Here is a 144,179-nt window from a genome sequence, read left to right on the forward strand (position 1 = left end):
TTTTCTTTTCAAGAAACTAGAAAAAAAACAGAAACAGAATACACTCCCCAAAAGTAGAAGATGAGAAATGATAAAGATGAGAGTTAGATTAATTGAAAACGGAACATAGGGGTCATAAAGTATGACTAGCTCAACTCAATATCTGAGGCATAAATGAAAAAAACAAACAGATGTAGAAAATTCATTCATGATAATCAGTAAAATCAAAATCTTGCATTCTAAAAAACCTAACAAAATATTTAACCCCCTACCATGACTGATTAAGACAAAAGAAAGAAAATGAATTACAGTTGACTCTTGAACAACATGGGTTTGAACTGCATGGGTCAATTTATACATGGATTTTTTGAATAAATATGTACTACATATGGTTGGGTGAACCCATAGATGCAGAACCATGGATAAAGACAGCTAACCATAAATTTATATGTGGATTTTTGACTGCTCGGGGATGGAAGGGGGTGATGTCAGTGCCCCACCCCCATGTTGTTCTAGGGTCAACTGTATATCAAGTATTTTTAGACTTTATCCATATGTTGTAGTTTGCCAACCCTTGGTCTATATAGAAAAGCCAAACAGAAAGACAAATACTTAGAAATAATAAAGAATTTCATCAGGATATATATTCAAAAGTCCAAACTTTTGAATAGCAAAAGAGACAAGTCCAAACATAGCCAAGAAATTTCTTTAAAATCAGGAGAAAACGGGCACATTATTTATCAGATATCAAGGTGTATTATAAAAATAGATTAATCACAACAGTGTAGTGTGTAAAAAGAGTTAAGTGTGAACTTGATCCTTGTAAGGAGAGGTACTGGAAAACAAAGCAGAAAGAACATTGTTGAGACCAGTGGCTTTTCCTGTAAGAAAATTAGATTCCTTTCTCACATCATTCTCCCAAATATATTTCATACATATCAAAGATGTAAACAAAAGTGAAAAACTACATTTAACACTATTAGATGAAAATATTAGAAAACATCTCTTTGCTCTTTAGTTGGAAAAAGCTTTCTTAAAGAAGAAACCAAAAAAACAGATATCATAAAAGAATATAAGTTAACAGCTTCAAAATTAAGTCCTTCTATATGATAAAAGACACCACAAACAAAGTTAAGAGGCAAGTCACAGATTAAATGAAGAAATTAGTAATACATATAATAGGCAAAGGATTAGTATTCAGAATATAATTTTTTAACTCTTACAAATCGATAACAAAATAATAGCTGAACTATGAATTTATAAGTTATAAATGGCACAATAGATAAAATTGCAAAGGATATGAACGGCTATTTTACAGAAGAGAAAACCTGAAAAAATCAGTAAACATGTGAAAAGAGCCTGTCTCAGTAACCAATAAAATGTCCATGAAAACAATAAAATTACATTTCACAAATAAAAACATACCAGAAAGTTTGGCAATAGAAAAGTTGGGGAATATGTGGAGATGTAAGCACACTTTTACATTGGTCCTCTGAGTAATAAAATAATAGAACCATTTTGAAGAAGAATTAGTCACTATTGGGTAAAACTCCACAGGTACATAGTCTACAGAATTATGTAGCTATCATGATGGATAGTTTTAATAATCCACACACTTGAGTGAATAAAACTTAGAACCAGAATACCATTTGATAGCATTTATGGAAACTTTCAAATCATACAGTATAATACAATATAGTAAGTATACATCCTTATTTAGAAAATTTAGAAGGTGTGAGTGGAAAGATTCCCAACAACTTTATGAAAGCGTTTTCTCTGGATGGGGAGGAAGGGGAATTGGGCTGGAAGGTGTATCAGATGGGCTAGGTAAGGTAATGCTGTAGTAATAAACAACTCCAAAATCTCAGTGGCTTAAACAACAAGGATGTATTTACAACTCCATCATGTGTCCGTCATGCATCGGTGCTAGTGGCGGGGTAGCTTCTCAATGTCCTTCTTACTCCAGGACCCAGGATGATGAGCATCGTATTTTGCAACAGGAGGATGAAAGTTGTTGAAAGGTCTCACACTGGTAATTAAGTGTTCCAACCCAGAAGTGACATGTCTGGCCACCAACCATTGGCCAGAACTGATGATATGGTCCTACAAAGGAGGAAGAGTGTAATCCTCCCAGTGACCAGAAGGAGAGAACCAGAGTGATTTAACATTAGAAGTTTCTACCACCCATGGGAGCATAAGAATTTCCAGTTGATCATTAATATCCTACTATTTAATAGAAAAAAAAGTGAAGTGCTAATAACAAAATAATATTCTGGGTGATGGGAACATGGATATTTGTTACATTATTCTTTGTATACGTATTCCTTAGAATGGAGTAAGCACCTCTCCATCATTACTCTGTAGCGTAATGTGCTTGGATCAGGACAAAAGACAGGAAAGAGGAAATGGATGCATGCTAAAATTAAACTTTAATGAAAAATTCCTGTTCTCTTTCAACAACTGGTATAAGCTCCTTAGAATATCAGAAAAATCTCTCTGTAATGACCGCCATCTAAATCTACCGTCTCATTCCCCAATCTACTGTCAAACCAAAGTATTCATAATGTCCCAAGTAAATCAGCATCCCGATATATTTGTTATTTCTAATTTTCCCTTTTCCTCCCCTGGATCAGTCCTACATAGGAAAAAATACAATTTTTCCTGAAAGCCCTCTCACAGACTAGGTTAAATGCCTGTCCCTAAGTTCCTTAACTTGCTTCTCATACCATAAGGCAATTTTGTAGGTGTTTTCATGCCTGTTTCCCCTCTGGGCAGTGAGTTCACAAAAGCATCCTTCCTTGCATCCCTAGCACCTATCAGAGTGTCTGATGTATAGTAAGTGCTAAATAAACCCTTAAATATGTGAAAATATAAAATTTGTTCCAAACTGCAATGATGTTTGGTAGGATAAAAATAAGGGCCAAAGAAAACCTGACGACCTGCAGGAAATCAGCATCAAATTACCATGCATGCCCCTTTGGCAATAAACAAAAGCAAAACATTCTGCTGTGCTGTTGCTGCATGAGATAATGATGTTTCATGTAGCTTTTTGCACAGTCTTTTCACATCTGTCATTTCATCTGATTCTCTCAAAATTCCTCCCGGGTAGGCAGGGCAGGCGTTTATTATCCATGGTGAACAAATAAAAACATTGAAACAGGAGAACTTTACTCACCTGCCCCAAATCATACGACAAATAAAGTAGAACTGTTCCTAGAACCTAGGATTTAGGACACGAAGCTCTTCCTACCAGATCATTCTGCCTGTTTACAATGGTAGTTTCAGAGTCTTGTCTCCAGAATCGGCCTGGGTCTTTCACTAGATAGACTCATCCCTCTTAGGGACAAGATCCAATTCAGGCCAGTAAAATAGTTTTGGGATTTATGAGAAACTGGATAATCTATATACAGAAGCCTAGCATCCTAGATATACGACACGGTGAAAACTTTAGCGCTTAAATCAGAATTTGGGTGAAGATTTGTTCAGCATCAGGGAGAGAAACGAGACTGGAACCAGCACACCATGTTTCAAATCATACTTCTTCCATTCATTTCCCATATGAACTTGGGAAATCACCTTTCCTTCCTGGGCCTCCGTTTCTCTAAGGCCCCTTCTGCTCTGAGATTCTTTGAAGACCCTAAAATATCTAAATGTTATAAAAGGTAAAGTTCCTTTTATTCTAAAACTAAAAAACAAATTAAATAGATTCATGAATGCCTGGGTATACATGAAATGTGGAAATCAGAAAACCAACTGCATACATGTGTAATGACATAAAAATCACCATATTTTAAAAACTCTTCCATTTCCTCTCCCATTAACAGATGGGAAGCAGTTTGATGGAGTTTATCGGATGAAGCAGCTGCCATCTGAGCAGTCACACCACATGAATGACACTATTGAGGCAGGTAAAATATTCAAGAGCCCAAGACTCTCCCCAAGAAATCGCTGCATCTCTATCAGGGTCATAATGGGCATGCTTGTGAGTTAGTCCTCAGCACTAAAAGTAGACTGTGTAAATAATGTCTTATAATGATGATGACTATTATTTACAGCTTGCCCCAACCTCCCAGGCAAATGTCCAGGGAAGAACAAAAAAGATGCTTAGTATAATGAAGACAAAGAAAATATAGAGGTGTTGGCATATGAGGAAAGGCAGTGTTTTAACATCAGAAGCTGAGAACTATTTTTTGGATTTGATCAACTATCACTAATGTGGATTTTAAGATCCCACAGCTAGAATAGCAGATTGTAGGGGTTTTGATTTATTCACAAAAAAGCACTCCAAAATTGATTTTTCTATGAAAAGGTCCTGTATTGTTGGACCTCTTCCTATCTTGAGTACACTTTTATACTTTACTTTTCCAGAATTAACTTGAAAGGTCAGTTTTTCTAATCTCTGGATCTTAATGGATTCCGTTTAACTCAGATCAACTCAAGAGATACTTATTATTAAGTGTACACTAAATTTCAAGCACTGAAAACACAGACATTTTATTATATATGTAATGTATACACATACATATACATATATATTAATATATGAGATATATTATATATATAATTCATAAATTCCAGGAAGCAGAATTGAAATGCTGTGAGATAAAGTGAGTTAGAGGGCCTGGGTATGCTGAGGATCTGAGTCCAGAAGAGATTTCATTACAAGGTGATATTTCTCCCACCTGGAAGGATAATTTGGAGCTCATCCATTTGACAAGGGAGAGTGGGACGTTCCAGGAAATATCAGTACGAAGGAAGAGAGGAGCAATATAATACTTTAAGAGTGGAAAGAAATGTGGCAGAAAGAACAAGCAAGGACAGATTATAAGTGACCATATGAGTTCTCCAAAGAATTTAAGATTTTGTCCTGGGGTGATGGGGAACCACTGGGGGGTGTGAATAAGGGGGCTGCCATGATCATATATGTCTCTTAGAAAGATCGCTGGACGGTGAACTGGATGAGCTGAATATGAAGGCAGAGGGACCAATCAGAATGCTGTCAAAATAACTCAGGCAAGAGCTGATAAGGGGTTGATCTGGGCAATGGTTCAAGGGAGGGTAAAAAAAGAAGATAAGTATGAGATCTAAATATATCAAGGTTCCTGCTAGCGTCACTATTCTAAGGCATTTCTCAAGTGATCAGAGAGTCAAAAGGCAAACACAATAGGATGAAAACCATTAAAATGGCCATTTATGTGATTGTCATAATGGGCATTTAAACATAAAACATTCATATATTGCTATCAGGGCTTGTAAAGAAACTCTGTAAGGTCAACCATTCTGTCTGGTGGGAATTTTAACATGGTTCTAGTACCCAGCTGTGTTTTTAGCACCCTACCTCTGACACCATCTCTGATAGCAAGAGAGAGAATCCTGGTCTATGTCTGAATCAACCTGTCTACTTGCTCACTGATATATTTCCTGCAAAGAAAAGAAACTATTTGTAAAGAAAAGGGAAATCTGGTTGTCCAAGGAATTCAAGGCTTGGTCCTAAACTGTAATCCACGACACCTATGTTTTATTCTCATGGCTGTGGCCAGGACTCAGTTGATGCCTTGAACAAGTTCCATCAAGCCTTAATTTCCCTGGCTATAAAATGAGTATGGTCAGAAGTGACCCCTACTTAACTGTTTATGATGCTGCACAGATGACTTGGTTATGCCTATAAAGTGCTCTCAGCCTTTGCTCAGAGGCCCTCTTACACGTGTCATTACTTTGTTGGTGGTGATTTTGGAGATGGTGTGAGCTTTGCAGGGTGAGGTTGAGTCCCCTAGACGGGTTGACTCATTTGGTCAAAGGTGCCAAAAGTTGATGCTATCAGCAATTTCTGGATTTACCTGATCAGTTAAAGATAGAGATCAACTGACCTATGGAAGAGTATCAAAGGGTTTGGACTTAGAAGAGAATGGAAGTCATATATTCTTGCAAATCAGAGCGAGAAGTAAGAGAGAATGAAAGCAGAAATAAGTTTATCATGCAAATAATTAAAATCACTTTTAAAATTTGCTAGCTGGGTTAACCAGGCACTGTGCTAGGTACTCATTCATTGTCTGCACATTCATTTTCTCACTCATGTTTCTATCTGGCACCCAGTAGACACTCAGTAAGTATCAGTTGCATAAACAATCCTTTTTGGTAAGTCCTATCATCCTCCCCATGTTATATATGTGAGAAACAAGGAAGGGGGAAGTTCTGCCCAAAGTCATGGTGCCATAAGTGGAGGAGAAGAGTGCAGATTTAAACCTGACCTCACTGCAAAACTCCTGCATGGCCCTCGTGCCTCCCTGCCTCCAGGTGTCCATTTTCTTTCCCTATTATCACTCTGTACTTCATCTCTGTGCTCCCTTTCAGTTTCTGAACTATGTAATTTTTCTCCATTCTTGATCATCATTTGACACTATTTTTCCAGACCCTGAAAATGTATTGTTCCTTCTCATTTTGTGGGGGATTGGTGGATGGTGTTGTTTATAACATTTTACCCATCTTAGAAGTCAATATCTGTATCATCCAAATATGCCACACATGAGGGATCCACTTCATTTGGAATGTTCCTTACATTTGAAGGCAGGACTATTCTCAAGTAACTGACAGGAACCTAATCAGGTCCTTGACATTCATATGGGAGAAGACTCGAGACATTTTGCTGCTTTATTAATATAAGTTTATAAATAGTTGGGAAAATCTCTAAAGAAATGGATTGAATGTTTCATTCATTCAACTGGCATTTATTATGCATCAATTTTTTTATGTATCAGGAGCTCTTTGAGGTGCTGGAAAGATACAAAGACCAATAAGACAGAGATTCTGGATGCAGAATTTATAGTCTAGTCTGGAGACACATACAGCCTACGTTCATTATTTGTGGATTCTGTATTTGTGAATTACCCTACTTGCTGACCTCAAAATCACTACTCTTGGTACTTCTGTGTCACTTGTCAACATGCACCAAGCAGCGAAAGTTTGAGTCACCGAAGAGCATGTTCCTAGCTGAGGCTGACTAAGGCAAAGTTCTGCCTTCTTATTTCAGCTCTCATACTGTAAACAAGTGCTCTTTTTGTGGTCTACGTAGTACCATGTTTTTCACATTTTTGTGCTTTTTGTTGGTGATTTCACTGTCTAAAATGGTCCCCAAGCATAGTGCTCAAGCGCTGTCTAGTGTTCCTAAGTGTGAGGCTGCGATGTGCCTTACAGAGAAAATATGTGTGTTAGACAAGCTTCATTCAAGCATGAGTTACAGTGCTGTTGGCTGTGAGTTCAATGAATGAATCAACAGTATATATTAAATAGATGTTTTTAAGCAGAAACACACATAAAACAAGGTTATATACCAATGAGTTGATGAAAATGTTATCACCACAAGCTCACAGGAACCTAACCTTGAATTTCCCCTAGGAGCAATGGTTCAGTATTTGCTAGGTCAGAGTTTGTGGTGACTTCATAGAACATAGGTACTGGGAATAACAAAAATCAACCACATATAAATTTATCAGATCCACACAGCTTTATGAGTGATATGATAAAGGTATGAATGCAATACCAGGAAAGCCCACAAGAAAGAACATTTGACTTGGCCTTGGAGAGTTGAAGGAGGCATTATAGAGGGGTTGCTTTAGAACCAGGATTGTAAAACTGAATAGAAACTCAGTGAATGAACCAGGATGGAAGGTCATTTAAGGCAGAGGAGAACCATGTGCAAAGAAAGGGAGGTCTGAGAGAGCCTGACACACTCAGTGACTTAAAAAGTGATGAATTCAACTGTGTTAAGTCATAGGCTCCAATTCAGACACAGGCAAGGATTTTCAGCCATTACCAGGTTTCTCTACATAGTCTGGGCTGTGATTTTTTGCAACAAGGAAGTGTGCAGTGTGTCAGCGATGAAAATTGGCTCAATATTCATAATCAAATCTATTATGCTCCCTCTGAAGTCTGGGCCATGTTTCCGTAGAAACCCTTAGTTACATAAAGGAACCCTGGCCTGTAATTGGCAAGAAAACCCACCACCTTTGGAAGCCATTATAGTAATGCCAGAGGGAAAGCACTATATAATTCCTGGGGAACCAAGTGAAGTGGGAGGGCAAAATAAAGACTCCTTCCCGTGGAGTAGCAAGCAGAGAGCACTGTGGGGGTTCAGCCTCCACTCCAAGTCCTCATCTGTGAATCCACCCACCAACCACCAAGTCTGCAATGAGCACTTACTGTATGGCCAGCATTATTCAAGGCACTAGGAGGCAACACACACACACACACACACACACAACTATTCTTTCTTTCACAGCTACAAAGAGTTGACATCAGCCCTCACATCAACCTTCTGAGGTAAGTTTTATTATTCTAATTTTAGAAGTGAGAAAACTGAAACTCTAAAGGCCTAAGTAACTTGGGTTCACACAGCTAGTGAGTGACAGAATCAGAATTTATGCTCAGCTGTGACTCCAAATAAAATGGGGGTTTTATCTGTGTCTCAGATAAGGTCCTTGTCCTCAAGAAACTTGCATATGTGATGAATTGAGGAGTAAGTGGCTCAGATTGTCAACTTTATAGGAATTCAGAAGAAAGAAGTGTGAGCCTATAGTCCACCACTGTCCTGAAGGCATCATTAGCATTGGAACCAGCGGTCTTTAATAGCTGGAGATGGAGGAGGGAGACATCCGAGGTACGTATATATTTATACACATGAGCAAAAGTTCAGAAGCAGAAAGGTCTTTCGAAGGAAGAAGAGGAGCTATGCTGAGAAAGGGAAATCTAACTTGCCCAGGGATTTAGAAGGAATGTTCTACCTGTCCTAGGATGGATGTCAGTGGATGGAGAGGAGCCCTGGATGGGATCGGCCCTTGTTGTTTTGTCTCCAGAGGGGATGCCCATCATTTGCAACATTATTGTTCATACAATAAATATTATCGTGTACCAGTTTGTGCCAAGTATCATTCTCAGCACTGCAGATGCTTCAGAGAATGTGTTTCCAAATGTGAAGGAGCGGAACCTGGTCCATGGAGGGCAGCGCTCAGTCCCTGGTTCATGATGGTAGTTCTCTCCTGATCATTCTCACTGCTGCCTCCTTTTCTTCCTCCAGCCCCCTGTCAGTCTCTTTATTTGTGGCTCCAGTCAAGGTTGCCCGGTCACCGGGAGCTCCCAGGATCAAGTGCAGCCTTCTCAGGCTGCTGTTCAGGGGCTCTACTCTCAGCCTCACTTTGTCCAGCCCTTGGTACTGTGACCACACCGGACCTCTTCCCACCTGAGCGTCTCCTTTGTCCCTCTACCTGGAGTGCCCTTGACCCCATTTCCTGCCTACTGAAGTCTAATCATCCCTCAAGGTTCAGCTTAAAAGGATCTGAACCCAATTTTCCCCAATCACAATGAACTCCTTCTTGTCCTGAGCCCACAGAGCAAATACCTCTATTTTAGCCTGTTTCCTATTCTGCCTTGTCATAAACTGGGCTGGCAACCACTTTGTCTACTCCTCAGGCCAGGGACATGTGTCCTGATTCCATCATTTAGCACTGTACCTGGCTCTTTGTCCAAGCTCAAGACATCTCTTTAAAAAAAATAAATAAGTGACAAGGATGTCCTTGAAATTAGAACAGTTTGGTTTAAATTTAGTTTAATTAAGACATTAAGGTTCATTTTTAAAAATGTATATTGTGAATAAGAACCACTGAAATTTAATCTCAACCTACTTGCCCCCTCACTGACAGTTTAATTTCACTGTAATCTTCATCATGTATGGCGGTGTAGCAAGAAGGATTTTCCCATAGAGCCACCCGAAGAAAAAAATGGATCGTCTTTGTGGGAATTGACAACAGGGTCTGGTCCAGGTCCAGGCACCTTGACTGACACAAATAAAAAATGGGGACGTGTTCATTCTGACCCGAAAGACCTCTCTACCCATTGGGAGACTATTTCATTCTAACTAGACCATGCCCTCCTGGCCCTTGTCTGAATTCTTGCCAAAACTCAGAGCATGAGCTGCACTGAGAAGCTCGTGGAAGCTCTTCGGACTGATTGTCAGAGTCCGGAGGAGGCTGGGATGGCATCAAGTCCTGCATGGGGACCCTGGAGCTCAGAAAGTAAAAGGACTTGGCCAAGGTCTCCTGAAGCTTTCTGCACTCCAGGACCTGGGTGCCTCATGTCGCAACCCGCACATTCCTGCAGCAACTGACACAGCCCCCAGCATATGGCTTGGCCCATTGTAGGGGTTTGATAAAGTTTCATGATTGACTGGGAAAGGAAGCAGGAGAGGCCTGGGCCTGCAGAAGGGCCCCCTCAACAGGAGCTCTGACTCACAACCTGTTTGGCACTGCGCAGCCCTCTCTGGTTTCCTGAATCTCTCTCTCTAATGGCAGATGTTTTAAAACAATGATCATGACAATGACATTGTAATCCCCTACTTTCCCTTGCATCATAGAATTTTTTCAAGTGTTTTTGCAGACTTGCTCTTAAGGGTAGTTACGTTTTTTGGACTAAGTATTTGCAAAAACTTTTTTTGGTGGTCCCATCAGATAACGGCGGCCCCCAGGGCTGGGAATCTGTTAACAGTATGTGCGGGGAGGACAGGGCGGAAAGCTGGGTTCAGGAGCAAACTAATTAGTGAGTGGGGTGGAGGTTGGGATGGTCTGACTGGGTGCATGAGCAGTAATTTGAGGGCGGGTGTGCGTCCAGGGATGGATCAGAGGGCCTTTCTCCCGTCTTTTTTTTTGTTTTTTAGAGGAATAGTGGGTACGGAGGGATTCCCTGTGTAGAAGCAGCAGGGGCACATCCGGGCTTCCTACCGGAGGGCAAAGCCAGCGGCCAAGGCCTAGAAAAGGGCAGGGGTTTCTGCGTGCGTAGATGGTCAGCACGAGGGATCTGGCGCGGGTCTGGGGACCCTGCCTGGTGACGGCGGGGGTGGGGCTCCCCGGGGGCTGGGGCGGGGCGGCCGCAGCGGGCGGGGCTGGAGGCGGGGCGGGGCGAGGCGAGGCGAGGCGGGGCGGGGCGGGGCGGGGCGGGGCTCCGGGGCCGTCTCGCAGGCTGCGGCGGCCGCGGGAGAGGCGTCCACAGCGGCGGCGGCGGCGGCTGGGGCAGCGGCGGACCGGCGGCCGAGCAGGGCGGCGGCGGCTCGTGGTGAGCGGGGCGCGGGCCCGGCGCGGGCGCGGCGGGGAGCGCGGCCGGGGGCCTGCAGGGAAGCGGGCTCGGGAGGCGCCCGGCGAGCACTGCCATCCTTCCCCAGCTCCGGACGCAGCCTTCGGGGGAGGGCGGGAGGGAGAGCCGAGGACCCAGTCCCTTCGCCCTTCTGCAGCGGTCGCCGTCCAGATGTCCGACTAGGCGCCCCACTGCCCCTTCTCCCGAGGACAGCCTCCTGCTTGTGTTCCAGGGCACCTCCCTCGCCCCTCAACCACTCAACCTCCTCCCCCAACCCCCAACGCCAGGTATCTTCAGCTCCAAAGCCATTCTTCCAGAGGACCCCCGGCTCTGCTTCCCCATGCCCACCACCAGAGGCCCGGCTCTCCAGCACTCTCTGCAGCCCCAGAGGCAGAGATGGCCCCCGTCCCTAGGGCCCGCACACCTGGACTCTTCTGCTGCCACCTGCCAGGGACTCTTCCTAGACAGCCAGCCAGCTGCTGTGCCCCGCACCCAGGCCTCCTTGCCGTCACTCTCCTCCATCTCAGAATCCCAGTCTGAAGAAAGGGACTTTAGGGATCCTGAGCTTTGGGAACAATTTGACCCACTTCCCAAAAGGCTGATTCTGGACCAGCCAGGCTATTTGGTGGAGACACCTGTCTTGCCTGCCAGTCGAAGGACCGACAGGTCTCTGGCAAAACGGGCCAGCGGGTCCCTGGGTCCTCCTCCAAGCTGCCCTGACTTGCTGACCAGTGCCCCCAGAGACCAGGACCAAGAGCTTTTGTCATTTAAGACCTCCGAAGCTCTTTGCCGACCCCACCCCCAGTTCCCCAGAATTCCGCCCCTGCTGTGTGGGAGTGCAGGGTCCAGCACTGATGGGCCACCATCCTGGCCCTGGCCTCCCCTCCCATGCCCTTGTTACCCGGCTGCCTGCTCCCCGGGGAACCCAGGGCAGAGTAGTGGAGCTGGGATTCAGGGCCTCGGTCTCCCCCCCAGCCCTTTGGCCTTCCTTCCTTTCCCTGTTAGAAACTTTTCCCCTCTTTCGCTGGTCACCATCACTCTGGTTGGGCCTGGGCCATCTGCACAGCACTGTGTCCCCAGGGCACAGAAAGCTGGGCTGGGACCACGAAGGGCTGGGACGTGTGCTGGGCCAGCATGAGGAGGGTGGCTGTTAGCCAGGTCAGGCTGGGCGCCTGGGCCTGGGGGCCAGAGCTTTAGGGTGGGTCGTTGGCTTTCACTGAGCCCCGAAGGGGGTCCGAGGGCTTGCTTTGCTGTGAAGAGAGGGGGCAGAGCAGGGGCTGTTTTTCCTGCCTGCTTCTGACTGTCTTGTGTTGCTATGGTGACAGTTTTGCCTCTCTTCCTTCTTCTGACTCTTCTGGAAGCTGGTTTTTATTGGTCTGTTGTTCTGTCTTTTATGGCTCTAATTTCTCCTTTCTATTTGCTCTGAAATAAACAGTCATAAACATGGGCGCTGGGCCCAGGCTGGGGGCTGGCAGAACTTCACCTCTTCCTGGCCCCGGGCTCCTGTGAGAGGAGAGTAGGGGAAAGAGGTGGGGACAGACCTGGCCACACTCCCTCCTGGCCCCAGCTCTGGGAGGGTGGCAGAGGCATCACAGTCTCAGGCACACAGCGGGTAGCACGCTGCCTCGGTGCTAATAATAGACCCAAGTGTGATGGAGAAGCCCGCTAATGTTATTTCCTTTCATCTTCAAGGCAGCTCTGTGGGGTAGGGGCCGTCCCCACTTTGCAGATGACAAAACTAAGCTCAGAGTGAGCTACTTCCCTCAGGTCACTCTGCTTTTAGCACATAGTCGGCGCTGAGATTTTGTTGAATGGGTGGAAAAGTGATGGAGCTGGTGCGCAAAAGCCCAGCTTGCTGCCTGGCCGCCCCGAGGGCTTCTGGGTCCTGCTCCCAGAGGACCAACAGAGCCCCTTAAACCCATGTGCTGGGAGACTCATTGAAGGGTTTTCCCCAGTTTCCCCACTGGACTCCCGTGCAGGCCACTGCCAGAGAGCGGCCTGTCAGGTCCCTCGTGCACCCTTGACCCTGCTGTTGGGGACTCAAGTTGGGAGGAGAGTCAAGGCACTTGTGACTTCCTGTTTATGCTCAGCACCCAGAAGCGTTCAGTTTGCTTTTACTCTCAGGGCTTAGATGCAGCCGGGTGAGTCAGGGACACCGAGAGCCCAGGAGACCTTCCCAAGTCAGCCCTGGGCGAGGAGTTCAGAGCTGTCCGGCCCTGGGTCACGGACAGTCAGCCGTCCGCCACACTCTCCAGAGAAGCTGCCCCCCTTTTCCCTTTTATTTTTCCCTTCACTACACACTCTTCTTTCCCATCCCTCCCCTTTCTCCCTTCACATTGCCAGTGCTCTAGGCCTGTTAGTAATGAGCTGGAAAAGCACCATGGTAGCATGAAAAAACCTGGGAGTCAACAGCCTCATTGTCAAATTCCAGCCCTGGGGCAGTCAGTTCACTCACATGGGCCTCAGTTTCAACCTTTCAAATGGGGTTGATAGCATCTGTCCAAATGGTTACATTTGCTTGTTTTTGTAGGATGGAATGGAGTAGCTTACAGGGTTTGCTTTACAAAGTTGAAAGCCTGAAGGGCCCATAATGTTCTCCTCCTGTTGGGAGGTCTCAGTGTTAAAGAGAACCCAAGCCACTGCCCAGAGATCAAGAACTGACTTAGGAATAATTAAGCTGTAAAATCTCAGGAGTAGAGGCATTCTCTAGTCATCTTGTCCAGAGTTGATGCTGAATCAATCCATTTCTTTATTTTTGCGCCTTCCATTAACTGAGCATCTACTCTGTACCAAATAACACTTTGGGGAACTGGGGATTTGAAAAACATGAACACTATTCCTGGTTTCAAAGAATGTAGTCTGGGGGTAAAGACAGTCATGAAAAGAGATCCTTATGATACCATCGAAGAAGTGGTGTGATCAGGGAAAAGGCAGGGAGATGTGGAGCCCAGAGATGGTGACTTGACTAGCCACCCACCCCTTTATGGTTGAATCAGGCAGCCTGTGCTTTGAGGCTGAAATACAGCTCTCTTAGCACCGCCCACCTGGCAAGCCCTCGGTCAGGCCCTCGCAGCGATGGGTGATGAGTCCCGAGCCCCTCAGCTCTGTGAACAGTGTCGGGAGAGAGGCATGTGGCAGGAGCCAGCCCTGCCTTCCTTGCTGAGTATTTTTTTTTTTTTTAATTTATTGGCTGCGTCGGGTCTTCGTTGCTGCGCGCGGGCTTTCTCTAGTTGCAGCGAGCGGGGGCTGCTCTTCGTTGCGGTGCGCCGGCTTCTCATGGCGGTGGCTTCTCTGGTTGCGGAGCACGGGCTCTAGGCACGCGGGCTTCAGTAGTTGTGGCTCGCGGGCTCTAGAGCGCAGGCTCAGTAGTTGTGGCGCGCGGGCTTAGTTGCTCCGCGGCACGTGGGATCTTCCCGGACCAGAGCTCGTACCCATGTCGCCTGCATTAGCAGGTGGGTTCCCATCCACTGCGCCACCAGGGAAGTCCCCTTGCTGAGTCCTTACTCATCCACTCATAGTAGCCTCTGACTCCTATTTCATCTTGGTCAAAATCCTTTCGCAAAGGCTACATGAATTACCTGACAAGGCAGCATGGTGATTGGGAAGAAAGCGGACTTTGGGAACCAGCCATGAGCTCAAACTCTACTACTACTGTGTCCTAAGTGTGGGATCCTGAGGGAGTATCTAACCTCTCTGAGCCTCAGTTCTTGTATCTGTAAAATGGCAATAATGAGACTTGCCTTCTAGGAAGTGAATGATCTTATGTATTTATAGGGTCTGGCATGGTGCCCACCTCACACTTGCTGTTATTCAGTTATATTGATTAGAAAAGAGTTCTCAGTTACTGGGCCTATGGGTCCTCTTAGAACCATGGTGGGGAGCTCTTTGGACTAATTCTGGCCTTCAGAGATCCATTCATTATCTGGGAAGGTTAAAAATTGCCCATGCTCAGGTTCTAAGCACTGCTGGTTAATCTTTGAGTTATCTCTCACCAGATAAACAATGTTCTACGCATGGTGATACTGCAAATCAGCAACACTTTGATTTCCTCAAAGGGGAACAGATTTGAAATGGCAACAAACACCCTGAGTTTCAAAAACATGTTACTCTGAGAATACTTTAATTTGATGTAGTCCCACTTGCTTAATTTTGCTTTTGTTTCCTTTGCTTTTGGTGTCAAATCCAAAAAATTCATTGCCAAGACCTACATCAAGGAGATTACCACCTATGTTTTCTTCTAGAAGTTTTATGGTTTTAGGTCTTGCATTCAATCTATTTTTTGAGTTACTTTTTGTGTATGGTGTAAGATAGTGGCCCAGTTTGGTTCTTTTGCACGTGGCTGTCGTTTTCCCAACACCATTTATTGAAGAGAGTGACCTTTCCCCATTGCATGTTCTGGCTCCTCTGTCAGACAATACTTTAAAATGAATGCTTCACATTTTTTATTCTGGGCATGTTTAGCTTCCTGTTATTTTTTTTAAGTTACCCTATCTATGGATAGACATTTTCTCAAATCATCACTGCAACTCTGTGACATTAGTTATTATTATGCCCTTTTGACAGTAAAGGAAACTGGGAAAGGTCCCTTGCACAGAGTCCGGCAGCTAGTTAAGTGGCAGGGCCAGAATTTAAAACTGGGCCCGACTTGCTCTTCGTGCTAGCGTACACAGCCTTGTCATCTCCTTGGCTGGCATGTCAGTGACTTGAAATAATTGTGTTTGGAGTATGCAAGCAGATTTTAATGGGGGTGGAACCGGTCAGGGCTGAAACTCGGACCCATAGTAAATATTTAGAGACTTTATTAGGGTTTTGTTCTCAGCACAGCATGAACGAGGCTTTCGGCAGTTGGCTGAGGCTTCATTCCTAGAAGTGGTGAAGAGGAGTTTGGCATGTACGAGTTCAGAAAAAATGTTTGGTGATGCTCAAAGTAGCTTCCTTTGCCCAAGAATGGGTTGCTAGTTTGTCGCTGAAATAAATTCAATTGATTTTAGAACTGAACATATGAACGGAAAGCATGACAGGTGCACCCCAAGGATCTAGGAACAGAAGCAAGAAGGTCAGAAAATGTGGGTCAGTGGCCCTACAGATGCAGGGGTGGTTGAGATTCCGTCTGTCAGTGTAAGTCATGTCTAGGAAGATGGAGGTAGAAAAGCGATTACAGAATGGCTCACTCCTAGCCTTTCTTGGGTAATTTAGAAGCTGAATTTACCTGGTCTGAGAGCCCCATTGTCCTGAAAACGGTGCCATGTTTGCCAGCAACGTGCTTACCTGGTCCAGCTTAGCTCTGTAGACAGATCCGTTTCTATTTGCAATTATCTCAGGGCCTGAGTCTGGTGTCCGCTTATTTAATAACTTCACTTTCTGATAAAAATTCTGTATGGCATAGATAATTAAATCTTTAAAATGAAACTGGGGATATGGGGATATATGTATAGGTATGGCTGATTCACTTTGTTATATAGCAGAAACTAACACAACATTGTAAAGCAATTATACTCCACTAAAGATGTTTAAAAAAAAAAATGAAACTGGGGAAATGGGATGCCCCCAAAGAGTTGAATTGCAGTTTTATGATGGGTCAAGTATAAAAATGATATCATTCACTCATTTGCTTAGCAAATGTGTACGGGACAGGCTCTTGCCTTGTGCTGCGCTAGATGGAATACAGTGATGGAGATGGCTTTGTCCCTGGCCTCAGGTAGCTCTCACTCCAGGCAGGAAACACACACCTAAAATGGAGCTTGGAGAGTGTCAGAGAGAGTGCGGAGGGCGGGGAGGAAGGGGGGAAGTCATTGTTTCACCTCTTATGGCAACACCGCCCCCTCCCTCCCCGTGGGTGTTGTCTGTGGTGCACCTGACACGTTGCAGGGAGAGGAAGCCTGAAAGAGAAAAGTACAAGCCTGGACGGCGAACAAGCCGGCTCTGCTCTCAGCCCCGTCCTCGTCCTCGCTGCCTGCGTGGAGGAGGAGGAGCAGACACGGTAGTCCCCCCACCGCCGCGGTTTCACGTACCCACGGTCAACTTCGGTCTGAAAATATGAAGTGGAAAATTCCAAAAATAAACAACTCGTCAGTTTTAAATTGTGCACCGTTCTGAGGGGCGTGATGAAATCGAGCACCTTCCCGCTCCGTCCCCCCTGGGATGTGAATCATCCCTTTGTCCAGCGTATCCCTCCTGTGAGTCACTTAGCACCCATCTTGGTTATCAGATAGACTGTGGCGGTATCACATTGCTTGGGTTCAGGGAACCCTTATTTTACTTAATAATGGGCAAGAGTGGTGACGCTGGCGATTCGGATGCGCCGAAGAGAAGCCATAAAGTGCTTCCTTTCAGTGAAAAGGTGAAAATTCTCAACTTAATAAAGAAAGAAAAAAAATCTTTGCTGAGGTTGGTAAGATCTAGAGTAAGAAATTCATGCTAATTTTGCTGTCACACCTCATATGGCAAAAGTCACGGCTACATAAGGAATGTTTAGTTAAGGTCGAAAAGGCATTAAATTTATACAATAAGATACTTAGAGAGGCCACATTTACATAACTTTTATTACAGCGTATTGTTATAACGGGTCTATTTTTTATTAGTTACTGGTGTTATCTCTGACTGTGACTAATTTATAAATTAAACTTTATCATAGGCATGTGTGTATAGGAAAAACCATAGTATATGTAAGGTTCAGTACTATCTGTAGTTTCCACTGGCGGTCTTGGAACATACCCCCTGAGGATAAGAGGAGACCACCGTACTTCACTTTCACTGTAGGTAATATGGGAAGGTTGGATTTGGTGACTTAGAAGGGTGCTTCCAACACCTAGCCGATGATTCTAATAAACCCTTGGGCTTCTGTCCCAAAGTGACAGGTGAAGAAGCAAAACCCGGCAGCCTTAGTCAGCAAGGTTTCAGAGACAGAGCTGGGGTGGGGAGAGCCGAGGGTGTTTTCAAAGAACAGAGAAACCTTGCGCCCCCTCGTAGAAAGGGAGCCAAGTCTGATGGAGCATTCAGATAAATAGTTGAAAGTCAAGGCTGTTGACAAAAGGGAGAGCCAGGAGGGATGCAGGAGCTCAGCAGCGGTGGGAAGGACCGTCACCAGCTCACTCCCATGTTCCAGGGTCTCCACCGCCTGGGATGTGGAGGGCTGACCTCAGAGACGCTTTGGTCACTGCAGAATGCCCTTCTGTTTTAAGTTAATGTCTGTTTTAAAAAATCATTTGGTTTGATGATTTCCGGGTTTTAGAATAAATTAAAATGCATCATCGTTTTAGGACCGTGAGGAACAGTGCCAAACACACAACTATCTCAACACACCGTCAAGCTCTCTCATTCCCAGTGGCATCCAAACTCAGGCTCTTCCAGTAGCAACGGTGAGGCCAGATGCCTGGCACCTGGAGTAGAGAGACAGAGAAAACCCGCTCGAAGCAGCCTGGGCTTTCGCAAGTTATGCCATCTCTTTGAGTCTTGTGTTTCCTTGTGTAAAATGTGGGTGGCAGCAAAACCTTCTGAATAATGAGCATTTAATATCCACTTTTAGCAATCCCCTAAAGAGCTTTAGAAACAGATATCCCCATTCTGTGGATGGGGAAACTGAGGTCCACAGGTGTTAAGAAACTTGCATAATGTCACATTATTAGGAAGGTTGCACAGCTGGCACCTGAAACCATGTCTGTGTGCTTTCAAAGCATGGTCTCTCCTTACCACCCACCCTAGGAAAGAGGATGCCAACTCTTTGAGATCCAGAGAGGTGAAATGTGCACATAGAAGTTCCGTGAGAACATCCCAGGGCTGCAGGGTGAGTGTGCATCTGAAGCCCACAGACCTGGGTGGAATCCTGGCTTTTCCCTTGGGCAGATGTCTTAGGCTTACTGAGTTTTCTAATTTTTGAACTGAAGTTAATAATATTTGTGGTCCAGGAATATTGCAAAGAATACAGGCATACCTCGTTTTACTGCACTTCCCAGATATTGCGTTTTTTTACAAATTGAAAGTTTGTGGCAAGCCTCGGTCGATCAAGTCTGAGCCATTTTTCCAACAGAACTTGCTCACTTCATGTCTCCGTGTCACATTTTGGTAATTCTGGCAATATTTCAAGCTTTTTCATTTTTATTATATTTGTTTTGGTCATCTGTGATCAATGATCTTTGATGTGACTGCTATAACTTGCTGAAGACTCAGATGATGGTTAGCATTTTTTAGCAATAAAATTTAAATTTTAAAAATTAAGGTATGTACATTTTTAGACGCAGTGCTCTTGCACACTTAATAGTCTACAGTTTAGTGTAAACATAACTTTTATATGCACTGGGAAACCAGTTTATGTGATTCGCTTTATTGCGGTGATCTGAAAACGAACCCACATTATCTCCAAGGTGTGCCTGTAAATGAATTAAACATTGTCAGTCTCCCTTTTTTGCCTGATCTTTTAAGAAAATGTGTTTGAAAAGTTCTCGATCTACTTCCTTGAGGCTCCGTTTTATTTGTTGTTTTAAGTTGGAAACAACAGGGAACTCCTTTCTCTGATAGACGCATTCTGGAATTGCCCCGACAAAGCCCCCCAAATCCACTCTTCTGGACCTATATTTCTAGCTCGTAAGCCTTCATTTTAAACTTGAAATGAACCTGGCTGTGTTGCTTACTGGAGTGTAATAAGGATAAGAATTCCAGTCGGCATCCAGCATTGCACCTGCTGTATGATCAGTCTCCCACCCTGTCTTTCCTATATTTTGTAAATGCACGTGTATGCTTTTTTCCCCCTGAACTGTTGAGGTTTGAAATCTGTGCCCTTGAGTACCTTCAGAAGTAATCAATGGAGCCGTAAGCTATTTTCTGACATTCCCTTATTTTCAAGTCCAAAATCCAAAATGCTCTGAAAATGCAGTTTGGTTTTTTTTTTTCATAACTCATTTGGAGGCAAAAGCTGGCCTGATGGTACATGAGACTATTTTTAGTTTTTATTTATCCCACTCAGATGAACAAGTTTTTCATCAGAAGGATGAGTGCTCCAGACCCTGCTGGGGGTACATATAACATGCTATCTGTACTATATTACTTTTCTAAAATCTGAAAAATTCTGAATTTGGAAGCACATCTGAGCAAGGGGTTTCAAAGAAGCATTTGTGAATCTCCCTTTCTAAAAGCCCAAAGGAACTCACAGCACCCCTGGGATTGGGGCGTTGGGGAGGCACCAGAGGGACCCCCCCAGTGTCTACCTGATACCAAATGCTGGGGTGACATGGTTCATCGTGTACTCATCAAAAGCCTTCATGGCCAGTTTTCTATTTCCTCAATTTAAATAATAGGAAATAAATTAAATGAGCAGGCTTGGCACAAAAACAAAACAAAAACAGCAATAAGAAAACCTTTTAAAAGCATGGGTTCCTAAGTTTCATTGGGACAAAGTATTTTTTTAAAAATTCCATAGAACTAAAAATAAGCTGGGAATTTTTGATCTAGCGTGGCTTATAATCAAGTTTCACAACTGGCTTTTGAGGGGGAAGGTAGAAGGGAATTTTTAAATCCTACTCATCATTTTAGCCTTGTGAGGAGGAAGCAGGGCTTGGAGAGCGAACATGAGGAAGTAAAAAGGCCCGAGTAGGCGTGAGAAGGTCTTGGTTCTTATCTTGGGTCTGTTCTTGACTTGTTGAGTGATCTGGGCATGCTGCCTCCCTTCTCTGGGCTCTAGGAACTCCGTTTTGAAGTCATTTAATTCTTTCTCTCTCTCTCTGTCTCTGAGAGTCTAGGAGTAGAGGCTGGGGCCCCCAAAGCGAGTGAAAAGCGCTGAGCTGCCCCCCTGGCTGCATTCTCGCAGCTTCCATCCATCTGGCCTCCAGCCAGACCGGAGGGCGGTGAACAGCTTCCGCGTGCTCTTCGTTGGTCTCCCCCAGGTCTTTCCTTTCTCCTGCTCTCACAGCACGACCCTCTGACACTGTAGGCTGGTTTGTGTGGGATTCACTATGGCCCCAGCACCTCCCCTGATGCCCAGGGAGGGCTCACAGGATGTTTAACGAAGCACTGCGGGTGAAACTGCCCTGCTGGTGATGGCCAGCGCCGAGGGTTGCCCTGGGGCTATGGTCAAGGCCATGCTAGGCACTGCTGAGGGGGTGTTGGGAAGGAGAGTGGGAGTTGCCAGGTGCAGAGCACAGGACCACTGCAAGTTCTGCCCAAGGAGACGGAATAGGTCCCCGCCGTGGCCTGTGTGGGCGAGGGGTTGGCATGTAGCGCATTTAGGTAAAGGGCGTTGGGGACCCACCTACCTCCCTCTCATTTTCTCCCTTCCTCCCTTCCTTCCTCCCTTCCTTCATTCCTTCCTCCCTCCCGCCCTCCCTCCCTCCGCCCTCCCTCTCTCTCTCTCTCTTTCTTTCTTTCTCTTTGGAATTTACTCTTAACGTATCATAATTCTGACTTTTGCCGGGTTGAAAGTTCCTGGAGAATCTAACGAGGTTTAAAAAGTTGGTGATTCTGTCTCTCTCAGAGCCCCTGCCCTGCCCACCCCGGAGATGTTCACTTAGCAGTAACTCATGATAGGAACTGGGCCCCTGACCTTGGACGTGGGTTTCCACGGTGGAGAAGTGATCTTGACATTTAGGATCCTGAGGTCCTTCAGTTCGCACAGGCTGTGGGACCCTCCGGGCAGCGGTAAATCCGGTTAACACCAGGGGCACATTGAGAGGAGGGCACCTGTCGGGGTTCCTGGTCCCTATAAATCAGTGAGACCTGGACTCCCGTGGGTGAGCGTGTGGGTGTGGGTGTATGCCTGCTGTGTGGGTGCGTGAGCGTGCACGGTGTGTCGGTGTGCGCACGATGTGTGGTGTGTGTGCGGCATAGGTGTGTGTGTGAGTGTGAGCCGGTGTGAGTGCATGGATTCGGGGATCCTTTCAGATCCTGGGAGGCGCTACCAAGGCCCGGGTCTGGCGTTGTCTGGTCGAGGCTCCCCACAGCCCGACCCCCGGCCTTTGTGTAGCTCCAAACGGAACTGACCACCTAGCGGCTCCCGCGGGGCTGAAGGCCCTTTAATCTTTCAGAGACCAGTGACCACCGACAAAGGCAATTCGGAGGTTAACTGGCAGGAAACAACTAAATTATGTTTTCTTAGGGAGAAATATCTAATCCTTCTGCTTTGGAAACCCAGAACCCTGTCAAAGCTGATTTTATACATATTTGAAAAGACATAAGTCATTTGAGCATAAGACTTTAAAAGTAAAGATAAACAAGAGAAAAGCCTAATATGGGTTTTAAAAAATAAAGGACTAGGGATACGGTCAGTTGCATTTGACAGCCGGGTGGGGGAAGGTAGGAGAGGATGATGAAAGTGGAAAGGAATGGAAGGAGAAAGAGAAACACAGAAGAGAAACCGTTTGAGCTGCCTTCGCCCTGTGACAGGCGCCGGGCCCGTCTCCTGGTCTGGACCCTTCCAGGCCAAACCCAGGCCGGGCTTAGCAGAGTCGGGAGGCTGGAGCGGAGGGAGGAGGCGGGGTAGAAGAAGGGCGTTGAGGGTCCTTGCACGGTTTGCCCGCTACGCTCCCGAGGATGAAGGAGACCTCTGGGGTGGTGGGCAGCACACTGTCCAGGGAGCCCCCTGGGAGCTGAGGCCTCTCGCTGACCCACCTAACCTTCTGTAATCCTGTCTCTCTCTGCGCCTCAGTTTCCTGGCCTGCGGTTGCTGTGGCCGAGAACTCTCTTGTCCGTGTGTGCAAATGGGGGGCTTCCTCCCACGTGACTGGGGGCGAGTGTGCAAGTTCCTGCTGGTGGGGATGAAATGCTCTGTGCATCTCCCCTATTGTTTCCTCCTTTCAGACCACCTGTGTGTGAAGGCCCCTTTCACGCTGTCCACTCGGTAATCCGCTAGTAAGGCTGTGGGTTGTGCAGATATATCTGTTCCACCTCAAATTCAGGAAATGATTTGAGTAGCTCTTATCAGCTAAAATAGCAACAGTGTGCTGGCTATTTCATAGTATATGCGCTTGAGTTATTTTTTTCTGCATAGTTACTTACAGGTTACCCAATACCAACATGACCCCTAATTTTTCAAAGTATACCACATTTTCAGTTATGTTCATGACAATGAATTGTGATCTTCAACATGCCTTTAATACCTATCAGTTCTCTTTTGCTAGTCTGTTTGTATACATCCCTCACCCTACAGACAACCTTGCAAGGTAGATACATTTCTTTCTCTTTTGCAGATAAAGACTGAAGCTAAGACAGTTTTAAAAACTTGCTTTAAGGACATAGGATTGAAAATGGGGCACCAGGATTTTGAGTCAAGTCTGTCTGGCTCTCAAAGCCCTACACTTTCCCACACCACATAGTTCACACTGCTTCCAGGCCACAGTTTTATTTTTTTTTAGGAAAATCAAATCTTTTTTTTTTCCTGCCATGGTTCTACTTAAGCCTCAGAAAATGCAATCATGGCTGGAGTTCTTTGCCTCCTTCCAGCATGGAGTCCTATGGTTCTCCCTCCCATAATGTAAACTTCATGCAAATAACATATTCCATATAACAAACTTTTGCCATGCACTCCTCAAGTGCCAGACACTGTTCTAGAAACTTTTATGTTTCATTGAATGGGAGATGTTGTGGACTTTATTTTATAGAGGTCAAAACTAAGTCTCAGAGAGATGTAATTGTTTACCTGAAGACAGACAGCACATGGAAGGTTGTGGCTTGCTTTGTGAATTAACAATTCAGAGTATGGTTCTTTCGGGGGCTTGGGATTTTGCCTTTGGCTGAGGACCGAAGCACCCCTTGTGGAATCATGAAATGGAGTCCAACTGACCCACCCAGCTTTCTGCCTCATTGTCTCTGTCTGCTGCGGTCAGAACCCGATCTGGTGGTTGTGGAGAAAGGCATGGTTCCTCTTGTCTTTTCCCATCTTGCATCAGCCTGTACCATCCTTGGCTTATCTGAGCTGGCCCCAACTCCTGTTCTAGTTCCATGGCTCATCACAGACTTACCAATGTTATGCATTAGCTTCATATTACAGAAGAGACCGCGGTAATGTGATTTACCCAGGATCACACACGAGCTATGCATGCTCTTTCCAAGATGCTCTTTCCTTACCCAGACAGAGTCTCTGAAATTTACTTCTGGTGTTACATTCTCCTGGAAACCTCCCCCAACTCCCCATCAAATTCATCCGTCCATCCATTCATTCATCCATCCATCCATCATCCAGCCACTTATTCAACATATATTTGTTGAGCACCCACAATGAGTCAGGCACTTCTCTGGGTCAGTATCTGGAGAGTCAGCAGTGAAACAAACAGACCCCCTGCCCCCATGGAGTTTATAATCTATCAGGGAAAGATGGACCATAGACATATAAGCAAGTAAAATGGAGATGATGTTAGACAGTCACATGTTGATGAAGGAAGATGAAGCAGAGATGGGTGTACAGAGTGAGGGGTGTGGGGACGGAGTCTGGGGGGAAAGAGTTGCTATTTTAGGTTGGGTGGTCAGGGAAGTCCTCAGAGAGGATGACAGTGGGGGGCAGGCCTGCAGGGAGTGAGAGGGTGAACCACACAGCTCGCTGGGGGAAACGTGTTCCAGGCGGGGAAACGTGTTCCAGGCGGGGAAACGTGTTCCAGGCGGGGAAACGTGTTCCAGGCGGAGAGTCGGCAAGTGCAAAACCTCAAAACCTGGCCCGGGGAGGAGCAGCACGGAGGCCAGGGCTGTGGTTGAGTGGACGAGTGGCAGGTGGGGAGGTCGGGGACACAGCCAAGGGCCGGCCAGTGACTTCAGTGCTCTCCTGCTGCTGCTTCCGACTGAGAACCTTTGCTGTATGTCTGCAGCCTCCTTTTCCACTGGTCTGTCCTCACACTGGCCTGTGCACCCTGGAGGGAAGGCCTCGCATACCCTTAGTTTTCACATCCCCAGCACCTCGCGCCAGGCCTGGAGTGGCGGGAGAGTGCAGCATTTATGATAACTCTGCTCCTTTTTTTTTTTTTTTTCTTTTTTTTTTTTTTGTTTAAAACTTTTTTTATTGAAGTGTAGTAGATTTGCAATGTTATTTTCTGCTGTACAGCAAAGTGATTCAATTATACATATATATATACATTCTTTTTTTAATATATTCTTTTCCATGTTCTTTTTTTTTTTTAAGCCAAGAATGTTAATGAAAGTTTATTTGCGATTCTTTTGATAACATGGGGAGTTTGAAGGCATGCCACTTCTAAACTCCAATTAGCAAGTTCCTTTTTGGACAGCCTTCAAAGGGTTGCTAGGGAAAGAATGAGGGGCCAGGAGAAAGCTGGAAGTGGAAGCTGTGGTGAGCAGGGTGTTAACTGGATGGGGGGGGGTGGGGGGGGGGGAAGAGGGCTTCACCCGAAAGCCCGGCATTAGGGGGGCTGCCGGGATCCCTGCTGGGGATCAGTGTTTACAAAAGAGTGGCCACAGGCCGGAGCAAGGAGCTCTCGGGAAACCCTCAGTGTGTCGGGAGTCCAGCCAGGACTTTCCACTCACCACTTTGCTGACTCAGAGGGACCTGGAAGGCCTTGTCTCTAGAGACCTTTCAGGAAAGAAAAGAGCGTTCTCCCTGGTGGGGAGTTTCCCTCGCAGAGCTGAATACTGGTCTCAGAGGCCTGTGCTTCTTCTGAGGCAGGGAAAGAGCCTAGGAAATGCAGATCAGCTAAAGCGGGGGTGGGAAGAGGGCTGAGCAGACACGTTTGACCTCCCGTGTGACTCGTCAAGGTCAGGGACCTCCTCTGGCTGTCAGCTCCCGCCTTCATATCTGCTCCCAATCCGAATCCTGCATCCTCAGGACAAATGGAGGCTCACACCTTCTGTCCCAACTCAGAGCAGTTGGTCCAAGTAGCTCAGTGGGGTCGGAGCCCTGGGGGAAGGGGTAGCAATTCGTGGATCTTGAGGCTGGAAAACATTCTGAAGTCCTTGGGAAGCCATTAGGGCATTTCAACAAGGCAGTGATGAAACTGGGTTCCCAGCCAGAGGTATGTGTGTGTCAAAGTGTGTATGACATAGTTATAAAATGATGGAGTGTCCATTAAGGAGAGATGGGGAGGGAAGTGATTCCTTTTCCACTGGTGCGTCAGGTGATGGGTTGGTTTAAAAATAAAAAAAGGAAAAAGCAAAGATTGGTCTTGCCATTATTCAACAACTCTCTTTTGACGATGGGCTGTGCACAGGCACTGAGCTGGATGCTTGTATAGACACAGATCAGCACAGCCCTTATGAAAAACCATACTTCAAAGCACATGGAATAAGATCCCTTGAATGACCTGGCTGCAAGTGCATGTTGCAAAGATTTAAAGGTGGGGAAATAAAAAGTCACAGTACCTGATTTTTAAAGGACGGAGAGTTACTTCTGTACCTGTCAATGACCTGTGTAAAGCAAGTGACAGTCTTTCTGGGCCTTCATCTCCTCACCCACCAAAGGACTCGATCTTCAGCCCTCCCTCCCAGGGATATTAGAACATAACAAGCTTTGCCAACAAGTAAAAAGCGCTGTACGAATTACAAGGTGTTACTTACATGGCCGTGAGGGACCTCTGTTAGCAATGTGGTACTGGTGAGAGGTTTGGATGAAGTCTAACATTGATTCACAACTTAATTTTTCTAAACTTTGCTTCTCCTGGTATGTCTCTGACTGCCTGTTTGGGCTTTCTTCCAGCTTTCAGAATTGCTTTTCCTGATTTTTTTATTAGTGTCTGGTTTCTTCAGTTCAGTGCAATGCTTTAAAAATGTACACATGTATGTGTTCACCTAAACACTATGGGGCTGATTGTTTTTTTGGCTGATATTACACTAATGGAAGAAAAAGGCCAGGATAGTTGCTCAGGATATGAAAGGCCTTGGGTGCTGTATGAAAACAGCATCTGTGGGTAAAATAGGAGGAGGGTGTCAGAAGTTGGCCTTGCATGGGTCAGGGTAGGAAACCAGCAGTGTGAATTACCATGAAAAAGCACGCAGGGTGCCAGCGCTGTCAGACACCCCCCCACAAAAAATAGCTGTTGAAAATTGAGCTTTCTCGTGAAAAGATCAGCTGCTGCAGAATGTAGAATGCTTTCCTTATATGTCAACAAGCTGGGACAGAGCTTTGAGCCAGCCTGAAATGTGTCTAAATAAACGATTAAGGTGACTCACTCATTCGTGTTGAAAGGAGCTTTTTTAAAAAGTGAAAGTAAGAGGGAAAGAAGAGAATAAAGCAGAGGCAAAGAACAATAGGATTTGAATTTAAAACAATAGAAACAAGAAAATTGAATTAGTCACTTATGTCAGATCCTGTGAGCCTCTGTCCTGAATGAATACCTCCCCATAAAGGTTTTAAGGTCAGGGTCTCTTTATGTTTGAATTTCCTGGTGAAATAACACACCATTCCCTGGGCAGGTCCCAGGCCTGTGATGGGCATTCTGGGGATATTTGTCACGTAGCCGCTGCAGAGCTACACCGTCCAGCTCAGGAAGCCTTCCTACAGCCAGCGAACAGCCTCTCAGCCACTGGCAGAAGGCCTGAGGCTAGGGGCCCTGTCAGTTCAACGGAGATGGAAGCCCTGTCCTTCAGTTCTGCATTTATTTTATTAAGTGTCTCAAGTACTTTTGCTACATCATCTCTGATACCAGGAATTGACCCAGAGACCAATGAAATCTTTATGATTGGCTAGTGTTTGAATTGATCTGTAGTTTGCAAAAAAAAGGAGAGATTTTTACACTAAAGGTGAGCCAGTCTTGTTTTTAATTATAATCAGCTATGATAAAGTATATAGTTTTGTTCCCATGGCTTTCATCTCTTTGCTGTTTGATTCTGGGCCATCACTTAACCACTCTTAGGTCTTTGGGACCTTAGTCATGGAATGGATGTGATTCCTTCTTTGCTGACCTCAACGTAATATCTGTGAATATGAAATGACTTAATATGGCATCAGGTGGTGAATTAGTCAGTTTTGCCACAGTAAGAAATAACCCCCAAATTTCAGTGGTTGGTAGCAATAAGCCTCTCACTTATGTCACATGTCAGGGGTTGCTGGTTGGCTTCGTGGTACTGCCCCACATTTCTTATTCTGAGACCTGGGCTGAAGGGGCAGCTGCTTCTTGGAAAGTGTCCTCCTCATGACAGGGAAGAGAGTGACCGAGGTGGCAGAAACTTGAGATGCTTCTTGAAACTTCTGCTTTATTCTACTCACATTCCATTTGCTAAACAGGGCCAATGGCCAAGTCCTATATCAATTGTGACTGCCTGCCACGGGAGGGGAGGTGGTACATACAAGTCACATGGCAGCCAGAAAGGCTGTATATTCTTGTTACCACCCATACACTGTAAACCTGTTAAACAGGATGTGAACGTTATGTTCTTAGTAAAATAATATTTGATGGCCTAGTAGGAACTGAGCTCATGTCTGATGTTGATATTTAAGTCAACTAGACTACACTGCACCAGCCAACATTCAATTACATTCGAACGTAGCTTCTCCAGGATGGAAGAAATCTGGGGTCATTGACCTACGCTAGGGGTAAAACCTAGCAGTGTACCTGGCAAATAGTCGGTATTGGATGCATACTAGCTGTTCTGAATAACTCCATGAGGTCACAGCTGCTCCAGTACTCTGGGAGCCCAAGAGTCAAATACAATTAAGGTTTCCAGTCTATTTAAGATGAGAACATTTGGCAAAGCATGTATTTTAACTGTATGCTAGATAAACAGGTTTATCAATTTAGTTCTTAAATTCAAATATAATCACATTTCTGAAGCCTTTTTGCCCCTCACACTGGAACTCACATCGTGACATCAAAGAACTCTCAGGGTGCAAACGTAACTCAAGGTCCCCAGTATTGTCGATGGTCACTGTCCTGGTGAGGGACAGTAGTAACCGCACTTTTGACTGTTGTTGTGTCTCTCTTTGGAGCTTTCCAAAACATTTATTTTGTTGTTGTTATTGTACCTTCCCTGTCTTGCTGGGAGCAATGGTAGTCTCTTAAATTTAAAGAAACAAAAACCAAGGCACGAAGATGTGAGGGCAGGGCCAAAGGCCAAGCAGGAGGTCTGGACCACCACTCCTCCCCTCCGCAGCTGTGTGACCTTGCGCTAGTTACTCAGCCTCTCTGTGCCTCGTTGTTCACATCTGCAAAATACGGATGGTAAGAACTCCATCTTCCTCCTGGAGGTGCTGTGGCGATTTAATGGGGCGATGCCTGTGGAGCGTTCGGAGCCACGCTTGGCACATAGTGGGTGCTCAGTGCACTCAGGGTCCGTTTTCGTTTTTAGCTCTGGGCACAGGAGGGAGAGCGGCAAGCAAAGAGCAGCCGTGTGCTCCTGGGGCACCGTCCTCCGTGTCGCTGGTCTTTGAGAAGGGAGAGCACAGGTAGCGGGGAGGCCTTGGATTGAGGCCGGGGTGTGGGACTTCAGGGACGGTGAGAAGGCAGGGACATGGCCGCGCTCCTGTCCTGACGTGGTGCAGAGAGTGGGAGAGTCTTCAGGGCCCTCGCCCCTGCTGTACCTGAGCCTGGGTGGTCAGGGGCCCGCTGGGCTTCCTGGTGGGCAGGACTTCTCGTCAGTTCCGGTCAGGGGCCTCAACCTGCTGCGGTGGTGACTCAGGCAGGAACTTCCCAAAGCAATGCTCACTGGAGGCACAAGGGACATTCAAAGGGACGTTTGTCCGGGGCCCCTGATCGTGTCTCGCTGACGCCGTGCCGGGCCAGCCTGTCGAAGGCATGGGGCCTCTATGCGTGAAATGCAGCTCAAGAAACACACTGCGAGCCAATCGCAGGCAAGAGGGGACCCACCGGACCCCAGGGGGCGGTTAAAACACAGATGACCACCACACACAGTAGGAGACGCTTCTCACGCGTATAACATCCTCTGGGGGTCCTGGCAAACCATCATCGTCTGTTTTTCCCCTCAGACCTCGAGAAGGCAACTTCTGAGAGGCCAGTGTAAACTGCATTTTTCACTTGCAAATAATAAAACGTCGTTTTGCTTTTTATTCTGTAATTGAAATTTACCTTTTCTCTAACGCCTTTAATGTAAATAATTTCATCCTGAGCGTCCAGGAATTTCAAAATCCACTTCAGCATCTAACCCTTTCGTCACCAGCATTAACAGGTTTTCGCAAGACAAAACAGCTCATTTAGAATGCTGTGTTTTAGTAATAACGGGGAAAATATAGGCCTTATTGACATCTTAATCATTTTCCTTTCTGTGGGCGTTAGTGGGGGAAGACGTTCTGTGTGCAGCTCCGATATGTGTCATTCAAGTTAAAGGACATGGATTTTCGGTTTCCCACCTGCGTGGTCTCCCTTACTCTTCCTAGAAAGCACACCTTATTACTTATGCCCATTTTATGGAAGAGGAAACTAAGGCTCAGGGCCTCATAGGAGCACTTGGCTCAGGTTATAATAGCTGGTAAATGGAGCGGCCAGGACTTGAACCCAGGTGTGTCTGACTCAGAGCGTGTGTTTTTGGCACTGCATAGGATAGTGGTCAGTTGTGTGAGGATTGGACCAAGCTTTCTGAGGGCACATTATCTCCCTAGCTGCTTAGGCCGAGGAGGGTGAGGATGTGTGTTTATGAAAACCTTTCCAGTGTGGCTCTAAGTGTTTGTGTGAGGGTGGTCCTCGTGGTCAGGAGAGGTGGTCCTCTGTACAGAGGCCCTCTCCACCCAGCCGTGGAGAGCGAGGAGAGCTCAGGGTTAATTAAGCCAGCTGGGGCTCCCCATACCCTGTCATCAGCTTCTATCCAAGACTGAACGTCTTGCTTTTGTACTTCTGCACGTGTGCGGTGGCAGCGGGGCTGTGATGACTGAGCCTGACTCCTTCATTCCCTCATTCCATTCTGTCAACAGACATTTATTGAGCACCTACTATGTTGCTGGACCGAACAATACAAAGGCCCTGCTGTTAGCTTTTATGCATGCATACACACACACACACACACACGCACATGCACACACACACACACACACACACACACACACACACTGTTAGGCGGTGGTGAGAGTTATGAGGAGAAGTACATCCGGGGAAAGCGGGTAGAGAGTGAAGAGGCTCATGTTGATATGGGTGGTTCAGAGAAGGCAGTCTGATTAGCAGACGCCTGAGAGAAGTGGGAGGGGAGGCACGTCCACATCTGCAGGAAGAGCGTGGATTGTACAGGCAGAAGAAAGGGAAAGGGGGGGCCACCCCGAGGTGAGAGTGTGCTTTGCCTAATCAGAGAAAAGAGGGCCTGCGGTCTGTCTGGGGGAATAAGTGAAGCGGGTAGCTGGGAGGGGCGAGGTGGAGGCCAGACTGCATCCGTAGGGCCTTGTGGGATGATGGGTTTTTAACGGGAGACAGGAAGCTGACATTTACTGAACACCCATTGTGCGCTAAGCTCTGAGCTGCCTCTAAGCTTTATAATAACTTGACAAGAGTATCTGTACTGGTGTTACAGGTGAGAAAACTGAGATGCTTACTAATCTGCAGTCAGGCAGCTCACAAATGTCAAAACCAGCATTTAGACAAGGTCTTTTGGATTTCAGAGCACTTCCCAGACCTACTTCAAATTTACACATTTGTTAATTTAGTATTTGAATATATGTGTTCATTTCTCTGCTTCATATCAACTGTGATGACACAGGAAGGCTCAATGTCTAGTCACTAATTTACATTAATACATTTAATAACTATAAAACATCTTTTTGGAAGGGAAATTGTACCAGATGTGATCTCACTTCTTGAGCAAATTAGCATCCCCTGTTACCTGGTATGTGTTAGGGTGAGTTCTCCAGAAAAACAGGACCAATAGACGTATATTATATATAAATATATAACATATATCTCCAAGAAGTCCGAGACCTGCAGTCTAAAGGCTGGAGCCCCAGAAGAGCCAATGGTGTAGTTTTAGTCTGAGTCCAAAGGCCTGAGAACCAGGGGAGTTGATGATTCAAGTCAGAAGGCAGGAGAAAAGCAATGTAGCAGCTCAAAGACAGACAGAGAGTGAATTCTCCTCTACTCGGCCTCCTGCTCTATCCAGGCCTTTAATGGATGAGGCCCACCCACACTGGAGAGGGCACTCTGCTTTACTCAGCCTACGGATTCAGATGTTAATCTCATCCAGAAACGTCCTCAGAGACACACCCAGAATCATGTTTAACCAAATATTTGGGCACCCTGTCATCCAGCACGCTGACACACAATATTAACCATCACAGAGACCATTTTTAAAAATATACAACCAATTAAAGAAAACGGAACATTACAATGAGGAGGCTTCAACACTTTATGGGCCTTCTTTGGTCTTGCAGGGAGGCCAGAGCTCACCTGCCAGGGCTATGCCCAGAGCCCTAGCTCCCCTTGCATAGACCAACTTGGCTTCTGCTTTTAGCCAATTCAAAACCTCTCCATTTTCAGGGCCATACTCAGGCTCTGCTTGATAGGTTGACCAAACAAGCAGGATTCTTTGACATCATCTGGACGAGGGATTTTCAAAATGTTCTGTTTCGTAGCCACGTGGGAAATGGTAATATTTGTACAGCACACAGAAGAAATGGATGAAGCTGCTTGTGGCCCCAGGGGCGTGGCCTGGCCACCCTGACCCCATCAGCTGTCCCCCTAGACTAAGGACGTAAATTAGCACGTGTTTGCCACATGGTTGGATCTGTTTTACAGATGGGAATACTGGCACACAGGAAGGGAGAAACCAGAGCTCCCCGGTTACTACTTGAGACCTTCCTGCACACTAGTGACTGCACCCCATGGCCTGCCTTGCCCTTTCAGTCACTCCAGATTTCTGAATTATCCATCAGCCGTTTGTTACGAATTGTCAGGGACAGCTGACTTGTGTATGTGTGTATGTGTATATACACGACTGCTTCCCAACTGGGTTATTAATTATCTAGGGACAGGGTTTTTGTCATGTTCTCTTTCTTTTCTTACACCCTCCAAATAACCAAGCATAATGGCTTGGACTTTTCTACGTATTAAAGTATAAATAAACCATCCTCCCTCCTTATCCTTTAAAATAAACTGTGGCATCCTCTTCCGTCGAGTATCCGTTCTTCCAGAAAGCATTCCCGAATGTCCCTGGCTGTAAATAACCTCTGCCTTCTCTGACCCTCCAGAGCATTTTCTTTGTGATGTCTTAGAGCTTTCACTAGTTTCTCTCTCCCGCTAGAGATGTCGGTGCGTGTATTCCAATCTCCCTTCCCGATAATATGACCACTTTGAAGTCAGAAGTACATGTGGTTCAAGTAACAGAGTAGCATTTACTTAACAGGCATTCAATTCAGATTCAGTGTTGCTCGAGGGCCTGTTACATATCAGATGCTGTGCTAGGTCTGTAAGACAGGAGCTCGTTTAAATTTCAGCAGCCATGTGACATGGGGGTGGCGCTTAGCTTCATTTTACTATATGAAGAAACTGAGACTCCAAGAGAGGAGATGCCTGTTTTAAGACTGTTTAAGTTGAAGCCAAGGCCCCTGGGCTCCAAATCCCACACCCTTTGCACCACCCAGGACATGTCCTTGCTCACCTCAGCTAATGTTTGTTGAATAGATAATACAAGCCAAGAAGAGGGAAGTTCATTAGTTTAGAGGCTCATAAATGCCGGGCATAAGGCTTGTGTGATTCTTCTTAGTGGCCGTGAGAGTACCCTCGTGTTGGAAAACAAATGAAAGGAATGTTGGTTCTCATGAATGTGTTCCACTCTCCTGCCAGTGGTCCCCAGAACATTTGCAAGTTCAATTGAAATATGACTTTCAGATGAAAGAATGTTCTGACCCAGGTCTTTCTCCCCTGATTTCTACCACAATGAAAATGGGAATTTCTACTTTTTCGTTTTGCTGTTAATCAGTTTCCTTGATAATCAGTTTCTTTGATAGATGAGGTGAATCTGAGCAGCTGTGACCTCCAGGAGGCTTAGTGGCTGTGTGTGTGTGTGTGTGTGTGTGTGTGTGTGTGTGTGTGTACGGGCAGCAGGGCTGTGAACATCCTGCTTTATTTTTCTGCTCTACTTTCCCCTTATTTCCCATGGCAATCATTGACCCCCTTCCACGTTAAAGACCCCCCCAAAGGTAGAAGAAAGCTTGCATAGTGATGCCGGATTCATCTTCCATGTGATTATCTAGTGTGGTCTCCAAGGAAGTTACTTCTTCAGCCCCATTAATTCCTGACTCTATTCAGAGCCCAGAAGCCCCTAATCATGCTTCTGAGTTTGGTAACGACAAGTGTCTTCACAAACATCTGTGAAGAAAACATGCCTAGGGGAAGCTTCTGTTGGACAACAGTAGCTAAGCCACAGCATGTGCTGGACAGAGGCATCTTGAATAGCACGAAAAGCCCCATCTCCCTGGGGGACATGGCAGGGAGCCCCCGGAGAAGAAATGGTCATCCAAGGCTACAACTCAGTGAGGTCAGTCTTCCAAGGGGCTTACCAATCCTCGTGTGGCCCGCTGGTGTGATAATTCCCTTTTTACAGATGCAAACACTGAGGCTTCTGTGACTCAGCCCATCCACTAAAAGGACTCATTGTAGAGTAGAGCCTTTCTGATTCCAGCCATAACCTCCCTGGATGGCAGGGTGGACACCATGCCAAAGTGCTTCACACCAGCTCTCTACCCTGGATCAAATCCCAGCAAGAGAGTAGAGATGCTGAGATGCTAGCACAGGGTCAAGAAGATGGATGTACTTTAGCGCCCTTTCCCACTTCCAGGTCTGCATGTACAGTAAGTCCCCTACATGCAAAGGAGTTCCATTCTGAGAGCGCTTTCGTAAGTCCAATTTGTTCGTAAGTCCAACAAAGTTAGCCTAGGTACCCAACTCACACAATCAGCTATATAGTACTGTACTGTAATACGTTTATAACACTTTTCACACAAATAATACATAAAAAACACACACACAAAAAAACATTTTTTTTAAAAATTTTTATTTATTTATTTATGGCTGTGTTGGGTCTTCGTTTCTGTGCGAGGGCTTTCTCTAGTTGAGGCAAGTGGGGGCCACTCTTCATCGCGGTGCGCGGGCCTCTCACTATCGCGGCCTCTCTTGTTGCGGAGCACAGGCTCCAGACGCGCGGGCTCAGTAATTGTGGCTCACGGGCCTAGTTGCTCCGCGGCATGTGGGATCTTCCCAGACCAGGGCTCGAACCCGTGTCCCCTGCATTGGCAGGCAGATTCTCAACCACTGCACCACCAGGGAAGCCCCAAGAAAACATTTTTAATCTTACAGTACAGTACCTTGAAGAGTACAGTAGTACCAGCTACATCACTGCTGCTATTATGCTTGTTTCCAGACATCCTGGGCTTGAAATAAAGACACTGTACTCCTGTACTCTATACAGTACTGTACAGTAAAGTACACAAAAGCACAACCACTTGTAGAGGATGTACTTACGTGATTGGACATGTGAATGCACATTCGCATCTTTGAAAGTTTGAAACTGGAAGGTTCATATGTAGAGGACTTACTGTAGATGAACTTGACTTCTAGGCACTGAATCCTTCTCGAATGTCTGCTGGAAACCAGGCACTTGGGTAAGGGGCTGGGCGGAAGTGAGGGCTGATGTATTTTCTGCCTTGAGGACAAGTCTCAAGGCGCGTTCCATTCTTTCTCAGAATATATTCTTACATCGTGGCGCTGGTTCTGGCAGGAGTCAATTAGAAGGCGTTTATTCATGTCTTCATTCATTGAACAAATAATTTTGAAACACTTACTGTCCCTGGGTGGGCACAGAGGGTGTGACAGGGAGCAGGACTGACGAGGGCCTGGCCCTGAACATGGACTTACAGGATGTCTAATTATGGGTGAAAACGGATAGAACCAGGGCTAATGTCTTTGTAATATTTTAGGGGGAAAAAAAGGTGCGAAATAATGTGTAATGTAAATAAAATTGTACAGGGGGTGTTTCCACACAATTATTCACCAACTTTTGTGTCTTTCATTTCCATTTTGATTGTATGTCTTTTTCACCAAAAAAAACATAGCTGTCCATTGAAGCCACTTGAAAACGTTCTTGGCGGGTACAGACAAGCTGGAAACTGCTCAGGTCCGGCTTCTTTCATGGTTTGGTATCCTGCAGGCAGGCTTTCGCGACAGCGTTGCATCTGAAGAGGTTGAAGAAGGTTCTGTGTACCTCTAGGGCCTTGCTCCTCCAATCCCCCTACCTACAGATGCCTTTCAGCTGTGGTTGCCTTTCTTTGAGGCTAAATGCTACTTATTGTTTAAGCTACAGTTCAGAGGTCATCAGCTAAAGTCATTCGTTCTTGCACTTGACAGATATTTGTTGAATGCCTACTTTGTGCTCATGCATTGCTCTAGGCACTGGGCGTATGAGACGTTAGTGAGAAAAAGCAGATAATAAAGTTATTGTAACTCAGGCGAAGGTAATAAAATAATGTTTATTGCTTTCTAGTTTACCAGAAGGCCAAAAGAGCATGGGACAAAATGAAGGAGAGTAAGGGGATACATTTGGATGTGTGCTGGATATATTTTAAGGGTAAGGCCAGAAGAATTTCCTGAAGGATTTGATGTGGGATCTGAAAGAAAGAGGAGGCTAAGATGACTCAATATTTTGTGCTAAGAAACTGGAAGGATGGAATTGTCATTAGCTGAGATGAGAGAGACTGTGGATGAAGTAGGATTGGGAGCAGAGACGAGGGAGGAGTTCAGGTTGGGGCCACTCTGAGTCTGAGTTCGGCATCCAAGTGTGGATTTTGAGCAGGCTGTGATTAGTGCAAGCAAGGGAGAGTTCAAAGCTGGAAATAGGCATTTGAGATTTATCAAAATATAGGTGATATTACAGCCATGACGCCGGGTGAGATCACCAAAGGTGTTAAGTCCTGATAGGGAAGAGAGAGACTGAAGATCTGAGCCCTAAGGAATGCCAATGTCAAGAGTTTTGGAAAAAAAAGAAAAGGAACCAGCTAAGGAGACTGGGAGGGAGCAGACATTAACTAGGAGGAAAAATAGGAGACTGTGCTCTCCTAAGACTTTCTAGAAGGGATGAGGACTCAATTGCGCAGAATTGCTGATGGTCTGGTAAAGACGGAGACTGAGAATTGACCATTGGATTTATCACGATGGAGGTCATGAACATCATCCACCTCTGACCCCAGCCCACCCAGCTTGCCTTCCCTGCATACCTTAGGGTGCTTTAATGATGCACATGTACACTGCACTCATTTGATCTCTTTAGATAGCTGTGCTCCCACAAAAGAGCTGCACGTCTGCAATCTTGCAGCCTTCCTCACCATGCGTGAGTCACTTATTTAACATAAATGAGCACCTCCTACGTGCCAGGACCGATCGAGATAGGATAAACCTGCTAAGTCAATCGAGCAGTCCTCTGCCCTCATCTTACAGCCTAAGGAGTAAAGCAACACTTACAGAATCTGTTTTCACAAAAGAATGCGATTGAGATGGTAAAATTATGGGAGGTCAGAGGACAGAGAAATTTTCCCTGGGGGTCAAGTTTGAGACCATGGTGGAAGTAGCCTTTGAATCTGGTCTTGAAGGATGAATAGGATTCAGGAGATGGAGTAGAGAGAAAACTATTTTAGACAGAGGGAAACATAAGAGCAAGGGCATGCAGGTGGGACAGCTGGAAAGGTGACATTGAGCTGGAGGGTAGGGTATGGGAAGGAGAAAAAGAAGGTGAGGCTAGAATTTTGGCCGGGACCTACTGAAGAAGGCCTTAAAAATTAGAAGCTGGGCTTTGTTTCTTAGTCAATGGAGAAATCATTAAAGGTTTTTGAGCCATGGAGTGACGCAATGAGAGCTTTGCTGCTTCAGGAAGAGTCATCTGGCCGCATGTGGAAAACCATCCAGGAGAAAGATAATAAGCACCGAAATTAGGGCAGCAGCAGTGGGGGGAGGGGGAGGGGCGATGTGAGACACCACAGAAGCGGAACCCCCAGGACCTAGCGTTGGAGACTGCAGGGTGCGTGGATTGTAGCGTGGGCTCTGGGCCCTCCCTAGAGACCGTGTAAGCCTCTTCAAGTGCAGTGGCCTAGGCGATTGCTCGTGCTTATCACCTCCACCCCCATCCTCTTCCGAACTGTGAGGTCTCAAGCTCCACCTCATTAATGAAATGAAGCTTGCTTATCTTTGGGACTCTCTGATTCACACGGTTTCTGCGTTTAAGAAACAAAAGAACTCTGTGCATTTCGGGACTCTCCACTGCACGGTGCCCACTTGAAAGAGGTTAACTGTGGACATATGAGCAATGCCAGCTCTGGCGAGGGCCCATCCAGGTCACCTCCGACCTCCAGTCTCTGATCTGTTGCATCTGATCTGATCAGTTGCATACAGCGTTTTCAGGAATTGTTGAGCAGAAGCAGTTTTCAAAGCCTCGAGAGGGTGGGACTTCCCCGGCAGTCCGGTGGTTAAGCAGTCTGCGCTCCCGCTGCAGGGGACAGGCGAGGGTTCGATCCCTGGTCTGGGAACTAAGATCCCCACACACAGTGCGGCGCAACCAAAAAACAAATAACTAAAGATTAAAAAAGAAAAGCCTAGAGAGGGTAATCCACAGTGCCCCCCTCACCAGCAGTGCCCCCCTCACCAGCAGTGCCCCCCTCACCAGCAGTGCCCTAGGAAATGCCAAGTGACCAGATGGGGTCCAGGCAGCCTGCCTGCTCCTTTTCCCCAGAAAATCCAGCCACGGGAGCATGGCCTTTGCACCAGAGGGTGGAAACCTTCCCTCTGCCCCGTGATTCTTTTAGCATCAGCTCGAGTGCACTGAGACATGGCAGGTAATGGTGCCCAGGGGGATCATCGCTGAGTTTGATGAGGTTGGAACCCCAGGCTATAGGGGAAGGGCCTGGCCCGCAGCCAGTCCCAGGATCCCAATTCACGTGGCAGCGTAGGGGGTGCAGCCTTTGTGGCGAGGCTGGCTTCCTCCTGAATCTGCCCATAAAAGGATAAAAGTGCTGCTATCTAGTCGGCATTGGGTAGCATTGCTGATGATAAATTTTTTTAAAGTGTGGATTTTTTTCTCCCTTTTTGCAAGGATTGTGTGTGTGTGTGTGTGTGTGTGTGTGTGTGTGTGTGTGCTCTTTCACACAGTTTGCAGCCTGTCTGTATGTGTTAACAGATGGGTTCAGCCTCATCTTTATCTAGTGTTGCAGAAGATAAAACTGAAACTGGATGATATGCTGCCTCTTCTATTTAAGAGAAAAAAAAAAAAAAAAAAAGCTCTTTAAGGGAAGCCCTTATGGTAGAAAAGAGTCGTCCAAAATATGGTCTGGCATTACTCAAAAGGCGAAGCACAGCAGAACCATTTAAAAGTGATTTTTCTCTTTCTCCCTGCCCCCCACCTGACTTCTCCAAAATATATGATCTCTGTGTCAGAAGTAGGCCAAGCTTTAAGGCTATCATGAATTATATATCAAGAGACATTATTACCCAGGAGTCTTGAACAAATGCCCCATGGTTTAGATTTTATAGACATTTTTCCCCCAGTAGCAGCAATTTCTCTTGCTGCATTCTTCCCGAGATGGAAAAAGAAAGTGTTTTACAAAACGCAGGACACGACGTTATGCTAATAAAGGTAATTGTGGAACGGTTGGAAACAACTGCCCTCTGAAGGAAGCTTTTATCCCCCTACGCACTGGCCCTGGCTCCAGGTACTGGGGCGGGCAGTCTGCTTTGGCTTTGTCTTGCCTGATTTCAGCAGCAGTCAGACATCCCAAGAGCCAGGGCTGATGGAGAGGAGAAACAAATCAACTGGGCAGTTCTCTGCCCACCTTTTATGGCAAGGACTTGCCATTTCATCTGAATAGCAAATACGCTCTGTCCACCTATGTATTCTCTAGGATTCAAGCAGGGCTTTGTGAAAATAATTATTTTATCTCAAATTGGGAACATTAACTGGATAAATAAGAAAGGTGGGTGTTTGGTGTTTAGTTTTTTGCCTCCTTATATCTGTCCTGCGAATCGGAAAGTGAGTCCTGAACACAGGCGCCCGGTGCAAGCTGCTCCCTGGATGCGGCATGGGGCAGGGCCTTCCAGACGAGAATACCTATGGCTGCAGGAAGTGATCTCCTCTGCTCTGCGTGCCATGATCTCCTCCCAGTTCATTCTTCTGGGGTGCATATTTTCATATTAGAGTTCCTTGAGAGAAGCCAGCGATCATTCTTCGTATAGGCTTCTCATCTTTTTTTAATCTTTAATAAACCTTTTATTAACTATCTCATTCGTATAACACTTTAGGGATATGGAGCACATCATGTTTTCCCCATTTTAGAGATAAAATAATTGACAGCCAGGATGGAATAGTAAGTATGCTCACACACACAAACACACCACACACAGATATGACATAAGGCATAAACCTGACAACATCACCCCGTCCCTGCCAAATAGTGAAAGGTAAACACTGTGATCCAGCTCCCATTTGGAGGATGGATTCGTTTACGAGGCTTTGCTGGCCGCCTGTGGTCCAGCTCAGCCCCGACCTCCAGGTCCAGTCCAGGCTTCCCTCCCACCTGACCCATCATTTTCTCACAGTCCGGCCATACCCAACTAACATAGCTCCTTACATCAGGAACGCCATCACTCCTGTCCATTTTTATTGCCTTGTGACCTCTGCCCTCCTTCCCCACTCTCCTTCTCATACCCCCCGTTGGCCTGGCTAAGTCCTGTGTGGATTCCAGACGTAGCTCAGACGTTGACCCCTCCATGAAGCCTGAACCGACCAGATCCCCACCACGTGGGTGGAGTTAGATGCCCATCGTTGGTGCTTCCACCTCAGCCTAGGCTTCCCGTTACAGCAACTGCCAAACTGTATTCTAATTGTTGTTTCATGTGTTTATCTTTTCTGGTAGCTCATGAGCTACCAGAAAACACAAGGGAGGTGCCACGCTTTATTCTCAGAATCTTTGTCCCCAAAATGGAAGAAATACAGGAAGCTAGTGATAGGCTGCAGGGTGGGCCTCAGTGGGATCCTTCCTCCTTATTGCTGTCCGTCTGTCTGGACGCACCCCAAACAAGGGTTTGACCCACCAGGTAGGGTTTTATAACTGTCCTGTGTGTCATTCAGGTGTGTGGCTGCATTCAGACCCCAAGATGAGGTCACGATGGCCATCTTACTTATCTCCTCCAGTGACCCAGGCCCTTGACACCACATCTAGAAATGTTGACCATTTTAGTATGAGAAAAAGTCAAGCTTGCTGTCCAATAATTCTGGAGATTATTAATTATTATTATTAATAATAATTATTATAAAACTATAATATATTTATATTATGTATTATTATTAAAATATAATAATTATATATATAAATAATGTGGCAAAATGATTTTGCCATTCCTGAAGAAGTTATCATATTCTTGCTTTCAATATTAGGACTTTATAATGAAAAAGAAAAGAATTTGTTTAAGGCAAGAGCATCAGAATCAAAGGGATTCACTAGCTGCTTGGACTTCGGCACTTTCTTTACTTCTCTTAGCCTGGGTCCCCTTATCTCCATTGTGGGCAGAATAAGACCCATGTTTCCGGGTCACAGACGTGAAGAATGAACGAGAGATGAGGATGGAAGGGGCCAAGTTCATCCAAGGATAGAGCCAAGTTCTCACCAAGTAGTTACTTCTGAAATGTCTTCCCCTGCAGCTGTCTTACTTCCATCCTGTGGCCCCAGGTCCTACCTGGATTGTATCTAGCTTATTCCTGAGCTCCAAATAAGCTTTAAGGTTCAGAGTTCAGGGACCTGAACACAAAAGACTCACTGAGCCCTCAGAAGACTACACTCGACTAAGAGTCGGTAAGAAACTCCACAGCAGGCCTGGGCGGTCTGCCTCCTCCCCTGGGCCAGGGGCCCCCATCCCTAAAGTGGAGTAGGCGAGGAGAGGCAGGTGCTCAGGTGGCTTCCAGCTCTGGCATCCTGTGAGTCTAATTTGTAGTTGAGTGAGTTGCCGTCATTCATAGACCAGGAGGGGCAAAATTACCCCCATTATTCTGCTCACAGGTCTGGTGCCAGAGAAGCTGCTGGCTTCTGCTACATCTAGAATTAGCTCTGAACCCTTGGGCTTTTAACTAAAGGGCTTTGTGAGTCAGATGGTTTATGGTCAGGGAGACACGGAGGGAGGTCCTGTCCTGTCATCTACTCCCTGAGAAATGGACTGCCTCTCCCAGTCCAGCGCAGGGCCGGGGGGCTGAGAGTCTCACGGGGGGTCTTCCAGGAAAGGCTTGTGGCGAAGCTTCGCCCCACAGCCCTGCTGACTCCAGGCCCCAGAGGCGTGGGGAGAGTCGGTGGGTGGTGTGTCATCGCTTTTTCCTCGTGAGTGTCTGGGCCGTGCCAACCTGGTTCCCCCATGGTTGCCACAGCGCCTGGAGTGTTTCTTAACCAACGCCATTTCCACTTCGGGTGGTTTGTGCTAAATGCATTTGCAGTCCCAAGTGGTACAGGGAGAAAAGGAGTGTCTAAAAAAAAAGCGGTTTCTGAATGTGTGGAAAGCAAGACTGCCTGCTGTGTGTTTTTAACAATTGACTCCGCAGAGAGGGTTTGAAAACCTCACCTTTCAAGATGTTTCAACTCATATTAGAAAGTGACTAATAAATAAATAATTAATTAATAAATAATTAATAATAATTAATAATAAATAAAATTGCTCTTCTGACCACTGCTGCTGTGAGTGCCAGGCTAGTGATTATTTGTCTGACCCGAGTCCCCGGGGCTGGGACTTCACACCATTTCTTCCCATCTCCCTCCCAGAGGAGGTGAAATCCCTCTTATCAGTTTCTTCTGCCTGGAGTCACTGTGAGGGGGAGTGTGCCCACAGTGGAGTGTGGATCTGTTAGAGAGAGTACACTGCAGTTCCAGCTAGACTCATTGCTTTTCCCACAAACCATTATTGAGCACCTACTGTGTGCCAGGCACTGTGTTAGCGCAGGAACTCTGTTGTATCCTTGTGCTGTCGCCCTGCAGCACATATCACAGTGTTCTGCACCCACTGACCGTCCAGGGTTCCTGCGAATTGACCCAAGTTGCCTTTATTTTTCTCCTGGATGCTGATGTGTTCAGGAAACTTGAACGGGCCACCATGTTTCAATATGTTTGGATCAGGGCTTCTCAACCTTGGCACTGCTGACATTTGGGGCAAAATAAGTCTTTGTTGTGGGGCTTCTCCTGTGCATTGTAGGATGTTTAGCAGCACCCCTGGCCTCTACACATGGCATGCTAGTAGCACCACACACACTCCAGTTGTGACAACCAAAAATGTCTGCAGACATTGCCAAATATGTCCTCATAGCTTTACATTTACCAAAATGCCCTTAGGTCCACTGTCCTACTTTATAAAGTGGTGTGTCAGGGAAGCAAGGATTTTTTGCTCCCCTTTTACAGTTAAGGTCATTGAGGGCCAGGAAGGGAAGATACTTGCCCAAGTCAAACAGTGAGTTGGGGGCACAGCTATGGCTACAGCTTAAATCCCGAATCATCCTAACTCAGTGGCTTCTCATGGATCCACTGAGTGGTGGCTGGTAAATGTTTAATAACTGATTCTCTGGGAAAAACGAAAACAAAACAAACCTGACTAGGAGTGTTTGCCAATTTCCATGGTGTAAACATTCCCACATGGCTGGTTTCTAATTACAAGATCTCACTGCATATGAAGTTGGGAAGTCATGCGTATAATTGTCTCTGGTGAGCTGGTGCCAGCTGGCTCCAGGCTCCCATTGGTTCCATGCGTGCTTCTGTCCAAATATTCGTCTTGCTCTCTTCTGGACCTTGTTCTTCTACCCTTTCCCCCATAAACACACACAGTTATTACTAGGAAGTGTGATGGAGGAAGCATTAGCCTGGTCAGGGTTTTTGATCACGTCTTTGGGTAAGTATAGAACAGTTAGAGTGGAATTTTCTCCCTCTTCTGTTAAATGAACATCCAGTGTCACAATCTTTCCATCTAAGGAGTTGCAGGAACTCATCAATAGGGTCGCCTGGACAGAATGAACTCTTAGGAGCTAAGTGCTGTTGTTCGGCATCAGACACGTTGAGTGTAAGGTGCTTAGAGGTACAATGTAGTAATGGCCACTGGGCCATGGGATATACCATTCTGGAACCTCAAAGTCGGATCTTGGCTGGCGTTTTAGTCCAGATACGAGCTGTGACTTCTGTAAGCCTCAGTTTCCACAGCTTTGAAAATTTCCTCATCACTGTTGTTGTAAAGAACAAATGAACTATCTTATGTCTGAGTCTCAGATGTCTACTCTCCCACTTGGTTGGTTGGTGGATTGGCTGACTGCCATAATATTGTAAGCTTATCACGACTAAGGACTTAGTTGGTCTTGATTTCTTTCACCTTGGCCATGGTTCAATGCCATTTGCTCCTAGCCATCTTCTCTGTGGTCCAGCATTAGACCTGGGAGAACCTGGGACTGTGGGAAGAACCCTCAGCTGAGTTCTTGTTCCACTTTTGGTAACACCTCATCATATAACCTCAGGAGTACTTCGGTGTGACTTGAGTGTGGGCAGCCTCAGGGGAGGGGCGGGAGTATGCTGTGGCATTTGGATTTGACCTTAGAAGTGGTGGGAAGTGCTTGCAGAGTTTTAAGCAGGGAAGACACATCATCAGATGTGCTTTAGAGAGCTCTTCCTGCAGAGCGTGGGGACAGAGTCCAGGCAGGATGAAGCCAGTTAGGAGGTTGATGTAAGAGTCCAGTCAAAAAGTGATGAAGCAACCCACGGGCACTAAATGTTGAGTGGTGCAGACAGAAAGTGCTATGAGGGTTCAGACAAAAGAGAGATCAGTGTGGACTGGGTATCAGAAGAGTATCAGAGGAGACTTCATGGAGGAGGTGAGGGCACTGCTGCTTGGATGGATCGTAGAAAGGATGGAGGTATATGAAGGGGTAAGTCTAGGCTGCGGAACAGGGCAAGAAAACACAAAGCTGCGGTAAATCACACTGGGCTTAAATTGAGAGCTTATATGAGGATGGTTCTCAATCAGTATGGACCTGTTTGTGGAGAGACCTGAACACTAGGCTTAGGAATATGGGTTTTGTTAGATATTAGTGGGTCTCACAGAGAAAGTGCATTTTTCTGTAGTCGGTTTCTATGAGGATCTCATCCCAGGCATGTTTCTGTCCACAGTTCCCACTTCTCTTTTCCCCATCGCAAGGTATAGGGTCCCCAGGACCCTGATGGGGGGGGGTGTGCATTTGCCCCCTGCATCCCTGTGCCACTGGGAAAGGCAGAATCCCTTTGCATCTTGACAATGAATGTTGATCAAATGACTCCTAATTTGCCTCGCAGCAGGGGGCCCAGGAACCAGAGCAGCTGTGCTATTGTCTGAGGATCCCCAGTGTTTGTCTGCCTGGGCCAGAGTGACCCTCGTCTTGTCATCAGTGCAGATAAGCCGGCTCCCAGCTGTCACGACAGGTAGTTCTCAGTCACTCTTCCCCATGATGACTGGGCCCCTCTCCTCTTACTGAGAATAATGGAAGGCGCTTGTTTTCTCCCATCGCTGCTTTGGGAAGGTGTGTCTGGCTCTGTCCTGGAAGGTAAAGGCTGGCTAGCCTTGTCACGTCCGAGAGAAATGAGATTTGTACTTTCTGTGACGTTTTAGAAACCAGAGTTTGCTGGGACGTGGCATGAGCTAGATATCATTATCTCTGAGGCTCACACGAGGAAACTGAGGCTCAGAGGGGTAAAGTGACTCACCCAAGGTTGCACAGCAGGAATCGGTGGGGTGAGAAGTAGAACCTGCTGCATTTGACCTGGGCTGTCTGCAGGAGGGCCTCCACTTGCACGGTGCTTTTAGCAGAGGCCTGGCTTGTCGGAAAATCACTCTCTCAAAGAGCAGTATATATCACAGGCTAAGCTCTTCCAGAAACACTCCACTGAAGGGCTGTTCTAGACGTTGAGAGCCCTAAGTTCCAAAGACCATTTCATTCATGATACAGGTGGCGGTGAGTGATGTGCCCCGGGTATGAGACAGATTTAGGGTCGGAGCAGAAACGAGCCCAGATCTCCTGCTTCTTGGCCCCCCAGGGCCTCGCCTCCCACCGAGCCTTGTGGCATGAGCAGGGTCTCTAGAACACCCAACACAAGCCACTTAACACCCAGCACAAGCCGATGGCCAGGGGCTGCTGGGAGTTCACAGGTGATTTGTGGTCCTGGGGTGGTATTTGCCGTGTGAGACCCTCGTGGCTTTGGGGTGCATGAGTGCTGCCACTATTTGCACGAGGTGCTGGAGTGCACCAGGGTCGTTGGGAACTTGGACAACAAACCCCTCCAGCCAGACTCCCTCTCAGGCTGTGCTCAGTGCAGTCTGGCCATGGTACCATTTCTTAGTTACTTACTTCCAGGCAGCATTGACCTTGAACTTCCATGACAATCATTGACTCTGACAGCCCAGGTCAGTTTTGTCCCACTTATTTAGGGGGCCAGTTGTATTTGCTGAAGTTGAATTGGGTGCCAGGTACTGCACTGGTCACTTTTAATCTTGGGTGACCCAGATGCCTGAAAGGGAGTGATCGTTCCCATTGTAGAGACAGGGCAGCCAAGGCTCCAAGAAGTTACAGCTCACGACTGTTGGGCACGAGACCCCAGGCTCTTTCCACAGCCCCAGCCTCCTACTGACACTTACAAAAGCATCTGATAGACTAGCTTGCTGTCTGACGTCACAAAAAGCATGGGCGCAGGTAAAGTCCGCCACAGCCTGACACCAGCCTATTTCTGCTGTATCTCTGCTGCCTCTTCCTCCCTCCCCAGCCACACTGAGCCGTTCGCTGCCCTCAGGGAAGCTGACTCGTACCAATTCAACCGTCAGTATTTGTCGTTTGTGCGGGGCTTCGAGCCTATTACAATAGCTTGTGGAAATCAGTAAGACGTGGGCCCCTCCTCTTAAGGACCTTTCCATCCAATGGCAGAGATAATGCATGAACATAAATAGCTATGGTACTTTAGAAGCAAAGGCTCGTCTGATCTTCAGAGTAGCCCAGAGAGGCTTGCTGGTGCATATGGCTGTAAGTCTGCATTGAGCGGACTTTGCATCTGAAGATCAGAGAGAAGTAGTGAGGGACTAAAGGTCACACAGCCCAGCCAAGGCCAAGTTCAGCGTACACCGAGGTTTCCTTGACCCACCATAAAGCATTCGTGCTACATCAAGGCGTCCAGGCTTGTGTCACCGGTGATGGTCACGCACGCAAACCTGTCAAGTTGTGCCCTTTTCCCTCCAGAAAAGTGACACTCCTGTAGTTGTGATGGTCCCATCACCCTCATCCTCTGTTGCCCCCTGACAGCCTAGGATTGCCTGAGCCCAGGCTCCGTCACTGTCTGTCTGTAGGCTGCTTCCTGCTCCGTTCTGGGCTTTGCAGCCTGGGCCCCTAGCATGAGAGGCCACGTGCTGAGGAAGAGGAAACAGGAGTCAGTTGGGAGAAGTATACTCTAGTCCTGACTTTTCCACCTACTTGCTGGGTGGCGGTGCCTTACCACCCCCAGGTTTCAGGTGTCCCCCGGATAGCATTCATAATAATATTAATAGTAGTAATAACAATAATCATGACAGCAGTAGTGGGTTGAATAGTGGTCCCCAAAAAGATAAGTCCATGCCCTAACCCCCAACAACCTGTGAATGTGGCCTAATTTGGGAAGAACAAAGGTCTTCCTCATTACCAAAAACTATCACTGGCAAAAACTTCTATGCAAAACAAATAAAGAGGCTGGCTGGCTGTGTTATTGCAGGGTCAGAGCCCTGAGCCCCTTCCGGGGTCTCTGGGCTCCCCAGCGTGGCGAAGCTTCCCTGAGCTGTCAGAAAATCGCAGGACCAGAAGTCCTGGGATGCCCCTGATTAAATAAATGCAGGAAACACCTCTTCAGAGAGTGGACTAATGCCTGTTGCTTTCTTGTTAGCATTTCACTTGTATTGATGTGTGAGTTTGATTCAAGACTGATTTCCTGGTTTCAAAAGAACAGCAGATTCTTTTTCCTCTCGACCAGAGATTCTTAAGAAGGCAGATTCTTAAGAAACAAAAAGCAAGCTTTAAGTGCAGCCTCCATCCTCCCCAGGCCTGTGGGATCAAAGGGGACATCCCTGGCCAGAGGGCTACAGCCCCACACCCTCCGGGGGTTGGGGAGGTCAGTGCCTGCTGGGAATGGAGACAGGCCACCTGTCCCAGCCGTGTGCTGCCCCCCGAGGAAGCGGGGTCTTGCATCCTGTCAGTGGACGACAGTTTCTCCAGCGGGCTGGGCAGCCCAGCTCACACTGGTTGCCCGTCCCATGACCTTAGGCCACACGAGATGGGGGAGCCATCAGGCCCTCAGGTTTGGGGGACTGGCTGATTATCAGAACAGCTGCACATTCAGGTTCTGGGTGCAAGGGCACAGGGCACCCAGCAGTCATTTCTAAATATATTGCCAAACTAGTCACACCCTTGCTTCCCGAATCATAGCGTGCCCGCTTTATGATCAGCTTGCATAAGGCCTGCCAGCCCAATGGACTTAGAAGACTTTATGGTGAGCAGAGGGAGAGTGAATTGTTGCCAAGGAGTGTTTGGGTGGATTGAAAAGCAGGGGATCATTCAGGAGAGTTTCCCACCGACACAGCGAGACATAAAAGAACCCACCCTGGGACTGTGGGTTATACCAGGATGACCCTATGTCCTCGTGTGCCTGGGACAGGCCTGGGTTATGCGCGTTGTCCCAGCAGCATTATTAATAGACCCTTTTCACTCTCAGAAGTACCCAGGTTTGGAGGATAAATCACGCGGTCACCTTAATTGTATGTAACCGTGTATGTGCACTTAGTGTAGTTGGAGTGTGGATAATATATTTAAGTTTAAAGACCTGTAAAAGCACCCATGTGCTTTAACATCTCAAAAGTTGGCTGCGGGTTAGCACCATCAGTCATGGGCAGAGCCTGTCACCATTTCACGGCACATGTGGCTTAGAGGTGACACCATGGGCCAAAATGTCAGACAGCAGTTCAAATCCTTCCTCCTAGCCAACTAGCTTTTTGACCTTTAGGATGTTATTTAGCTTGTCTCAACTATAAATTAGGAATAATGTTACGGCCCTCACAGAGTTGATGTTTACTGAGTAACCCATGTAAAGCATCTAGTTCATTTTCTGGTGCGTGACAGGCTCCAGCAAATGGTGGCCGCCATGACGATGACCATGGTGATAACGATGATGGTGGCGATGATGTCATGACTATCATTACTGCGGCTCTAGTCTCCCCGGCTGTGAAACGGTGAGGGATGATCCCTGTCCTGCCCTGCTCTCCGGGTCTTTGTGAGGCTGAACTCACCCAGCATCCCCAGAACCGGGTGGCCCTGGGAGTGTGTGCACTCACCGTTTGTGGTGGGGACTCTTGGCAGAGCCTTGCTAGCCAGCCTGACCAGTGGGTCCCACCCTCTGTGACAGGGGAGCTGGGTTCCCGAAACATCATCCCTTCCACCCACCCTGATGACTCTCCCATCTTGGGCCCTCCCTCCATCCCCTCCCCAGCCCACTCCACTTCCGCCTCCCACGAGGGGTGTGGTGTCAGCACCAAGGCCAGGAAGTCATTTACTGGTGCTGGCTGACACCGGGGGGCTGCCACCCACAAAGGGCTGGGGACCAGAATCCCTGTCCTGCCTGTTCAGCACCTTTCAATCAATATTTCCCCGCCTGGAGAGTTTCCTCCTTTCCTCTGCCTTTGGAATGCAGGTGTTATCTGTTCCTAGTGCCCTTCCTTTATCCCTGTTTCTTTCCACTAATTGAATGTTCTGCATGTCTCTCCCTTTCTTTCCTTTTTTCTTTTTTTTTGATGCAACTGCTTTGAGATGGAGTATTAACCACATAGTGGTTAAGAGCAGGAATTGGAGCCAGACTGCAGGAAATCAAATCTTGGCTCTGCCACTCAAAAGCCAGATCCCTTGGGCAAGTGCCTCAGTTTCCTCGTCTGTAAAAGTGGGCAAGAGTAACGCCCATCTATCTAGTGTGGCTGCTGAGAGGTTTCAGGGAGTCACCAGGTGTCCAGCATTAAATGACGCCTGATGCGCCACAGGTCCCTAATGAACAGGAGTCATATTTGTTATCTACAAACCGACCCGTTTGGGAGAGACCTTCAAGATGGTGGAGGAGTGAGACTTGGAGATCACCTTCCTCCCCACAAATACATCAGAAATACATCTACATGTGGAACAACTCCTACAGAACACCTACTGAGTGCTGGCAGAAGAATTCAGACTTCCCAAAAGATATATATATATAGTTTTCCTTTTTCTCTTTTTGTGAGTGTGAATGTGTATGCTGCTTTGTGTGATTTTGTCTGTATAGCTTTGCTTTTACCATTTGTCCTAGGGTTCTGTCTGTCCCTTTTTTTTTTTGAGTACAGTTTTTAGTGCTTGTTATCATTGGTGGATTTGTTTTTTGGTTTGGTTGCTCTCTTCTTTCTTTTTTTTTATTACTTTTTAATTTTTTTATTTTTAATAATTTTTAAAAATTTTTTATTTTAACAACTTTAAAATTTTCTTTTCTTTTCTTTCTTTCTTTCATTCGTTCGTTCTTTCTTTTTTTCTCCCTTTTCTTCTGAGCCATGTGGCTGACAGGCTCTTGGTGCTCCGGCCGGGTGTCAGGCCTGTGCCTCTGAGGTGGGAGAGCCGAGTTTAGGACATTGGTCCACCAGAGACCTCCCGGCCCCACGTAATATCAAATGGCAGAAGCTCTCCTGGAGATCTCCATCTCAATGCTACGACCCAGCTCCACTCAATGACCAGCGAGCGACAGTGCTGGACACCCTATGCCAAACAACTAGCAAGACAGGAACACAACCCCACCCATTAGCAGAGAGGCTGCCTAAAATCATAATAAGGTCACAGACACCCCAAAACACACCATGGGACATGGTCCTGCCCACCAGAAAGACAAGATCCAGCTTCATCCACCAGAACACAGGCACCAGTCCCCTCCACCAGGAAGCCTACACAACCCACTGAACCAACCTTAGCCACTGGGGGCAGACACAAAAAACAATGGGAACTACGAACCTGCAGCCTGCCAAAAAGGAGACCCCAAACACAGTAAGTTAAGCAAAATGAGAAGACAGAGAAATACACAGCAGATGAAGGAGCAAGGTAAAAACCCACTAGACCAAACAAATGAAGAGGAAATAGGCAGTCTACCTGAAAAAGAGTTCAGAGTAATGATAGTAAAGATGATCCAAAATCTTGGAAATAGAATGGAGAAAATACAAGAAACGTTTAACACAAGGACCTAGAAGAAATAAAGAGCAAACAAACAATGATGAACAACACAATAAATGAAATTAAAAGTTCTCTAGAAGGAATCAATAGCAGAAGAACGGATAAGTGACCTGGAAGGTAAAATAGTGGAAATAACTACTGCAGAGCAGAATAAAGAAAAAAGAATGAAAAGAACTGAGGACAGTCTTATAGACCTCTGGAACAACATTAAATGCACCAACATTCGAATTATAAGGGTCCCAGAAGAAGAATAGAAAAAGAAAGGGACTGAGAAAATATCTGAAGAGATTATAGTTGAAAACTTCCCTAATATGGGAAAGGAAATAGTCAATCAAGTCCAGAAAGCACAGAGAGTCCCATACAGGATAAGTCCAAGGAGAAACACGCCAAGACACATATTAATCAAACTATCAAAAATTAAATACAAAGACAAAATACTAAAAGCAGCAAGGGAAAAAAAACAAATAACAAAGAAGGGAATCCCCATAAAGTTAACAGCTGATCTTTCAGCAGAAATTCCACAAGCCAGAAGGGAGTGGCAGGACATATTTAAAGTAATGAAAGGGAAAAACCTACAACCAAGATTACTTTACCCAGCAAGGATCTCATTCAGATTTGACGGAGAAATGAAAACCTTTACAGACAAGCAAAAGCTAAGACAATTCAGCACCACCAAACCAGCTTTACAACAACAGCTAAAGGAAACACAAGAGAAGGAAAAGGCCTACAATAACAAACTCAAAACAATTAAGAAAATGGTAATAGGAACATACATATCGATAACTACCTTAAATGTAAATGGATTAAATGCTCCAACAAAAAGACAAACTACCTGAATGGATACAAAAGAAGACCCATAAATATGCCATCTACAAGAGACCCATTTCAGACCTAGGGACACATACAGACTGAAAGTGAGGGGATGGAAAAAGATTCCAGGCAAATGGAAATCAGAAGAAAGCTGGAGTAGCAATTCTTATATCAGACAAAATAGACTTAAAAATAAAGACTGTTACAAGAGACAAAGAAGGACACTACATAAAGATTAAGGGATCAATCCAAGAAGAAGATATAACAATTGTAAATATTTATGCACCCAACAGAGGAGCACCTCAATCCATAAGGCAAATGCTAACAGCCATAAAAGGGGAAATCAACAGTAACACAATCAGAGTAGGGGACCTTAACACCCCACTTTCACCAATGGATAGATCATCCAAAATGAAAATAAATAAGGAAACACAAGCTTTAAATGATACATTAAACAAGATGGACTTAATTGATATTTATAGGACATTCCATCCAAAAACAACAGAATACACGTTCTTCTCAAGTGCTCATGGAACATTCTCCAGGATAGATCATATCTTGGGTCACAAATCAAGCTTTGGTAAATTTAAGAAAATTGAAATTGTATCAAGTATCTTTTCTGACCACGACGCTATGAGACTAGATATGAATTACAGGAAAAAATCTGTAAAAAATACAAACACATGGAGGCTAAACAATACACTACTAAATAACCAAGAGATCACTGAAGAAATCAAAGGGGAAATCAAAAAATACCTAGAAACAAATGACAGTGAAAACACAATGACCCAAAACCTATGGGATGCAGCAAAAGCAGTTCTAAGAGGGAAGTTTATAGCAATACAATCCTACCTCAAGAAACAAGAAACATCTCAAATAAACAACCTAACCTTACACCTAAAGCAATTAGAGAAAGAAGAACGAAAAAAACCCAAAGTTAGCAGAAGGAAAGAAATCATAAAGATCAGATCAGAAGTAAATGAAAAAGAAATAAAGGAAATGATAGCAAAGATCAATAAAAGTAAAAGGTGGTTCTTTGAGAAGATAAACAAAATTGATAAACCGTTAGCCAGACTCATCAAGAAAAAAAGAGAAAAGACTCAAATCAATAGAATTAGAAATGAAAAAGGAGAAGTAACAACTGACACTGCAGAAATACAAAGGATCATGAGAGATTATTACAAGCAACTGTATGCAAATAAAATGGACAACCAGGGAGAAATGGACAAATTCTTAGAAAAGCACAACCTTCGGAGACTGAACCAGGAAGAAATAGAAAATATAAACAAACCATTCACAAGCACTGAAATTGAGACTGTGATTAAAAATCTTCCACAAACAAAAGCCCAGGACCAGATGGCCTCACAGGCAAATCCTATCAAACATTTAGAGAAGAGCTAACACCTATCCTTCTCAAACTCTTCCAAAATATAGCAGAGGGGGGAACACTCCCAAACTCATTCTACGAGGTCACCATCACCCTGATACCAAAACCAGACAAAGATGTCTCAAAGAAAACTACAGGCCAATATCACTGATGAACGTAGATGCAAAAATCCTCAACAAAATACTAGCAAACAGAATCCAACAGCACATTAAAAGCATCATACAGGGCTTCCTTGGTGGTGCAGTGGTTGAGAATCTGCCTGCCAATGCAGGGGACACAGGTTCAAGCCCTGGTCTGGGAAGATCCCACATGCCACGGAGCAACTAGGCCCGTGAGCCACAACTACTGAGCCTGCGCATCTGGAGCCTGTGCTCTGCAACAAGAGAGGCCACGACAGTGAGAGGCCCATGCACCGCGATGAAGAGTGGCCCCCGCTTGCCACAACTAGAGAAAGCCCACAGAAACGAAGACCCAACACAGCCCAAAAAATGAATGAATTAATTAATTAATTAAAAAAAAAAAAAGGGCTCAGTGAGAATCCATTGAGTGAAGGAATTTGGCTTGATTAAAAAAAAAAAAACAGGATCATACACCATGATCAAGTGGGTTTATCCCAGGAATGCAAGGATTCTTCAGTATACACAAATCCATCAATGTGATAAACCATATTTACAAATTGAAGGAGAAAAACCATATGATCGTCTCAAAAGATGCAGAAAAAGATTTCGACAAAATTCAACACCCATGTATGATAAAAACCCTCCAGAAAATAGGCATAGAGGGAACTTACCTCAACATAATAAAGGCCACATATGACAAACCCACAGCCAACATCGTTCTCAATGGTGAAAAACTGAAACCATTTCCTCTAAGATCAGGAACAAGTCAAGGTTGTCCACTCTCACCACTATTACTCAACATAGTTTTGGAAGTTCTAGCCACAGCAGTCAGAGAAGAAAAAGAAATAAAAGGAATCTGAATCAGAAAAGAAGAAGTAAAGCTGTCACTGTTTGCAGATGACATGATACTATACATAGAGAATCCTAAAGATGCTACCAGAAAACTACTAGAGCTAATCAATGAAGTTGGTAAAGTAGCAGGATACAAAATTAATGCACAGAAATCTCTTGCATTCCTATACACTAATGATGAAAAATCTGAAAGAGAAATTAAGGAAACACTCCCATTTACCACTGCAACAAAAAGAATAAAATACCTAGGAATAAACCTACCTAAGGAGACAAAAGACCTGTATTCAGAAAACTATAAGATAGTGATGAAAGAAATTAAAGATGATACAAACAGATGGTGAGATATACCATGTTCTTGGATTGGAAGAATCAACATTGTGAAAATGACTATACTACCCAAAGCAATCTACAGATTCAATGCAATCCCTATCAAACTACCAGTGGCATTTTTCACAGAACTAGAACAAAAAATTTCACATTTGTATGGAAACACAAAAGACCCCGAATAGCCAAAGCAATCTTGAGAAAGAAAAACAGAGCTGGAGGAATCAGGCTACCAGACTTCAGATTATACTACAAAGCTACAGTAATTAAGACAATATGGTACTGGCACAAAAACAGAAATATAGATCAATGGAACAGGTTAGAAAGCCCAGAGATAAACCCACGCACATATGGCCACCTTATTTTTGATAAAGGAGGCAAGACTATACAATGGAGGAAAGATAGCCTCTTCAATAAGTGGTGCTGGGAAAACTGGACAGCTACATGTGAAAGAATGAAAGTAGAACACTCCCTGACACCATACACAAAAATAAACTAAAACGGATTAAAGACCTAAATGTAAGGCCAGACACTATAAAACTCTTAGAGGAGAACATAGGCAGAACAGTCTATGACATAAATCACAGCAAGATCCTTTCTGACCCACCTCCTAGAGAAATGGAAATAAAAACAAAAATAAACAAATTGTACCTAATGAAACTTAAAAGCTTTTGCACAGCAAAGGAAACCATAAACAAGACCAAAAGACAACCCTCAGAATGGGGGAAAATATTTGCAAGTGAAGCAACTGACAGAGGATTAATCTCCAAAATTTACAAGCAACTCATGCAGCTCAATATGAAAAAAACAAACAACCCAATCCAAAAATGGGCAGAAGACCTAAATAGACATTTCTCCAAAGAAGATATACAGATTGCGAACAAACACATGAAAGGATGCTCAACATCACTAATCATTAGAGAAATGCAAATCAAAACTACAGTGAGGTATCACCTCACACCAGTCAGAATGGCCATCATCAAAAAATCTACAAACAATAAATGATGGAGAAGGTGTGGAGAAAAGGGAACCCTCTTGCACTATTGGTGGGAGTGTAAATTGATACAGCCACTATGGAGAACAGTATGGAGGTTCCTTAAAAAAACTAAAAATAGAACTACCATACAAGCCAGCAATCCCACTACTAGGCATATACCCTGAGAAAACCATAATTCAAAAAGAGTCATGTACCACAATGTTCATTGCAGCTCTATTTACAATAGCCAGGACATGGAAGCAACCTAAGTGTCCATTGACAGATGAATGGGTAAAGAAGATGTGTCACATATATACAATGGAATATTACTCAGCCATAAAAAGAAACGAAATTGAGTTATTTGTAGTGAGGTGGATGGACCTAGAGCCTGTCATACAGAGTGAAGTAAGTCAGAAAGAGAAAAACAAACACCGTATGCTAACACAGATATATGGAATCTAAAAACAAAAAAAAAGATGGTTCTGAAGAGCCTAGGGGCAGGACAGGAATAAAGATGCAGACGTAGAGAATGGACTTGAGGACACGGGGAGGGGGAAGGGTAAGCTGGGACGAAGTGAGAGAGTAGCATGGACATATATACACTACCAAATGTAAAATAGATAGCTAGTGGGAAGCAGCTGCATAGCACTAGGAAATCAGCTCGGTGCTTTGTGACCACCTAGAGGGGTGGGATAGTGAGGGTGGGAGGGAGATGCAAGAGGGAGGAGATATGGGGATGTATGTATATGTATAGCTGATTCACTTTGTTGTGAAACAGAAACTAACACACCATTGTAAAGCAATTATACTCTAATAAAGATATTAAAAAACAAACAAACAAACAAAAAACCTACCTGTTTGTAATTCTTCTCGTTGGCCAGGGCTCCTGGTGCCTGTGGGAGAGGCCGTAATGAGGTTCCCTGACTCGGGATAGGCTCCGCTGCTGGTTAACTTGGGGCTTGAACAAGCAGGCTCCCACCCGGGCTTTAGATTCCGTGTCTGCTCAGCCTGGAGGGCAGGGGGTGGTCTTCCAGGCCCTCCAGGCCCCTCACCGTCCGTATGCATCGCCTTCTCTCAGTTTGCCCCCTGCCCAGCCCTGTCACTTCCAGAACCATGCAAAAGCGGAAGACACACAGCTTTTGTCAGCCCCTCCCGTGAATGGGGGCGTGGGGGGGGGGGTAAGGGGAGCACAGGAGGTAGTGAAAAGGTCACAGGTCACTGGACTGGAGGTCAGGAGATGCCTGTTCTAGTTTCGGTTTTGTTGTGTGACCTGGGAGAAGTCATTTTATGTCTCTAGATTTCAGCTTCCCCATTTTTTTTTTTTAAGATAGTAGTCATCTTTTCTTTTTTTTAAAATTTATTTATTTTATTTATTTATTTTTGGCTGTGTTGGGTCTTCGTTTCTGTGCAAGGGCTTTCTCTAGTTGTGGCAAGCGGGGGCCACTCTTCATCGCGGTGCGCGGGCCTCTCACTATCGCGGCCTCTCTTGTTGCGGAGCACAGGCTCCAGACGCGCAGGCTCAGTAGTTGTGGCTCACGGGCCCAGTTGTTCCGCGGCATGTGGGATCTTCCCAGACCAGGGCTTGAACCCGTGTCCCCTGCATTGGCAGGTGGATTCTCAACCACTGCACCACCAGGGAAGCCCTTCCCCATTTTTAAAATGTGCTAATGACCCCATGCTTTGTCTGTCTCTTAAAATGACCAAAGAAGACAAGATACTGAAAAGTGTTTTGCTGGCTGCCAGGTGTGCCGAAGTGCCACCTCCTGACGGTCTCAGGTGGTGTCAGTCTCCTTCACGGAGCAGAGTGACGCTGGCAGCAGCTCTGGTCTTTCGTAACCACTGGCGACGGAAGCGGACTTGTGGATGTTGTGTGAGGTTGGGCTGCTGGTGGGGACCTAGACGGGGGTTGTAAGTGTCTTTCCCTGCTCGATCTCTGTCCTCCCTGAGGGACCTCTGGCCTGTGAGTGACTCAGACAGGAAACCACCAGCCATCTCTTCAAAAAGCTTGGAATCCTCTCAAAGATAGGCTTACTTTTTATTGCTCTGTGTTTATTTGGTTGGTGGGGGAGTAGTTTAGAGAGTCAAGGACAGATCCCTGGAGCGAGCTCCTCCACAGTAGGGTCTCCGTGATTGAATCAGTAAGATGGGAGGAGGTGGGACCTGGTGAGGGCTGGGTTAGGAGCCAAGGTATCTAAATGCTGGTCCGTGGACCAGAGCCAATTGGTGACATAAAACTCTCCAGAAGCTTGGCCTCTACTCCAGGTTGGGATGGTACTTTTTTCTTTTTAGCTTCTCCAGTTGCACAACCAGTTTGGGGAACCACTGGAGTGGGTGGAATTGGTATCTGAGGGCTTGCCTGTTAGGGGGCTCTGTGTTCCCTGCCCACCTTCTAGTACCCATCGGGAAACTGTAGAGTATTATTAGTATTGGTATTACAGTGTGATTAGATTATTATTAGGGTTGTCTACTTGTGTGGTTGTTCAACTCACCAGGTGACTGCCAGCCTTCATGATGCACAGTGGGAGTTGGGGAACTTTTGTAGTGTCTATAATGAAGTAGAGTGGACAAAATGGTAGGGAAAGATTCTGGAAGTATCTTACTAGAGTCATGGTCTGCAGGAGACTCAGCGTTCTGCTGGCCTGACCCTCTTAGTTTTGCGGTAGAAGAAAGCGGGATTCTTCCTGGCCCACTGGGGGAATTAAGTCTTAATCAAATACACTGAAAATGAATTATAATTTTGAGAGCATTTGAGAAGGAAAGCGGTGGGGATGGGATAGCGCCCCTGAGGCCTGATCACCTCGAAAGCTTTTCTTGTTTCCAGGTCCTTTTATGACTCATCTGGCCTCAACTACAGCCGAGAGGTGAGAGACGTGGTCTCACCTGGGGATTCTTCTTTAGAAATTCACCTTCTCCAGTGTCTGCACTCGGGTGCCCCTGGGAGACAGCACCTGTGGCAGGCACCCTCTTCCTCAGACTGTGCTCTGATGGGAATTCACAGGCACAACCCCAAGTTCAGAGGAAACAAAACTCCTCTCCGCCACTACCACTGTGACCTGGTTTCCCAAAATGCAGCGCTCAGAAATCACTTTCTCATCAGGCTAAAGTCGCTGTGTTTTCTCTATCATTTCCTTCCCTTCCCCCCAACTTCCTGTTTTCTCTTCCTCTTTCTCCATCCCCACCCCATCTCTCCAGCCCTGTCCCAGAACAGGAACAGAGGCCCAGCGTTGATGATCACGATTTCCTGACGGGCCCTCTGGTTGCCCAGAGCCAGGGCCAGCCTGGCTTCTCTGGGGCACATGAGCCCTGGCCGGCAGCATGCAGGAAGCCGGGGCCTTTAGAGCCTCCTGTCTGAATGAGAATCTAACGAGAACAACCCTTCACGTCCTTACAACATTAACAGCTGCCAAAGAACTTTCTCCTGCCTTCCAGCTAACACACTGGAAGAATAAGACAACTCCTAGCGTTTTGGCCTAATAGCTCTAGTCCGGTTTAGATGGACAAAACATCAGTTTGGGAGTTAGATATGAGTTCATGCCTGCACCGAATTTTCACCATGAGTTCTGCACCGAATTTTCTTTACGACTCTTCAGGGCATTCTAGTTCTCTCTAGCTCGGTTCCCTAACCCTTTGGAAAAATGGAGTTCCTGGTACCTTTGGCAGAATTTTTGAGGACAAATTAGGAAAATGCAAGATTCACCGGATGTGCTTGTTAGACATTATTTGCTTAACAAATGTGAGATCCCTTCTTTGGTTTTGGTTTTTGGCCCCGAGGAGTGGCTGTTCAAATGTTCGGTGTTCAGAAAAATCACATAATAAAACAACAAGGTCCTACTGTGTAGCACAGGGAACTATATTCAATATCCTGTAATAAACCATAATGGAAAAGAATCTGAAAAAGAACATATATATGTTTGTGTGTGTATATGTATAACTGAATCACTTTGCTGTACACCAGAAAGTAATACAACATTGTAAATCAACTAGACTTTAATAAAAATAAAAAAAAGAAAAATCACATAATAAATGATACTCATGGGAGGAAAATACATGTCTGTTCCTGTGTTTTCCTGAAACATGGAGAGAGAGACAGACAGACAGAAAGAGACAGAGAAATAGAGACAGAGACAGAGAGAGACCAGGAGACCTAGAGGCTGGGTGCACATACATCTATCATTAAAAGACCAAGTCTACCCACTGCTGTGCCCACAGGTCCCACTATTCCATAACAATATTTTTCTAATGAGAAAAAGGGAGAACCCTCCCAGCCCCATGCCTGAGGTGGACTCTTTTACTCAGTGAGCTCCCAGGGGTAAAACTACAAAAACAGCAATGTGGAAAAAAGTGCCACCTCTCGTTTTGAAAATCCACTAAATAAAAGAAAAGACTTCTATTCAGGGTCAGTGACCACTTGTTTGAGAAGTCAGCCCGATCATGTGGCTGCTTTTTAAAAAAATTCCAGAGACCAGAGAGTCAGAGACACATTCTAATCTGGAATCTCATCCCGAGCGGCTAAACCCTTGAATGAAGTTCTTTTCTTCTCTGAGCCTCAGTTTCCTCAACTACAGAAGCATTAGACAAGGTTATTGCATTTCTTCCGGCCCTAGTAATCTGTGATTCTGGGACTCTCTCTGCTCTCCTTAAAAGAATGTATTATGACGAGAGGAGAAGAGGAAACGGCCTCTCCTAGTAACATGACTTGCATTCCCTTTCTGCAGGTTATCACTCACCAAGGACAGAGAAAGCACAGGACTCTCGGGGACCATATCCCTGATTTAGGGAGCCAGACTTGTCTTGGCCAAACAGCTCATCTGGTTCGTTCCATCAGCCTGGATTGGTGAATCTGAGTCACAAGGGAGATCTCCAGGTAAGAATCAACTGTCTTTGCTTATAGCCAGCAGCACGGTGATGACCAACATTGTAGTGCAGAGAATCTGCGATATGCAGGCTTACGGGATACCTGGAAGTATTGAGGATGGTCCTTCCACCAGATTTGTCATCTCTGATTGGAAGCCATGCTTCCTAACACCACATACATGTACAAGGAAAAAAAAAAAAAAAAAAAACAAGGACATAATGAAGAATTGATGTGCACTTCAAAGTAGCTGTAATTTTGAAGTGCTTAAATGTCCCTGGGTTCTATAACTGCATTCTGAGTGGGAGCTGTTGCTATCTTGAGTCTTTTTAGTGTTTAGGCAGGAAACAGAGTTGCTTGGAACTACATGCAGGGGGAGAGCAGATTAGAGCTGTTGCTGGAGGTCGCTTTGTCCCTGCGGAATGCATTTGAGGGCTTCTTTCTTGCCATCCAGATTGAGACCAGCAGGGAGAGAAGTAGCCCACCTGGCATGGAATTTAGGTCTCATGCCGGAAGTCTGGCTGGCATCTCACTTGCTATAACATTTTTAGAGGTAAATGCAGCTGAATTTAGAGGTAAATTCGGCACTGCGGTGCACCAGCCTCAGATCACCACTCCCCTTGCCCTCTTCCCTCACCGCCAGCACGTTGGTTTTCTCCCTCTTTCACCTTCTCCCAGTTATGGGCACTTTTCTTCTTATCTGGAAGGAGAGGGCCACACCTAATTGAACTTGGACCTGACACGGGCTGACATCCCTCTCCAGTGACTCAAGGTCTGCTGATTTCAGCTCCTTGGACTTGGTTGTATTAGCACATCTCCTTTAAGCTGGCCCAGGGCACCCACACATCCAAGGTCAGGAGTCACGAAGGAAGTGACAGTACACTGAGATAATCTCACACCTGTTACTCTTTCAGTGGTTGCTGCTGTTACCTTCTGCTGTCCTCTCCTAAAGCTCTTCTTTTGCATTTAGATATCCTGATTTTCCCTCAAAACTAAAACCAGAAGCATTTCATAAAGCTGAGAAGGTAAGACCAGGTGATTTCTCAGGTATTTTCCAATTCTGAATTCCTGGGATTATTTTATCCCAGACTTGGTCCTTATACCAGATTCTCATTCTTGAGGGGAACAGATTTATCTTGTGCTCCCTTCCTTTCTTCCTCTTATGGTTTCTTTCCCCAGAGGGGTCCCTGAGCTATAGCATACTTCAGAGGAAGGAGAAGAGCTTTTGAAATTAGACAGACCTGACTTCAAATCTCAGTTCTGCTATTTATTGGTTGAGTGATTTTGCATAGATCGTTGTAAACTCCTGAGCTTCTGTTTCCCCATCCGTAAGATGGGGACAGTCCTCCCTGTGTGGTAAGCTTGTGGTGAGGCTCAAAAGAGACGATAATGCGTTAGCATAGTTTCTTGCTTATAGTAAACCTCAAAAAATGTCAGCTTAATCAGAGGTATTTCAGTACAGCTTTGAGCCCTCATTGGGTTGCATTTGAACCTGTGCCTAAAGTCTAGGGACAGATCTTGTCTACACACACAGTTAAGGAAGGTAAGAGCTGTTAATCTTGATTTCAGAGTTCCTCTTCAATAGCGGCCTGCCCTCACCTCGCCTTGGCCAGATCGCCCTCTGTGGTTCGGCCATTTGAAGGTTTGCCCTGTTACATCCAACCTCAGGTCTCACCACCCTCCCGGCCTGTTGAGTCCATCCTTTGTCCCATTGGATAGTAGCTGAAAACTAACTCACCCCCAGCAGCTTATTCACTTCAAACCAGCATACTTCCAAGACCCAAAGGAATGTCCTCACAGTTGGAGTCAGCTGATTCGGGAGCAGGTGTCCTGGCCCCTCAGCGAGACAGTTAAGTTTCAAGCACGTGTTCGTCCAGGCCCACAGCACTGGCTTTCTTCCTTGACTGTGGACTGTTAGCTCTTGTGGGGCATTCATTTATCCAGCCATCCATGCATTCCACAAATATGTATGGAGCATGTCCTACGCAGCAGGGGTATTCTTGGTGTTAGGGATCCGCACAAAACAAAAAACAAACAAAATTTCTGTTCTCTTCAAGCTTGCATTCTAGCGGGGTCAGGGGAGTGTCAATAAATAAATAAGCATATATTATACCAGGTAGTATTAAGTGTTATGGAAAAAATAAAGCATAAATAATGATAATAAAGCCAAGTCAGAGAGAGAGAGGAGGTTGGGGGAACAGGCATTGCTGTTTTAGGCAGGATACCAGGGAAGGCCCCCCTGATTAGGTGTCATTGGAGCAGGACCCGAACAAAGTGAGGGAGGGAGGCTTGAAGGGAAAAGGGAACAAAGGCTGTCGGGTGGGGATGTGCTTGGGCTTCAAGGAACTGCAAGTGGCCAATAGGATTGGAACAGAAGGAACGAGGTACAATGGAAGGAGGTGAGGACAGAGAGGCGTGGTGCAGGCCTCATGAGCCACCGTGAAGACTTGGGCTTTTATGTTCTGTTTGGCTTCTCCAGAGAATCCTGTACCCTTCCTCCCTCTTCCCCAGAGAGTCTCAAAGGCTTCATCCCTAAAACATCCTGAAATAGAAATAAAGATGGATGTTCTTGCCCAGTAGAGTGTTTGCCATTCATTCCAAAACCCGTACTGGATACTACGTACTGACACTCTGGAGGTAAATGAGACTTGGCTTCCCCGTCCTAGGAGCCCATGGCCCGGCACTGGTTCAAGGCTGCTTGGAGAAGATGCATCGATAAATCAGGTCCTAGTGAGCAGTTGTCCTAATTTGGTCATCGTGGTACCAATTTGCTAGAGTAGGAATTTCCCCTGGGACCTCCCACAGGTCACTGGCACCAATTCTCTTGGAATTCATCCACCTAGACTATTGCCAAGTCTGGCCTTCTGGGTAGAGGGAGGACCAATCCATTCAGCAAACATGTGAGTGCCTGTTCTGTGTCAGCGCCAGTGCTAGACACCGGGGAAAAGGATGCTGAGATTCAGCTCCTGCCCTCAAGTTGTTTATGGTTTCACTAGGAGGCCTGCTAGTGACGAGACAGCACCCCAGTTATCAGTGTTCTGATCAGAGCGGGTGTGAGGGACCAAGAGGTGGGGCGCTTGAGGTAGTGAGCTCCCCGTCCTTGGGAGCATGTGAGCAGAGTGAGGGGCAGAGCCGGGGAAGCTTCCTGGGGACACGTTGTCTCCACTCCGTCCTAGAGATGAGGGGTGGTCTGCTAGGTGAATATCGGGGAGGGTGAGAAACTTCAGGGAAGGTCTCCAGGTAGAGGAGAAGCATACACGGGGGCTGCCTCTTGGAGGGACTGTGGCACTGTCACTCGCTGTGGCTGTGCAGGTGAGGTGATGAGGTGAGGTGAGTCTGAGAGAGAGGGACTCACTCGGAGACAAAAGCTGGGAGGATTAACCCGGGACCTTGAATGTCGAGCTGAGAGGGTTGAGTCCACTCTGAGGACAGCTCAGAGCTGGTAACAGAGCTTTAAGCAAAGATGGATGGCCTGATAAAGTTGCAGTCTTACAAAGCAAAGGGCTGAATTTTATTTGACCCCCTGTTCTCTAAAGTGCATATTTTATATCTACTCCTTGTAATATTATAACAGTTTCCTCAGCTGTAAAATGGGTTCATACAGATCAGCCGAATGGGAGGTTGTGAGGGTAGATACATGGCCTTTCCACCCCCAGGGCCCTGGGGAGTGGTAAGTGCTGACAGCCCTTCACGTGCATCTTGTTGCACAAATTGCTGGTGAATGGTTAGAACAGGAGCCTTTTTTCTGATGAGAGAAAGTGGCTGGCAACAGTCCATGCTATTCTAGTAGAAATGATGGCATTTAGATCTTGATCTGTTTTTTTCTGGTCAGAAAACAAATACCCATTTCTGAAACCCTCTCTCTGTTGAACACTAAAATAAGAGTGTTCTCTTTAAAAATGTGCACATTCATTAAACAGATAATACCTGAGCCCTCACCATGCCCCAGACACTGTGCTAGGCCTGGAAGCATCAAGACAAATCAAGCCCAGTCAGCCCCTCGAGGAGTTCCTAAGCTCATGACGAAGACAGAGGAGCCAACAGTCATGGGAGCAGGTGGTGGGCAAGAGCCCCGGCGTGAGCAAAGTGATGTGGGTGCAGAGAGGGGGCCTGCCCTCTGCCCAGGCAAGTCAGGGAAGGCTTCCAACAGGGGCCATGTGAGCTGGGCACTGAAGGATGAGTAGGAGTTGGGATCTGGGAGAGAGTACAGAACACCACTCTCATGAACTCAGTTCTCTGTGATGGTGGTGGGGAGGAAATAGCCAGAGGCATCGTCATGCACAGATAATGCCTCAGCTCTGCTTTTAAAAATCCGTTAGTCGCCATCCTCCCACCTCATGCCCAGCGGTGACTGAAAATCATCAAATTGACTAATTTGAGTTCATCTCTTCTCTGACGCTATGGAGGTGTTAGTGAGCAGAATAGGATAAGGGTTGGGGGGCAAGAAAAGAAGTAGAAAGAGGAGAAGGAGGAATCCATTTCCATCATCCAGAAACACTGATTGAACAGCATAGCTGCCTGGTGGCAAAATTCAACTTTACAGAGACCTGCGTCTGCTTCTTCACAGTGAAAACTGCAAGAGATTTTTAAAACTGTATCTGTCCTTCTACCTTTCTCTTAGAAAAAATATAATAGGTGTGTATATATATATATATATATATATATGTTATGTATATGCACATTCTCATGTGTATACGTGCATGATATATATGTAAGTGCATATATACATGTATATGCACATTTATATTATATAGAATTTATTCTAACCCAGCACAGAGCCTGGTGCCCATGACCTCCGGGCACACTTGCTGGTTGGAGATGGATGTGTGGTTTAGAATTGACCTTGCTGACCTGCACACGTCCCCAGATGTGCCAAGGTCTCTAAAGGTCACGGCATTGGATGTTCACAAGCACAGCAGGAGGGAGTTTCGGTGTCGCCTACAGAAGAGGAGACTGCAGCTCAGAATGACGAAGCATCTTGCCCAAGGCCCACAGCTATTAGGTGGTCAGGATTCAAACCCTCTTCTAACTGTCCCTCTTCCACTGTATATGCTATGCGTCACCCTACCTATAAATAGGTGAAGCTTCCGGTAAGCCAAGGAGGAGATTCTACAACTAAGACTCGCCCTTGGAAGGGTCCCTCAACTAGGGCTTCAGACTGCAGAGCTGGGAGGAGCCAGGGCAACTCAGCGGCGTCAGGGATGCACGTGGCCGGAAATCCTCCGTAGATCCCTCCGGTGCTGGCAAACACACTCCGCCTCGGCCTGCAGGGCAGGGCAAAGGGAGGAAAGAAGGAAGGGAGGGAGGGAATGTTTGGCATCAGGGTTAACTTGGGTTCTGGTCCAGGCCTGGCACTGCCTCACCTTTGCCCTTGGACCCCCCTTCCCTTCTCCATCGTCACTAAGAGGGTGCTAGGCTTGATTGTCCAACTTCCATTTCTGAACTTGTCCCCAAGGAGAGTCCTTGAATCCTGCTGACTCCCCACGTAGTGCCGGGGGACCCCAGTGTAGGACCCGAATTCACATCATCACCCCCAGGAGGCTCTCGAAGGTGAGAAACCAAGGCCCTCACCTCCTCATGGACGGCCGGGCCTCCACCAGCCCTGGAAACAGAACCGCTGAGCCAGTACAGAGTAAAAGGACGGCTGGGCTATACCTCATCCTCCCAGCCTGCTGCTGGGAGCCCCCGGTGTAGCTGCTGCCCTTGTTCAATCCCCTCTTCCAGCCCTCCGTCCTCCTTGCAGCTCTGCCTTCCAACCCAGAGAAGGGTTGGAAAAGAGGAGAATCAGCTTGCAGTGCTGCGCTTGGCCCTGATGGCAAGCTTCCTTTCTCTCTTGGGGACTTGTAAGCTGCCGGTCCAGAAGTCCCAGGAGGGAGACCGCGCCTGACCTGGAAAGCAGGAAGGAAGCCAGGGGTCAGGAGCCCGCTGCAAACTGGCAGAGAGAAGAGTCCTGCAGAATCGTTCACGTGATCGCAGGCTTGGCCATCAGTGCCCCGCAGGACCCTTTCCCCACGTGTCAGCTCTTTCTGCCCTGACTCCGCTGCTAGCCAAGGAAGTAGGGCAATGGCAATCTACCAGTTTTCTTCAGTTACCATAATGTGGATACAAGGAGCTGGACATGTGATGACATTTGCAAAGGCCCGTGTCCCTGGTTTTAAGGGAGGCCACATGGCACGGTGTACATCAGAGTGGGCTTTGGGTGAGATTTGCTTTCACTGGGGTTGTCGTGAGATGTGTCCTGCCGTGGTTAGTAGCAGAGACTGCAGCTGGACAGCCCAGGCTGGGACCCTCCTCCGCCACTTGCAGCTGGTGAGCTCGGGCTGACCGGACATCTCATGCAGCTTGTCCTCATCTGCAGAACGAGAGCCCACAGGACCTGCCACACGAGGCTGATCAGAGATGTGAGTTCATGCACGTAAGGGTGCAGAGTGGTACCTGGCCCATAGTCAGGGCTCAATGAGTGTTCGCTGATTTTCTTTTGATCTAAAGCCTCACTTGAATATTCTATTCCGTTTCTGGGCTGTGCTGTGGGTTCAATCGTTTACTGGCTGTTTATTAAGCATCTCCTTGGTGCAGAACTCGTCCTAGATGATGGCGTTTCAAAGCCGGAGTCGGCAACATGATAAACACAGTGGGACATCACTCCTCCTTTGCCATTGGGACAGGTGAAGCCTTGTAGGAGACCAGAGAGAGTCTGGAGAGTTCCCTGAGCCAGGCGGCTTCTCAGAGGAGCTGGGGGGCCTGGAGTGAAGGGGGTGGCGAGGAGGAGATGGAGGCCTGAGCCGAGGGCTGGACAGGGGGTTAAGAGGATGGAGGAGTTGACTAAGGATGATGAGGGAGGGGTGCCATTCTGAGTGGGAGACTGGGGGCAGAGCTAAAGAGGGTGGACTTCGTGAGAGTGGTTTTCTGGTGGTGGTGTGGCCGGTAAGCTCTGCTTTAAGCCTTTTTGGTGTGAAGTGCCTGGGGCCAGCAGGTGGGGATCCATCCACTTTGCCCAGCTCCTGTGTCAGTGGAGGAAGACGGCTCAGGATGCGCCAGCAAAGGGCCCCCATCGCACAGGATGGAGAAGGCCCCTCTGCTCCCGGCAGAGCGAGCACAGGCCCCTCTGTGTGCGGCCCGAGAGCCCTGGCCGGGCCTCCTCCTTGAAGGGCCTGACAAAGACTTGCTTGTTCTCCCCTGACATCAGACCTCGCCCTCAGGATTTCTCTGTTCTTCTGGGGCAAGATCTCACACAGTGATAATAGAGTGAAAGGGAAGGGAGGAATCAAGTGAAAGCTGTCTCAGGCGTCACCATGCCAACCCGCTCCCCTGGCCGAGGGTAGGAAGAGGGCGCCCGCCATGTGCGCCTTGCACATCTTCCAGGTCACAGCCCGGCAGCGACAGCCCTGAGCTTCGGGCATCCTGGTTGGAGCCGAACGGGAGCTGCTCGTATTGGTTCCGAGACATGCTAGCCGCCTGGCCAGTGACGGACAAAATATTAGTGAGTCACATTACTTAACTGCTGCGTACAGTGGGTGGATTGTTTTCTGTGTGTGTGTGTGTGTGTGTGTTTTAGCTTAAGTGAGTATTGCATTTAAACACCTGGGTTTTCTATTTTAACAAAGATTTATAGTGAGTTCTGCCTTGGAAATTTCATAAAAGCTTACTGTTCAGAGGGATCTGTGAGATCACCTGCTCCTGAGTCTGTCTGATCCTTTTTTCAGATGAGTGAACAGAACCCGGGAGAATGGGAGACAGGAGTAAAGCTTTTATAGGCACCCAGGATTCGGATCCTGTGTGACAAGTACTCAGCATAAGACCTGGTCCCTAGTGAGGGCTTACTCAGTGCTATCCCTGCTTACTTTTTGAGCTTTGATTTGTGCCAGATGGGGTCAATAAATGAACTCACTCGTAAAACAAAATGAATATGAAACCAGTCCAAGGGGAAGCCCTAGTTTCATTTATCTTAAAACAATCAATCCTAAAACAACCGTTGACTTGTGAGATACAGGAAGAAAAGGGGATTTGACACCGGAACTTCACATCCTTAGTCTAGTGCAATGTTCTCAAGCTCATGGCCAAGGCCATAGGCTAGTAAGTGAAAGGGGAGCCCGTGTCTCCACTGTCTCTTCAGCGTGTTTCACACACTCCATACTCCACTTCATCAGATGACCTGGGATTACTTTGGTTAGCTGTATTCTCAGCTGGTAGGAACTGCGGAGCAGTCCCAGACCTGGTGCTTGAGTAACAATTTGCTGCCTTCAAGTGGAATTTAGAAATAGCCTAAACAGTACTTGATCTGTCTGGGAGGACTGGGAGCCCTCTGGCAGATGCAGGGCACAGCTTTCAAATTTAGTCATTTGTGGCCACAGACACCCGCCAGGAAACCCCGGCTGCAGGGTTAAGTTGAAACCAGGGTAGCACACGGTTGAGTCATCAAGAGCACGGCCGGGTTTGAACGTAAATCTGGAGATAAACTTGGTAAGGTTGTTTGTTTGGTTTGATTGTGGTCTCGCTGGATCGATCCAAACAGGGACGTTCCACTGTGCCTCTGCTGCCTTCTCTGTGTATGTTGAGTTTCCTGCAGGAGCATCCTCTGCGAAAGCAATGCTGTACTTCTGCACGCCTCTCTGTCTATAAATACAGGGTGGGGTTACCGATCGCTAGCGGAGGATCTCCCGCTCTCCTAATTTACACTTCCAGAGTGTTTTCCAGATCCAAAATATAATTTTAAGTGAACATTTCACCAAAATGAGCTGTCATAATTCATTTTGATAAGCTTGGATAAGATTTCAGCATTTTCTTTCTTTTCTTTTACTCTTTACATTTTGCAACTGGAGTCAAGTTGATTCAGCCACCAGACAGATGTTTCCCCGGGTGGAAAACGTGATTTAAGAAATTAGGGGAAGAGGGCTTCCCTGGTGGCGCAGTGGTTGAGAATCTGCCTGCCAATGCAGCGGACACGGGTTCGAGCCCTGGTCTGGGAAGATCCCACGTGCCGCGGAGCAGCTGGGCCCGTGAGCCGCAATTACTGAGCCTGCGCGTCTGGAGCCTGTGCTCCGCAACAAGAGAGGCCGCGATAGTGAGAGGCCCGCGCACCGCGATGAAGAGTGGCCCCCGCTTGCCGCAACTAGAGAAAGCCCTCGCACAGAAACGAAGACCCAACACAGCCATAAATAAATAAATAAATACTTAAAAAAAAAAAAAAAAGAGGGGAAGAGGCAGGGGAAGATGATTACTAAGCCAAATGGCTGAATCTATTAATTTTTCTTTCCCAAATGTCATGGCTCCGTTGCCAGCAAAGTGGTCAAGATCAATGCTTTTGAAATGACCTTGAGCAGGAATGAAGTGAGTGAGTGTGTTAAGTAAGCACTGGGTACCACAGCTGTGAATTTGAACCCTTTTTACTACTAAGAATATATTCAGGGCATTGAAATTGAGCCCCCTGCTTTGTCCTTTTTCCAAACTTCTGCTTTTGTACTAAGTACCTACCCTGACCGGGTCTGGCATTTTTAACGTGAGATGAGCACGCCCCTTAGTGGAGAAAGTACTTAACTGCAAGCTCTTACATTTGCCCAAAGAAAAGCTCTCGGTTTTTACAGAAATATATCGCTTCAGTAACTCTTAAAGCCAAACTACTTGTCTGCGTTGGAGGGTTATTGTGAGAATTAAATGAGATAATTTGTGGGCAGCACTGGAAATGGCATTGAGTGCAGGAATGACAATCAGCAGCTGCTATTATCACGCTTACCTGAGAATGAGGGTTTGGGAAGCTGGGGGTTGAGTGACGAGTGACGTCATTTTTGGAGTCTTCAGGATTTCAGCTTCAGGGCCCTCTGTGCCCACGCTGTTACGTATTAGGAAAGGTGAGTGAAGAGTAGTGGACAGGACTTACCTGGGGCAGGACCCACTGCCCCGAGGCGGAAAGCAGTGACGACCACTTCGGAATACAGGCCTCCTCACCGTGCAGGAATTTGGGTTGAAGAGAACATCCACACAATGCTATTCCACCTGCACTTGATGAGGAGGCACTGTCCCTTTGCCACGCCTGCCCCTGACCTTGGACTTCTCCCAGCTCAGCCTCCGGACACTCAGAAGTCTCCACAGGCCACCCTTTGGGAAAGTGACTCCTAGTGGCGGGAGATGTCTTTTTCAGAAGTTAATGTGGGCATCCTTGAGGCCGTATTTTGCTTTTCTGATGACTCAAGTTTTCTTTTAATTGTCAAGCATAGGATGAGACCCCTATGAGTCTGTTTCTTCATGTGCCTGAAGCTGGTTACATCTTTATCAAATGAGATGTGAAAGTGGGGAAACAATTTGTCTTCCCTCTTTCCTTTCTTTCTTCCTTCCTTCTTTCTTTTCTTCCTTCATCCCTTTCTTCCTTTCTTTCATTCCTTCTTCTCTCTCACTTTTTTCCTCCTCTCCCACCAGCCCCTCGTCTTTCCTTCCCTCTTGCTCTAAGCTGATGATTGGCACTCTGACAAGAGGTCCTTGGATATAGATTTTGGCATCCACGCCATCTCTTGCCCATTCACTTTCTCATTTATTCGGAAACATATTCCCTGAACAGCCTACTTTGGATTCAAACATAATCCAGTCCCAGTTCCGGTGCTGGGGGTATCTATCCTTTAAGAGGAGACGCAGGCAGATAAGCGGGGGTGACGGGACCATGGGGAGGGGCTGGGAGAGGGCTCCCGGGGCTGTGGGGAGAGGAGCTGAGGGCAGCGTGTCCCCCCAGGACAGGCTCCGGGAGCGCGGCAGGCCCCAGGCTGGTGGTGGATGTAAGTTTGCCTGGCAGAGAACCACCTTTATAGTGGGTTTAGAAGCCACCTAGGAAAACCGGTTCCACCACTTCATCATAACCAGGAGACTGGGATCTGCCGACAGGTCTCACGGCCAGGCCTGTGACAGCTGTCCCTCCAGAGGCCTCTCACCTCCACCCACCGAGAGTGTGATCTCAGCCGTGGGGGCCTGGGGTTCCCTTCATCCCAGCCCCAGGCTTCGCTGACAGTTTCTCCCTGGCCTCCCGCCCACTCCACAGCCCCCCTCCTGCATGAAACCCTCCCAGATCCTTCCAGCCGCAGGATTCCTCTCCTCTCTTGCCCCCTCTTCCCAGGTACCAGTCCTCACTAGAATCTTCCACTCGTTACAGCTGTCTTTAAACATAGCCTCTCACCCTCACTGGATGGTGCAGGCACCGTGTCTTACGTAGCTCTGGTTTCTAAAATGGGGAAGTGTTCATGCAGTTGCTCCTTTGACTATGCACCAACTTTCCTGTACTCTTGTTAAGGACTGTGCTGGGTATGGAGGTCGGACCAATGATTAAGACCTGCGTTCAGGAAGCTGAGCAGACACATATGAATATTATACTTTTGTTAGAAATATATACAGGATACACAGGGTGTATATATTAGGGCCATAAGAAGGAAGAGGCCAGTTCTAACTTGGGAGCTAGTGGCAAGGGAGAGGAGGGGTGTTGGATTTGGGCGGAGGTGGGGATCAGCTGAATCAAATCACACATAAAGTGAAACGTAGGTGGATAGATCACCCGGCAGAGCCAACAAGAGTTTTGTCAACTAAACAGAATCTTCAGTGTAATTTCTAGAAATGTTGAAAGAATTTATTCCTTATTTCAACTGAATGCTGCCATTTCCTGGGCAAAGTAAGTAGACTTTCAAAGCCTTGGGAATTAACAGCATCATTTCACCATCTCTTGGAATTGTTTTGAAAGCCAGTGGACATAGCTTTGGTGTTTGCAAATTATCCCCAACCTAGTGCCTTAATGTTACAATTTTATTATTATCGTAACTGCAGTGAGATCTGATTTGGGCTCCGAGGGCTGGGACTGCGGCGGCTTTTCAATTGCTTCTGGAATTCCAAAGGAAAAGAGTCTGAATTAGAGGACGTCATATTAGACCTTTGAATACACGTGATAGATGAAAGCTGGCTGCCCAAGCATTGCCTAATACAGGTACTTTGGGACCCGCTTTATCAAATATATGAAAATTAGTTGTAGTTAGCCTATCTGCGTATTTCATGATGTTTGATGCTTCGGAAGTACAAAAGAGCTTGAGAACAATTTCTCTTTAATAGTTTAAGTGTTCTACCTGATTTCTGAATTACTGCTTTTTCACAGAGGTAAACTCTGGAGTACTCCCTGATTGCAGCAGTGGCCAATTTTGAGATAGCATGGTGCTGGGAATCTATCACCACCGTCCTTCCCAAATAGCTGGAAATCCAAAGGGCTTCAAGGAACAAGCCAGGCATGCTGTGTGAAAGTGCTGTCAAGGCGCAGTTCTGTTTCTTAAATGGAAGTCTCATCCCGTTTCTAATTACCTTAGCTCCTGGTGTGGCTTTAGGTTGCCTGAATACATTTCTGGAAATTGTTGGACATTCTCATTGCATTAAAACCTCAGGATGTTGGAACGGAGAGGAGTTGCCCAGGTCATCTAGCCAGTCCTGGTGAGTTACAGATGATAAGGATGAGACTCAGAGCGGGGGGAGTGACCTTCCCCAAGGTCTTGTAGCAAACAAGTGGCTGGAAGCAGATTAGGACAAGAGACAGTGACTCCCCGTGCATTTGGTGGCATTACAGAGGCCTTACAGTTGCGGTAGCTTCCGTGACCTTCAGGCCCCGGGGTTACACAACAACTGTCTGACCTGCCCAAGGCACCGAGCTGCATTTCTGCCCTGGAGTTTCCTTGCTTCTGCTTTCTGGATTCAAAGTTCCTATATAATCAATCTTCAGTAGATTCTCCTGACTGTCTCTCCCTCTACTTTCACCCCCAAAACACACTTTCTATTTTAGAGGTTCATGCTGTTCCTCATTAGGACCAGGTTCACTGACCATGCACTTGCCCATCCCGTGAAATGACTACTTCTCCCCTATTCTTACCCAAATAAGAGTGTCTGACCAAAATAACAGGTGACCTGAGAGCCTCTCCTCCCATGCGCCTGGAGGAAGAATCTTATGTTTGGATGGAAGAGAAGCTCCAGGGGATCATGGGAGTCATGTTTATGAACAGATGACTTCATTCATTCCACCTGTATGTATGGAGTTCCTACTGTGTGTCAGGCCCTAGTCTGGGATCTGGGGGTATATATGTTAATGGCGATAGAGATTAAAAAGAAAAATAAAGACAGTGAGCGGGGAGTAGGGTGAAGTATGATGTTGGAGAGGATGGTTAGGTTGGGCTCCACTGAAAAGTAAACCCTGAACAGAGGCCTAAAGAAAAACCATGCAGATATATTGGGGGAAAGCATTCTAGGCCTAAGGACTAGCAACGGTCCTGTGGCAAAAACACATGTGATAAGTTCAAGAACGAAGAAAGGGGAAAGGCCAGAAGCCGTGAGTAGCCCAGCGATGGAGGGGAGTTGTACGAGATGAACTACCTTGGGGTAACGTCACCTAGGGCCTTGTTGACTGTGATAAGAATCTTGTATTTTACTCTAAGTGACACAGGAAACCACTGAAGGGATTTAACCGGAGGAGTGACATGCTGAAACTTTTAAAACATCATTAGAGCTGCCAGATAGGTAATTGACTGAGTGATTGGGAACTGGGAAATCTGTTGAGGAAGTGAGTATGATACTTTTGGCAAGAGATGGGATGGCTTGTGGGTTGGTCTGGGGCTCCAAGTATGCCTCCATGTCTGGGAAACGATCAAATTCAAGCTGCATCCTCAAAGGAGAGCTGAAGGGTTTGTTAGCTTAGATAGGGGGTGTGAGAGAAAGGAAAGCCGAGGATGAAACTGGCGTTTTTAGCCGGAGTGTCTGGAAACACGGAATTGCCATTTACAGAGAGAAGAAAGGCTGTAGAAGGGGCAGATTTCTAGGAAAAAAACCCAAAACTTTAATTTTGGATATGTGGAGTTTGAGGTGTCTGTTAGAAGTCAAGCAGTCAATGGGATAAATGAGTCTGGAGTTCAAGCGAGGGGATCAAGGTGACAGTTATAAATTTGGAAGTCATCAGCATACATCCTCTAAGATGGCATTTAATAGATATTAGTAGTTGTGTCAGAAAAGGGACTCGGGGAGGGGGAAGGGTAAGCTGGGACGAAGTGAGAGAGTGGCATGGACATACACACACTACCACATGTAAAATAGCTAGCTAGTGGGAAGCAGCCGCATAGCACAGGGAGATCAGCTCAGTGCCTTGTGTCCACCTAGAGGGATGGGATAGGGAGGGTGGGAGGGAGACACAAGAGGGAGGGGATATGGGGATACACGTATACGTATAGCTGATGCACTTTGTTATGCAGCAGAAACTAACACACCATTGTAAAGCAATTATACTCCAATAAAGATGTTAAAAAAAAATACTGCCTGCACTCAAGTCATGTCTGTATATTTCTGTGTGCATCTCTTGTTGATGGTTTTGAGTTTCCATGTATCTTCTTGGCCATATTAGAAATAAAAAGTTAATTTTCAAAAAAAAGAAAGGGGATGCTTCTTCATGGCCAGGAGGACAGAATTAAGACCAGTGAGTGGAACAAGAAAAATAACAATAGTAATCATGATTATGGTAACTACCATTTATGAATCTGGCTACTTACATATGTTGTGTCATTGTCTCTAAAAACCAGCCTTGAAGAGGTTGAATACATCTCCGTTTTACTCATATTGAAACTTAGACTCTGGGAGGTTAAGTAAATGTTGTTAAATACGTTGATTGAGACCACCCAGCTAACAAATAGCTAAGCTGTGATCCAAACCCAAGTTCATGTTCTTGTTGCTATGCTAAACATCACAGCTCAGTTTAAGAAGTTCCATAGGGTGGTCTTTCTTTTATCTCTGAGAAAGACAACTTAGCTGAGAATTTCTGCCAGCTCACCCACCACCTTCAACTGAGCCTGTCCTGAAGGTCGGGCGTTTCAGATGCTGGGTGAAATACTGCATGTCGGGGCTGCCCTTGCCCACACAGAACACACACTGTAAAGCAAGAGAGAACAATCTGAAAAAAAGAGATGACACAGGAAGATAAAGTCACACACCCGCTCTGAACACTGGCTACAGTTTAAGCCAAGACATTACCCATAGGTGCTGGTTGATTTCCATTCCTAGTTTCAGAGGGCAGATGACAATCCCCACCCTACTGGAGACAGGTGGAGAAGGGGAAGACAGGGATTTATTCCACACTGGCGGAGGGGCAGGACCCGGGCGGTGTAGCTGTCGTCTCCTTCAGGGCTTGCCGCAAACAAACGAGTGCTGGGGACTCCACCTAGGAAAGCAAGACCTGAGGGGTGACATGGCTCGTCCAAGGACCTGCAGCCAACACATGTTACAGGCTTTCCAGACCCCAGAGCTCAAGCCTGTTGCACCGCTTTCCTTTAGAAGGGGAAGGAGAGAGAAGGCTGGGATGCTGAGAGCGGCCTGCGTTATCCTCCGCCCATCCCCGCCTGCGGTCTGGAGACGGCCGGCAGAGGGCGCCGCGCCCCTGGCTCTCTCAGCCCGCGGCCCGAAGCCATGTTGAATGAGCAAATGTCTGCAGCCGCCTCCGCGAGATGGAAATGTCTCCCTGGCAGGAAATCCGCGAGGAGCACCGCGGGGTTGTGCAAACAGCCTCACAATGTCCGCTTGTGTGTGTGCACTCGGCTTCGCCCGCGTCGCCCACAATGCTCTGTTTTTTTTGGATAATGGGCCTCTGTGGACCCATAGGGCTTGTCATGCAAAGGGAGTGACCTGTGTTTGTCATAAATGGGCTCTTGTATGATTAATAGCCACGCGAACGCGCCCGCAGTAGCCGCGCAGGACCGGCTTCACCTCTTCGCCGAGGCGGTGGTCTCAGTCGCTTTCTTCCCTCGCTCCAAAGCGGCCGTGCAGAATTTATTGCTAAAAGGGAAATGACTTGTTTGCATTGTGCTTGCAGTTTTTTATATGCGAGACAGGAGGTGCAGAAAACTAGCATTTGTTGCTGGAGGCTGCCTGCAAGCCAGATATTACACTAGGTGCTTTCCCTGCATTATTTTATTTACTCAGTAACGACACTGCTGAGGAAGTATTATGATTCGCATTTCACAGACGAGGAAAACTCAAATTCAGAAGAGCAGAAGACTTGCCCAGGGTCTCCGCAGCCTGTGCTGTTGCCACTAAAGAACAACTTTTCTCCTTCAGCGTGGTCCACGGTCCACGCACTTGGAAATGCCGCCCTCATCCTGCCTGGCTGTCCATCCACTCAATTAGCGATTTTAAAATAAATGAGGGATTTCCATTCTTGGGTGTCAGTGTGTGTATTGCACCTCCTGGAATGATACGCAAAAACATGTGGGTCTGTGCGTGGGTGCATTTTTCTACGAAGGCTGATATTCATCAGATTCTCAAGGTCATCTATGATCATAAAACAACAGAATATCTCTATTTTGGGAAATGTTTCTTTTCTCCAACCTAGTTTTCTTCCCAACGACCCTTCCTCTGTTCGGCTTGTTTGCAGTTGACAATCTTACTGTCATTGCTATGCAGTGACTGCTTACCGGATCTTCCATTCCATTCCAGTGGCCATCAGTGAAGAGGCTGCGTGCTGGACCTGTGCTTGGAGCTTGGCTGGGGAGGGGTGGGGGGGGGGTAGTTGAAATGGGTAACATTCTGGAAATGAAGACACAGCCCTTTAAAGAATCCACAGCAAGGAAGAGAGGTTGTTCATTCCGCCTGGGGGTCAGGGAAGAGGTTTCTGGGAGCAAGTGCAATCTGATTTGGGCCTTGAAAGATAGGCCGTCCAGAGGCAGAGGCGAGGGGGAGGGCATTCCAAGCAGAAGGAACGGCATGAGCACAAAAACAGAAGCAAGAACGAGGCCAGAGCTGTTGACACTGTCCATACCCTGGTGTGACCGAAGTACAGAGTGTTCAGAGGAGCTGAAACTTGAAAGAGAGCTTTGGGTCAGGTTTTAGGATCTGAATACCATGGGAGAAATTGCACCCATCTTAATTTGATAGCCAGCTTGGGAGGCGTTTACACTGAAACATGCCTTTTTCCTTCCACCCAGCAACTCCACATCGCGCTGGGCCAGGGAGTTGCCTCAGAAAGCAGCTCCCTGCAGGAGAGCCGGCCTCCGGCACTCAGCACACTCCCACCTCCCCCCCCCCCCCCCCCCCCCCCCCCCCCCGCCTTTCCCGTCCCAGCTTACTGGTGACGGTCTTCAGTGCTTGCTTGGGGATTCAAGCTAGGGGTTTTATTTTAAAGCGTTAGTTTGGTTTGCGATGAAGCGTACTTTGAAATCAAGGCATTTGCTCCTTTCAGAAACTGGAGACCAAAGCAAAGCCCCTCCTGCCTCTGAGATTTCAAGGGATGTTTTCCGCCCTTTGGCCGACCTTGACACGTGAGATGTAATGGACCACGCCAACCTCCCTTGGCTTCAAATTCTTTAGGTTTTCAGTATGTGAAATGGCTTTTGGTGGTCTTTTTGGTACTTCTATAATTTTGACATACCCCCCCCCCAAATAAATTTGAAATGGGAAGTAATATACCTAATGCTTTGACACGTCCATCAATTCCAGAGCCTCCTTTGGTGCACAGGTGGACCTCCGTTTAAGAAAACTCAGTGTCTGAAAACCTAGACTTACAAATAAGTCAGTCCCTGGCACTGGGGCGGGTGGGGTTCTTCAGGGGGCTTTCGCTTCCCAGAAGTACTCCGTCCGCGGGCACCGTGCCTCCCGGTGCCTTGACCTGCCAGGTCATATTTCACCACTTGACAGTGAACTCTGGAGGCAGAGAGACCTCAGGCACAGATGTGCAGAGCAGCTGCCAGGGATGAGAGCCAGGCAGGGACTGGGGAAAAGCCTTTTTCTTTTTTTTCCTCTTTTTTTTTTTTTTAGGTTATCTTGTGAGATAACAGATATAGAAGAGATTTAATTCACCAGCGTTCACTTTACACAGGACATTTCCTGTAACGTGCGGTCAGAGTCTGCTGTGTGATCCAAGGTGCTTGGGGTATCTGGTGTCGGATTGGGGGAGGCGAGAGAGAGCCCAAGATAATGGCTGGAGGTGATGGGGAGAGACTGCGGCCAGGAGAAGGGCTTAGAGAGAAGTCACGGCCAGGGGAGACGTGGAAGGTACCTGGATAGAGTTTGGGGAGACACCAGGTCTAAGGGGGGGGAAGCAGGTGCAGAAATCTCAGGGGACACTCAGGTTTCTGGCTCATAATTTAAAGGATGTGATGTCTTTCTGTGAACAAGGAAGGAGGAGGACATTTGGGAAGGGCAGAACTTAAGGCTATTAAGATCTTCCCCAAATTGCTATGCTTGCAGGAAATTCACTTAGAGTTACCGGCCAGGTGTTGAGGAGGGAGGTCCAATTTGGGGCTAGAGTGGGACGGGGAGACAAGTTGTGAAGAATGAACATTGGAGACGGACACTTAAAGGTTAGATGGAGGAAGCGGAGTCTTAAGAAGGACCATTCAGAGAGATGAGGAGGCAGCAAGGAGGCCCTCCAGCATCTCGGCGGGGGAGGGCTTGGCCAACAGCACACAGGGCAAGACTCCTCTGCAGCCCCTCGTTCAGAGCAAGAGGAGCCTGGCTTCTGTCGGCTTAAATACCCGAGAATCAATTCTGGAAAAAGGAGATCTGTAATCCAAGAGAAATGAAAGTCTGTTTAATCTAAATCAGTGATGGTCAGAACAGCCCAAACTTTGGGCGACTTCTCCGTGTTCCCGTTCAGGTTCTAGACTGAAGCGAGGCCATCGGAGAGAGGTGGAATAAACAGCTTTCCCAACACTACTCAGTAAGCGGAAGGCATCTCCAAGACTGCTGCCCTGCAGGGGTCACTCTCCCTTTGAAATCGGGCAGAAGTGGCCTGGGTGGGCTGTGACCATCAGCCCTCCTTCTAGGGAAGGGGCAGGCTTATCAAGCAGTTTCCTCCTCACTGTGTTCTTGATTTCACAAGTGGAAGGGAACAAATTCACTGATGATTTCCCAGCGGTAGGCTGGTCCAGAACAAAGTCCCAGTTTGATTGTTTCCATATTCACTGGAATTGGAAATTGGGGCGGGGGGCACATTGACTTTCATTCCCTAAAAAAGAATCTAATTTCGCTCTCATTTCTTGGAGACTTTTTGCTGCTGTAATATTGATGTTTATGGGGAAATTAGCTATGATGAGGTAATAGTCTATTTTAGAAAACTGAACTCAGATATTGAAAGGACTATTTTAAACCTGCACTTAATCGTTCAGCTCTGTAATGGTCTCTCGGTATTTTTTTGAGAATTCCCATGGATTGCCTTACAACTCGACTCTAGCAGCTTGTATTCCACCGGGAACACCCAGCCCTTTTGAGGGACACCGTGGTATTAATGATGGATGAGGATATTCAAGGCATTTTCCCATTTGAGTGCCATTACTTGTAGTGTTAAAACGTTTTGAAAACACATTTTAGCCATTAACTCATTTTTATTGTCAGATGAAAGCGCTTAATAGACACTCTAGTTTCCCTCCTTCGTCTTGGAATGAAATCATCTGTTGGATTCTTGGCACGACTTTCGGCAACCGAACAGAGAACCTTATGACTTCATTGCAGAAGCGGCAGCTGGGGCAGGGAATTCCAGCCCAGCCCAACTATCTAAAATCGCTCACCTGGTTTTGCAGATTCAGGCTCCTGGAATTTATAGGCTGAGCTACTTCATTCCATCAATGCATTTCCCCCCTGCCCCCAAAGAAAAGCAGGTGCTTCTATCATTTAAGGAATGTACCTTTCCTTTTGTTGAGAAGTATTTTTTTAAGCCACCTATTTTGTATCTGATATATTACAGGCTGATGGTCAACCGGTTTTGCTTATCATTCAGAACAATCAAGGAGTATAAATGAGGTATGATGGGTTGTATGATTACTAGGAGAAAGTGTCTCTGGGTGGTGTGAATACCAGACGTATCAGGGTTGTACCCTCCCCGCTCGGACAGCTCCCTGGATGGTTCATGGGAAGGCAAGCCAGAGGGGTCACTTGCTTTTGGGGGACGGTGTGGGGAGCCTGCAAGCCTCTTTCGTCGCTGACAGCAGCTGCCAACCTGGCTGCCATCAGGATTTCTCCAAATCTGAACCTTGTTGATCAGGTTGAAGGGCAGATTGTCTTAATAGCCCTCCTACAATCACATCCAGTCGCCAGAAACACTCCTAAAGCCAGAACTGGACTTCTTTCCTCCACTCTGTTGGGGAAATCTCAGGGCTCCTTTGTAGTTAGGAGATCAGACTTATCATAGAACTAAATGAGACAGGTCACAGGGTGCAGCTGGAGGCACCAGCCTCAGAGCGGAGACCAGCAGCTCTGCTCCCAAACTGGGCCGAGTAACTGACCAGATTAGTGACTCCTAGACTTCGGAATTTCACAAAACAATAAAATTTCAAAATAAACTTTGTGGACTTAGGATGCAGCTATCACTATCATTTTGTAAAATAAATAAAAAACACTGTAGCATAGAGATGTTTGCATAACTTTAGCAGAAATGCAAGGCTCATGCCATAGCCTTAATTCCTCATTTTGCCTTGGACTGGTTGATGCTTTGGTACCACTGGACAGAACAATCTTAAGGATTTCTTTGCCAGTACTAACTGGGTACCAGGCCCTGTGCTAAGTGCTGGGAATACAAGGAGGTGTAAAAACAGCCCTGCCCAAGAAGACTTTATATTCAGAGATGGGGGGAAAGTGTGTAATTATGGTCCACACTGTAGGCACTTTGACACAGTAAACACAGCAAGTTAGGTGAGCAAAGAGAAGCCGAGCTTACCCAAGGGAGTGGGTTTTGTTTTATTTGAGGTAGAGTCGAAGAGGAGGAAAGATTTAGGGGAGTCCTTCTGAAGGCCCTGATTTCCAAACTCATACTTGAAAGGGGATTCTGGGGAGGCAGTGGCCGAGAGCCAGTGCTTAGAGGTCAGATGGAATTGGATTCCAGACCCAGTTCTGCCGCTTGTGGGCTTGAGAAACTTTTAAAATCTCTAAGATTATTTCTTTATCTAAATTTGGGATAGTAAGAGTTCCTACCTCATAAGGTGGTTGTGAAAATTAACATATGATACTACATGAAAATCTCTCATCCCTACGGCCTGCAGATCATTACAAAATGTTAGCTGTCATTATAATTGTAAACAGAAGGAGCAGCATGTGCAAGGGCCCTGAGGCAACTAAGAGCGGGCTGCTTTAGAGAAGTGCAGGGCGTGATGAGTGTAGGGCCCAGGGGTGCGGAGGAAGAGAGGGGACAGAGGAGACCGGCAGGGACTGGAGGCCAGGTTTTCTGGATCCAGTGCGCACATTGGTATGCGTTCCATCCTGCGGGCCCTGGAGAGCCATGGAAGCATACTAAACAGGGAAGTAACATTGTCAGATATGTGTTTAGAAAGCTGGAAACGAATGGGCAGGAGACAAAATTGGAATCAGGAGGATCAGCTTGGGGGCTCTTTGCAGGATGCCGGCAAGCTCTGCTGAGGGTCTGAATTAGGATAATCAGGGTGGGGACGGAGAGAAGTGCACACGATGTTATGAACCACCAGTGAGGATGTCCTGTTTAACAAGCTGTTTAGCATGTTCTAGGGAGACCCTACTACCATGGAGCAGAAACCCTCCACTGGCAGTGATACGTTGCACCTTATGTTGTTTTTTTAAATTATTTAATAAATCTTTATTGGAGTATAATTGCTTCACAATACTGTGTTAGTTTCTGTTGCACACAAAGCAAATCAGCCATATGCATACACATGTCCCCATGTCCCCTCCCTCTTGAGCCTCCCTCCCATCCTCTCTATCCCATCCCTCTAGGTCATCGCAAAGCTCCTAGCCGATCTCCCTGTGCTGTGCTGCTGCTTCCCACCAGCGAACTATTTTACATTCGGTAGTGTGTATATGTCGATGCTACTCTCACTTCGCCTCACCTTCGCCCTCCCGCCCCATGTCATCAAGTCCTTTCTCTATGTCTACCTCTTTATTTCTGCCCTGCAACTAGGTTCATCAGTACCATTTTTTTTTTTTTTTTAGATTCCATATATATGCGTTAGCATACGGTATTTGTTTTTCTCTTTCTGACTTACTTCACTCTGTATGACAGACTCTAAGTCCATCCACCTCACTACAAATATCTCAATTTCGTTTCTTTTTATGGCTGAGTAGTATTCCATTGTATATATGTGCCACATTTTCTTTATCCATTCATCTGTCGATGGACATTTAGGTTGGTTCCATGTCCTGGCTATTATAAATAGTGCTGCAATGAACATTGTGGTGCATGTCTCTTTCTAAACTATGGTTTTCTCAGGGTATATGCCCAGTAGTGGGATTGCTAGGAAAACTGGACAGCTACATGTAAAGGAATGACATTAGAGGACTACCTAACACCATACACAAAAATAGACTCCAAATGGATTAAAGACTTAAATGTAAGACCAGACACTATAAAACTTTTAGAGGAAAACATAGGAAAAACACTCTTTGACATAAACCACAGCAAGATCTTTTTTGACCCACTTCCTAGAGTAACAGAAATAAAAACAAAAATAAACAAATGGGACTTAATTAAACTTAAAAGCTTTTGCACAGCAAAGGAAACCATAAACAAGACCAAAAAACAACCCTCAGAATGGGAGAAAATATTTGCAAATGAAACAACAGACAAAGCTTTAATCTCCAAAATATGTAAACAGCTCATGGAGCTCAATATCAAAAAAACAAACAATCCAGTTAAAAAATGGGTGGAAGACCTAAATAGACATTTCACCAAGAAAGACATACAGATGGCCAAGAGGCACATGACAAGATGCTCAACATCACTAATTATTAGAGAAATGCAAATCAAAACTACTATGAGGTATCACCTCACACCAGTTAGAATGGGCATCATCAGAAAATCTACAAACAACAAATGCTGGAGAGGGTGTGGAGAAAAGGGAACCCTCTCGCACTGTTGGTGGGAATGTAAATTGATTCAGCCATTATGGAGAACAGTATGGAGGGTCCTTAAAAAACTAAAATTAGAACTACCATATGCACCTTATGTTTTTTTTTTTAATTTATGTATTTTATTTATTTATTTTTGGCTGCGTTGGGTCTTCGTTGCTGCACGTGGGCTTTCTCTAGCTGCGGCAAGCGGGGGCTACTCTTCGTTGTGGTGCACAGGCTTCTCATTGCGGTGGCTTCTCTTGTTGCAGAGCATGGGCTGTAGGCACGCGGACTTCAGTAGTGTGGCATGCGGGCTCAGTAGTTGTGGCTCGCAGGCTCTAGAGTGCAGGCTCAGTAGTTGCGGCACATGGGCTTAGTTGCTCGGCGGCATGTGGGATCTTCCTGGACCAGGGCTCAAACCCATGTCCCCTGCATTGGCAGGCAGATTCTTAACCACTGTGCCACCAGGGAAGCCCCAATCTTATGTTCTAATGTCTTAAAAAAAATGAATGTGTCCCATTTACTTTTTGTGTTAATGGACAGAGCAAGAGATTGACAGCCAGGACACCTTCCTTCTGGCTCCTTCTTTGGCCCTAATGTATTTTGGGTCCTTGGGCAAGTGCTTTTTTGTAAATAAGAGCTTTAAAAAGATGACCCCAGTTCTAATATGGAATGTATTCTGAGGACATTTGGGACGTCCATCTGGAAGACCCTGGGAAGGACACTTACTATAACTGACCCACATGTTCTGATCTGTAAAATGGGTCCAATACCACCTTCCCTACCTTTGACACATGCTCATGTTGAGGATAAATGAGGCCAGACACATCTTTGACAAAGATGTGATGTTATATAAATATACGTCATTGTTGTATTCATGATTGGTCTGGGGCTTATGTGCTAACTATGTTGCAGAAAAATATTAGGTTCAACCAGGACTTCTTAATCCCCAAAATATGGAGTTATAGATAAAAAAATCTAAGTCTTTGATTTCCAAAGTCTTTGTACCAGGGATGCTAAACATTTTAGATTCTGAAAGGTATTGCCTCATTCAGAGTGCTAAGAAAACCCATCCCTTCTGGTAAAGGCATTGAGTATTTATCACCTTAGACCTTAAGAAAAATATTAGCAAATAGAACCATGTAGGGCTGCTGTTCTATTTTTTCTCACTTTCTGTTCTGTATTGATAAAAGGTGGTATTGGCTTAGAAAGTCTCCTTTCCGATAGTTATAGCTACAAAAGAAATTTTCTAAGTGCTTGTTCTCTAATCATGAAAATTGGGCACGGTAATCTTGTTGTACACAGGCAAAGGTCAGAATTCACAATGCCCACACCCTGGGCCTGAGTCCTTTGTTATGTCTTACTTATAGTAAACAAATACATTTCCTCACCAACTATAGCCACATCTTTTCAAAGTCACTTCTAGTTGATTTTATTTGGTTTTACACTCTGGGAATACAACTAATCTTATTTTTTTTTTTCTTCCAAACAAGAACCGAGTTCTAAATAGGAAAAAAAAAATGTGCATGTGCGTGTCTGTGTGTGTGTGTGTGTGCACGCTTTTATCCCCTCTTTTTTGGAACTGAAATGTTAGCAGAGAATGATTTCTTTAGGAGAGTCATCATTTTCTACTGAGCAGCCTCAGAGCCAGCTCCCATGGAAGTGGTTTTGAGCTCAGAGCCAAGAAAGTAGTCATAGAAAATACCATGCATACATCCCAAATCATCACCCCTGGGAGATGAGAGCCTCCCTTGGCAGGGACATGCGGGCAGTCTATTAACACTCCTACAGTGACTAGAGAAACACCCTCCTTCTAGACAATTTGGAAAAAAATGTGAAAGGATCCATTTCAAAATTGTATTGCTGTACATGAACCTTGAGGAATAAGCCTTCTGTATTGGGAAGGCTTCACCAGTCACCCAACTAGTGTCTTTTGTTCCCTTCTCACTCTAGGTCCCCCAGCTGGAGGCGTCCTCTCTGCCAATACAGATTCCCAGGGTCCTTCACGCCTGGGTGGAGTTCACTTCTTCTATGACGCTAATTTTTCTGGAAAATTCCACCCCACATGGTTTTCTGTCTCCTCTGAATTCCTAGAGAAATATGTCTTTCACTGTACATGCCTTGGGGGACTACCAGTGTAGAGCAGGCCGCTTTGGAATCTAACAGAAACTACAGACTCTCTCCCCAGAGAAAGGAGCATATACATACAATAATACATTATCTAGCACGCACTTTCCACGGACCACGGACTCTCAGTGTCCCCAAACGGGGGCCTCCTGGGGTCTGGAATCCCAGGTCTCCTCCTATGGGGAAAAGAGCATGGGCTTTGAGTTCCTAGATGCTCAAGCTCTATCTTTTATTTTCCTGTAGTCTTCAGAAAGATGCTTAACCAACTAAATTTCTTCTTCTTCCAATACATGAAGAGAACGATAGCTACCTGAAGGATTGCTGTAAGGTTTGAGTGAACTTAAGTGTGTGAAAGCTCCAAGCACAGTGCCAGGCACACAGTGGACCCTCAGTAAAATGTGCATGTTCTTGTCCCTCTCATATGTCGTCATCATCTTCTTCATCATCTTCATCATCATCATCACTCTGGTTGGTACTTACTATGTATCAGGTACTACTACTAAGTAAGTAGTAATACTACTACTTTCACATTCAATTAACATTTTTGAGCCCTTACCACTTATCAGAAGCTTGTTATGTGCTTCCAGGTCGACTACATTCTTAATTTGGACTTGTGCTGTCTCCCTAAATAGCATGTGTGTCACTTGAGCACTGCAGCCATGGCTTCTGTCATTGAAAACCCCACTCCCACAGGCCGCAGGTATTCAGGGTATTCAACCAGTGATTGACTACTTCCCTCAGGGCAATTATTCAAGGTGGTGTTTTTATTAGAAAACCAAAGGGAAAAGAAGAAACTTCCCATCAAACTGTTACCAGATTCCCTTTAGGGAGGATAGGAGTTTGATTTTTCCTTTTATTAAGATAGATCACTGTCACCAAGAGAGTCAGTGTTGAGGAAGATAAACCAGGTCTCCTGGGACCTGAGTGAGCAGTGATCCTGACCGACCCCCTCTTTTGACTGTTGGAAAATCTGTGTTGCCCCTTTGCCCTTTGGCATTTCATTCCTTCTCAGTAGAGATATTTCATGAGTCCCTTTCGCAGGGTTTTCTTCATTAGATATTTGTGTTTTCCTTGGACTTTATGCTATATTTATGAGAAGGGGTAAACATAGACACAACCATTTGGTTAAAAATTGCAGTTTTTGATGATTTTTTGAGTATTTATTAAAAGGGTGATCTCCTTACTGCTATTTTCAAAAGCATTTGTTTCTGCTTGGGATTTTCGTGTTGGAAATGGGAATTATATAGAGTTTTCTGAAGACCCCAGCCTCTAACTGTCACACACATATAAATATTGTTCTCTTGAAAATTTAGTTTTCTTTCATAGATTTATATTTTTAAAATTAGCTTCTGTATTTAATTTTAATACATTTAAGTTTTCTAATCCCTAAAAAACATATCTTCCTCTTAGATGTATTTTGAAGATAAAGTAAGAAAAGGTATCTAAAATACAGTCTTTGACATGTAGGAAAATCTCTTGTGGTGCTAGCTATTAATACCTTTAAATATTTACCTGATTATAGCTTGACGTTAAAGCAGTTTACATAAAGAGTCATGGATTTTGGGAGACCAAACCTGAAATATCAAGAAACATGCAACTTATATGATTCTGGGGATGTAATACTTCTTTGATTCCATGAATAACTTAAACCATGAAACGAGTTGTAATGCTGAATAATTATAGCTAATATTTGCGCAGTATTTTATAGTATTTTACACAGCAGTTTTACACTCATTTCAGTAGTCTTTGCAAGAATCTCACGTAGAAGAGATCATTATATTATTGTTGTTGTAGGTGAAGAACCGAGACTCAGAGCTACAATGACTTGCTCTAGCATAATGGGGGAGTGAGACGGTGCTTCATATTTGTGCAGCTCTTTCAAACTCTTCCCTAGGAGCTCATCATTTATCACTTACACTATGCATCTTCTGATAATATCAGTAGGCCACATTTTTATTTTAGCCTACTCTGTGCTACAGATCCTCAAGACTGTGTCTTAATCTTTATCAGTAAGTCCCAACCTGCAATGCTCTGGGAGAACAAGCCCAGCAAATAGCCAAAGCCGTCATGCCAGACGCCCACACACATTCACTTTGGTAGAGAAGGGACAGTCCTGGAGAACCCGGTAATGGAGGAAGACAGGTGTCTCTAAGAGCAAAAGGCCATCCGGAGTGGCCACAGATGGAAAGAGGACCACCTTCCAATGCCAGTCTCCAAAGCAGGAAACATCCCAAGTAAGAGCCAGAAAGAATGTTTGCAAGGCCCATCACCTCGTGAGTACTTATCCAACTGGCATCTCCTTCCCTCCGTCTTCATCTGGGAGACCAAATCTCGTGATCTTCCCTTGCTCTGCCCCTACCAGACCCTCCTGGAGGGAGTGAATTCAGATCTCACAACACTCACGGGCACCACTGCAAACTGTTTCGTGTCCCAGGGAGGTTTCACTTTAAGATGATCTCTGAAGATGTCAAGGGAGACATTGTGTGTTTGTGTGTGTGTGTGTGTGTTAAAATAAGCCTAAACTTTATAATATAGACAGCATACTAGTTTTAAATAATAAACATGCTTTATAAATTATTGCTTGAGCTCCCTTAGGCCTGGAATCCTTAGCGTCCTCCTTTATGAATTCTATTCCTAGTATTTTAGTACTTTCACATCTGTATTTTTTGCTGTACTTCTCTCTTCCTTCATATTGGTTCTCCATCTCCTCCTTTATTATTGGGGAGACCTTTCCTATCCCTTGAACTTAATAAGCAGCTTCTTTACCTGTAGAAACTGCCTGGAATCATCACCTGCTGGATTGTCTTATTCTCTCTGATATGAGCTCCCAATCCATAGTGGAGAGTGGCAAGGAGCTGGCAAGTTCCTTGGGACTGACCCAGCAGCAGGTCACATTAGGAGTGTAGGCATGGAATTACCAGACAGAACATGGAAACCAGAGTCCCCGACTTCCCTAAATACGGTCCTGGACTGCCAACCAGGCTTCTCTCCCCTGCTTTTAGCTGTGAAAACACTGCTGTACCCATGGGAGCTCTAAGACTCTGCTCATCCTCAGGTATAAGTGTCAGTCTGCTCTTAGCTGGAGGAGATTTCTCTTTGTCTCAACTCTTAGCCATGATCACTATTTCATTTTTTTTTTTTTTTAAAAAGCTGTACTTCTCCAGTGTAACCTGTTTGTCTTTATTTTCTGAACACCAAATCTTGAAAGAGACTTTTTTCCCCTTTGCTTTGGCACTCGGAAGCTTAGATCCAAATTGATCTCCAACAAATATGAAGATCTTATTGCCTGGATGACCTGTGGTTCATGTACTACTTGCCTCTCTACCTTCATCTTACTATTCTCCTTTTATTTTCCTCTTCCCCTCACTTTCATTATGTAAGCATTTGCATTTTCTAATAGTGTATAATAACTTGTCTTAAATTCTTTTATTGAACAAGATCAAATATTAAAAAATAATCCTCACAGTGATTAACTAAGCCATCTCACTAGTAACATGGTTCATAGAAATATATTTTGTATGCACTTAGGAGCTGTTTGAAAAGATTGGAGAGGCTCTGTCATGAAGAATGTAGCTGGGGCTGTGGTAAAAACTCCTTGGGTGAGGGTCTTCCCAAGTGGAGCCCGAGGTCTAATAAAAAGCAACCATGGTCTCTACCTAGTGCCCATCTGCGTGATGTTAACTCACTTTGCAGACCTTGAACCAGAATATACTTCCATGAATTCTTGTCCCATTGGAGGGGAGCGATAAGCATCATTTTTTTTTTTCCCATGAAGGAGATGAACTATTTCTGTGTTTATTCAAGGAGCTTGTATTGAAATGCGTGTTCTCTAGGTTCCATAGGACTGGACTTGACCCGTAATACTACATAATATCCCATAATTATCAATTATTCTTCCAGACAGTTCCTGTTTGGGATGTGAAGCATCTAGAGTACATCTAGACTATTTCCAGTTAGTTGACCTGGATTGTTGTTAGAATCATGCTTCAAAATATTGGACTGCATCAGCCAACCAGCTTAAGTAACGTTTTGAACAGATAGAACTCTGCAGCCAGCTAGTATTTGGATGTATTTCCACGTGTGTTTATTTCAGTCTGTTACTAATTTTAAAGGCTTAATGTATTTCCCACCCAGGCACTCTGACAGTAAAATCCTACACAAGTCAGACTTTTAGGAGGAAGCTAAATCCATTCAGGTCTCTTGTGACATGTTAATAGCACAAAGCTAGGGAAATTAAGAATATTTAACTTCCATTAAGGCATTTTATGTGAAAGTCAGGGCTGCTACTAAACAATAGAATCATCTTCCTACAAGAAGCGCCTCCGGGTCTGAGCTGGAATTGTTCATTAAATTGGGAACAGATTATTTCCTAGAGACCCAGGAGGATTTGTGAATGTTGCCCAGTGGCAGGGATGGGCTATACCAGTTCTGAGTTTTAATCTGGTAGAACCTGTCTCATACAGGGCTTTGCTCAAAAATACCTTAAAAGAAAATGTGCATAAAGGCAAGGGAGGAAGAAAATGACAGAAAGAATAGGGACGATCCTTTTGGAAGAGAGAAGCATGGTGTTTGCCTCCTATTGTGTGTGTGTGTGTGTGTGTGTGTCAAGATGGGCAAGGTCTAAGAGGTATCTATTCCAACCTTCTGCCCAACTCATTTTTACAATATTTTTCAGGAGTAATACACCATATTTCTAATTAAACACCACCAGTGACAGGAAACACTATTTCACAGGGCAAATCGCCCAATATGCCGACAACCCTAATGGTTAGAAATTTTTTCATGACACTGAATGAAGATCTTCCTCATTATTTCCTCATTGGTTCTAGTTCTCTTCCCTAGAGCCACATACAACCTACCTCAATCGTTTTCCATAGGGGAATTCTAAGTAAGTATTTGAAGGCTGTTAAGATAATTATCATGATGATGACGGTGGTAATTATCATGTAATGTGCCTTGAGCACTTCCTGTAAGTACGGTGCTAAACACTTTATATTTTTATTCATTAATATTCATGATTGATGAAATAGATACATTTCACAAATTCTTTTTACAGATGAAAAACCTGAGGCTTAGACAGTAAAGTACCTTGCCTTGGATAACAGAGCTAACAGGAAACAGAATTAGGATTGCAAACAGCCCTCCCTAAGCAGACTCTTTTCTAGCTTCACGTTAGTGACTTATACCGTGAATGATGTCTACAAGTGTATGAGTTATTTTCTCAGAAAGAGGGATTATGGAGACTAAATTATACCACCTTCTGCACTTAAGGGAACTGCTTGCTATGTATTTTCATGCACAACATCATCCTTTTCGTATATTCCTCTTTCACCACATCTTTCTTAGAGTGGCATATCTTTTTAAATGCCTGTAGCAACATAAATACTGTCAGAAGCCATGTGGATAGAAAATTACATCCCTGCAGTTCCCTTTTACTGGTCCAGTGATTTTTCAAGTTGATCCTTCACAAGCTGAGGTGTCTGAATCATGAGTTAGAAAAATACCTTCCAAAGAGCACAGCACCCAGCATCAAATCGCGGCTCCGTAAATATGTGTAGAATAAATGAATGGGCAATGGCCTCCTGAAGAAGATGGTTTAATGTCTAGAGCTGAGAGCAGTAGAAATTTTGCTATTTACTTAAATAATAACTACATTTTTCCTATTTTTTCAGGTTGGGATTGCAGATATGTAACCAATTTGTATTTCTCTATAGTCTTGATTCACCCTTGCAAATGTCTCAGGCTGCAGTTTCATTGAGAAAACTTTTTGGATGTTATACCTTTCCGTTTCTACACTTCATGAAGTACCTAATTTCGTTACCATTGAAATGTCAAATTGCAAGAGCCTCTGACTTGCCTGGGAAACATGACCTCCTGTACAGGCTAAGAGGGGTTCCTGGGAGTATAAATCTGTTTTCTAAACTCTTTTCCTCAGGAACTTTAAGAAACTTACCTTTTTGGATAGGTATTTTAATAATGCCCTCTCTGTTCTGCTTGTCCATTGACATGGTATGTTCCCACATCAATGGAACAGAAACAAAGCGAAGCTGAGATATTAACCATAAGGATTCAGGGGATTAGTGAAGGGGAAAGGGAAGAAATTTGTAGAATGTACCTAAACTCTGCCTCCTATGACTAAAATACCTAATTCTTTGAATAAAAAATAGTCGCTAAGTTATCACTCATCACGTGGTATAAAGATACTTTCTATTGGGCCTTCTGATGTAGTTATAAGGGTTCAGTGGTATTTATGCAAGTTATTAAAAAATGTCCAATCTTTTAAGAAGCTTGTTTTTTATACTGCTAATGGTATTTGGTTTTGTGTTGCCTCTCCTAGGTTTGCTGGGATGGGAAACCTGCTCAAAGTCCTTACCAGGGAAATTGAAAACTACCCACACTTTTTCCTGGATTTTGAAAGTAAGTTCCAAAAATTAAAAGATTATGATGAAAACTTTTCACTTTCTTTATAGCTTGTTGATAGGGAAGTTATAAGATAAAGATTGTGTGTGATACTTAAACCACATCCAAATGTCACTCTGCATTTCTCTGAGTCTTCAAAGATCATTTCCTTCTTTCTTTTCATACATTTTTAAAAACACCCCAAAGAATATCTTTTTAATATGCCCAGGTTTTTCTTTGATTTTAGAAGCAATCAGTTATTGTAGGCCTAACATAAATCATCAACATGTATTTTCCTAATAATTTTCAAGATTTTTTATGTCATATTCCAAAGAAAAATAGTATACATAGTAATTGACACAGATTAATATAGAACAAATATCACTAGACGTGAAAGAAAATGTGATATATACAAGAAATGAGGCTTACAGATTTTGTATTTTTGAGTCATCTCTATCTGTTCTTTTATATTATTTGATAATATAAAACTGTTTCAGGAGTTTAAGATATAACTTTCATTTGAAAGGCTATTTTTCTTTTATCAAAAACATTAAATTTTTTCCTAAGGCAAAATGGCTCATGAATCATGACTAAATACATACAGAGATTCTTTCTTATCTTGTTTATTTTTTGATTGAATATATTTATAAATGAATGACACATTCATGTTTAATCAACTAGGCTCACATTTCTACACTCACTCTTGTGTTCTCCTCTTTTTGAATTGCAGTTCCACAATGCTAAGCATAGTTAAATGTCCTTTGTCCAGTAGTCATCTGTTACAAACTTTAATCTGCTTTAAACTGTAATATTTCAAGTATTTTATTTATATTAAAAATAAGTTGGAACTTCCTTACATATACATTAAACCTTCTAACAGAGATTTTCTAAGTAAATGCTAGAAGACCCTTCTAAGATACAGCAAACCAAATGATGAAAGCTCCTTGGATGTATCTTTTAAAAATCTTTGGTATGTCTAAAATACCTACTTGAAAAGGAAAAGTGTCCCCAAAGCTCTTGCATTCTGAAAAAGATTTTTACTGTAGATTATATTCAACGAAAGAGATCTCACTTCTGATTTAACTCGGTTTGCTGTTGTTCTTGATATTTGACTGGGTTTGGCTGGATTTGATTGGGTGTGGTTGGTTTTGGTTGGGCTTGGTTGGATTTAGTTGGATTTGGTTGGATTTGGTTGGGTTTGGTTGGATTTGGTTGGGTTTGGCTGGGTTTGGTTGGGTTTGGTAAGAGGTGCAGCTGGGAACTCAAGAGCCAGATTGATTTGATACTTCAAAAAGAGTGGGCTTTTTTTACTTGTGTGACTTTTGCTACTCTTGTGTAATTACATATCTTTGTTGTTGTTGCTACAGGAAGATTTATTAATAACTTTAAAGAATTGTTACAAAATAAATTACCTATTATTCCAACACCCTAATTTTACTACTTGCATTTTTAATTGACCCCTTCCACTTCTTTTCGTATGCACTTTACACTGTTTCATTCAGCATGCACAGAGGCCCAAATGGTGGTAAAACACCCCATTCACTCACAACTTCAGGGATATATAAACACCTAGGGGAGTTACATGCCTGTTCTTTTTTGGAAGCTCTAAAGTCCACGTGCATGTGTGCGTGCTTCTCACAACGACTACCAGAGTGACCCCATTTGCCTATTTCACTGTTCTTGAATTTTGGCTTTCCATGCTTCCACATAGAATAGGGTTGAGTCCTTTGTGAAGTCTTAATATCAAAATCCTTTAAAGTGATAAAAGTAAAATCTACAGGAATTTAAAGCAGTAGTTTTCAACTGATGTTCTCTGGAGGAGCAGTGTTCTGAGGCGACATCTCAGGGGATCCCCTTCCCCACCACCATAGCAAAGGGGCCTCACTTCCTCTCTGCTACAACCCAAGGACTCTGATCTGTTCAGTCTTGTACTTTGGACATTTTCTTAATATGTTATTTACGGGAAGGTCATGGTGGCTGAAGAGAACATTTAAATATCTTGAATTTTGATAACAGCTTATGGTACCAAAATTCCATTTGTAGATATATTATAATTTCTCCAAGAGCGGGAAGTGTGGAATGGATTTCCATGTCTGGTGGCTCACTACTAGGATTAGAACTATAGTATTTAAGGAAAATATAAAACTATAAATTTATAGAAATGTATAAAATCTTGTTTGTTTCTCCCTCAATACCAAGAAGAGTAACATTATTTCACTGAGACTGAGAAGATAAATCACTGGGCTGAAGTCACACAGGGAATGATTGGGGAACTGAGATGGGAACACAGATGTCTTTGGCTTTCTTCCTCCCTCTGCTTTGATTCCCTTAAGTGCTCATCACAGACAGCTTCCAGGAAGTGCTACAGCCATCATTCTGTTCCTGATTAGAGAGGGAAGTCTTAATCATCTACAAACTAAGATGTCTCATGAAAAAAAAAAAAAATTGGTTTCTTGATCCTGCAAATCGTATTTCCTAAAGTTGGCTTTCAAGAAAAAAGGATGATGGACTGGAAGGGTGGGGGAGGTGGGCTGTGGTCATGATTTTTCCTTGAGTATATAGATTTCAGCTCAGTACGGTAACAGTATATTGAGAATGGTTATGAGCCTTCGTGTAAGCCAGGGTGCCATCAGGGAGACAGAGCTAAACAAGAGCAGCCTTTGCCTAATGAAGCCCCAGGCAGGTGTGGAGGAAAATACAGGCACACAGTTCAAGACAAAGTAAAATAAGGGGCTTAGGAGAGGCACGGTTTGGCCTGGGAGTAGAGGGAGAAAGCATACATCAAGTTTCAGGAAATGGATGACTACAGAAGGAATTGGAGAAGTTTTCTTGCAAAGGTGGCATTTGGAATGGACTTAAAACAATGAGTGTTTTTTTCTACAGATCTAGAAGACTTTTCCAAAGAGACTAGTTGAAATCCCTGAGGGAAAACTAGAGCAGGCAAGAGCTTGAGGGGATGGGAACTTCAGGTGTGCTTATACTTAAAGGGAGGTTGAGTAGTTAGAGGATCCAGGAGAGAAAGGCCACACTGAGGAGGAACCTCATCTTACTCAGTTGAGATTCCTGATGGTAGGGCTTGGGCCCCACCTGGTTTGGCGATCCAGCACTCAGCCCGCATTGAGCCTGGACTATTGGACAATGAATGAGCCTGAGTAACAGATGCTGGCCATGTGAAGAAACAGAATAGAACAGGCTAGATCAGGCAGCCAGGAGACACAGACATTCAAGTAGGAGGGAGTGTAAATGGATTCAAATGCTAAGAGTGGTCAAGAAGGATAAAGCTTGAAAAGGGGATGACAGATTGGGCAGTTAACTGCCCAACAGATTCGGGATTTATTACTTTGAGTACAGAGGCTGGATTCCAAAAGAGTTAAGGAGTAAGAAGTAGAAGGAGGAAGGAAGGCTGAACAGTATACGGCAACAGCTCAAAGGCATTTGGCACCTCTACTTTGAGTGTTGAATATTCTTTTTGAAGTCACTGATGGAATATAATTGAACTGGGTCAAATAGATATAATTAGGTTGGGTCAAAATATAATATAAAATTAGACACATCTGTCCTTAGGTTTTCCAGTTGTGTAGATCTGATTTAAATTTTTTGACCTTTGCAGCAGGTTTTACAGTTTATGGTCACATTTCTACAAAATCACTTAACATCTTTTTATTGTTTTTTCATCCCACTACTTTTTTCTTTCCATGAACAGAAGTTTTACATTTTGATGAAGTGTGATTTTATCATTTTTTTCCTTCTTTACTAAGTTCATGCTGTACCTTCTTTAAGAAATCATGCCTATTCCACGGTCATAAAGATATCCTACTACATTTCCTTATGAAAGTTTTAGAATTTTAAGCTTTACATTTAGGTCAATGATCAATCCTGAACTAATTTTTGTATATGTTATGAGAGAGGTGTTGGGTTTATTTTTTTTTCATGTGATATAAAATTATTCTAGCAAAGGGAGATTGCTTTAATGCCCTTATCGTAATTTAGTTAACTATAACATGTATCGGGCTACTTCTGGACCTTTTATTCTCTCTCATTGCTTTATTGATCCCTTTCACCAATTAATACCAAAACGTAACAACTAATAAGTCTTAAAGTCAGGAAGAGTAAGCCCTTCAACTTTGTTCTTTCTCAAGATGTTTTGAGTATTCTAGCTCCTTTACTTTTCTAAATAATTTATTTATCTTTTATAGGCTTTTAATGTCTACAGAAAATCTTGCTGGGTTATTGACTATAATTACATAAAATCTAGGGATCAATTTGGAGAGAATTGACATCTAGGTAATATTGATTCTTCCCACCTATGAATATGGTCTATCTTTTCATTTGTTTAGATATTCTTTAATTGCATTCAGCAGTGTTTTATAGTTTTTAGAGATCCCACATATCTTTTGTTAAATATACCTTTAAGCATGCCATATTTTGACCATAACAGCTTTCTTATGCTTAGTGTTTGCAATGGTATATATTTCCCCATTCTGTCTGCCTTTATCTTTATAGCGTGTTTCTCATAAACAACACATAGTTGGCCCAATTTTTTTCATCCAATTTTTTTCATCCTTTTGGATATTATCCAAAAGGTAATATCTACCTTTTTATTGGCATGTTTAGCCCATTTACATTTAATTACTGTATGTACATTTAATTACTGTTTGTATTTGAGTGTATCTTGGTGTTGTTTCCATTTGTTCCATTTCTGCTCTTTGTTTCTCAGTGTTTTCCTGCCTTCCGATTAAATCAAATAATTTTTACTATTCTCTTTTGTCTTTTACGTTGACTTTTTAGTTATGCTTCTTGGTGCTTACTTTAGAGATTATTATATACATCTGTAACTTATTGCCATCTGTCTTCAAAATGTATTCTTTACTTCATGAAGAATTTAAGAAACTTATCACAGTACACATCCAATCACCACCCTTCCACCCTTTGTGCTCTTGCTATATGTTTTGCTTCTATGTACATATGTTATAAACTCCTCATTACAGTGTCTTTTTTTAACTTTAAACTTGCAATAGTCTCTTAAACGTGTATGTGTTTGTATTTGTAATCTTAATAGATCTTTTATATTTTCTCACACATTTTCTTATTCCAGTGTTCTCCATTCCTTCTGACATAACTAGGTCTCTTTGGTATTATTTCACTTCCCCGTGGAAAGGATTTGGAAGGCATCGTGTGCTTATATCATATGTGACTTATTCAGTATCTGGCATAGACCTGGGCATGAAGTATAAGCTTAGGAATTTTGATTTCTTCACTGATGCTAATTCAGTAACTATCTGCAGAACATCTCCTGCATCCTAGCATTAGGAAGGACCAGCAGAAGTGGGGGTGGTGTCTTAGTGGAGCAGAGAGGCATGGGGGGAAAGACATAGAGCACATAAATATAGGAACATTAGAAGAACATGAACTTTTTTTCAAGGAGTATATAACTTTATTGGGGAGATCAGATGCAAACACATTGAAGAGACAGTAGGGCAGGTAGCAGAGAAGTCTGTAATAAGTAGAACAGAGAGCAAGTGATAGGCTGGCCAAAAGAAATACAGGTTCTAGGCTGGGCCGAAGATGTGTTTCTTAGAATATAGCAACTGAAAAATGATTTTCTTATAAGAAAAACCAACCTTTATGAGCATAATAGGCATGCCAAAAACAATAATGGTGGTTGATGGGGAAGGAGGTGGGGTTAAGAGGGAAATTCTACAGCTTCCAAACCACTGTCCTCTCAGAAAGGCTCTGAATATTTTGACCTGTTAGGGCTACAGTCTCCTACTCTTTAGAGCAAGGGAGGGGGCGCTGTCAGAGTAGGCGATCATCTGGGCTTTCTTTGTTGACTCAGGCCACTTCCTGCTGCTACTGATCTCTTCTTTCATCTCTCCCTCTCTGGTACCCTCACATCTGCTGAGGTTGTTCACAGGAGGCTAGGTAATCTTAGAAGAGTAAAGGAGGAAAATAAAGAATGTTTTTGGTCACTTTACAAATGAAACAACACAAACAAAAAGCAAAGGAACAGAACAGACCTGGGAAGGAATTTGTTTATGCCATCGTAGGGATTCAATCACAAAGATTCTTTCAGTTTCTAGCACTTTTGCTTTTTAAGCGCTTTTCATCTGTCAGCATCCTCATTACGATCCTACAGGTCATAGACCCCACAGGAACATACAGGGAGGAGACGAGGCTCTTGTTAGCTTCCCTCCCTTTACCAAGAAATAATATGAGACCCAGAGAGATTAATAGGCTTTCCCTGAGGTCTCATGTTTAGTGAGTGGTAAAACTGATGGTAGGATCTGGGTCTCCAAAACTACATCCTTGGAGCTCCCCCTTCCCCCATGACATCACAGGGATCTCACAGCATGTGAATGAAATAAACAAGCCTTCAAGTATCTTAACCCTCCCTGTTCTTTGCAGTCTCTCATCTGATTGTTCCTTGGGAAAGGGCTCTGGCATATGATGACTAACGCTCCTGTACAAATAAATATGTCAACCAGTCACACTTACTTACATCTTCCAATGGACCTTCACAATTTTACGTTGTTTCTGTAAGCAGTTAGTACTGTGTGTGCTATAAATCATTTCCATTTTACATCCCCAAATTTTAATATTAGATAGTTTTGTTTCTTAGTTTATCCTGAAGGGGCGAGGTGTGGAGAAGTGAGGAAGTTGGTGGGTAAGAAGAGCCATAGATTTAATTTATGGCTTTGGCAAATTCTTTCTGCTGTACCTTTCTTCTGTGTTTATACAGCAACCAGTGGGGTACAGAGATAGGGATGTATCTTGTTGATGAAATGCCAGGGCTTCCTTTGAAGCCAAAGACATCTCCAAATAAGTTATGTCTTCTTCTCACATTATCTCTGGTTAATTTGTTTGATTCTCTGTCAGCTTTTCCACACAGTACTGAATAGGTTGTTAGGAAAAGGTGTGTGGGTTCCCAGTGCTTGTAGAGACAGGGCTCGTCCTTGGCTGATTTACAGAGATAAGAACCCTTTGATTTGACAGCCCTGCTCTGGGTTGAACCCTGCTGCCTTGCCCTGGGGTATGTTCACCAAAGATGTTCGTTCCTGACAAACAAAGCCCATGGCCACCTTCCTCTCCATCAGCACAGTGGAATGCCAAGCATTCTGCTTTCAGTAAATATCACGATCCTCCACTGTGAAACCTCTTCCTGACCCTGGTGACTCCAAAATGCTGACAGTGAATATCCACTGTCACTAGCAAATTGAGCCAAAGGAGGATAAATAGATCCCCTGTAAACAGCACGAATACTGTTTAACTTTCTTAATTGATAAGATGGTACTTTTCCATTAAAAATTCTAGGCACTTGGAATTCAGCAAGTTCTTGACAATAAATATATGTGTTCAAGGTCACAGTGCACATGATACATTTTCATACTTTCTACAGTAGCAAGTCCAGAATAGGGGTCTAAATCATCACCCGGGGAAAAGCCTGGATGGGCTTGTTCCCGGGCTCCTAGAAGTGTTGGTTTCTGAAATTGCCTGTGTAAATCACAGGGGTTTTTAACAGCTTCATCGTTAGACAGGAGCAGCCCAGCTTTCTGTAACCATCCTCCTTAATTTTGATGAAATAACTGGTGATGATTAGAAATTTAGAATGTGATTCTTAGAAAAAATATCACCATTAATTCACTGACTGCAACTGGAAATAACGACCCATTTCCATCATTAATATTATTGGTGTGCATTTGTGTGTGCGTGTGTGTGTGTATACCTTTGACTAAAGGTCAATCTTTGTGTTAAAAATAGAAAAACAACCCATAATTCAGAGTTCCTGTTCACTCAGCAAATGCTTTAGGAGGTTGCTGACAGGTTAAATATAGTAACCTTTTCAATCACTAATTCTTCAAGGTCTTTTTCAAGATGTCTCTCCTTGACATCCGAAGACACAATACATTTTAAAAGCATGGTAACCGACTGAATCTGAATCTGGAGAATGCCAAAAGTATAGACCCCAAAGCCTCTCAAAGGACTACTCCAAAATGATAACAGCCTTAGAATTGGGAGAATAAGCATTAAATGCAGTTTTTCACTCATCAAACATTCTATTAATGTGTTAACCACACTGAGGAAACGTTGATGCTGTAGATAAATGATGGAAGATTTAAAAACACAATGTTAATGAAGATGTGAATAGCCAATCTGATGGTAGGTGAATGCATATTATCTTCATGGTAATAGAGAGACATGCAACACTGTTAAAGCCATTTAGAGAGACAAGACAGAAGAGAGGATCTAGAAGCAATAGGATCTTCATTTCTTTTGCTGCTTCCCACAACCCACGTTCTCTGTCACCTGGTCAATTTCCTCATTTATTCATTGAGTCATGACATGTTTAGTGAGTGTCTCCAATGGGTAGGGCATATGGGAGCACTAAGGACAAGAATTCAGACCCTGTCTCCAGAGATCTCAGAATTCAAAGACAAGCAGAAAAACCATCACAAAACAATGTGAGAAGTATATTTAAATCATATGTTTCAACTATTCAGCACATTTTTCTACCAGCATCTACTGCGTGCCAGGCACTGTGTTAGGTCCTGGAGGTACAATATCAAATGAAACAAATAAGGCCTGAGTCTTACAGGCTAAAAGATCAGATTCTCACTAATTAGTCCTAAGTGTCTGATCATTTAGCTGGGGAATCCAAGTGGGATGAATCATGAACTTAGGGATTTGGACCAATACCAAATGTCACTTAGGGTTACACAGTCCTTTTCCCATTTGAAAAAAGAAGAAGACAGATTAGGGCTTCTTCCAGTTGGTACTCTCTACCTCAAAAGTTGATGCCACTTGTGATTTGAGTCCCCTGAGACTCTTACAGCTGCCTGGCCCAGAAGACAGAGACTGTGCTGCTGGCACCAAGGGCTTAATTATTAGCTGGAAGAAAAGGTGACTTCAGTTCCATGACAGAGGAGAGAGGAAAAAACTAGGGCTTGCAATAAGCCTAACAAATTATGGAAGAAAATGAGCCAACGCATTTCTAAGTCAGAATCATTCCCAAAGAAGGAATGATGGCTTGAATTTCTCCCACCCCTCCCCGCCCCATCCCTGTCAGATGGGGCCACATGAGAAACATTTCCAATAGGACACTATTATATCTGCCAAAAGAAGTGTTTTCCCAGAGAGGGAGGCTGGGGACTGAGGGTCCTGCTTCACAGATCACTCTGGCTAGCAGGAGAGAGTTACTGCAGGCCGGAAGGGATTCACCAGAGCCCCCAACTCTGCCACCTCTGGGAGAGAAGTGGTATCGTCCTCCATGTCACTCATCCAGCTCTTTGTGGTCACATCAACGTCAGTGTGAATTTGTATTAGAAATTGTCACTTCACCTGGGACGGAGAGATGCTTGCCTATCTGTGGCCAGTACCACTTTTAGGCCACTCTACTGGAAACTGTCTTACTTTTGAAGCACTTAAGAAAGGCCTCTGTTTTAAAAAACTGAGTTTGAAATCTTTCTCTTTTGGTGTTTCAGTAACCATCAAAAGAATGGGGGCTTTTTGTTTTTGTTTTTCCAATGCTCCTCTTCTAGACCACTTAGCTTTAATTCTGTTTTGTTTAAAACTTATCAAGTGGTGACTTGCTAAGATGGAGTCATGTGACAGCCAAGATTAGGAGCCTTTTCTGTTCTCCAAGTGCCTTCCTCTCCCATACTTCTTTGTATTTATATTCAAATAGACTTAACCTCTCAGAATCTCGGTCCCAGACTCTCTTTTTCTTTTCCTTCTCAAATATAAATCTCTATAGGAAATTGTCTTTGTGCTTAGCTTGTGAGTTTTCCATACGTTCATCCAAAGGGGAAAGGATTTGAGTCAAGAGTGTTTGATTTTTTGTTCTCTAGGATCTTTACATTTTTGTCATATGTTTTCTTCCCTGACTTTCTTCTTACTTGGGAATTGCCAGCCTTACCCTGGAATTCTGTTCATTGAAACGTGTTCCTCAGTTACAGGCTTCCTAGCTTGTGGGTTTTAGGTTTCTGTTTAAGATGCCATATTGCTTTGAGAAAAGTTTGGGAAAACAGGAAAAGATGAAATATATAGTATATTGTGACAAACATTTTCCCTGAGACAACTTACCAAGTGTTTGGGGGAAGCAGGAGAAGGGTAGCAAAGGATAAAGGAGAAACATGTTTCTTTCACTCCTCTGCTTCCCAGGCTGGATTCAACAATGTAACCTGGCAGGTCCCTTTCCTCTTTCAAGTCCAGCCGTCCTTTGGCCACCTGCCAAGTCTTGCTCCCGCTCTTCATGGATGCTCTCCCCTGGGGCTTGCAGCCAGCCAGCTCCGGTCCCAGCCCTTACATGGAGCAGTTTCCGCTCCTCCCAGACCACACTCATCTCTCCCTTCTCTGCACCCTGGTGCACGTGTACTTTAGTCCCTCTTCATCCGCTAGTTGAAATCCGTCTCATTTGTAGAAGGAACAGGTTGCAGGGTTTCTGGGTAATCTCTGAGGGCCTATGATTTCTTTTGTTTTAAAGAGAATTACTATACATTGGTGAATTTCGCCCGTCGTTTCCCAGGTAACTCCACCAATTTCTTAGGTCTTAGCAGGATCTGAGAAATACAGTGATCTTAAAATCTCCATGGGCATCACTTGTCGGAGGTCTGGCCTCGCATTAGTATAGGTCCAGCAGACGGTGACTGAAGCTGGAGCAGCCGCATCTGGCCCAGCTTCTACTCTGATACTCAGCCTTTCTGAAGACCCAGTTGGCATGGTCAATGCCTCACTTAAAAATCACCTGTTTTGTGACTTCTGTTTTTTCTAACCCCCACCAAGATTAGTCAAAACTGGGATCTCATCTGGGTAATGCTAGACCAGGTATGACTCCATCCCACCTTTCATTGGTGAGGTCCGCTGGGAGAATTCAGAGCCTTAGGACTTGGATTTTTGAAAACAGATTTTTAGGAGATGACATCTATCCCCTTTCTCTGTTAGCAGTGCCTTCGTTTTAGATGGAGATTAATTTCCTAACTAGCCTGGGCAAGAAACCTATTTTATAGGCATTGTGAGATAAATAAAACCAAATCTTTACCACCATTCAACTTCCACCCACTAGCCCCCCACAAAATACTCCTGCAGACAAGAGCAAACTTCGGCTCCAGGAATGTAAACAAGTAGGAATTCACTGAGGGGCTAAGGGGATGTTTCTGTGGCTGTTTGAATACGTTCTTCATTATTTAAGCTTAAATGTGTTACTTTTTTTTGTGGATAAATTTCATGGTTAATACCAAAGATGAACAGTACAGGAGCCTTTAAAATGAACTCCTGCCATTTCTTGAGTTCATGTTCAAAGAGAAACCCCAAGGCATTCTACAGATCATTGTGTTCCGGAAAGATACATCTCTGTCATGGCTCTGAAGGATTCATTACCTAATATTTTAAGCTTTTGTAGTATGGAAATATAAGGGAGACTATTTTCCTATCTATACTCAGATTCACAGACTTTCAATCATAACAGAAATATTCAATAGCTTCTATTAAAAGTGGACCCCAAAAGATAATGTTTATTCTTCCTATCACCCACTGTACCACTTGGCACGTAGTAGGTATGCAAAAAATGTGACCTATACAAATAAAGGGGTGCCTGCAATGATTCCAACATGCTTTGCTTAATGTGTGTGAAATATCAATGACTATTTTGAACTGAGTAATGGGCAGAATTTCTGTTAGTTTTCCTTTCTTAGCACCTTGTTATGTTAAAGAGTAAATACCAAGCCTGCAGGAGTTAAAATAGGATTGTCTAGCAGGTAGAACTGAATGCCGAGCCTCTTCTCAGGCTGTTTATAAACACAAGCCCTCTGTGTCTTTCGGTTTCCCATCTGCTTAGATGCCCAGCCCACAGAAGGAGAGAGGGAAATATGGAACCAGATCAGCGCCGTCCTCCAGGATTCCGAGAGCATCCTCGCAGACCTGCAGGCTTACAAGGGCGCGGGGCCAGAGATCCGAGACGTATGCCAATAATAATACTGAGCTGACAGCACCCTTGGTGGAGAAAGGAAACCCATGCACGCACACACACAGCAAGATTAAGTAATAGCCCTAGTGTTTCCTAGCGTACTAGGAAGAACAAGGAGGGTAATGTGTCCTTAAAAAATGTATGAATGGTCCTTTTTATTCTAGTACGCTGATGTGAGCACACAGTGCTGTAGACTGTGTAGAGTGTTAGCCATTCTCTTCTCCAACATACATTTGATATTGCAGGACTCACATTTAAACAATAATTTGTCACTATGTTACTTCATATAAGGGAAACATACATATGAAATCTATGAACAACAATTGAAATATGAGTCGTAGTCTGGGTTTATATGAACTTTACAAAAATTTGTAAGAATTTTGGCAGGTTCTACTAGTATCACAAACAAGAGTCATAAAAGATCTCGCTTTAAGTAGTCCTTTTGTTTGAAATAGTTTTGTGGAAGTATCAGCACACACATACATACTGCCACCACCATTTTCTGAAAAAAAAAAACAAAACATAACAAAAACAACAACAAAAACACTGCTAGCGTCATAATCCTGAAGCTGCTGAAACCCAGACAAAACAGCATTTCGAAGAAACTAACAGCCTATTAAGAGGTTATTTTTCTACTTAGGGGTTACCGTTTAATTTAGGTAATTTAGGTACCATCACAGACTGGCAGGAATGTAATACATATTATAAAGAAAGGAAAGTATCCACAGAATCTGCATTTCCCAATGAGCACTAGCTCTACTTTAGAAGAATCAAATGGTGATGGAGGAGGACTGAATTGCTTCCAATTAGACATGCATTTTTTTTGCATTGAAGATAAGAGAAAAAAGTAAGATGACATGGTGTCTAATTGTCGAGCCATTTACATTATGTTCAAGTGCTAAAATCACCATCCTAATTGAGCATCTTGGACGGCACTCTGATGAACTAATGGCCATTGAGGAAATACACATTAGCAAAGTACAGCAGGAATCGTATCTTTTTAACTCAAATTCTTTCTCAATCTTAAGTCGTTTTGATGTGGAGCTTACTGCTTCTTTTTAAACAGACAATTCCATAATGTTTTGGCAGGCCATTCAAAATCCCAATGACATTCAGCTTCAAGAAAAAGCTTGGAATGCAGTGTGTCCTTTGGTCGTGAGGCTAAAGAGATTTTATGAGTTTTCTATCAGGCTAGGTGAGTACGTGTTTACGGTTTTCATGTCTTATGTGTGATTCTGTTACGGCGTTTGAGAAAGTAGCAGGAAAGGTTCAGGGCGTTGGAAACTACCCCACGTCCGTCACTGTGCATCATCAGAGGCCACTTGTACAAAAACACCTGCCATGTCCATTTCTGTCAATCCACCTCAGAGTTTCTTCCCCTGCATTTATTGGTGCATTTAGAGTGTCTTTACTAGTGGGTGTCCCTTTGGTTTTCTTCTCAGCTAAGTCTGACTCTTAACAGGTTTACCATGTCTGATCACATTTCCGAAGGACAGAGAAAATACAGGTTACCTGCTAACCCAAAAAGAAGTTGGTTGGCTGGAATCATGTGTTAAGTTTAATATAGTAAAATACAAGGAAGACAAACATAACATTCTATCCTTAAGCTTAAAAAAATCTGTGCAGGCACAGCATGGCTTTGCAGAAGCAAGAGGAAAATCAAGTCTGGTTGACAGTAGGCTCTATGTGACCACCGATATGATACAACCCCTCCCCGAACAGTAAAGCTGTCTGAGGTTTCCCTGGTTAATATAATACATCTAGAACGAGGAAGCGTGTGGTCATGTTTTACTCTACTTCTGCCGTAAGTGAGTGCCACATTTTAAGAGTTAAACAGAGAAACTGAAGTACACTGGGGGAATAATAGCCATGATGTTGAGAGAACTTGAAGCTAAGACTCAAAGGAAAGAGTTCAATGAACTGAACCAGTTTTTCAAGAAGAGAGAGCTTCTGAAGACACTCAGGTTGAAGAGGAATCAACTTCTCTGTTTCCTCCAAGTGTGTGTCTAGATCCAATGAACTGAAATCCTAAGGAGCCAACTTTCAGCACAGCAGACAGGAAAAACCCACCTATCAGAGCAGGCCAAAGTCAAGCGAGCTGCCTCAGAAGACAGTTTGTTCCCACAGACAGAAAATGCTAGCGGTGTCCTTGGAAAGAAACTGTTAAAAGACTCTAGGGATGATAGAGCAGGCGCTGGTGCACTCTTCTGTGAAGAGCCAGATAATAAATATTTTAGGCTTGTGGGCCATCCTATTTTCGTTGCAGCCACTCAACCCTGCCATTGTAGCACAAAAGTAGCCATAGTCAATCCCTAGGGGAATGAAAATAAAGCATGGCTGTGTTTTGATAAAACTTTATTTGCAAAAATTGACTGTGGGCCATAGTTTTCCTACCCCTGCTCTAGAGGACTGGTTAAATGACCCGGTGCTAGGAGAAATACATGGAAGGAAAAACTGGAAGGAAGTTTTAGAAACAGAGAAGTGGGAGTAATGAGACTCTTTTCAGGACAATAATGGAGGTAGATATGGCAGTGGGTTTGTAGAAAAATCTTCCTGGGATTTGCTGAGAGTGTAAATGCAGAGAAGAGCTGGAATAGACCAGAAGTCTCTCCCTGCAAAGCAGGTTATTTAACCCATGCATTCAGGGCCACCTCGTCTCCTCCTGGATTGTGAATGCTAATCTCATGCACATGATCCAAAATCACCTATTTGTGGTTTTCTAACAGCGTGAGGAATTGGGATGACAGGACATGTGAGGGTCCAGCTGAGCTTTGGGAGACATTTACAAGACTGTGTGGCCACGGGGCTCTTCTCCAGTGGAGGCAGAGCGTGGGGGGCTCCTTTTCCTCCTCACCCACACATGTCACATTTCACACAGTTCTGGGGGAAAAGGTGGAGTGGAAAGACTCAAGCAGGTTATCTCTGAGAATGTCAACTGGGGCTGCAAATTGTGCTTTTTGAGAAGATCTCTGTGAGCCACCTCAAATATGTCTGTATCACTTCGACTTTCAGAAAAAGCTCTTCAGAGTTTATTGGAATCTCTGACCTGTCCGCCCTACACACCAACCCAACACTTGGAGCGGGAGCAGGCCCTGGCAAAGGAGTTCGCGGAAATTCTGCATTTCACCCTTCGATTTGATGAGCTAAAGGTTAGGCCGCGTGTGCTTGGATTAACAGATTCCTACTGAGCACCTAGGTGTCCAGGTGCTCTGCAGTGCTGTGCGGGGGGTGGGGGGGGGGTGAAGAGAGATGAGTGAGCTGTAGCTCCTTCCCTAGAGAGACGTGTCATGTGGTGAGAATTTGAACTCCTTGTGGTCAAAGTGATTTAAGATGGTGGTTTCTACATGGAAATTCAAAATCTGCCAAATGCAACCAGAAAAAAACATTTCAGATGTCTCTTCCTCTTTGGGAACAAGTATACTTTCCCTGAAATCTAGCCTAGGGTAAAATCAGGGCATATTTTTAAATAGTGAAGCTTTGAGTATTTATTTTTAACCGGAAGTTGCTTTGACTCTTGGGTAACAAAGAGAAGTCCTGGTACCTGTGCAGAATCTAGTGTCCGGGCTTCTGATGCATATCCCATACCTGATGCTGAGAGATGACCTGCTTTCCTCCCTTCTGAATTTCAGATGAGGAACCCGGCTATTCAGAATGACTTCAGCTACTACAGAAGGACCATCAGTCGTAACCGCATCAACAACATGCATGTGAGTCCCCGGAGCTACCAGGTTGACACACCCATGCTCCAGTCATCGGGAGGGGCACGGGGAGAAGACAGAGCCTTTGTCTGTAATTCAATTTCCAGAGGACACTGTTTTGAGATGTTGACCGTCTCTTTATCAACCGCATCCTCTCGTCTTCTTTTCATCAGCTAGACATTGAGAACGAAGTCAACAATGAGATGGCCAACCGAATGTCCCTCTTCTATGCAGAAGCCACGCCGATGTTGAAAACCCTCAGCAACGCCACCATGCACTTTGTCTCCGAAGTAAGCGACGTCGAGAAATGAGGTGCCTTTTGCCCGATTGCATGTAAAATCTGCTAACAGGGCTAATACCCATTTGTGTCTCCCATTTAGAACAAAACGCTGCCAATAGAGAATACCACAGACTGCCTCAGTACGATGACGAGTGTTTGTAAAGTCATGCTGGAAACTCCGTAAGTTAAATCAGAGGTGTATTCATGGTCAAGAGTTCACCTATCTCTGTGATGATGGTGATGGTGGTGACGACATCTAACATTTGGGTCAGCATATTAACATTTACTTATATATATTAACTGAATTAATTTCATAAAGAATTCTGGGTGAGAGGCGTAGTATTCCCATTTTAGAACTGAGGAAGATGAGGCCTAAATTGATTAACTGACTTCTTCCCAAAGATTGCATAGCTTGTTAGATGGCAGAATCAAAAGTCGAATCAAAGATACAGGAGAAGTTGTATAAGGATCAAATGGAAGATTGGGTTAAATGACTGGGTATGTTATAAATATATTGGAGAAAAGATTTGAGAGAAGATTTAGAACCAAGAGTGGAAGTGGTAAGGCTATTGCAAAAATGATAATGAAGATCTCTTTCTCTCTCTCTCTCTCTCTCTCTCATGCATGCAGCAGTTTCCTTGCACTTAAATTACTTGCTAGATTTAAAAAAATGGTTGAGGTTGTTGAGGATGAGTCAGTATGGTAATGAGAAAACCTGCACTCCAATGTCAGGGTTCCACTTATTCCACATATGTCTGTAGCCCCTTTCTGCCCATAAACAAGTGGTCTGACCTGCCTGGACCTTGGTTTCCTCATCTGATAAGGTTCCCATAATACCATCTATGATGCAAAGAGTTTGGGAGGGCCAAAGGCATCAAGAGTGCCTTATAAAATCTGATGCTCTGTTCAAATGTAAGATGGTGTTAATTTCAGATAGTTCATTTATATTTAAGTTAAGATTTATTCCAAGATGGAAATAGTAATCATCATCATTGTGGGGACAATCCATAATGAAGTAGATGTTAAGAAAGCCTCTAGGGGCTTCCCTGGTGGCGCAGTGGTTGAGAATCTGCCTGCCAATTCAGGGGACACGGGTTCGAGCCCTGGTCTGGGAAGATCCCACATGCCGCGGAGCGACTAGGCCCGTGAGCCACAATTACTGAGCCTGCGCGTCTGGAGCCTGTGCTCCGCAACAAGAGAGGCCGCGATAGTGAGAGGCCCGCGCACCGCGATGAAGAGTTGCCCCCACTTGCCGCAATTAGAGAAAGCCCTCGCACAGAAATGAACACCCAACACAGCCATAAATAAATAAATTAAATTAAATTAAATTAAATTAAAAAATTAAAAAAAAAAAAAGAAAGCCTCAAGAACTGGCTTGAATTATCTGAATCATCAGCGACCCTGTCAAGGTAGGTGAACAAAATTCAAACTCCACAAATACTCTCAGCCCAATGAATGGTATGTAATTTCTGGTAGGTACCTTTGCCAATGTAATTCAATCTGCAGCCTGTATCTTAACAAAGGAAGTTACCCAGACTGGAGACACGGTAGCTGCTCTATAGAAATGAACTTGATTCGTTTTCTCCATAATGAAGCCATTATTCTCTATAATCTAGGACAGCCAGAGAGACCTGCTATAAAATATTCAAGATTGATGGGCGGGGGACTTATGTACACGATGAGCTGCCTCGCTGAGGGCAGAAGAGAATTTACTGCCCTCTAATTTACCTTGTTTTCACAGTGGTCAGATAGATTCAAGGAGAATTACCATCGCTGGTTTCTGTAAGAGCTTATTAACCTGGTTCTGCAGGTCTGGAATTGCTCTCCAGGGAGGCTCGGAGGAGGCTGAAGTAGCCATTTGTGGAGCCAGAGATGAACGTGCTCCGTCACGGAGGTAATATCTCTGCCACTTGTCCTCTCTTCCAGGGAGTACAGGAGTAGGTTTACAAGCGAAGAAACGCTGATGTTCTGCATGAGGGTGATGGTGGGGGTCATCATCCTCTACGACCACGTCCACCCTGTGGGAGCTTTCTGCAAGACGTCCAAGATCGATGTAAGAATAGTTACGAACTGTGATTTCCCAATAAGAGCTCATAAATGTCATCAAACAGACCTTGCTTCCCTCTCTCCCTCCCCTCCACAACCCCTACCCCCCGGCCCGGGAGTGAACTCTCCCAGATGCGAGCCCCATCGTGGCAGCTCTTGTAGCAAGAAGTCCAGTCCTGTTCATATGCTTGCAGCAAACACATCCAACCTCAAAGACATAGCAGGAATATGGAGGTGCTGATGCCTTCAGCCTGTAGAGGAGCTGAGAGGTAAACAATCCCTGAGCTACAAGCTGCCCCTTCAGCTTACCCAGTATGCCATATAAATATATATTTTTTATATGTTATATGTGTCTCATCCTAGATTACAAAGCACCGTGGTCAAATCCCAAACAACGTTCCAGCTTCCTCTCCCACCATCCCTGCAGATGGCTCTACCTGATTCCCATGCCTTTTCTTGTCCTTGGAATATGCTTGAGCTCTTTACTCTGCCCAGAGCGCCCTCCCTCTTCTCTGATGGGGGGATTCTTTTAAGGCCCTCCTCACAGGTCACCTCATTTGGAGCACGTCTCCTGTGCCCTGCAAGGAGCAGAGGCCTGCTTCTCCTCCGGGCCCGGAGCGCCTACCATTTTGGATTTTCTGACTCCCTCATGGCCTCTGAGTTTGTTGACAAGGGCAGAGACCATGATCTATACACCTAATGTCTGCTTCATTTCCTGGCAGTGTCCTTGGTGCATACAGCACGGCGCTCACTAGGTACTCCTTAGAGTTTTTGCTGAACGAATGGACATGGTTGGAAAACAAATGATTGTGGTGTGCAGGTGACTTCCTGTTGCTTGTGGGATAAAACAGGTTCCTCTCAGCCCAGTGTTTGCAGGCAGTGGCACCCAGCAGTGTAACCCTGTATTAATGTAAAGCCTTTTAAGTACGGAATAGGACCTCTTGGTACCAACTTATTCTGACGCGGCTGAGTCGGGGCGTGCACACTCTACGCTCGTTCATCCTCACAGACCAGCATCTCTGATGCTCTAGTTCTGTGCAGACAAAAGGTCCATGTGCCCAGGGGGGCCATGAATCTAAGGATTGTAAGAAAATGTATCAATTAGTAATGCAACTTGGATTACTCATTTTGAGGTTTTGGCTCCCTAGCGTATCTAGCCATGGTTCTTCATTATTTTTAATGTAATTATTTCTATTTATCAAGATACTTATATGAATACTTACACTTATATACTTATATAAATACTTATATACTTATATATACTTATATACTTATATAAATACTTATAAATATACTTATATAAATACTTATATAAAAGTTTTGGGAAAATACAGGAAATCAAAATACAGAAAATCGGGACTTCCCTGGTGCCCCAGTGGTTAAGACTCCATGCTTCTACTGCAGGGGGCGCGGGTTCGATCCCTGGTCAGGGAACTAAGACCCCGCATGCTGCACGGGGCAGCCAAAAAAAAACCAAACAAACCCAAAATACAGAAAATTAAATTTATCAGTGGTAACCTCACCATGGACAGATGACCACCGTCAATATGTCACATATATATGTCCCTTCATTTTGTATAGATGTTTGTGCGTATGTGTGTATATACTTAACAGATTAGTACCCTGCCATAATTTCTATATTAAAACATTTAATTTGCATAACAGTACATTATGGAAGTTTTTTCATACCAATCAATACTTTTACTGTATTCTTTGTGAGGCTTTAACATTTTTATGCTATAGATTAAGTATAAATAGCTCTATTAATAACCCATGAATATCATCTGAATATGGATTGAATTTATTACATAGTACTCATAGGACATTCTCATTTACCACAGTCTTTTGTTAACTTGTCACAGAGTCAATAATTAAAAATACACTGGGTACCATTATGTCTTGTAGCCCTAACCTTTAAAAAGCTTGTCCTTGCTTGTCATTTACTGAGTCTTTCTGCTGAGGCTATAAACGTTATATAATATTAGATCTATCCCTACCCAGTTTTGATGAAGTCCATTTGCTCATGTATGTCTCACTAAGAAGGTTTGTTCATAGAAGTTTGTATGTGTCTCTAAGAAAGTTTCAGGTTTACGGAGCACACGTGTATGATGGGCCATTTTTCTTTGATGGCATAAGGGTTTCTTTCCAGATGCCAGTCTGCTTCTAAGCCAGCAGCTTCTTGCACTGTTTTATAAATACTTAGGGTATTAGCATCAACTGTGAAAAGGCAAATATTGAAATAGATCCTGTTACCTGCGCTTACAAAGAATGTGTTCTGTAGTCCAAAATGGAGGTACTGAGCTCTAGAAACCCAGATGAGGGAGAAACTCATTTGACGTAGAGGCAGAGACAGAGGGTGACGTTTCAGCTGTATCTTGAGGATTTTACCAAATGGACCGAGAGAAGGAAGAGTACGCCAGGCGGAGGGAATCATCAGAGCCAAGTCATCGAGGCCCTGAGGGATATGCATCATTTAGAGAACTGATGCTATTCGTGGGTGCCAGGAGAGCAGGCTGGAGTGAGATGGCATTTTCAACTGATGTCCTTCAAATTGTATGGAATGATCCAACACAGAATCACTCCTAAACCGTGGTCCCCAGCCCAAACCTCACCCAGAATTCCAGACCCCTCCTCCTTCGGACACTTGAGGCATGGCTGGCCTCAAATCAAAGGTTATCCTTTCCCCCACAGACCTGCTCCTCCTCCTCCTGGGTTCCTGTCTCAGGTATTTCACCTTCTTCCAACTCAGTCTCAAAGCCAGAAACCTGGGATTGTCCCTCAGAACCTAGGCACTGTCTTCTTCCCTCTTCACCTTCACGCCTTCTCAATCACCGAGTCCTGTGAACTGGACCTCGGATGCACCCCCCCGTCTTGCCCTGATCCTCCGTGCCCACTGCTGCTCTCACACCCTCACCCTCAGGGGCTCCCACTGGCCCTCCCATCTCCAGTCGCGCTTCCTCCCATCCCTTGCAGTATGAATCACATTACTAGATTGTTTAACACCTATCAAGGGTGTTTTCCACAGGTAAAGGCCCCCAACGCCCAAACATGCTGTTAAACCCACATTGAATCTGGCCCTGACTATACCTCTGACTGCATCCTGTTATTCACACTCAAGCCTTTCATCCGCCTGAAATAGAACTCGAAATTCCCAAAGAGTATCCACTGCTCTTCTGCCTCTTCTCTAATCTATGTCCCCATTTCTCCTTGGGCACTTTTTACAAGAACACATATCACAGGATGATAATGAGCTATTTGTCTCTCTTCTCCCACTAGACTATGAGCTCTTTTGGGAGAGGGACCAAATCTCTTCATTCTGAGCTTGATCCCATCCTGCACCCATGACAGGCATCTCTGATTGACCATGACATTCTTTTTGGATGAGCCTAAACATGCCCCCAAATGATTCTCAACCCTGGGCTTCTGGCTGCCCCCATCAATCCAACAGGGTTTATCAGGCCTTTAGGAAAAAACTTTCAACATACAAGAACATTTTTATAAGTGACCTTTATAAAAGAGGCCCTTAGTACAGTATACCCAAATCAGTGCATGAACATCTGAGCTTAAAATGAGTGATGGCGTTCTTTGCAGAAAGATTCTTCCTTCACAAAAAAAGAAAAAGAAAAAATTTGTTAAGTTGTTGAGTTTACCAGTCAAACAGCTGAAGGAGGAAAAGCATTCTGGGCAGAGAGATGACATAAAATGATCAGGTTTGCAATTCAGTCAGTCAGTCTCAACTGAGCACAGGCTAGAGGAGGAGCTCTCCCCTTGGCTCTGGAGTCCAAGGCAAGAAAATCAAAGTCTCAGGTCTTTGTCCCCAAAAGTCAGACACATAAAATGTTCGATTGCAGTATAATATGAAAACTGGCACAGAACCTTCTAGAAGCCCAGAGTAACAACTCACTGGCCTGAGGGGGTAGGAAGGTCTGTTGGACATTTCTGAGTTTGATTTCTATGGGAAGAAATACTGTGATATTATTATGAACAGATGTTGTTATGGACAGATACTATGATGGAATTACTGGGGTATTAACAAAGTCTTGTGCCTTCTTCTAGATGAAAGGCTGTATAAAGGTGTTGAAGGAACAGGCCCCAGACAGTGTGGAGGGGCTGCTGAACGCCCTCAGGTGAGCCTCGGCCCTGTGGGGCAGCCAACCCTTCTGAACCATTGCAAATGTAGATGCTGTTTGGGTCCGAGGGCTAGAACACCAGGCTTAACCCCTTTGCATCTGTTAATACATGTCATCTTCCCAACTGCCTGTTGAGGTCAGCCCCATTTTTATCACCCCCTTTTTACAGATGGAAGAAACTGAAATTTAGAGAAGTCAACTCACTTGGCAAAAGTCACACAGCAGATGGCTGAGCCAGGATCTAAACCCAGGCCTGGGTGACCCCGCAGGTCAAAGGCCTGACTCCCAGCCACAATGCTTTGTGGTTGGTGGGGACTTGCAGAAGAAGAAGCTTCCCCGGTCTCACTTCCCCCTGCACCTGTGGTTCCCAAACCTGGCTGCACAGGAGAATTATGTGGGTAGCTTTTGAAAACACTGATGCTCAGGGTCCAACCCAGGCCAAATGAGCTCGAATCGCTGGGGTAGGGCCTCAGGCATCCATTTTGCATTTGTGGGTTTGCTCTGAAGGTCCCTGGGTGAGTCATACGTGCAGCTGCCAACACTGAAAACCCTGCTCTCCCCTGTCTGGATGCCCTTGTAGTTGGCTAGTGCCAACGAGTCATGCCCGAGCACCTGCTCTCTTCCCAAGGGCACATTCACTTAATCCACTTCAGGGGAGGTATTCTTGTTTCTCAGCTGTGACATAGCCACAGGAGTTTGTTGAATCATGCCAGTCGGGATTGCAGTCTGGAAAGTTCATGGTCCCTGCTGTCTCATTCATCTTTGATTTCCCTCAGTTCCTCTCAACTTCATGCATGTAGTAAATGTTCCATAAGTATAAGTGAAATGGAGCAGTGATCCTTTATGCACGTACAACACATATGTTTCATGCTCTCATTTAATCATCACAAGTCAGAGTGATAAGATCTATTACCCCATCTAATAAATGAAGAAACTGAGATGCACATGAAATGAATAATTATACACTGAGGCTAATCCTTTTTCATGAAGCTGCTAAGTCATCATTCTTCAGAACAGATGTAGCTTTAACCCAAGAGCCTTCCAGATTCTGTGGGTAAACCAAGGTTTTCTCCATTGGTGCCCATTTCACAAAAGGCTGGCTTTCCACACTCAGTAAGAAGACTTTGGCTTCTGTTGTTTGTTTGTTTGTTTTGCTTTCCAGCATCATTCAATCAAGCAGAGCTTCGAGAGCAGGGCACTGCAGTAGGCTGTGAGTTCCATCCGAATCTCGGCATTTGGTGTCTCCTGTAGACACTGTGAGGAAGTCAAAGAACACAGGTTTTTGAGGCAGGCAGACCTGGATCCAAATCAGAAATCACAAATTGTTTACAAATCATACATCATTATATTTGTCATCTAGAATGGGTCTTTTAATGTCTCTAAATCTCAGTTTGCACATCTGTAAAATGGAGGCAATAACCTGTCCTACAAAGAGTTAGTGTGAGTGAAATAAAAACTTCCATGGAGTGCTTGGGACGCGGTCAAGATTTTATTACATGTTACTTCTCTTTTCCTTTCTTTTCATGAACTATTTCTACACCAGTTAATGTGAGGAGACAAATGACACCAGTTTTCTTCAGTATATGGACCTGCCTTCGTGCCCCCTTGTGGTGGCAATGAGGACAAGCATTCCCATAAAAGTAAAAAACCCTAACAGTTTAAGTGTTGGGTAATGTTGTTATATGCAAACCCATATTTTAATATTTGTGACTCAGCAGGGGTGGCCTAGATGGCCAAGATCCTGCACTCAAGCACGTGAAGTCTGCCTCCCTGGAACATGAGATTGCTTGTGTCTCCTCCGTGAAATTATTTGATTAGGTGGAAGATCTGCTTGTTTAATAACCGTAACATAAAACTCCTTTGGAAGGAAGGATCAAATATTAAATCTGAGACTACTCTGGGCATTGAAGTGTGGCTGTTTGTCTAAAGAACCAATGCCAAGTTTGATTTCTGAATATCAGTTATGTCTCCCAAGGTAAAGATGAGCTGGAGAGTCACGATCGAAGCTTTCTCAGAGTGCTGTTTGCACACTGACCGCCATCATTTTCTCTCCATCCAGGTTCACTACAAAACACTTGAATGATGAATCGACTTCCAAACAGATTCGAGCAATGCTTCAGTAAAGCTTTGCTCAGTGAAGAGGATCTTTGAACTGACCTCAGAAGATGTATATGTTTACATAATTTAATACAGATTGATGTTAATACTCGTGTATTTACATAACCGTTTCCTTCTTGTCCCTGAAATATATGGACCTTAATTTGTATCCTGACTGACTCAACCCAGCAGAGCATAAATTGACTGGAGAGCCTTATCTTCGATGTCTGAGACGAAAACCCCTTCTCCAAAAGGAAAATTTTAGAGACACTGATCTTTGCTACTGGAGTTCCTCACACCTTTAACAATCAGAAATTCCTAATAGCTTGTGGTCATGTTTTAATTCTAGATGTGTAATCTCTCTGGGAAGTATAGTTATAGAAACACGAAGTATTTGATTTCCTGGGTCAGCTCAACTACAAGAAACACAACTGTTATCCTGACAGAGAGAGAGGGATCCCAGAAAAGAAAAATGCACGTGGAGACACAAAGCCAAGTGTTTGGAATTCAGCACACCCCCTCTCTTTCCTCAGACAGCGCAGCACACGTGCAACTTTTTTGTTGCACGTATTTTATTTATCAGCATACTCTCTTCCTGTTTTGATTTATACCCTCTAATGTTCCCTTTCCATTTTGCAAGAGGAAAAATCAGTGTGTTTGCATCGGTTCATGGGAGAGAAGCAAGAAGAGATAGATGTGCTGTTGTGGATGGGTCGGTGGCTGTGGTGGAAGTGGGGCACAGGTGGGGAGGAAGGGCACCCAGGCAACTGGACGGTCATCTCTCTGCTTCAGCCCTCTGTCTCCAGGGACAGGGAAATGGAGCTCTGGCTAAAATTGTGGGTAAGGTTGCTAACGTTCCTGTTGTCTGTGGAGCGCTGGATACACAGCCCCTCCTAATAGGAGCCCTGTCCTCTGGGGACCATCCCTGTGGCAGCAGAGACCTAGACACTTAATTAGTTACCAGAAAAGTAGAGGAACTTAGAGGGGAGATTTTCGTTTTCTGGTTATCTAATATTTAAATGGCAGCTCCTTCACGCCCCAACGGCTAGCTTGTTGCAATGTATAAACTCTGGCTTGAGTACCTGGATTAAGTCCTAGCCCTGTTGATTCACAGAGGGATCTTGGGAAATTCACTTAAGTTCTCTGTGTCTCACTTTCCTCATCTATAAAATGGGCAAATAAAACAGATAATCTCCAATAGTCCTACAAGACTATGAGTCAATAGAAAGACTGACTCTCACCATCCTTCCTTTGTAAGTAGAATCCAGTAAGCATCACCCCACCTTGCCTTGATGCTTAGCATTATGACAAGGGTCATTCTGTCTGCAGACAGAGCTTAGAATGGAATCTTGGAAATCTTCTCTTCTGGTCTCCAGTGGAAAAATGGGACAGAGGATGAAGTCTAACAGGATCACCCCCATGTAGGACTAGAACCCAGGCTGCCTCATTCCTGACTCCATGCCCTTTCTTTTTCACCACGTGGCCTGTGCATACATACTATGGGGGTGATACTGGACGCTTTTAAATCAACCCTTAGCCTGAACCATATAATTGCTTGCCTATTTCTGATGGAAGGAAAGAGTTGCCCAGGGAATGGTAATTCCCAAAGTTGGGTTTGGTTATATCAGGGTTTGGTGTCATTCACAATGTCCCATTGTGACAATGTCCCAATGTCACAATGTCCCAAGGAATGAGCTGTCACACCATTACTTTCCTGACTTTGGTGGCCAGCTGGCATTCCCTTGAGTCCTCCAAGAAGAGGAGAGACATACTTTGGTTTTGTTTATTTTTAACAAAGAAATCCATTCAAGTGACAGAACAGATTACCCAGTCTGTATCTAAATGTCAGTCAACAAGGAGAGGAAAGGCCCTTTTCCTTGGAGCTTTTCAAGCTGAACAAGTACAGCTGCTTGGATGAGGGTTCTCTCATCAGAACAGAAATGCATTAGATGGCTTTCAAGACCTTTCCAAACCTAGGCATTCTAAAACCCTAGAGGAAGCCAGAAATTAGGATAACACTGAGTAAACAAATTCATTAAATATTCAGCTTAAGAAACGTTCTTTTACTTGGCAGCCCCATGTTATCTTTGGGAAACAACTGTCAAGACTAGAAATATAGATGCACTCAATGTTTATCGTCACTGGGTTTACTTTCCTCCCATATCAGGGAAGGAGATTAAGTCTTGGAGAGGGGAAAGGACTTGCAGAGTAAATAGTTGAGCACGTTTATAATTTTTAATTAGACTTTCTATCAAATGGGACCAAACATATGGGAGAGGCTGCCGGCCTGCCCCGATTTAGCCAAGCCACCTTGTTTCAAAGCCAAGATTCACTAGTACGTGGATTCTCAAAAGCCCAGGACCTGAACTATTGCCTCTGACTATCAGGAGGACGGTTAACCGAATGTCTGTGATCACTAACAGGTGATGGGCCTTGGGTCCACTCCGGAGCTAATGTGGGAGACAAATTCTTTTAACAGACTGTCCGCCAGGCATCAGACATCCTTGAAAAATCACAGCTTTTTGTGCTGCATGCACATGTGTCCACACCCTGTGAGTGGTTCAGGGGAAAGTGCAAGCCACAGTATCCATGTCAATGTTAACTGTATTTCATACTCGATGTCTCATGGTTTTCAAATAAAAGTGTTTTCCATTACTCATGTTTATTTTGGGGCAAGCAACAAGGCGAAAATTACATTTCTCAGATGCACTGCTACTTTGGCATTATAACTTTGTTCTCGGAAACCTTTTATGTGCCACTAGGAATTAGTAAAACAAAGTGACAATGAATGTTTTGAATTGTGGTGACCCATTGGGGCTGGAGTATTAATTAACAACCAGAAAGAAAATCCTGGATACTATCCTTTAACTATTAGTTAATATCATGCTTCATGGGTGTTTGCTCTTAGTCATCACCATTGTATCAAGTTATTAATGGTAAACTGAGGTTTTTGATACATCATCACATTTAAATAACAGCAATTTCATGCTTTCTCAAAAGAAAAATGAAGCTCACTCAATCTTGGAATCTAATGGTGCAGAAGACATCAGAAACTTCTCATTCAATCTTGTATCCCAGACAGATAACAGATTTTTCTAGATGTTAATAATAAACATTGGAATTTTATCTTAAAGAAACAAAAACTTTGGAATCCAATTTCCCCACTACATCTATAAAGGCTGTTGCATACACAAAGCTGTTTAAAAGTTGTTGTATATTGTTTGCTGAAGTCCCTGTAATTTTTTTTGCCTGCTTTGCCTCTTTTTTGTACAGAAGTTTTGAGTGTGAAATGAAAATTAAAGTTTGGTACATATATTTAAAAATACACCTCTTTTATATGATGTTCAAGGTTAAGTGGGTAATAAGCACATGATCACAGATACTTGCTAAACATAGATATTTGCTAAACACCGGCTCTGCGGACCAGGAAATCACACCAACCGCCCTTCACCTCTCTATGCCTCAATTACTTCATATACCCCAAATCTGAAATACCCAAAATGAACTAGTCTTGGTACCAGCTGTATTTATTCATTTCAGCAAAGACCCCCATTATTTTTTTAAAAAGGCATAAAATACGGAGATACGTGACTGATATCTAGAGTTGCATGAGACCTACTTATTCAAGGATGCTAAGAAATAAAAGAGCATTTATTTGCTCTTTTATTTTTTCTCTTGAGTACAGTAGCACTTTATGGATTTGGCAAAATTAGCAAAGAGCCTATTCCACAAAAGTTCATTTTTCAGGCAACTTAAACTCTAAAGCAATTCTCTTAACTATTAAACACTGAAACTTTTCTAGAGCATTACTTTTAATCCCTGAACCTTTTAAGATAATCACCTAAGACCTAACTGTGTGTGCTCTCAGTGGGTCAGAGTCCCCAGCAGAGACCTTCCATGATGCCATATACAAAACACAAAGGGAAATGAATAGGAATGGTAAATTTTCTGTACATTGACACAGACAAATTATAAATGGACAAAAGCTGGAAAGAGAGAAAATGAAAGGGACCTTTGAGAGAGAGAGAGAAGAAGGGGAGAGAGAGACCCTAATTAAATAAGTGATGAGAGTCAAAATACATGAAAAAGAAATGAGTAAGCATAAGTGTAATTGTCAAGAGGAGCACAGCTGGTGAGGAACTGAATATCCTTCATACCAACCAGAAATTTTGTTGTTAATCAGAGTTCTCTTGGAAGGATGGTAAAGAAGAGCTCAGATGGCACATTCCTGAAACCTGGTGAATATTTGCAATCTGTAGTCACACCTGATTTCGTGCTTTAAGTTATCAGTAAGCAGATAGAATTTCTAGATGTTTGCTGTTTGAAAGGTATGTAGGCTAATTAGTCATCACAATGTAAATGACCAATTAAATAATACTGTATAATGTTGATTAATTTATTTAAACTGTTCATATTCATTAAGCACATTAATCTATCCAATACCAAAATCCTGGTCGCTACTAGTAACCTCCACCCTGACTGAGCACATCCTACATGTACCTCTTACTCAGTAAATAGAAAGGTCTTGGCTATTCTGTCTGCTCCTCCTCACAGGTCAAACTCCAAAGAAGGGAATTTTTATGCCCTGGTCACATCAAGTTCCTGCGACTGTATTTTTATTACTCTAGCTCTTCCCTTGCCTGATGTCCCAGAATTTAGAAAGTGTCTTTTAGGCTGAAAGTTCTTGTAAACTCAAAATAGTCTTTTCTCTATAAGATCTTCTACTTTTCACTATCAAATTGCACATTTCCAGATTCCTCTTTCTCTCTGCCTGCACTTTCTGTTCATTTTAAATTGTCCTTGTTTGCCCCATAACAGGCTTTTTCTCAAGTCAGAAGCTATATTTTATTAACATTCCTAAGCCACCCAAGAGCTAAAGTCTTCAATGTTGTGACTTGAGGACTGGTAGTTCTAAAAGGCTTCTTAAACCTTGAAGAAGCTTGTCTCTAGAAAATATCAAAAGTACTTGGAGGAGGCTATAAAATTACCTCCCTCCAAATTTCAATAGGTTTGAAAGGATTTTTTTATTCCTTTTGTGTGATAGAAATAATGCGATCACTATTGGGAGAAGTTATAAAGGTGGTGGTGTTACATGTGAATATGGGTGGGGAGGATGAAAGGATAGGGAGCTCTAGGCTGAACCAGGTGAGTATTTACTATCTCCAAAATGTTCCATGGGCATTTCCACTCCCGTGATGCTGTCTTCAACGCACACCCTCTTCCTCACTGTCTATCTGAAGTTTACTTTGGCTTCAAGTAAACTTGATGATCCACTTCCTCCATGAAGCTTTACCTAACTAACCCAGTCCATGCTAATCCTCTCCTTTTGGCTCCTAATGCATTTAATTTATTTGATGTTAAATATAGGCCACTGCACAGTACTTTAAATTATGTGTTTGGTTTGTCCATTAGATGTGTAAGTTCCTGTGGGCAGAAAATGTGACCTACAGAGTGTCAAGCTCAACATAGGCCAGTGGCCAATAGAAGCTGCCTGCAAAGAGAAAATTTCAGGGTCCTAAAACTTGAGTGTGCTGAAATGAGACCCTGATAATTAATTTCTACAGCTCACAGCCACAAACTACCAGCTCCTCTGACTGGTCAACTTTATTCGTGGAGGAAATATTTACCTACCTGTCAGGGTATTTTTAACCTCTGTGGACACAGAGTTTGCAGCTTGCAGCAGATCTGCCAGGAGTCCAGTTGAGAAATCAAGCTGTTGTCTTGATCAGAAGTCAGAGTCAGCTAGTTCTGGCACAGGCAGACATGCTAGTTGGATGAAGTTTTGCTTGGTCTGGTGCTAGGCTGCTACTCCGTCAGAGAGTTGACCTTGAGGCAGAGGCAGAAATGCAAGTGAAGCAATTTCCAATAACTTGACCAATCAATTCAGCACCTTGGACAGCAATCTAGGCCTGTCGCCCTGACCGTCCACTGCCATGTACCCTGGAATCCATAAGTCCTATTCGTCAGTTCAACTTTGTCTCTAGAACTCTGGTTATCAAGACAATATGTTCCTCATAAAATTAAAGTTTCACGGTAGCTGGAAAAGCATTTTTCTTTGTATTGGGACTTCTGAATATCGCATAAGATGGGCAGGAAGTCGTTTTGGAAAGGCCCATATATCATCTTGCATTTTCATATTCACAATATATTAAAATTCAAACCAAACTCATAAAAATAAATCTCTCCTCTTCTTTACCCCTATTCCTCCAGCTGATTATTAAGACCTAACAAATATCCTTTTTAAAGAGCTCTCAAAATCTGTCAAATTCTCCTCAGTTCATTTTGCTTTATTTACTCCAAGCTTTACCATCTCTTCTTTAGAAGGTCACTCAGCCTTTACTTTCTCCCTCCTCTAATCCATTCTGCATACAGCTAACAAACACACCTTTCTGTGACATATGTTTGACAATGTTGTGCCATACTATTGCCTTTAGCAAGTTCCCTGAAGTATAGTCTTGGAGATGTTAATTGGTGTTCCATGAAAAGAAAATCAATTTTCAAGTACTTGTGAAACAGGTTAAACAGATTATTTTATTTACTTATTCTTTTTTCTACTAGAATTTTTTATTCATTGTAAATCTCCACAGGAGGGTAGAGCATGTGATATGTAGCAATTCTCAAATGTATTTGTCTACAGAATTCATATTTCACAGAACATCTATGATTTCTCATGGACATTAGCATTCTGCAGAAACACTGCTTAATCAAACCTAACAACTTAATTTTCCCATCTCACTTACCTTCTATCAAACATGCATCCCATTTTTCCATGCTATAAAAAACATTCACAGTTTTCTGATATAACATCTATTGTCTTCATTTTTATAACATTGCTAATAACACTGTTATTAACACTGTCCTTCTGCCTGAAATTCTACTTCCCCTAATTTGTCTTGTGAAATCCTGTTCATCCTTTAAGACATTGCTCAAACGGCTCTTCTTCTTTGACCCTTTCCATGCTTTACCCAAGCGAAGTTAGTTACTCTTTCCTGCACGTTACCATGTTCCCATCTCCATTGTACCATTCTCAGATTTAGGTAGTACCAGAGAGACTAGTGGTGAACAGCTGTGCTTAGGTCTCATTTTTTCTCTTGCCCAAATATGTCATAGAAATAGTAATCCACATCTGAGACTTCTTTAAAATAATCTATTTTTTTTCAATCAACTCTGTAATTTAAAAAATAATAATTATGTACCATTTGAAGATCTAAAACTAGTCACTAGTCACTTAAGAAACCATCTCAACTGACATTTTTAGGCAGGTATTCTCAGTAAATAGTGTTGAATTTTTCCGTATTTGTGAGGTTTGTTCATGTACTCTATACATTTCTTTTGATTTAAGTAGTTTGCATTTTCATAGAAAATGGTACATTTTATCCACATTTAAAAATATTTAGCAAAACCTTTTAGAAATTATTCATTATTTTATTATTTTCTCTTTACCTGTGGTTACATCTACTTCCTTAGAATTAACATTTTTGAATTTGTGTTTCTTTTTTTTTACCTTGACTAGACAAATACATGATTTATCTGTTCATGTTTGTATATACATGTATGCACACGTGCATGTGTGTGTATGTTGTAAGAAGTAGCTATTGAATAGCAGTTCATGATTTAAGAGAGGGAAGGCACTCAAAGTCCAAACAGCAGCCTAGGTTTTCATTCAGGTCACATAACTTACTAAATGTGTAATCTTGGGCAACTTTATTTGTGCCTCAATTTTTTTTTTTTAATTTATTTCTTTATTTATTTTTGGGTGTGTTGGGTCTTCGTTTCTGTGCGAGGGCTTTCTCTAGTTGCGGCAAGCGGGGGCCACTCTTCATCGTGCTGCGCGGGCCTCTCACTATCGCGGCCTCTCTTGTTGTGGAGCACAGGCTCCAGACGCGCAGGCTCAGCAATTGTGGCTCATGGGCCCAGTTGCTCCACGGCATGTGGGATCTTCCCAGACCAGGGCTCGAACCCGTGTCCCCTGCATTGGCAGGCGGACTCTCAACCACTGCGCCACCAGGGAAGCCCTGTGCCTCAATTTTATCATCTGTGAAATTATGTTAATTATAAAAATGTGACAAAGGGCCTTGCACCTAGTGACCAATCGTTAGTCATATTTATTGTCTACTGTAGTAATTTTTTATCTTCATTATTTCCCACTTTGTTAGTTAAAGTTCCTTATTTTATTTTTTACCTTTCTTATTTTTATAATGTCTTATGTGGAATATTTAGTGGTTTTTTTTTTCCTCTGTTCATGAAAAAACTCTTTTAGGAAATGCATTTTTCTATGATAATACCTTTAGCTTCACCTCATTATCATTTTTACTAGGTTATTTTATACTCTGAGTGTAATTTTTCTTCCATTTATGCATAATTTAGGAGTAATTTTAAATATCTAAAGAGTTAAGGATTTTGTTGGGTTTTGTACTCCAATTTTTGTCATTAATGTTAGTATTATTGTATCATGATCAGAATGTGTGACCTATACCATTGCTGTCATTTTGGAATTAATCGAGGTTTTCTTTGTAGCCTGATATCTTAGTTTGAATTCCCCCCAGAAGCAGAGCCTCATGCTAGGACTTAGTCACAAGTAGTTTATTTAGGAGATGAACCCAGGGAGCAGGGGCAGGAGAACAGAGAGAAAGAGACAGGGCAGGAGGAGGACCCAATAACAGATGCACTGTTGAGCAAGTAACTTCTGAGGACAAGTAGGGCCCAATCCTTCTGAAAACTCTCTAAGGAACTGTACAGAAACTCCTAAATATCATCTCCTTGAAGACTGGATTCTGGAGCGTCCATCCACAGTTTGCCAGCCTCCTGGGCTGCACCTGTGAATGGACTAAGCAACCTTCCTTCAGTTCAGAGAAAGCCAGGAAACAGAAAAGTGGAGAGAGATAGTCCAACCTCTGGCGGGCCACTGACAATGCGTATGGGAACTGCCCACTGAAGCTGCCCGTGACATCTTGGATAGGCCTAGGGGATCTGGTGTGGGAACCCATCTTGTATGTTACACACAAAATCATCTCCATCCATTTGTAAAGTGTGCCAGTGATAAGGTTTTATTTTTTTAAGGCTCTTTGGGGTATAATTTCCAGCCTTTGCTTCTAAATTTGTATCAAAGAGTAGCTCAGTACTTCACAAGGCAAACAATTCTATTCAGGAATATGAGATCGTTTTACCATTACGAAAGACATAGAGATACAGAGGTGTAGAACCTTCTTATTTATCAGATGGTAAATAATAGCTCATATTTATTTGACTAAGAGTTTCTTTATGTCAAAGTGTAACTTGAAGAGTAAGTAACTCTCATGCAGATTAAGAACATAGAATAGATGCAATCTGAAATGGTTAGCATTAATAATTTACTGGAAGTGTATTTTTTCCTTTTATTACAAATAATAACACAGATTTTATAGAGCAACTTCTTATCTAGATAGAAATAATAACCCTGTAGGAAATTATATTTGTAATACTTTATGGTGGGAGGAGAAAACTTGAATGCCTCTTTTTAATTAAGAGACTTGGTATTTTTTCTTTGGTTTCAATATAAATTGTTTTCATACCTTATACTACTTCTGAAAAATCATCCCAAAGGATTTTGGATTGTCCCATGATATGATAAAGTCAGCATAAAATTAATTGTGGCAAGTAAAGTACATACATTTATAAAAACAGAAAGGGGAGCTAAGTAAAGTATATAAAGAACATCTAAAAATATTTAGGACAGATGATGGATTAACACTACTACTGGTAATTTGGGATCTTATGTAACATAAGATGTTACAGATGGTAGGAATTATGGATATGAAAGGTCTCACTCTGACAGACTTTGCCAGTGTTTTTAATAAATGTCCCCTTCTAGCCTTAGACAGAGTTGGGCTGTTTGAGAAGCAGCCATGCATGGTATATTGATTTAAACTACCTGTTATTAGCTCATTTTGTAACCTCAGGATAATTAGACTGTACCTGTGGAATTATAGTTTCACATGTACAATTTTTTCAAAGGGGTGTCAAATTAACATCTCTGAATTCTTGTGGTGATAAGTGAAGATCATTGACCCAGGGATAAAAAGGAGGAAGTTCTCTATGAAAATATCCTTTATTTCTTGCCCAGAACTCGGTCCCCCCCTTTTTTTTTTATTTCTCACTTACTGACTTACTTACACTGAGTATAAAACCCATGTGCTAATTGCCAATGATATGGTTATGAAAGTCAGAGAATTCACATTCTATTGGGGGGACATAAATATGATTCAATTCGATAAGTATTATGATAGAGATAAACACAAAGTCACGTGACACGAAGGACATGGGAAACCTAACCTAGCCTGGTTGGGGGGAAGTCAAGGAGGTTATCTTGGCAAAGGCAGCTGAGCTTTGAAGACCAGAAGAGCTTTGATACCCCGCAGAGGGGCAAGGGATAGAGGGCAACTGTTTCAGATAGAAATAGCATCACGTGCAAAGGCAAGAGGCCATAACACCATCAGGGGCTTTATATGGATGGAGCATATGGGTTTTGTTTTTCCTGAAGGTGGGAGATAAAAGATGGGAACCCAATGAGAGGTGAGGCCAAACAAGAAAGTGAAAGGCTATGAGGGTGATAGGAAGATATGGAAAGACTTTAAACTGAAACATGACACGGTCAAATTTCTGCCTTTCAGAGATTATTCTGACTGATGTGTGGGAGGATGACTTGGAAAATATAGACTGAAGAGAGAAAACCAACAATTAGTAGTAAGGGTACAAATAAATATAAATGCTTATGCATTGTACCAGGAGCTAGCCCGTAAGTTAATTATGCATATTAAACTCTCTACACGATCCCTGCCATTTAATAAATCCCATTTTTACAGAGGAGAAAATTGAGGCACAAAGAAGTAAAGTAAATGCTCCAGGTTCTCAGAGCTGTAAGTGGCAGGTCTGGGATTCTAAACCAGGCAGCCGAGTTCCAGAGTTCATGCTGTCAGTCACTGTGCTATAGAAACTTGCCCGATTATGGGCTCTCACTGTGTGTGTGTATAGGCAGTGGGTTCAGCACTTAGCATACTTTATCCCAATTACTCTTCACAGCAATAGCTGAGGGGAGGTGATAGTACTATCCCCATTTTACAGATGAGAAAACTGAGGCACAGAGAGGTTGGATAAGTTTCCCAAGGGCACACAGCTAATAAAGGTCAGATGGAAGATTAGGACCCAAGCTGTCTCATTCCAGAGCCTATGCCTTTAATTGCCGTGGTCCTCCCCATCAGCAGGTGATTGCTGGAGTTCCATAGTGGCTCTAACTATTGAAGCAGAAACTTACCTGATATAAAGCCCTCGTGGATGTTAGAAACTGAAGGATTCAGAATGAATTAAAAATCAGTCTGCCAAGATTGGAATCTCTTTACTTCATTTGATGTGACTGGACTTGCTGATATCCCTGACTAAAATCTTCCTCACTAGATTCTGAGCTTTTTGAAGAAAGAGACCCTAATTTGTTTATCCATATATTCCAGATACATATTAAATAGGAGATAAGCAACTTAATTAATGCAACCCAACCCGAAAATGTTTCATCGTAGGCAAAGGGGTCTTTGAAAAAACAAAATGTATGTCTAACCGTTAAGGATGTTACAGGGCAGACTTCTTCACAGGGAGAACATCAGTATTGTACCATCCAGGTGGTAACTACTAACCACATGTAACTACTTAAATTTAAATTAGGTAAAATTAAGTAAATTTTAAAATTTAGTTCCTCAGTCTCACCAGCCACATTTCAAATGCTCAGTAGCCACATATAATGACCACTGTAGTGACACAGAGAGAGAGAGCATTTCCATCATGGCAGAAAGTTCTATTGAAGAGGAATTACATGGCCGAAAGTTCTATGGAAGAGGGCTTGCACGTTCCCTAGTCCTTGAAACGTCAGTGTCAAAACCTCCTGGACAATTTTCTGCAAAGCAGTTTTCTGGCTTCTATTTCAGACCTACTGAATCAGAATTTCTTTGCAAGGAGCCAAGAAATCTTCATTTTCCATATGCATCTATGTGATTTATTTTAAGAAACACTGATTTAGACCTTTGGATTTCCATATTTTTGCCTAAAAACCCCTTTGTTCAAATAAAAACTTAACTAGAATCCCAGCCGGTAAACAAGCATAAGTCACGCTTGTTGACACGGCGGGGGTGATGGGTCGGGACACCTACCTGGGCAGGTGTGATCTCTGCCTGATCTCTGTGGAGCACTAAAGAACGAAGACACTGAACTTCACACTTCGAAAACTACTGGTTCAGAGGTTATGGAAGCTTCCCAGGAGCTCTATGGTTCTGACTCCCTAAAGAATGGGAATATAGATGATGTGAAGATGGGGTCATCAGGGCCATCTCCCTAGTGCCTGTGATCCATAAACCGGGCCTGGAAATGTGGGCGATATTTTGAACATGGGTGTCTGCACAGCTAATATGTATGAAGGTTTAAAGGTTGAAGTGTCCTGCAGTAAGCCAGGCTCAGTGATAAATCACCATGGTGTGGATGAGAAGTGAGGGATTGGGTCACACTGCTTCTCCATCAGCGTGCGTGGCTCTCATCATCTTGTGGGGTTCTTCTCTACATGCTAGCTCTTGCCAGTTGCTATGGCCCTAAGTAAAGTCAAAGTTGGATCTTGGGCCTTGGGGACTCCACAATCTAGGGACCGATATGTTTCAGAGCTAGGGAAGACACAGCTTCATGAGGTGGTGAGGGGATATGAATGGAGGGCTGAGAAATGATGATGTCAGTCAATCTCTGAAGACTAGATCTAGAGCCAGGGTCGATTTCAGCTCAGGTGGTGTGCATGACTATCACTCAGTCAAAGTAGAGGTGTGATGGGAGGGGAAAGGGAATCCTTAACCAAGTGGATCTGGGCACACCAGCTGGTTAACACAGCCCATGTCCTAAGGTCGGAATAATGCCACCTGCTGGGTTCTTGGGGTTGGTCCACCTTTTCACCGGGGCTGATGTTATTGCATTTGAGTGCAGCAAGTCCTGTGCTGGGACTTTTATCAGTTCATGAAGTTTCTAAACTCACTTTGAGATCTGTGAGGAATGAGTGCCCTGCAGTCGTGGGAGAGACAGGCAACCAATCATCCTCATTCTTTCACCCCATGTTCAATTTAACACAGTCACTGGCATCTACACTGAGCAGTTCCCCCAGTGAGGACAGATAATGACTGTAATGCTGTCATTAAAGCAAGATCCTTGTAGATGAAATTTTTTATCCTTAATAAAGTGCAAGTGCTTTTGGTCCCCAGTGTTTCTTCCTCTGAATGAGCCATGGTTGAGCACTGATAATCATCTGTGCATGTAGATATGTTTACTGAGTCTCATGCATTGCCATGGGTCCTTCCGGCTCTGACATTTGACAGCTTGTGTGTTGCAGGAACTATAGTGAGGGCGTGGAATGAATGAATGAGCAAAACACAGACAGAATGCTATTCTTCTGAACCATTTTTATTTTCAGGGTTTCATTTGTAAACTACAGAGCAAACCATATTTATTTAACTTAATCTATCAGGATGACACTTCATTCAATTAAGAAATTTTAATTAACTAATGAAGATTTCATTGTCTACCCTTTTTATGTTCACATTAGAGTAGGCCATTTTGATGACAACTTTTATAGCTGCAATTAAATATTTCTAATAGATTTAGTTAAAATTTGCAAATAATAAGGCATATTTCATCTTTATTTTATTATTCATGGCATATCCAATTTAGCCTTGTGGCAGTCACCCAGCTTTCTGTGTCTTCTCTTGTTTCTTTTTACAGGTCTGTGCTTTACTTAAGAGAAAAGCTTGAGATACTGATCAATCAGGATTGTTAACATCCATGAATTTAACAATGGATCCATGAACAAGGGAAGCCCTCCTTTCCCTGCTGTGGTCTGTGGAGTCTGGCAACCCCAAGTGCCCGCCTCACCTGTGTATCTCACAGCTTGACCAGCATAAATCCAGAGGGCGACAGCTTCGCCTGTGTCCCTGGGTGCTATGCCATTCAGAATGCCTTTTCATGGCACTCCTAGGAAAGGGCCATTCTGCTAATGCCTGCACACCCCAGTGGTGAGGAGCTTATACCTCCAAAGGAACACTGCTCAATTAGCTAGTTGACATTGATTTTTAATGCATTCTTTATATTCAACTAAAATATATCTTGGTTTTACCTTACATTCACTTGATTCTGGATCTAGTTTTTGGATCTTCATTCATTATTCAAACATGTATTTACTCTCCATTACATTCCTTTGGAAGGAATGGAATGGGTAGAAACTGAAACCAAACAAAGTGCATTTACCCCCAGTTCCCAGAGGTCCGGAGACACTGACTAAGCCCTTTCTACATTTCTCTTCTTCCCCCCATTTCTTCGGCTCTCCTTCATGTGCCGTGTTGTCCAACTCCTTCACCTCCTGGTCTTTCTCCTTCAGTTTGTGATGGTGACCAACCCACTGGTGAAGGCTAGATCCCTGCCTGTTTTCTGCTGTCTCCAACACAACATGCCTGTATTGGGAACTTCCTTCAATATCAAAGATATAAATCAGATCATCCAAGACAAGAATGGAAGGGGAATCTCCTTGTGGGGAAGGTCAGCTGGACTTTCTGACCCCACCTGCCCCACTGAGTCACTCTCCCCTTGCGCTGATCCGACTGTCTCCAGCTGGAGAGCTGCTCAGTTTCCAGAGAGAAGATCCAGCATCAGACGGTAGCAGGTTTTAACACACCCCAATCTGGAGCCAGACACAGCGCATATCCTCCTCTTTGCCAGGCACCTTGCCCTGGGAGGGTTTTAGTTCCTTTAGTGGCATTTTTGACTAGCCAACCATGACAAATGCTCAGAAGGCTAAAGCAAGACAATACCGTGAACATCAGTGTCCAAAAGGCAGAACGAAGAAAGTCCACTGATTTTTTTTTTTCCATGCTGATGATATGTGGGTAACCTCTTCTGAGAGGTCTACTGTATCTTGTCAAAATCCAATTACTGTGATCGTCAGACATTGCTATGAGTGTTGGCCACACTTCTAGGATAGGAGCAGCATGTCTCCTAAAAAGAGCAGACTTTCCATCCAGCCACCTCAGGAAAGAGGTCTGTTCCTCAGACAGGAAACTAGAATCAACAAGAAGGTTAACACACAGCTGTGGTGACTCCTACTCTTCAGAGCCCGAACGCTCTTGGATCCAGACACTGATGATAGTAAATGCCCGGATGTATGGGCTCCGGGAGGAAAGTGTAAAGTTCATGCCTAACGTGTTAGGGTCTGGAAAGGAGGCATTACAGCCCTGGGCACAGGTTGAAGATGCTGAGCTCATAGGGTGCGCTTTACACATTAGGAGTCAGTGCCCTGTTGGGGCCTTGAGTTGCCCTAAGCATCTATGGGATATTTGTTGAGCTCCACAGATCTCATGAGCCCTGGTCTGTGGCCACACTTTCAGTCTTGATCTAACAACCTGCCTCTCCCTCTCACTTACCACTATTCTCCTGGCCTCCTCAAACCTAGGCATCTCCAGCTCCCAAAAAAGCCCTTTCCTTCCTTCCATGGAACAGTCCTGCAGCCTGTAAGAGTTCCTCTTCCCTGAGTACCACAATTCTGACTGTTGATGCTGCTTATTTTCCTGCTGTTTCAAGGTGGCTGAGAGATTATTTTTGATTCGTTTTCACATGGATCTATGTGTTTTTTTTCCCCAGCAGAGTCATGGATTTTTGGAGGGTGGAGATGAGATCAGAAATTCTCTGTATCTCTTCACTGTACAAACCCCACCTCTCCTGCCGGCTCACAGCTCCCAAGTAAGCTGTTAGAGCTACCCCTGGATGCATGAGTTAACGTGCTACGTGGAACTTCTAGTAGTACCAATGAATTTGATCCAATCTATTGCTATAGTCTACCCTCCCTGGCTGAACACCCATAAAATCCATTCCTACTCACGTTCCCCAAGTTTCTGCCAATATAGTAGCACAATTTCCATTCTTCTGGGTGTAAGCTGTTTCCACCTGGGCCTTAATATGTACTTATCTCTGGGGCATAAAAAGATGTGACTCTAACTATGGGTCTGTTGGCAACAGAGGACGATTGTGGTAGATTTTAAAGAGACTGATCGTCCACTATTAAGTCATCTACCCCAGGTAAAATTAAATAATAAGGTTTTCAGGTACAGGAATGTGAGTCTAACTTCAGTGTACAGGAGAACAAGCTAATTTCAGTGCCAAGGGAAATCCAGAGTGATTTGGAGGCTTAAGATTGTCAGTTTCATCTGCGGCCAACCAGATGTTCTCAATTCTAGTTTTAGTCTCCTAATCTTTCCTAATAAGTGTCCTCACTTTCGCATGAGAAACTTGGCAAGGCCGTGAATTCAACTGTTATTGTAACTCAGTAACTTGCATAATAAATTTTTTGTTGATTTTTTCCACAATATCAGCCCTGAAGCTGTAAGAAATGAGAACATATTTTAGAACCGTCTTGGAAGCTCTCTGCTCCTCAATCTGTGATTTGAGCTGACAGTGAAAGGACTAGAGTTTGTCACTTTCTTTCTATAATTGCTCAAGTGCACTCTGAAGAATCCTCCCACACCACAGTCCCAATTGTCATCATTACTGCCGCAAAGGCCATGGGCTTCCAAGGCATGTCTTCAGTTGGCACCTTATCACATTCAACCACAGGCGACAGCTGGACTAATGGTGATGCCACCGCATGTCATGGATTGCTAGCACCTCATTTCCTACTGGCAAAAAAAAATAGCACTACACTCAAGTTCAAAGACACAACCAAGCCAATCCCTGAACCCCAACTTTGTGTGTCTATCTCCTGAGATCATTCCCGATAACAATTCTGTCTCAGTCAAGGTTGAATCAGGAGATAGATGGCATAAAGTTATTTGAACAGAAAAAATATAAGGAATTATTAACTATAACAGTTATAATTAATCTATAAAGGAGTAAAGAGTACTCTAAAGAATTCCCTAAGGTTGATGGAGAGCACCTAAGGAAGAAATAAACTTGGAAGGCAGAGGCCCTCTCCAGGGATGGGGTTCACCTCACTGGGGAAGGTGCCGTTTATACTCTGCTGGATGTCAGGGAAGTTCACTGTTTTACCCCAAGTCAATGCTGGTCCACAGACACTAGGCTGAGGCTGGTGAGTAGGGAACTTCAGCTGAAAGTGGCCAAGAGGAAATACCCCGTCTAGGAACAGGTAGGTTGAAACAGATGGGTGGGGACCCACAGCCATGACTGGAAAGCTGGAAACCTACTGTGTGCGGACCAGGCTGGGAAGCTGGCCACTGGACGTCTTGGGGGACTCAGTGGGGATCTGCCCACAGAGCTACCACTGAAAATCAAAGGGAAATTGTCCGTAGAGGTACAACCAAAAGTTGCTGGGGGTAAGCACTGGTGAACGTCCCCAAATGTGATGCTGGCAGCAGAATGACAGGAGCAAGAAGCAGCACATCAGAAGCAAGAGGAGGAGCCCCTTCCTTCTGACGTGTCTCTTGAGCACCCTGTACTGAGAGAACTAAGCGCTGTGTGAACTGGCAAAGAGAAAATATTTACAGGGTCCTTCTCCATTATCACAGAGCAAGCAATGAAAAGTGCTCGGGAGCTGAGAGGTGATAAATTGACATTTGGCACAATAACATAAATTATTATGACAGTAATTAATATTTTATATGGTCTTTACATTTTGTTAAGTGATCTTTACATTTATGACCTTATAGCATCCTTCCAATTACTAACTTCACTTAAAGGATAATAGGTTTGAGGTTCAAAGACATTGACTTATCCAGAGTCCCACAGCTAGTAAACAGCAGAGTTCAAATTTGGAGTTCAAATGAGATTTTGGATGCAGCATGAATTCTTCCTACTGAACTTCTTGCCTCCCCCTGGGGGGAGCTGGAAGGAAGGAAGAATCCATTGATAATTTCAGGACACCAATATTTATTGAACATCCACTACATGCCAGGCACTGGGTCAGCTACTGGATATGCAGAATAGACATCCAGTCTCTGCTGTAATGGGCTCACAGTCTAGAACAGGTTAGCAAACTTCATCTTAAAAGATAAATATAAATAAAAATATTTCAGGTTTTGCAAGGTGAAGAAGCAAAATCAAAGATACTATGTAGGTGCTTACATAGCCATTTATAATGTAAAAATCTTTTTTTTTAACTCGTAGGCCATGTGGGTTGTAATTAAAAGCTTATGACAGTAATAGAGAGTTTGTAGATCCCTGGTCTAAATAAAGAGATAGATTTAAAAAATACATGTATGAGTGCAAAGGGTAAGAAGGGCACAAAGGAAAAGAAATGGTTCTATGAGAGAAATACGGAGATGTTGGGGGAGATTAATTAAGACTGAGGGTCAAGGAAGTTGTGTCTGAGGAAAGCTATTTGGACCAGGGTCAGAAGGGTGAAGTGTTGGGTGTGGGACATTCTGGGCAGAGGTAACAGCCCCTAGGTGGGGGGAGAACTTGATGCATTCAAGAACTGGTCACACACACACACACACACACACACACACCCAGAGGGCGAAAGGGAGAGGAAGGTGGAGATTAAAGAGGAAGTTGGGGGCCAGGTCATCAGATCATCCAAGAATCCAGGGGCTTGTGAAGAGGCAAGCCAGGAGGTAGTCAGGCCTGGGAGCAATAAATCGAAATGAAAGAGGAAGAGGGGAGGGGAGCAAACGCAAGGGCAGAGCCCGATTCAGCAGCCACGGTTGGGGGGGTGGAGGGGGGCCCTCCTTCAGGAAAGGCCCGCCTCTCGAACTCCCAACCCTCACCAGCACACATTCCTTTCAGGTCTGTACTCAGATGCATGCAAAGAGAATTCAAACCATCTTTCCATGTCATCATTTAATCTGTTGCTCCAGGCCTGAGAGAAAGGGTAGGAAAGTAGCCTGACCATCTCCCCCTCCAGAAGTTGGGGCAGTTCAGGGTCCTGGTAAAGGACATGCAGCAGGAGGCAGGAATCCTGGTCTTTCACCTTTGCATTTGGGCTCTGAGTTAATAGGTCCCAGAGACCAATTGGTTGGAGTCAAGAGCACAGGCTCTGGTGTGGGACGCTCCAGGTTCAAATCAAGCCTCTATCATCCTCCAACGACGTAACCTTGGTCATGTAACTGAACTTCTCTGAGTCTCACTCAGCTCCCTCATCCCCAGGATGGGCATCACTCTGGTATCTAACTGGTGCGATTGCTGTGAGTGGTAAGTGGGTTTTGTGAAGGCTTAGAACAGTTGCAGAGCACATAGAAAGCACTTGGTAAATATTTGCTATACTAGCTGGGTCTTCTTTGGATCTTCCATAGCTGTATGATACAAACAAGACAGAAATTATTATCCCATTTTACAGTCAGTCAATAGACTGGAGGCACAATAAAGTCAAGTCTCTTGCCTAAGATCACGGGGCAGAGCTGGTCCCAAGCTCATGCCATCTGAGCTCTGGCCTAAGACCCAACCCCGTTAATACCATACCTCAGTGGAGTTACCTTGGGCAAGTCACTGCCGCCTTGTGGGCCTCAGTTTATCCAATAGTAAGATAATGGGGACAAAGACTGGTGTGTTACTGTGAAGTTCTCTTCCTGATCTGACCATCGTTATGCCTACAATCCAATCTGGGAGCTTTGCCATTTTGGAAGTAACTGAGGTTCTGCCTGTGCATGGCTCCCGGTCTGCCTGGGGGTGGGAGGTGCCGGGTGCGATCATGTCCAGCCTTCTAAGTATCACTCCTTTCCCAGGCAAGGCCTGTGTCAGCTGCCAGCTGTCATTCTGTGCTCCGAATGTTCCCTTGTCACATAAAATTCTCTTTCTGACACTGTTTCCCTTTAGAAAGAAAGTAAATCATAACTTTTCATTTAAGCATTTCTGCTTCTAGTCAGACCTGCTTTAGCCTGAAGTTGAAAAAGAGTATATTTGGTTGGCTCACATTTCAACTCAGTCTAATAGATATTTGCTTAAGGGGGAAAAAGGTTGAAGAAAAAAGGGAAATGTCAAAACGGAATAATAAAATGGTCTATAAACAGAAGCAGGTTTTCTGCGATACGTTACCCCGATAAACCCGATAATGGTTCCCAAATGCACTGTCCTGGGTTGATGCCAGCCCGGGCGGCGGGGGGTTCTGGGTTATTTTTAATTTTACTGTAGCCAAACCATGACCTCATCCCGAAGGAATTCTCTCCCACCAAAGAGCTGTATCGAGTTATTTGTCGACCGAAATTCACTTGAATGTGGATTCATCGGAAACATGTGTGACCACAGAAGCAGCCGAGAGGGAAATCTGGGAAGAAGTGGGATTTTCAAGGAAACCCTTCTCTTTGTTTTAATGAAACAAGCTGGTCCTTCTGGGGCCTCAGGCCTTTGATAGTGTGAGCCCTGAGCCTGCTGTTCTCTGCGACTGCTCTGTGCCCTCAGCAGCCCCAGAGCAGAGCCCCCCTGCCATGTCCCCAGCGGTTCATCACCCACCAGGCCGACCGTGGAACAGCCACCCCTCATCCCTTGAGAAGCACTCAAGTCTCGGGCAGGAGACTTGGCCAATACCCACATAACTTAAAGAGAGTGAGTGCATAATTATGGCCTCAAATAATAATAACAATACTCACCCTTTAGCAAACACCTACTAATGGACATTGCACTAAGTGTTTTGCATATATCATCTCTCACCCTCACAACAAATGTAGGAAGCATGAGGATTCTCCATTTCATGGATAAAAAAACTGAGGCTTAGAGAGGTTAACTCCCTAAGAGCACCTGCTTATTCGGTGGCTTAATTAAATTTCCAGCCCAAGCTCGTTTTATCTCAAGCTTCTGCTCTAGTTACAATGCTTCTGCAAACAGTTGTCACCAAACATAAGTTTGTGTACCCGACACACAGTGAGGCCAACAAACTGAAATGTCAGAGTCTGGAGCACAGAAAGGGTTATTGCAGGACCAAGCAAGGAGAAGGGGTGGCTCATGCTCGAAAAAACCCCCAACTCCCCGATGGTTTTCAGGGAGAAGTTTTTGTAGGCAAAATTTGGGGTGAGGGCTGCAGGATGTGTGACTTTCTTCTGACTGCTTGGTGGTGAGGTAACAGGGTGGTGCTCCAGGGATCTTGTGCTCAACTTGAAGTTGCCATCCTCCACCTGGGTGGGGGGCCTTAGTTCCTGCAGAAGAACTCAAAGGTATTATGTATATTCCCTGAGAAGAAACCAGGATCCTGCTTTAATCGCTGCACTATAGTTTCTTAATTATTCCTCCTTTGTTTCTGTGTTCCCTCCTTTCCCTGATTAGCAACTGTTTGAATCTGCTCTTTGGAACTCAGGGAAGGTCTAGGAGGCTGAAGCCTTTATCCTGTAATTAAGAAACAGGGGACACGGAAAGGCTTTCGTACCCGGGAGGGCCTCACAGGGTCCTGCTCAGTTTCAAAGTCTTCAAGAGATTTGGAGGAGAGAAAGATGCCCTCGGATTGGAAGATCAGGGAAGGCTTCCTGTAGGAAGTGGCATTTGAGCTAGGTGTGACAGGTAGTATTTGGACAAAAAGAGATACATTCTAGACAGAATGAAAGTCACCAAAGAAAGGGGGAGGCATTGGGAAAGCGAACTGAATCCTGGAGGGTGTAAAGAACTTGCTTTGACTCCCAAAAGAGAAGAGGGAGAAATGAGATGGGATATGTCCCATGGAGCTGCATCATGGAGGTCACCTGGTTTTCAAATGCCTGGACAGGCTTGACCCAGAAGGATATGGAAAGTCACTGGCAAGTTTTTAAATGGAAATTGTCATGAGCTGTCATCTAGAAGGGATGGCATGAGAGATTCAGGGAGATCAAAGAAATGGCTAGATGGAGGCAGAGCTCATGAGATGGAAAAGGAGGAATAGAAAAAGAATCTAGAGAATTTAGGATCATTTTGTGGGGGGAAGAGAGAGGGAAAAATCCAGGATGAACGTCAGGTCTCTGGTATGAGTGAGTGAGTGGGTCACGGGGCAGGATCATTTACAAAATAGGAGTGAGTTTGTAGGCAAAACAAATGCATCTTGCTTTTGAACATGTTCAGCCTGAGTTATGTTATTTCTGTCACCCCCAGCTCCCACGTGGAGGGACTCAGTCATGTCCCTCTCTGTTTCCCCCAGGCTCCTAGCACAAGCCTCAGTGCATAGAATGCCCTCAGGGAAAAGCACCGAAGTGACAGATTGGTCCAACCACCCCCTTCCCTGTGACTGAGCAGACTTGACCCATCAACACAGCTGGGTTTGACCACACTCAACATCCAGATTGGGCAGACAGTAGAAGCACCACATCAGCAGCTGAAACCAGTCTCTAAATCTAGACAGAACAAGAGGAGAAACTTTCTGAGATGTTACATGGCAGCATTTGGGGTAGGAAAAGATCTGGCATCAGCATAGGAACTTGCCTTTAGCCATTCCCAGCATAGAGCTGGACCCTGGCTACCAAGAAGCCATCCTGGCCAAAGACTCCAAAGGACCAGGAAGAAAAGCCTGCTCAGAGCAGATGGGAGATAGAATCCTCTGCTTTGGTTTTCAATCAAGTTCTTTTTCCTGTGCAAAGCAACCTTATAGGAAATTGATTATTCGACTGCCTTCTCAGGAATAGAGACTCTGATACTAGGGAGAATGGTTTCCTGCAAGACCAAAGAACAATAATCTATGTGTCTGGGAGCATCATAATTTTGTCTCGTGTCTTTTAAAACTATCATCATAAATGGTGCATTGTTAATCAACTATACTCCTCCAATATAAAATAAACAGTTAAAAAAATAGTGCATGTGTCATGGAAGGCTTGGAAAACAAAGGAAGGAGCACCCCAGATGTCCCATATCTACCCATGGCAGAGCGGTGCATGTCCAGAAACATCCTCTGTGCAGAGAGAAAGCCCGAGGGCTTGGCCATGTGTGCCCCCGGGCACTGTCCCTGTCTTCCTATATCTCCCATCTCAGCCATGCAGGGTCCTTCTGTCCCTTCCCCATCATCCCTTCAGGACTGGCTCCCTGGAGAGTGTCTGGAGAAGGTGCCATACTGGAGTGCAAACGATGCTCAGCCCTGAAGTATCCAGGGAGGGGGACGTGCATTCCCTTCCATCTGGTCTGTGTCAGGTCCCAGACATAAACAGTGAGAACATGGTGGGGTCAAAAGCATGGCAGAGCTTAGCCTGGTGAGAGGTGGCCGCAGACAGACAAAGGTGGCCAGTGTACTCACAGTTGAGAAGACTTCTCCAGGAGAGTGAGGGCAATTGCGCTGCCTCTTAAGTGATGAGTAAATGTTTACCCGGTAAAGACAGCAAGGGAGGATCCACTTTCAAAAGTGGTAACACCCCTCTGTTTGATTAGCCCGTGGGTTAAACTGTACTTTTAAAGTCAGAGAATTTTTAAATTACATGCGCATCTCCCCTGTTTGCTGATAAGGACAGCAGTGTCCCTATACCATGACCTCAAATTCTTTTCCTTACTGTCCACTCCAGCCTTGGACAACCCAAAGGTGTTCCCCTCATTCTACAGAGGCAACAACTGAGCTTTGGGCTCAGTTTCATCGCCTTGACAGACTACAACTTCCGAGGTTCCAGCTCACTGATGGCCTCTGATTTGTCTTTCGGGCGTCCCTCCATGAAGCAGCCACTGGATCCAGATCTGGGACCTTCACGTGGCACTGGGTAGAACTGGGTAGAGTTACCTGTGACCTGTCATCCATTCCTCTAGCCTGCCAGTTCCTTCATGGTGGGACTTGTTCATCTCTCTATTGAAAAGATTAAAAAAAAAAAAAAAAAAAAGCAAAAAGCTGGAGTAAACAAACGTTTGTTGAACTTAAAGTAACTGAACCTTAACAAGGATAAAGAGTGAAACAGCAACAGTCCCCAGATGGTCTGTGTTCTGTTAGCATGTGAAGAACCCCCAGACATGTTGGTCTGGCTTTTGCATATTCCATCCAGATGTTTGGCTTCAGGTAGAAGCAGACGAGGAAATCCTTAATGAAGAGACTAGTGTTTCTGAACATGTCCAAACTCCAGACCGCCCTGCTGTCTCCCGTGCTGAGGCTGCAGGGATCTCAGCGTTCTGAAATAGACTGCACATCAAGGGCACTGAATTGGGATTGCAAGAAAAGAGTGAAGGGGTGGCAGGGCACAGCACCCCCAGACTTACCCCCGAGGTGATGGGGGGGTGAGCGAGGAGCCACGTGGCTGGAGTGGGTGGGCTTGAGGACAGTGGCCAGAGAGCTAAGAGCCGTCCCGGGGCAGGGCAAGATCCAGTGACCTGCCAGGTCATAGTAAGGATTTGGGCTTCCACTCTGAGCGAAATGGTGAGTCACTGTAGAATTCTGAGCAGAGAAGCGACATACTTTAAATTGCATTTTAAATAGAGCATCCTGAAACTAACAACATTATAAGTTAACTATACTTCAATTTTTAAAAATGGTTACAAAAAAAGGGCGCTCTGACTTTTTTTGAGACTGGCCCATGAGGTGGGCAGGAGAAAAGGAGAGAATGGAGAGAGGAGTTAGCAGCCTACCACGGTCAACCAGAGAAGAGGTGGCGGTGGCTGGGACCAGGGGAAGTGTGGTGGCAGTGCTGAGGAATGGTCGGATTCTGGATGTATGTTGCTGTCTACTTCCCAAGTGCCTGGCCTCTGACTTCAGGAAAGTGTCTGTCCAAGAATGCTGCCCTCTGCAAGGTATGGTAACATTTTTTATTCTCAATACATGAATGAATGAGTAAACAAACAACAAACAAATGAACCAGATCTGGAGGATCTAAATACTGGTTCTCAGAGAAATCCTTCCAGATATCTCACACTGGCCTTAACCTGCCACTTTGAGGGACATAGACGCTAAAAGAACAGAAGCTGTGAATTACACCCCTACCTGTGGTATGGGACCAGAAGAGCTATTTTTGAAGAGAAAGAAAGAGCTGTTTGATTGGTGGATTTCTTTTTCTTTTCTTTTCTTTCTTTTTTTTTTTTTTTTTGATGCTTTTGCCAATTTGTGCAAAAGAAATCACCAGAGGGGATAAAAGTGGGAATGTTGGTCCCCCTGGATGGCATTTAAAAGAGAGGCCAGTACCTCTAAGGAATGCAGATGGCAGTGAAGGACCAGGAAGGCTGGCTGACTAGCACAGAAACCACCATTGGTCAGGTTCCTGGAGGAAATGGGCAGGCACAGGGGTCTCACAGGCGAGGGGGGGGGGGCGGGGAGGGGCTGATCTCAGTAAAGCCCCCCAGGTGAGCTCAGTCTGTCCTGTCCGCTTCCCACACTCAGGTGCATGTGAAGCGCTCTCTCTCCTCCTCCACACAGCTGACTTCTGGCGGTGTGGGTACTTCATCTGGTCCAGAGCATAGAATGGCTCGATCCCCACTCTCTGCTTCCAACCTCACAGCTCTCTGTAAGGCAGGAGTCATTATCTTCATTTTACAAAAGAAATGGAAACGCAGAGTTTCGAAGTGACATATACATGATCATGATGGTAAACCAAGTTAAAAAGACCCAGTCTGCCTGTCACATCAGAGCCTTCTCTCTTCAAAATTGTCTGGACCTCCCAGCAGGGCTGCAGACTCATCTGGATGAGGGGCTCATGAGGGCCCTTGGATGGTTGGATGTGAGTATGATGCAATGGGAAGGTCCAAGTGCTGAACCCCTTAGCCCCTGGGGTACCAGGGCCAAACAGTGATTCCCTACCACAGCAGTAGAAAGCGGGTGGCCTGCTTTCTCACCTGCTTCCCTTTCTCAAAACTAGGAGCTTTAGCAACTTTAACAAGCCATTTTGATGACTATATAACTTCTAGAAGAAAGGTTCTTGACCTTGGCTACACAATGAGAATCACTAGGGTACCTTAAGAAAAAAAGACTAATGTCTGGATTTATTCCTAAAGTTTCTCATTTAATTGGTCTGGGACATTCTAGTGAGGAATTACGGTGAAGTACCATTCCTCTTGTAAGTCATCTTTCAGGATCTACACGCCATGCTGTCTGAGTAAGAGTTAAGATCACTGAAATCCTTAATCATTGCATGTATTCATTAAACTATTATAAATAATATAATGCTGACATCTAAAACTACAACAGTTCTTCCACCATCTTGGTTTCTTTTGGTAACGTGAATTTCGAGGAAGAAAATTAGCTGATTGAATTAGAATCAGCAGATTGAAAAGAAAGAACAATTTTAAAGCTCTTGATACCTATTGATAAATTGTACCTAGAAAGTGTGTACCAATTTGTGTTCCTTTATTTTTTTACACAAATGCCTATGTCCTGTGTCGAATCATTATGTTGCACATCTAAAACTGACACAATGTTGTATGTCCATTATATATCAATTTAAAAAGAAGAAGAAATGCCTGTATCCAATCTCCAAATCACTGGAGCTTTGCAATAATTGAATGGGCTTCCTTGGAAGGTAGTGAGCTTCTTGTTACTGGAGGTGATCAAGTGTATCTAAAGAGCACTTTGCTGAGCATAACTGATATGCAGCCACTCCGTGGGTTTGGGGAGAAAGTGCAGGACACAGAAAGCATCTCTGCTCTATCCCGCCTGTGGTCCTGGCTAATTATGACCGCAGGGAGATACTAGAGCCACAGGACCACTTTCAAGCAATCAGTGGGCTGATCTAGGGTGGGAAGGCAGGTTTACAATGTAAAATGCTCACAAATAGCTGGAGCAGGGATGGTGCGCAGGAGACGCTAATGGAACAAAGCTGGAGTCCGTGCCTATGAGAATAGCAACAATCAGGACGAGGTTGATGAAATGGGGAGAGTGATCTTCACCTTCCAAGGGACTTCTCTAGGCTTGCATTGTCTTTCAGAAAGGAGGATCAGCCTATATTTCAAGTGGTTTTACAGTTGACATATATTTAGAGGGGGAAAAAAACCAACCTGAAATAATTCTAAAATGCGTTGTCCATCTCTTCAAAACAGGGAGCACGAGATGGCAGGACAAGCAAGGTGTGTGGAGTCAGACAGATCTGGCTTTGAACCAATGCTCCTCCAAATAGACCCTGTGGACTGTCTACAAGATGCCTGACTTCCCCAAGCCTCAGTAAAATGATGCTCATAATGTCGTTGTCTCCGGGTCTCTGCAATAACTAAAATGTTAATTTGTATGCAAAGCACCTAGTGTAGGACTTGGCACATAGTTTACAATCAATAAGAGGTATCCATTATTACATTATTAATTAAAACATACTTACACCCTTCACTTTACACAGAGGTAATTAAATGGTGCGAATGATGGAGATCATGATAATTATAATAACAAGTATAAGAGCAACCACCTATTAAGGGCTGATGTGCTAGACATTGTATAAATATAACCCCTTATATTTACCTGGCACTTTATAGTTGTCTAAGCAGCTTTACCTTCATCAAAAAAAAAGCAAATTCACCAAAGTTTAGAGTATATATTATAAATACGAAGTAGATGGATTACATATTATAAATGAAGAATCAAGAAGCTCTAATGAGGGGCTTCCCAGGTGGCGCAGTGGTTGAGAATCTGCCTGCCAATGCAGGGGACACGGGTTCGAGCCCTGGTCTGGGAAGATCCCACATGCCGCGGAGCAACTAGGCCCGTGAGCCACAACTACTGAGCCTGCGCGTCTGGAGCCTGTGCTCCGCAACAAGAGAGGCCGCGATAATGAGAGGCCCGCGCACCACGGTGAAGAGTGGCCCCCACTTGCCACAACTAGAGAAAGCTCTCACACAGAAATGAAGACCCAACAGAGCCATAAATAAATAAATAAAAATTAAACTTTAAAAAAAAAAAAGAAGCCCTAATGATTTTTTTGAGGACACTGAGAGATAAATGTTGATTTTAGTAAGATCAGGTAAACGGAATCCCACTCTAGTTCCTATCATTCAAAGTATTCTTATAGCAAATGCTTCTGTGATATATTTCCATTCCTTCTATATCATCATTTTAAGCATTTAAGATTATTTGAATTCTTTTTGATAAGGCTCACCTATTCATGCTTTAATTCCATCTTTCCAACTTTTGGAATAAGATCTGATGTTGAAGACACTGTCGGAGCTCTTGGCATGTCTGGTTTCTGGGTCCTCCCCCTATGCTCCAGGAAGTTTCCTTACTGACTCCAGACTCCGGCAAATCCCTGGAGCCCGGGCATTTTCGTGTCTGTGGTAGGGAGAGACAAAGAGCCTGCTTCC

At 44.4% G+C, this 144,179-nt stretch overlaps 1 protein-coding gene and 1 long non-coding RNA gene across 3 annotated transcripts; both read left to right on the plus strand.

Annotated features, from left to right (window-relative positions):
* Window positions 1-10,951: 10,951 nt before the first annotated feature.
* On the plus strand, window positions 10,952-118,724 carry CYRIA (CYFIP related Rac1 interactor A). Of its 2 annotated transcripts, XM_082357785.1 has the most exons (13): window positions 10,952-11,076; window positions 45,257-45,382; window positions 60,376-60,524; window positions 91,798-91,877; window positions 103,690-103,811; window positions 104,908-105,013; window positions 106,831-106,967; window positions 107,448-107,525; window positions 107,690-107,806; window positions 107,897-107,976; window positions 109,723-109,849; window positions 113,899-113,969; window positions 116,032-118,724. In XM_082357785.1, exons 4-13 carry the CDS (start codon window positions 91,808-91,810, stop codon window positions 116,093-116,095), a joined length of 972 nt encoding a protein of 323 aa, XP_082213911.1. In that variant the 5' UTR covers window positions 10,952-11,076; window positions 45,257-45,382; window positions 60,376-60,524; window positions 91,798-91,807; the 3' UTR covers window positions 116,096-118,724. The 2 variants fall into 2 exon arrangements, with proteins under 2 accessions (XP_082213911.1, XP_082213910.1); XM_082357784.1 differs by lacking the exon at window positions 45,257-45,382 and having other exon boundaries at window positions 10,965-11,076.
* Window positions 21,458-27,035, plus strand: LOC309612144. Its single transcript, XR_014235009.1, has 2 exons — window positions 21,458-24,633; window positions 24,691-27,035. It is a non-coding gene; the product is annotated as an uncharacterized lncRNA (long non-coding RNA).
* Window positions 118,725-144,179: the final 25,455 nt, after the last annotated feature.

Source organism: Balaenoptera borealis (assembly GCF_965194805.1).
Source record: "Balaenoptera borealis genome assembly, chromosome: 15".
In the NCBI taxonomy this organism is placed as follows: domain Eukaryota; kingdom Metazoa; phylum Chordata; class Mammalia; order Artiodactyla; family Balaenopteridae; genus Balaenoptera; species Balaenoptera borealis.

What these genes read in the sequence shown, in the direction of transcription:
- CYRIA (XM_082357785.1), top strand. Translation starts at nt 91,808, where the DNA reads ATGGGAAACCTGCTCAAAGTCCTTACCAGGGAAATTGAAAACTACCCA. An exon ending in TGAGTTTTCTATCAGGCTAG is followed by an intron (nt 105,014 to 106,830) that starts GTGAGTACGTGT and finishes TTCGACTTTCAG; the next exon opens with AAAAAGCTCTTCAGAGTTTA. An exon ending in CCATGCACTTTGTCTCCGAA is followed by an intron (nt 107,807 to 107,896) that starts GTAAGCGACGTC and finishes TCTCCCATTTAG; the next exon opens with AACAAAACGCTGCCAATAGA.